The sequence below is a fragment of the Paramormyrops kingsleyae genome, chromosome 3, assembly GCF_048594095.1.
Source record: "Paramormyrops kingsleyae isolate MSU_618 chromosome 3, PKINGS_0.4, whole genome shotgun sequence".
NCBI classification, from domain to species: domain Eukaryota; kingdom Metazoa; phylum Chordata; class Actinopteri; order Osteoglossiformes; family Mormyridae; genus Paramormyrops; species Paramormyrops kingsleyae.
Genome location: NC_132799.1, coordinates 16,185,070 through 16,312,670, shown reverse-complemented (window position 1 = coordinate 16,312,670; position 127,601 = coordinate 16,185,070). Strand labels below are relative to the sequence as shown.

The following is a 127,601-nucleotide window of genomic DNA, read 5'->3' as shown; positions in this document are numbered from 1 at the left end:
TTTATGCCTTGCTTATGCTGTAACTTACGGTGAATGGGGCGTCCACACAAATGCAAGCGTGAGTGCGTGTGCCCGCCTGGGATTGTGTTGTGTGTGTGTGGCTTCCACGTTACACTGGTCACCTTATCTCGTTTAAAGCCTGTGTACATTCTCAGTGTCCTCATGAATTATGTGTTTGACCTGTCTGTGCTCTGGTGTGGCAGTAATTAGTGATTCCCACCTTCATATTTGGTGATTGCAGATGTATGGGAAATGTCACCTTTATCTGACATTTAACTGACGGGTTCACTTTGTTCCCCCTCCACAAGGCTTGGACTGGGGGGCAGCCTTTCTCCCCCTCCATTCTTATTTTCCGGGACCCCACTGCCTAGCAGAGAGTGTCTTTTTGCCCCCCACCACCCCAGTAATTGCCTGGTTGTCATGGTTGTCCAATCTTCGTCCCCCCCAAAGCTAATTCTCTGATACCAGTTATTAAATTGATTAAATCAGCAAAACAGCAGGATACAAAAGGGCAAACTGTCACTCCTGCTGGTTACTCTCTGCTCACGCAGGTGATCTGAATTTTCAGTGACATATGATCAATACACCAGCATCAACAGTGAAAGAGTAAATCATTTAACACAAAACTCAGACAGATGTTTCCTTGGAACATAATAAATTGTTGTAGTACACACTTCAATTACATTTTTGGAAGGTAATGGTCTTGACGTTTATGTTGTTGTGCGACTTTAAGGGAAAAAAAAATCTAATTTTGAGTGCTTTGATTTGCCAAGCGATGGATTTTGAACATCTGGTACAGGCTGGCTGCAGCGCAGGGCCTCCTCCACGGTGGACCTCGATAAATAAATGAGAAGCTTTCAGATGTGCCCTTCGCGGGACGCCAGGAGGTGGGAGGTGCTCAGCAGGGGACGTCTGCCTGTCGTCTGTCACTCGCCACCTTTGACACGCACCCAACTCTGGCTGAAGCACAAGCAAGGCCTTAGGAGAGCATCACTGGCAGAGCCTCCACCAGAAGATGGCGCCCTAGGCAGCTGCCTATGTCTAGTGGGCTGACTGTGCGTGATAGAAAAAGAACAATCGAAATCGGAATCATGTTTCTTAGCCAAGTAAGCTCACAAACACAGGAAATGTGAATGGCTGCCTGGCCTGCTTTTATGACACCTTAGTGTTCATACAGTTGATACTATACATGCACAATAAACATACATGCTTTCAGTTCTGAGACAAGATCAAATAAGTGAGAAAGTGGTCTGAATCATTTGTGGTGGAAGAGGGAAAGAACTAAGCTACACAGGGCTCCGGCCCCCCAGGACTGGAGTTCGACACCTCCGTCCTAGACCGTGGGCAAGTTGACTGTTCATTGAAGGCTCTTTTGGGTTGCTGATCTAGACCAGATTGCGATGGACTAACTGAGAACAGACTTGATGAACGCTATGTAGAAATGGATTATTGTCTCCTATGCCAGGCAGAACTTCAGCTGGATCAGGAAGTACATCCTCTGCTGGGTGTTTTTTATGATAGAGTTTATGTTGGTCTCTCACTTCAGGTTCTGAGAGATTGCCGAAGGTTTCTGAGAATGTAGCAGCCCTCTTTGACCATCTCCTCCGAATGTTATGGGAACAGACCTTCTGAGCTGCCCTCCAGTCCCCTCTGGAGGCCCGGCTCTCGATGTACCTCCTCTGATTATGTAGTCGCTCGCTGGTCAGTGGTGTCAGCGCACCCTCCATTATTCCACCAGGTGCCGATGGTCACAGCGCACGCCAACTCTAATACCGTGCGAATCGCTCCAGACCACTCTGTTTGTCAATGCCCATCATGACGGTGGAAATTGGCTTTTTCAGCTGCTCTGTGCTCATTAAGCTCCTGCCTCCCCAGCAATCGGACCCAGAGAAAACACCGGGCCCCTATGTCACACGGCATGCAGCGATATCAGCTGTGAGTACGCTGGTCCAAAAACTGTCCAATTTAATGTCCTGTGGAAATGGCTCATTCCTATCATTACCAATGTGGTCAGCTTCCAGGTGCATACTGAATACTGAACAGTGTCTGAAATGTGGAGTGCTCTCTCTGTAAATCAGGTGTCTCAAACTCCAGTCCTGGGGGGCCGGAGCCTTGCAGGTTTTGGGTTTTCCCTCATTTAACACACCTGATTCAACTCCTTATGCTAATTACCACACAGCTCTTGAGCTGAATCATTTGTGGTGGAACAGGGAAAGAACTAAGCTACACAGGGCTGCGACCCTCCAGGACTGGAGTTTGAGACCAGTGCTGTAAATGAATTGAGGTGCCAGAAGGAGACCACACCTGGGTTTTAGCCCACATGTGTCTGACTCAAAGAACCCTGTGATTGGCTTTTAGCAGAAGTGGAGCTGAATGCATATGTGTAATTTGGTACAATCTGTGAGCAGCTCTGTTTGAAGTTGCACTTGGGGTTGTGGGTAGACTACAGAAATTCTCCAGTACCTCTTACCTTCATCCTCAACCAAGTTGCTTCCACAGATGTTTGGGGGGCAGAGGGGGGGGGTTGGTCTGGTATTAATGTTTTTAGGGAGAGGGAGTGTACAAACAGATTTTGCGTGCTGGTTTTTCTAACACCCACACAGTCATGTGCAAGTTTATAAACAGCAGATTTCATGGCATCATTCCACAGTGTGATGACATCACTGCAACGCTTCCTTTTTTTTTTTTTTTTTCCCCCTGTCGTGTCCGGCAGTTTAGCAAGCAGGATGTTAGTCTGGGTGCTTTATTGTGCCAACACTTTTATTTTGCCACGTGGAGCTTCGGATTTAAGCTCCTCTTGTTACTTGAGGTATACTCTTTATTAATCATTTTTATGTCATTGCGCCACAAAGCCGGAGCTGACAGGGGACGGGGGTTAGTGGGAAAAAAATAGAGAGAGAAAGTGAGAAAGGAGAGAAAGGGGTGAGAGACAGAGGAAGTAGAAAAATAAATAAATGCATAATAAAAATAAAATAAGGAGGGGGGTCAGAGAGAGAGACAGGGAAAGAGAAATAATACATAAACAGTAGAACAAAAAAGAAAGAGTAATAAGAGGACAGCTTCTGCATCTTGCTGCTGGACACTATCATCACACCAGCTGCTGTATCTGAAAGATAAGATCCAGGGACACACACAAACAGTATACACACAAAGAAACCAGTGGTACCATTATGACATGGGAATATGCTTGTGTCAGTATCTGCTCCTGGAATTAAATACGTTAATACCAGCGGAAAAAAAAAAAAATATATATATATATATATATACACATATACATATACCTATACTGTATATATATACATATATATACCCACACACACACACACACACACACATATATATATGCATACATATATATGCACAAGCTGACCACCAGGAACACTGTCTAAATATTGTCGTGCCCGTATCTGCATCTAAGAGGAGGGAGTGGAAGCCACACACCAACTTTCATACATACTCTCACACACACACCCACACAAGGAGAAAAAAGGGGTGAAATAGGGGATGAGAGCCCTAGGCTCTCCTGTGTGTGTGTGTGTGTGTGTGCGCGCGCGCATGCCTGCGTGTGCGTGCGTTCTAAGCGTATGTGTGTTGATATGAAAGTGTGTGTATGTGTGTGCGCGTGCACATGTACGTGTATGTGTGTGTGCGCACGCATACGTGTATGTGTGTGCGTACGCATATGTGCACGCGTGTATGCCTGTGTGTTGTGAGTGCATGCATGAGTGTGCAGGTTAACATGGAATGATTCCCAGTGAGTGTGCGAGGCCACAACAACGCCGCCCCGGGGCCCCCAGACGGCCGGGAGAGCCCCGACGGGTCATGGACCCAGCTGCCCCACAGCGGCCAGGTACCCAGGCCCCCGCCACCAGAAGGCTGCGCGCCCACCCAAGGCAGGCAGGGAAGGAGGCACCGGGCACCCCCCACCGGCGAGCACGAGGCAGGAACCCCACGGCCACAGGCGGCAGGCACGGATAGAGCCCGGAGCCCGGAGCACCCGCACACCCCGTGGGGGCCCCGCCAGCCCCGGGGAGACGCGCCCCCCCCCTAGAACCCCCACCCAGGGGAACTGGGGGACGCCCCGAGAGCCACCAAGCACACCCGCCCCTGGCTACACACAGTCATGTGCAAGTTTATAAACAGCAGATTTCATGGCATCATTCCACAGTGTGATGACATCACTGCAACGCTTCCTAACCTCCATTCCATCCATCCATCGTTGAGGCTGTTTACCCTAGTGAGGTTCAAAGGGTCCCATCCATCCATTTCCATTTCTTCACCGGAAGAGCTTTGTCAGTTTAGCCTCTGCTGAATGTTTGGCTAATGTCAGAATGGACTGTTTGCTGTTTTTGGACAGGTGTGTTCAGGTGTGATGTCCCAGAGCACAGCCGCTGGTGAATGGCTTATCTTCTCTGTCTCCATCTCTGGTTGTGTACTGGGGCTCTCTCTCCCAGTTCCAGACGTTCTGTTAGATCTTTTATTTATATGTGTGGGTGTCATGTGATGTTTTAACCTCCCTTATCTTAGACTGGGGGGAGTCAGAGGGATGTATTTCTCTCTCTGTTGGGTGTTGGGACCCCCTCCCCTACATGAGCAGTGAGCGTAAACACATTGGGGGGGATCATCACTAGCTATTATGTATCATGTCTCCCATTTAGTGACACCATGGCTTATTATTCCCATAACCATGTTTGGGTCATTCTACAGATTAGGTGCCATTTAAGTACTTTTAATGTCCCAAGATATACCACTGCTTAGACTTTTCAGATCATTGATAAAAATACACTTCAGCTACTGTATATCAAAGTCTTGCATTCGTTTAATGTGCAGTAGAAAGCAGAAATTGAAATTCATTTCAACACCCGTATGTTTGTTGTTCAGGAATTTCACCTGTCCCCATTAACCATCATAACAATAACACAATTGATTTGGAGTAAACAATGTTAAATAATATTTAATTAAACTGTTCACTATTGTCCTTGTTTTTCCATTCAACCCCGTAATGCAACCACTTTTGGCTCCCCACAAAATAATGGTATGATGCGTTTGACATCATTTATGAGAAAATGACATCATCAAAGTCTTTAGAACAGCATGACAGTGGCAGTGGTGGCTTAATGGTTAGGGAAGCGCCCTTGTAATCGGAAGATTGCAGGCTCAAATCCCCAACCAACAAGACACCACTGAGGTACCCTGAGCAAGATACCGCCCCCAAGCACTGCTCCCCGGGTGCTGAATTAGCTGCCCCCTGCTATGTCACGAAAGTCACATATGGGTTAAATGCAGAGGACACATTTCGTTGTTGTGCACTGTGTGTCAACAATGACAAATAAATAATAAAATGATACATCAAGTGGTAAGCTTGTCTCTCACTTCCTATTGAAATTCGGTCATTTGTATGCACACATGGGCGATCTCAGATTTTCAACATTTTGGCAGAAAACTCATAGTTAACAAGGCTTTACTAAAAGATATTGTCAGGGTCAGCCCCTGCTGTGGTCCTACCGTGTCCCTTCCCCGTTTGACCAGCAGGTGTTGCTGCTCATCCCGTCCTTCATGTTAGTCTTTGTTCTCCTCTGTTACCTGTCTGGTCATGTGGCTCAATGTGTGGAGCATGTGGTTGTCTGTGTACCCTTCTGTCCTGTGTTTGAATCCTGCCTCCTCTGTTTTTGTATTTTGCTCCCTAGTGTTTCATTTGAGTTTCTTTAGTTCTTGTGTCTGATTTTGTAGTTGGTTTTGGTTTTGTTCCTTGTGCCCCTGCTTGTGTCTTTACCTGTTTAATTCCCTAGTGTTGGTTTCTGTTTCCTTGGTTAGTTCTTAGTTTCCCTGTTTAGTTCCTTTGAGTTTATTAGTTTCACCTGTGCCCTGTTTCCCTGGTCTTTGTTAATTAGTCTCACCTGTCCTGTGTTAGTCTCGTTACCCCTTTAGTATTTTAGTTCCTGCTTCTATTTAGTTCCTCAGTGGTTCATTGTTGTGTGTTGTTGTGGTTCGATGGTTCTGATGGTTTTCATATGTTCAGTGTTCAACGTTCAACGTGTATTTGATTTTTGTTATTTAGTCTTGTTTAATCCCTTTAAGTTTCTGACCCCTTGTGGTCCTTTTGGTTTTGTGTTTGTAGTGTTTTCTGTTTTGTTTAAATAAACCCCATCTGTTCCTGGAGCCGCTAGTGGGTCGTCCGCCCTTTTTGTGCCCGATGCCTCGCACCTGTGCCCGAGTCACCCGGAACCTTGACAGTTATATCTTCCATTACTGTTTCGGTGTTGATGCTGGTATTTTTGTAGCTATGAAGTACAAAAATATCTAAACTGGATAACACGGTGAGGTGCACTGAAGACATTCTGATCCAGAAAGAAGGAAAAGGTACCTCTGGAGCGAATGTGAGCGATGGAAGAGAGACGGTGAGGCAGGGAAGAAAAGATCTGAAGATCTTCATAAGAGAGGTCGAGATAGGCAGAGAAAGTGGAAGGAAGTGAATGAATAGCATGGGGGCGGATCTTGAACAGTACTGTCACCCCTCCACAAAGCCCTGAAAGAGACAAGCCCACAAGGTTAGGTTAAGATAATTCTAGCGTGCATATCACAAAAGGAATCAGTTATCGTGTGTGTGTGCACGCATGTGTGAGGATATATATATATTGACCAAATATCCCCACAATGTGATAAAAACCTGTTATTTTGATGTTGCTGGGACCATTTTTCAGGGGGAAACTCAATTTTATAAAAATTGGTGAATGCAATCAAAAAACTTTGACAAAAACTGTCAAAAAAGTTTTGTATTTTGTTTGGTTACTTATGATTAAGGTTGGGGCTGGATTGGGGTTAAGGTTGTCATTGTAGGGATTAGGTTTTTTACATAGAAATGGATGGATGGTCCCCACAAAGATATGGATACAAACGTATGTGTGTGTGATTGTAATTATCACATTACCAGATTACAAAATGTCTGTCATGCCCTGCTTGATGATAAGTTTAGAAAAAGTATATTCTAATATTATTTGAACAATTAAAACATTACTGTCACATCAAATAAAGGAATGTTTAAAATTTAAAGATTTTTTTCTGTTTGCCTATAGAACCAAATGCTTAATGACTCTACAGTTACAGACATCGCACCGTATGATAACGGCACCGCTGACCGGCCAGTAATATTGAATTTGTGGAAATGCCTTGCAGAAACATCCTGGCTTTGTGCAGTTACTGTGCAGTGCAGTCACTTACCCCTGGCTAGTCCCCATGCAGTGCAGTTATTGCAGTGTGCTTACTTACCCATGGCTAATCCCCATGCAGTGCAGTTATTGCACAGCGCGCTCATTTACCCTTGGCTAAACCTCATGCAGTTCAGTTACTTTGCATTGCACTCACTAACCCCTGTCCAATCCCCATACAATGCAGTTACTGAACAGTGCACTCACTTACTCCTGGCCAGTCCCATGCAGTACAGTTATTGAGCAGTGCGCTCATTTACCCATAGCTAATCCACATGCAGAAGGTGTCACATAGTCCTTGAGCACCACTGGATTGTCCTCGTTTTGACTCATCCTCAAATCTTAATTACGTTACTGAAGTTGTTTGGATTGTCAGCTATCTTGTTCAGTGTCTAAGCCGGAAATCAGGTGATAATTAAAATGTATTTTTAAACCTGCAATATTATAGCTCTGTAGGAGAGTCCCCAAGCTTACATACCAGGTGTAGTGTGACTTGTGAGCTAAGCTTCCTTGAACAGACTCTATACATTATTATTATTATTACTACTATTATTATTATCATTATTATTGCTTGCAGCTGTATGAACTGCTATAACCAAAAAAAAATTAGGCAAAATGTATATTAACACAGTATGTTCCTCTTCACTGCAATATTGTGCATAATCTACTGTATTGTATAGTGTACAGTATATCACACAGTCTAGCTAATATTCTCCAAAGTTAATATTTTGTGTATTGTCTGAATGTTGCATAACTGTATTCTCTGTAACCAATTCACCACAGCAAATTCCTTGGACATGTAGAATGGCCTGTGAATGAAGTCTGGTTCTGATTATACGACTCTGCAGAGATCAATGGCATCATATATATCCAAAGTAGTAATGTAATATTTCCAGTTAATTGATGAAAGCAAATCATTTATTGCATTATTTTCATTATTCTGCTATGCACTAGTAGTGTGGTTAGCACACTAAAAACCATAAGGGAAACTGAACGATTCATTAAGTAACTGGTAACTGGGGTTTCCTCAGCCAGCGACCCATTGATGCAGGAACAAAAGCGGATCCCAGCAAATCACAGACTCATAAACTCACACCCACCACTAAGCTTGGGAACAACAAAAAGCAGATCCAAGTCTCCAGCAATGAAAGTGTTAACTAAAACGCCATTATTATACAGGGGGACATACTCGTCTTAATCATGGTGGGATTATAAAAGCAGTGAAATAATACATTGCCATAATAGCTTCTGGAATGCAAATATATGGTAATAGGTGTCACAATATGCAAATATCTAATGTGCACAATGGGATTGTAATGATCTATGCACTCATGCCATAGAATGAAAGTTTTAAATAGTAATATATTACGGGATATCATCAATACCTCTTGCCAACAGATATGTAAGCAGGTTAATAATTGTGGAATGTGCATTAAAAGTGAAAGATGAGTATTTATACATTCTATACTGATAGAAAATTGGAACTGTGTTTTGTATATGATATGTCATCGATTACGACAAACTTCCTTTGGCATTTTGATGCTTTGTTAGTGGATTTCTAAGTGTTCTTTTTAATTGCAAGAAATTATGGTTACACTTGAAGTTGTCATCTAAAAAGCCTTCATAATGCATTATAATGGTCAGTATAAGAATTAACAAAGCATTGCAGCATCTCCTATTGACAGTCATGAGCAGGGCTTAATTTGTGCCAAATCTTGCCAGAATGGGTTCCGGAACCTCTCCGTTTTTGACTGACTGTGTTGCGGCACTTTTGGACTTGGATCTGGCAGCTTGCTGGTTAAAAACACAAATCAAAACAAAAAGTATGTATTTTAATTTACAGGCTAATTTTCACACAATTTAATGTCCTTTCTTAGTTTAAATTCTAAAAACTTCCAAAAAAAGTTGGGAGATTGAGCGAAAAGCTCCTTGGGTAACAGAACTACCACAGGTACAGGCAGTAAAAACCTAAAGAGGGAGGGGGAGGAGAATGGGGACACAGCTGTGGTCTGGGGGGTGTTAGACAGCTGGAGTAGGTGAGCATATAAGTGTCTATTGACATTTCAGGAAGCTTCATTTGACCCTGTGAAGTATATGAAGTGAAGTGTGAAGTATTATTGTTTACAGCTCTGGAAAAATCTAAGAGTCCACAGCAACATTTTCAGTTTCCCTCATTGGTCCATTTATGGGAACACATTTTTTTGCAAACTCCAGCCTGGCCCTTCCCTGCTTCTCATTGATGAAGGACTTCTTCCTTGCTACCTGGGACTTCAGTCCTGCTTCTAGGAGCCTGTTAAGAACTTGTCCTAGCAGTGCATTTCACACCACTTAATGTTTCCCATTCTTTTTGAAGGTCTCTTGAGGTCATCCTACGATTTATGAGGCACTACCGGATAAGTTGATGGTCATCTCTGACATTAGGAAGTTGCATGTGCCCTTTACCTGGCTGGTTTTTGGCCATTCACAGTGTTCCCTGCTTCACTTTGTTCTTATGTACTGCTGTCTTAGAAACTTTGAGCCTGGAAACAGCCTGCTGTGCAGTGTAGCCTTCTGCCAGCAGAACCAAGATTAAACCAGGATTTAAAAATGCAGATTTAAAAAATATATATATAGAATAGTTTCTTCATTTTATCCGGCTCTACAACCAAATTCTTTGAAAGGTGATGGACTCTGTTTCACTCAGGAGTTGCTTTGGGTAAGAGGCATAGGGTAGGTCTGGGTCTACTTATAGCCATCTAGTTTGGCACCAGTATGTTGGCGATCACCCTGGTGAATGAGATGATCTCCTCCCTTCCACTTCGAGTCAGGGAACGGGCTCTGATTATGATCTTTGCTTATACACCGAACACCAGTCCAAAGTGTCCTACCTTCTTGGAGACTTTGGGTGGGGTGTTGGAAGGTGCCCCCTCTGTTAATGTTCACGTGGATAATGACAGTTTGCCCATAACGAACATCATGTTTAAGCACAAGGGTGTTCAGTAGTGCACGTGGCACTAGGATACCTGAGACTGTAGATCAACGATCAATTCTCCAGTCAAATCGTCAGATCTGTGACCATATATATTGGATACTCAGGTGAAGAGAGGAGTTGAGCTGGCAAATGGTCACTGATCTGGTGATGAGTTGGATCAGATGGTGCGGGAAAATGCCAGGCAGATCTGGTAGACCCAGACGTATAGTGAGAGTGTGTCGGGAGTGTCTGGCAGAGGCCCCTATCCGGGAGATCTTTAACTCACATCTCCAGTAGTACTTCTCATACTCTCGAAGGGAGGATGGAGACATTGAGCTTGTGTGCCTCCATTGCTGAGGTGGCTACGCAGACCTTTGACTGTAATGATGTCTGTAGTGGCGGCAACCCCCGAACTGGCTGAGAAGGAGACCTTCCAACTGCTTGGTTAGGTTCTGGGATCCCGGAATCAGCTGACGGGTAGGGGCAGGCTAAATGGACCATAGCATTGGCAGTTGCAGAAGAACAACATGTGAATGTGGGAAGAGTTTGGTGGGGCCATAGAAAATGACTTTTGGTTGGCTTTGAAGAGATTCCGGCAAACTGACAGGCAACTCAGCAGAAGGAAGCAGAGCTTTGCCCTTGCTATTGACCTCAACTGGGGATATAGTCAGGCAGTGGAGGGAGCACTTCAAGGACCTCCTGAATCCGGCTGACATGCCTTCCTTGGGGAAAGTAGAGTCAGAGGACTTGGAGCAGGACTCGCCCAACAATGAAATGAAAAAATTCCTAAGTTGTTACGCTCCAGGGGTGGATGAGATCCACCCTGAGTTCTTGAAGGCTCTGGATGTCGTTGGGGTGTCTTGGCTTCTTGCCTTTGGATTGACAGACTGGGGTGGTGATCCCAATCTTTAAAAAAGGGGACCGGACCGTGTTTTGCAACTTCAAAGTGATCACACTGTACAGCTTCCCTGGGAAGGTCTACGCAGAGGAGGGTCTGTCTGTTAGTCGCACCTCCAGGAAGAACAATGCAGATTCCTTCCTGGTTGTGGAACACTGGACTAGCTCTTCACCCTCACAAGGATACTGGGGGGTTGATAGGAGTTTACCCAACCAGTTTATATGCATTTTGTGGACTTGGAAAAGGCATATGTCCCTTGGGGGGGGGGGGGGGGGGCCTGTGGGGGGGGTGCTTCAGGAGCATGGGGTGCCGGGCCTGCTGCTACGGGCCATTAGGTCCCTGCATAACCAGAGCGAGAGCTTGGTTCACATCACCAGCAGTAAGTTCGATTCATGCCTGGTGGGTGTTGGACCCTTTGTCACTGATTCTGTTCATAATTTTTATGGAAAAAAATTCTAGGCACAGCCAAAGGGCGGATAGGGTCTGGTTCAGTGACCTCAGGGTCGTGTCTTTGCTTTTTGCAGATGATGTGGCTCCCTGTTGGCTTCATCGGCCTGTAACCTACAGCATGCACTGGGGCGGTTGAGGATCAGCACTGCAAATTCAGAGGCCATGGTTCTGAACAGGAAAAGGGCACATTACCTCGTGCGGGTTGGGGATGAGTCACTGTCTAAGTGGAGGAGTTTAAGCATTTCGGGGTCCTGTGAGCAGTTATGCTGATGTTGTACCAGTCGTAGAGAAGATAGAGCTGAGTCAGTTGGCAGAACTTTGTATTTACTGTTCGATCTACATTCTTAACCTTACTTATGGTCATGAGCTTTGAGTAGTGACTGAAATAATGAGATCATGGATACAAGCAGCGAAAATGCTCTCTTTGCAGGGTGTCTGGGTTCAGCCTTTCGAGGGTGAGGAGCTCAGACATTTGGGAGGGGCTCAAAGTAGAGCCACTGCTCCTCCGCATCGGCAGGAACCAGCTGAACTGGTTCAGGCATGGGGCTAGGATGTCTGATGGACACGAGGTGTTTCGACCCAGTTAGACCCAGGACATGCTGGAGAGATTATCACTGGCCTGTGAATGTCTTGGTATCCCTCCAGAGCAGCTGGAGCAGGTGGCTGGGGAGAGGGAGGTCTGGGCATCTTTGCTTAGACTGCTGCCCCCCCCCCCCCCCCGACCCAGAACCAGATGATTGGCAGAGAATGGATTGATATTTGCAGTATGACTGTTGTTCTTACATATATGGCTTCAATTCAACACACACAAGCAATAAATGCAAGCAGGCACATGGAAGAACAAATGAATGAATAAAATATACAATGACACATCTTTCAAGGAAATGTAATCCCGCTTCGCCAGCAGCATCTCCACAGAGACAGACTCCTTGCACATGGGGATGCTGGGGCCGGCTGCAAGGAAGCGTCTGCTGAGGACAAATGCCATCATAACCATCTAAACAGCAAAGGATAAATCTCCCTGATCTTTTTTGTTGTTTTGGGTCTGCTAACTCAGCTGTTGGCACTTAGCCGTGTTTCATTGCTCCGTTTTGCAAATGTCCCTCTCTGTTACATCTCCTGTAGATGAGAATTAATGAAGGCCCATTTTATTTGCTGACATGGAAATTTTTTAAACAAAAGCAATATTGCAAGAAAACCAGAATATGAAATGCTGCATGAGAAATCACATGAAAAATTGTGTTTATATTCACAGAAGTTATCTGCAAGATGGCATTTAACGTTCGAATAAATGTCACAATATGTTCTGTGATGGTGCTTTTTCATATGGGAGGGATTTATGGTGAACTTCTGAAAGACTATTATCCTCTGTACTTAGAAAAAAAAGGAAAAAACAGCAATAGTGCTGGTCTAACAAGCCAATTTCAAACTAACATAACAGCAAGACAGTGGTTCTTAATGATTTTGTGGTTTGCACCAGACTGTAACACCATTAAATTCTTAACTGGTTACCTGTGATTAAAAGAAAAAAAAAAATCAGTCTGCAATGGGAACTTTAGTAGTGAAAAGCATCAAGCAGGTCACAAACATAAGCCATGTTTAACGATGCAAAAAATTATGCTCTGCAACAAACAATGGTACTTTTGACAAGTAGTTACACTTTTAAGCATAGCCATGTAAAGATACATCATTTAACCTCTTCAAAACACTAGATGGATGTGACTATAAGGTTAACTCGATAATGCAAAATTAATTTTGCCCCCAGCATTCTGCCCCCTTGTGGCCAAAAGTAAGTATTGTAATCACCAAAAAAATGATGCAGAATAACATTTAACGTAGAATGCCAACACGTTCTGGGGTTACTCCCCTAAGAATGACAGACTTGTTTCATTATATAAAGGGTGGTTGTGTAACTAAATTTTTCGTCTTACTGTCACCTGTAACACCAAGCAAGGAGACTTAGTGTCTTAATCATTTTTAAATAATGAAAATAATGCCAGAGTACAAACATAAACCATACAAGTATAAAGTTAAGCTATGAATCACAGCCTGACACATACATATATTAATTTTTCTGCCTGTGTAGTGAGTGACTTATTACCTCAAATGATGGAGGTCTGCTTCACTCACCTTGCACAAGCATTGGAAGTGTGGACTTGGATCTGCGGCAAAACACCAGTATAAACGTTATATTCAAGTAACGTTTGGAAGTGTCTAAATTCATATAATCAACCACAACTAGTCTGAGGAAACACACCATGGAATTACATTAACTCATACATAACAGTCATTAAGGAAGGGCTTCTCGCATCAAAAGTGATTCTTTCTGTAGGTACGTGTTCCTTAAGAGCTGGGGTGAGATTCCCGAAGCCTTTTTAATGCTACGTTGTTCATAAGTTCTACCATATGTTTAAAGACAGAACTTATGAATGACATAGTGTTAAGAAGGCTTCAGGAAACTCACCCCTGGTCCATTTTCAAGAGAGGCACTGCATGGTTGTCGTCACACTGGTTTTCTGGCTTTACCAGAGGTCTACACATCGGTCCAGGACCCCTCAGCATCCTCTTGATCTGCTCCAGCATTAGTCCATGCCCTGTGTCTCCAGAAAACCGAGAACGTCATTCACGGACTGTCAGAGCACTAGAGCAAAGAGAGATGGTCAACAACATCATGCAAGTTCTGTGACAGGAGTGACACTGGGCTTCACAGACACATAAGAGACTCCGTTCCTGGCATTCCTGGGTCACACACGGAGGTAGGGACATAGCCACAGGAGAGAAGATGGGAGATCACCTTTCTAAGCAGGGGCTGGATACAAGCAGCGAAAATGCTTTCTTTGCAGGGTGTCTGGGTTCAGCCTTTCGAGGGTGAGGAGCTCAGACATTTGGGAGGGGCTCAAAGTAGAGCCACTGCTCCTCCGCATCGGCAGGAACCAGCTGAACTGGTTCAGGCATGGGGCTATGGTGGCTGATGGACAGGAGGTGTTTCGACCCAGTTAGACCCAGGACATGCTGGAGAGATTACCACTGGCCTGTGAATGTCTTGGTATCCCTCCAGAGGAGCTGGAGCAGGTGGCTGGAGAACATGTCCCAGTGGAGCTGGAACTCACTGGAGTCTGCAAGCCAGGGGACGGCACTGAGCTTCTCCCCCATAGCTCACACTGTCCTCCAACCTTCCAAATAAAGTCTTGCATCTCTCCAAGAGCCACTCAGGACCTACATTCCTTGTTTGACAAAAAGAGAATCTCAAGATGTCATTCTTTCACGCTTGATGTCTATTGAATAATGACTGATAAAGCTTAAAAATGATTCATATTTCATTCAAAAAACAAAGCTTGTGGCACATATGGATTGTGATTTTATGGACATGGTACATTGGAAGCAACCTGCCAATTATATGTGCAAACTGCAGAGTACAATTAAGAATACTTTTCAAGTAAAAGTGAAAAGAGCATTCTGTGTTCTGTGTTCCAAAAATACAGCTGAATTCAGCACATGAAGACAGGACACACTCCTTAACTGTTAATAATTAATAAGCACCTAAAGAGTTGCAAATATACTCACTTATAAGTGCACACACAAACTCGAAAAGCAAGTGGAGGTGAGGTGGATGCATCGCTCACGTCGGAAGCAGAGGCTCGACAGGCAACGCCCGGGAGATGAAAAAGCAGACAGGGAGGGTTGCCAAGTGACAAGGACCAGCCACCATTAAAGAGGAGCAGAGCCTCCGGGGTGTGGAAGGGCTGGGCTCACGAACCGGTGAGCTTTATTCTGCGGGACAGGAGAGGAAGGCTCCTTTGAGGGTTTGCTTATTAGGAGGACCCGCTTGACTTGGGGGCCTCTGTGTCATGTTGAGGTTTCTCAGAAAGGAGGCCTGGTTTTTCAAAGCCCCTGAAAGAGTGAGAGAGAGGCATTTAACACGGGGTGCAGGACGAGATGAAACGGCCCTTTGGAGTACACAAACAACTTTGTTTTTTTTTTGCTCAGTGCCATTTTATCTCTCTGCTGCTGCTGACATTTAAGATTAAGCGATGTTATGGAGGAGAGATGGACTGATTATGAATGAATCGGCCATATCCTGTTAATTTCTGTACCTGGGGTGCAGTTCCTCTTATCTCTATGCAATCGGTGTGTTTTTGGGCCGTGCGGCTGGTATGAGCTCCGTCTGCTTCTATGTTTACCCCTCAATAAGTAAGCCAGGCGACATGACTGAGATCCGCACTCGGAAAGACAGGTCAGATCCATGTATGCTAGGTGGATCTGTCGCCATGGTAATAGCGACCGGGGGCGAGCCCATCTCGACTGCGAACTGTCAGGCTAAAATATTATATCGCTCAGGAAAATGACCCTCATGCACGACCCATCATCTCAAACACAGAACTAGAAAAACAAAGTTTTGCCTGCAATTCTGTGGTCAAGACTGAGATCTATAACTTCTGTTTGACTATTTCTGTTCATTACGCTTCAAGAAACTGGCAAAACAGGATGTATTATTTATCTGAAATACCAAGCAATAGTACACAAATCAGCCTTTTTTTTTTATCAAAAGCACTGTTTCTATTTGATTTAATACTGCTGTTTACTCGTGTTTTTCCCAGCAAATTTATTCTGCTAACTAAGTTCTAGCAGCGCTGTCACGCGGCGGCTTGAATTCCCACCCCCTCGCCTGATTGTAATGGGGGCCCCCGGAAGGAACCAGGTGATTCAATCCCCATGCCAACATCACCCGGCAACCGTCACATCTGAGCGCAGGCCAAGCCGAGCAGAGAGGTGCATGCTGGGAAGTGTGACCGCTGCAGGCTTCGTCGGCTTTCGCCTGCGCCTTCAGACGTCCACGTCTCCCGGTCACTGTCACACGGCCCACTGCTTATTCTAACAGCCCACTTCCTCCTTCGGGGGGGGGGGAATTTAAACCACAGTAACCCACATTCACACATCTGCAGCCTTTTCCTGAAATACAGCAGGCTGAACCTTACTATCATTGGCATCATTTAGCTCTCAGGAAGCATAATATATCGCTCCATCTATCACAGGCAGCATAGGGCACAAGGTAGACTAACGCCCTGGATGTGACACCAGCAGTAGTGTCATCACAGGACTGGGGTCCTGGGTCCCACACTCCACCCAATACCTCATATTTCATCCCATACTCACCCGGCACCATGATCCATGATGCTGGTTTGACCCCCGAAACATGGTCTGCATGTAAAACACAAACAAGAACCCCTGCTTTCTCCCATTCGATGCCTCTGTGGGCCACCAATAATCCAACATCCTATCTAATCCGGAGGACTAGGCGCGGTGCCCTCCTGTGTTTGTCAGTGTTATTCTCAGGAGCGGATGAACAATTTCTCCTCACCTTCCTCACATCGCGGGTGGCCTAGCCATGACCCGCTGCACAACAAAACCATTTGGTCACTCAGAAAATAAGGAAAGATGCCCAGAGTCATCATGCAGATATCTGACAGCAATTTAGGAAATGCCAAGCGCTATTGAGACGCCCACACATATACAAGCCTTCATTTGAAGACCTGACACTATGGGCCAAAGAGAGAGATTAGATCATCCCTCCAATCACAGTTCGCCTCCGATGACTTTGGGTCTCCGGTGTGGCGGCCTCTTACTAAACGAGAGAAAGAGGAGGGTTCACCAAGGAGACCTGGCTGACTTGAAAGGGAATGTGATCGAAAGAGGTTCCTGTGCTGAAATCGTTCAGTGCATTTCCTACAGTGGTGAGTAAAGGAGCCTTCGCTTTCTCATTAGTGTTGCGATTTCTAGTATTCAGGCCCTCCTTCAATCATAAAATTCCGGAAGGTTCTATAGTCAGGCTCCATTTTAGCACATAAACTACACCTGTCAGCCATAACATAATATTGTGTAGGTCCCCCTCGTGCCGCCAAAACAACTCGGACCCGTGGAGGCATGGACTCTACAAGTCCTCTGAAGGTGTCCTGTGGTATCTGGCACAAAGATGTTAGCAGTAGATCCTTGAAGTCCTCTAAGTTGTGAGGTGGGGCCTCCATGGCTTGTGAAGCACATCCCATAGATGCTCATAGATGTTGGATTGAGCTGTGGAGAATTTGGAGGCCTTGAATTAATTTTCATTTTCCTCAATCCATTCCTGAACAATTTTTGCAGTGTGTCACAGGGGAATACCGTTGCCATGAAGGGCTGTACTTGGTTTGCAACAATGTTTAAGTGTGTGGTTCATGTCAAAGTAACATCCACATGAATGCCAGGACCCAAGGTTTCCCAGCAGAACATTGCCCAGAGCGTCACACTGCCTCCGCCGGCTTGCCTTCTTCCCATATTGCATCCTAGATTCATCTGTTCCCCAGGTAAACAACACACACACACCTGACCATCCATATGATGTAACAGAAAATGTCACTCATCAGACTAGGCCACCTACTTCCGTTACTCCATGGTGCAGTTCTGAAGCTCATGTGCCCATTGTAGGCAGAGGAAAGGGTCAGCAAGGGCAACCTGACCGCTCTGTGGCTATGCACCCCCATATGCAAGCTGGGATGCACTGTGTGTTCTGACACCTTTCTATCATAGCCTGTATTGACTTTTTCTGCGATTCGTGCTACAGTAGCACTCTGGTCAGATCAGAACAGACAGACTAGCCTTTGCTCTCCACACACATCAATGAGCCTTGGGCGTCCATGACCCCCTCCCCAGTGTACCGGTTGGCCTTCCATGGGCCACTTTTTGCAGTTACTGACCACTGCATGTGCTCTGACCCAGATGTCTAGCCATTACAATTTGGCCCTTGTCAAAATGTCTCAGATCCTTATGTTTAACCATTTTACCTGTTTCCATCACATCAGCTTCAAGAACTGACAGTTCACTTGTCTAATCTATAATGGCCTTGTCAGGTGCCATTTTAACGAGATAATCAATGTTATTCACTTTAACTGTCAGTGGTGTTAATGTTACGGCTGATTGGTGAACATTTACTTGCTAATGATACGGCCATGGGAGAACCAATCATAGGGCACAGGTGTGAAGAGAGCATCATTACTGGGTGGTGCTGATCTCCCAGATCTATGTAACCATATAGATTGGCTATGCTCTCGTTAGGCTCTCGTTTATTTGGTGGTGCTGTTAAGGAGCATCTATTCCTTCCATGGTTGCTCTCAGAGCAGCTATCATGGCTCTTCAGCAATGACTGTCAAAGCAGAAGCTACTGCTTGAGCATGTTTTAATATGATGTCAATATTTTAGCTTGGTATTTATCAGTACACTCATTATAAGCTCTGCAGCAAGGTATTGAGAGAAAAAAAGGCAATTACAGAACCTTTACATATTTTTTATCCAATATTTTTCTCAAAAGTTACATGCAAGAGAGGGTGAGAGAGCAGGATCAGTCACTATTGTTTTAGTGGTTCTATAGGGTGACATCACTCTGCCAGCCATGGGATTTGAACCAGCGACCTTATAAGAGCTGCATCCTAACCCACACAGCACCCTGAACCTTCAAACCAAATGTCTTTTAAATGAAATATCTAACTTTCCACAGCCCCAAAAGACCAACAGTTTTTCATGGTGAGAAACGTGCAGTGTAGGGGTGGCCAATCTTATCCACAAAGGGCCAGTGTTTATGCAGGTTTTCGCCGCAAACCCCTAATTAGATTACTAATTAGAGGACTGATTGGCTGAAGAGTCCACATACCTGGGTTTGAACAGCTGACCTAAAGGTTATCCCACAAACCTGCATACACACCGGCCCTTTGCGGATAAGATTGGCCACCCCTAGTGTAGTGGAACAGGAAGGGACCAGCTGGAACAGTGGCATGATGACCCTGTTGGAGGACTGCTGCTACTAAGAATAATATCCACCTGTCAGACAGGTGCAAGGGTAGGATTCATTTGGGGTAACCATCTTTACCCATTTAATTTCAGTGGAACATATGAGGGTGTTTGAGAGACCAGAAACAAAGACGGACTCCACCAATATGGCCTCAAAAACAGACTGATGTCGTAATTCTTCACAGCGACACCCAGGCAGCTTCTGATTACTCTTTCATGTTCTGGGATGTTGTGGTCGTTCTATCGTGAAGCTCTCTTCAACCAACTAAGAAGCACGCTCAAACGAGGCCACGCCACCAGACAAATAGCTTTCTTTTGTCAAAGAATGATTCCTCACTGTTTACCATCGCACGCACGCACGCACTCACTCGCGTGTCTCTCTCAGGCACCCGGCCTTGGAGGGAACGGCTCGATGCAACTAGCACTGGGAATGAAAGGAGCCGAAAGAGAATGCAGAGAAAAACCACTTTCAAACAAAACGTTTCACCTACTTTTTTTTTTTTTGCATCAGCTACAATAATCGCAGCTAAAATAATTGCAGATGAAAGAAAGATGGGGTTTCAAAAGCCACCCCGATGAATAGGAAGAGTGCTCGAGACAGCATCAACAAGACTGAAATCAGACAATATGAACTCCGAGGAGGTGGGAGCAAAAGACGTGAGATGTTTTGTCCAAATATCTCACATTTCCATGAATGGGGCCGACTGCAGGGCCCTGCTGCGCCTGTCCCTCCCCACCAGCGAGGTGAGGACTGGCCTACTTTCCCTGGCAACAGGCGGGAACAGAAATAACTGCATACAAGAGGCAGTGCATAAGTTGTGTGATGTCGTGTGTGAGTTGTTGCTCTCTCTAAGCAAAAGGATGAAACTAGCGTGAACAGTAGGCCAGGCATGCCTCTCAGCTGTGGACGTGCTGATTCAAAATACATGCCCCCCCCAACCCCCCCCCCATCCCCACACAAGGAGAAAGACATCAATTCATTTTCCCAAGAAAGGCCTCGGGTTGTGATGAAGAGCCGCAGCATTTGGGAGGAAGGCAGAGGAACAGCGCCTCACGGTGGCTGGTTTCGGTGTAGTGGTGCGACAAACGATAACTCACATTTACACACCGTCAGCTTCCGCTGAACCCAAAAGCCGGACGTGACATCAGATAGCAAAAATATCACGTTTTCATTTAGCAGACGCTTCTGTCCAAAGCAATGAAAACTGAGAATCAGAGAGCAGGAACAGCCAGTCCCTGAAGAAAGTGAAGTTGAGCGCCCAATGGTGAAATCACTCTGCCAGCTACAGGGTGCGACCCGGTGGCCTTGCCGTCATGGAACCACGTGGACATGGAGTCCAAACCCACCTCTCCTGAGAAACAAAGCTTGTTACAAAGTCTGCCTATGTAGTGACCCTTTGCCCGATTCAATTCCAAATCTTTATATATTGTTACAAACTGTAAGCAGAAATACTTGGATTTCATGGAAAATACACTGGCTTTCCTGAACATTTTTTAAAACCTCATTATCTTGTAATTTGCTTTTGTGGATAGAAAAACTTTGAGTTATTGGAAACATTAAACCCCATTAAATGTTCAGAATCAGAAGCCCATTTCAATGAAGCATACTGCCTCTGAATGCTCAGGGATCCCTGAAGGGCCTTTTAACCCAGATAAGCACAGAGAAAAGGCAGGTCTCTAAGAAAAAAGTTACTCTGCACGTGTAACTGAGGACAAACCACGGTATTGTAAGATGGAGACCCTCTTCAAAGTGCTCAAGTGATACAAAAACATATGTCTACTGCTACAAAGGAACGGGCTGTCCATAGGACATCATGCAGGGCTACAGGGAAGGTGCTCTGAACATCTCATGGGCATGCATGTGGGAGGTTGGGTGTAACCATTGGTGGGAACAGACAGATGCTGGGCCGGAGTCTTCATGAAGATCTGCTTCAGTGGGGTGAAGCACTGTGCTCAGATTCAGGAGCAAGAAAAAATTACACTTAATGACCTATAATTATATCATATTCCGGACCAAGAAGAAACGAGTTTGACTGCTCATCTGGTTTGGGAAAAATTCAATTCTGATAATAATTTATGGACCCGCAGGAGAGACAAGCTTGCAGAGGTGGAAAGTTCAGGTCCAGAAAGTACAAATCCAGACCAAGGTTTTGTTTCAACCAAGTGGTTGAGTATAAAGAATCACAGTCACAGAGCCAACTGGTCGGCTGAAACAAAACCTTGGTCTGGATTTGTCCTTTCTGGACGAAAACTTTCTACCTCTGCAAGCTCACAAGCACCTTTTTGATAGACGTTCCACTGGATGGTGACCTACAAATGCAATTACATTCCTGCAGGCAAGGATAGGAAATGTCACCCAGTCCCAGTTCTCAGACCACCTGCCAATAGCACAAAGACAGGATAAAACCCATGATCTGATTAACATAAGGCCATACAAAACACACTGCATGCAGTGCAGCATATATAATCTTTCTTTTTTACGCCTATCAAAGTTCACTTTTGTTGTGCTCTCAGATCATCCCCGTCAGCACAGATTTCAAAGATGGCAGCTGGAATCACCTGTCTGGAGTCACACACTGATCAGCCCCCAGATGTTCTACTGTTGCTAAGGGCAGTGGGTGGATAGAACAATGTGCTGCACCACCTGCCAATTGCCCCACCCTCCCAGTTTCACTGTGGTTTCTTTATATCTTCTATTAGAGCCAACAACCCACAGTTATGTCCCATGAGAGTGCATTCCAGTCAGAGATAATAATTCTGTAATAGTGCAGATACCCTTTGATTTTATTTCTGTCAGTGTCCTTAAATGGATCAATAAACAGTAATGAAACACATAAATTAGATGCAGAATAGAGGGAATACCTTTAATCTGGCCAGCATTGTGCAAAGCAGGAATTAGGAAACCTGATAAGTGATTTAAGTGATTGAGAATAGTCAGCGTCTCACCCAGTTAAAGCAGACAGCTTAGCAAGGCGCATATTTACCGAATGACCCATTTTTCCTGTCTGAGGTGGAATGGGGTGGGGTGGGGGGGGGGGGGGGTTTCTCCTCCCACAACAACAGCTCTGTCCTCCCTAGCTGCAATGTTCACGTGACTTCCCCCGATCAGCCGGGCGATGATGTCAGGTGTTGATTGACTCGTTCGTGAAAAATCTCACCCGCGGCATGAGACCGCGGCACGCTTTTTTTTTTTCTCCTCTAAGATACGTACGACTGTTAGGCCCAGAAAAACGTGTCACGCCTCTGTAGCATCAAACAGCAGGATGAGGGAAGCGACCAATCAGAGGCAAAGGACTGTACATGGGCAGAACGGACAGTGTATAAAGAGGCCCCCTCACTTCAGCCCAAGGTCGTGCTCATTATCTCCAGCAATACGTGAAGGTGGGCAGGATTTGGGTCGTGCTCAGTTCAAGCTGGGTATTGCGAGTGTGGGTGGTGCCGGACTTGGCTTTGTGATGATCACACTCTCATAAAACAAGAGGGATTTTACAGGCCCAATGACCCAGAGCAGGATGAGCAGATGGAAGTGCATGGCTTTTACAGGTGGTTTATGGAGCTTACAGAGCGTGGCTGGTAGTTACCGATGCTGTTCATCGGCGCGTATAAAACAGTAATTCCCTGATGTTTTAAACTGAGAAATAAAAATGAATTTGGAGAACCCAAACACAGAGCACAACGTCTCCAAGATGTTACAGCTGAGCCTTGAGGTCACGTCTACGCTGCTCGTCACTGAGCGAGACACATACCTTGATTCCACCAACACAGACTGGTGGTAGACTGGTTCTCGGTTGGTGCCTTTTGAGAACCTGTCTGTGTTTTCATCAGTTTCAGAAAAGAACAGAACAGAAATGTTACATAAGCAGAAGTGAGAGTAAAATAAAGATTCATTGCATCCGTTTTTTAGCTTTATTTTGATGTGTTTTGGATTGTAAGTTTTTACACGCTGACAAACTGAAAAAATGAGCCTTTTAGTCTCATAGTTTTCAGAGTATGACTCTTTGTGCTCTGTCTCTATTGCCTGTATCCACTTTTGTCTCCTTTACGGCTGTATTTCTCCCCAGTCCGTGCGTGTAAGTCAGTTTATTTTCGCTCGCTGTTTTACCGCTGTCCTTTTAAGGATCCTGTAATAAAATAGCCTGCAAAAACTGAACTTTGCTGTCCACCTCATGATCTCTTTGCCACTCAAGTGTCATAATATTCTATTCGACCAGTGACGTTCATATCTATAAAATCTGGCCAGAAGACCAATCTTTCATTTTTCCACAAAATAAAAAATTATGTATATTTTTCCTGCTAATAAGCTGGGAGGTTGTTTCACTGCCAGCACTGGTGATATTAGACAAAACTATATTGGATATGGACTGAATTTTCCAAGTATGTGAAAGGTTTGGATGTGATAGCCCGTTTGACTTTGGTTGACATTACGGATCCAAATTCTGAGACCAGCTTTTCTGTGGTGCCGTGGTGGAGTCAGTTTTTCTCTGGCTCAGGGCCAGTTTTTTGTGTTGGAAAAGTGTAGAACCAGTTCTGGATTTGAAAAAACCCAGGCATGACTCCGGCACTGAGTTGGTGGAAACAAGGTAACAGGGAACAGCTAATTTAATCAGAGTTCAGCATGAACAAACACCATAGGAGACAATTATCCAAAAGGACATTCGTTGTTTTGTGGTTACACATCAATCTCGCATTTCAGACCAATTGTACAGAAGCAGAACCACCTCCAGGACTTGAATCTAAAACTTTTTCCACTTTAAATCCCATATTCTATTGAACTACCAATTGATTTAAAATGGGGAACAATAGGATGCTCTCTCGCTCTATGGCTGTTTTTCAGATTGTTATTGATGCCTGTGTTGCATGACAGACTGACATTATCCTTTCATCCTTTTAATAAGACATGCTGAAATTGTAAAAAGAAAGTTTTTAATAAAAAAAAGAGACTTTACAATTGAGAGCATTTCAAAAGGAAAATGATTTTGAACATTTATTGGCTCAAAACAGTTTTAGATGGTATTTTGCAATGGAAAACTTTCTCCGGCTATATAAGTGGTTAGTCATATCTGCTTTTCAACCCAATTACATGGTCTTAGGAATAGTGAAACTGTCTTCCATTGCGGCAGATGGAGTTATTAAGTCTGAGTCTGAGTGACTGTGATAAAACCCGTAACCTTTACCTTGTGGGGACACTGGGTCTTGTATTTCGTTTGGTTACTTATGGTTAAGGTTAGGATTAGGTTAGGATTAGGGTTAGGTACGGGTTAAGGTCGTCATGTTGTGATCCACGTAATTTCCCCATTAAAATGAATGGAGTCCCCACAAAGATATAATTACAAACCTGTGTGTGTGTGTGTGTGTGTGTGAGAGAGAGACTTGTAAAAATACCAAACATCCAAGAGATGTGGCGGAATTGCTGAAAGCCAAGAGGTGCTGCATGTACAAACATCACCTTCAGTGGATGTAGTTATATGTGGTGCCTTAAACATCCAGAGTAACATCCAGAAGACAAGCAGGACACGGGAAATTCCGCAGTTTTGCTCCTACAAGGTGAGGTACGTGAGTGTGGCTGATCTCAGTCTGCCGAGGCTCCACCTGAAGGCACCAGAGATAAACCCCAGCCTTCCCGTCCTGCTCCCACCACCCGAAGCCAAGCGTGACCCCAGGGGGGGTTAAAACCCCCCATGCATTTCTTACCATGTGCATTTCATTGCGCTTCTGATGCCATCTGGGGTGGATGAGTGTCACACGGCGGCCTGTGACTGCGAGGTGACATCTGCCTGAGGCAAAGGATGGAGGGGGGGGGGGCTTGGATGTGGCACATGGCCCGTTCAGCCTCGAGTGCCGCCGGTCGATATGCTGTTCTAATCCCCGATTAGCTCTAGGCGAGACTAACAACCCCGAGGCGGCCAATGGATCTGGAAGGTAAGTGTTGAGGGTTCAGTCCCTCCCACGTGCGCCAGCTATGATCAGGGCCCACATTTCAGAATTTTCCACCATGCAATAAAAAAAAAAAACCTCGTGTGCCTGCTGTGATCCATAACGCAGATGAAAAGGCAATCGTATGTCCTTTATGGCAGCGCCTTATATTCCCAGAAAACAAGGAGGTGGGTATTTAACATCCACACATCCGTGATGACACAGATCATCTGCAGGTAGCAGGTGTCACCGCAATCCAGTGACAATCCAGTGCAATCCAGTGACATGCCAGCCAGCCACTTGCAAGAAGCCGGTCGACTGAAAGACAAATCGAGTCACATATTGCCTTTAAAGAGGGCAAATGTATGCTGGCAAAGGAGTGTGCAAGGTGGCGGAATCATGAATTTTTCCCTGTAATGTTTCACTTCAGCAGAGTGGAGTGAGAGCGCGTCTCTCTGCGTGCGAATGCCACCCAACACCCAGCATGTCACGGCGCTTCAAAAGGACAACGAGCGTCTGATTGGATTAATGGTTAAGAGCCCATTTCAGACGCTAAACGGCAGGAATGGCGTTAACGGGCCGAATGCTGTATTTAGCCTTAAGGGGTTGGGGGACATTTGTGTGCTTTTAGTGATTAAGCAAACAAAAAGGCCACCTGAAACACTCAGGCGGTGCCCCCTCTGAACCGCACTGTCCCGGGGCGCCATCCTGACAGCACTTCATCCCCGGAAGGTTCTGTGGCGCCTCACATAGGGAGCGCACTTTCATCTCGGCCCGGTTGCCTTCACGCCGCCCTCAGGAGCGATCTGAGCTGTGAAGAGCGGCACCGGGGGCAGCCAGAAATAGACCCCGCTCTCCGCCGAGCAGACATGAGTCACGCGGCGCACTCGTTCCGTCTCCGAAATGCCGGGACGCGACAGAACGCCGCGCCCTGCCCCCAGAGACAGCCGTCTGCAGTGCGACGTGCGACTGGGGCCTGAAGCTCCCCACATCGACCGGGAGCTTCTCCAGGCTGCTCTCGGAGGAGTCGACAGCCCGCTGCGCCTGGCAATTGCAGGGATCCCCCAGGTGGCAAAGTGCGGGGGCGATCCCCACATCAGAAATGCTGAAACGTGAGCAACCCCCGCCCCCCCACCTCCACCTGGAACTGAGACCCCATCAGGAAATGCAAAATTGTAAGACACTCCTGCCTGATAGAAAACATGGGCTTCGGATCACCTGGGGGTTAGAAAGAGGTCACTCCGTGACCCCGGGGTCAAGCGTCTGAAGCGTGTAGCGTTCCCCTGACAGCAGCCAGCAAACAGGGTGGGGGGGGGGGAAACCATGACCATGACACCCCACCATCACGGTGCACCCAGCCTGGGCAGTCAGACACAAGCGGCAGGAGGAGGAGCGCCCCCACCCGCCCCCCGCCTCCACCTCAAAGGGAGATTGACAAGGGAACAAAGCCCCCCCTTGGGGACCTGTATGTAGATCAGTCAGAGCTATTGTGGAAGCTGCCTCCCCCACAGGGTAACAGGTGATGTTAACCACGAAAGGCTTCCTGGGATGAAAGGTAGCCTGAAGCTTTGAGATTAGAATATTCCGGGGTGAGATGCAGACCACAGTACCGCCGCGACGCCACAGAGAACTACGTGGGCCAGCACCAAGGTGTCTGACTTTCCAGAAATAACATCGGCTTGGCAAAAGCCGGACCACCCCAGTCATGTCTGATTAGCCCATCAGTGAAACGCCATTGGCAGCCAAGCGCTAATCCTGGCAGCGGCAGTGCAGCCCAGAAACACATAGGATACGTTTAAAACAGAAAGGCAGCCACCTCACATGCCTTCCTGGGCACTTTATCCCAGTTTAAACGCTCTTATTGACTCAGACAGGAAACAGAAAAAAATATCTGACGCGGAACCTGGCAATCCTAAAGTAAGAAACAGGTTTAGAATCAATGAAACGCTTTCTAACACCTGCAAATTGCTGACTACATGATCTTCTTACATGCCGACTGAAGGTCATCGGGGGGGGGGAGGGGGGGGCTGACTGAGGAATACATAACTAAAGAACGGGGTCACACTCACAAACACGGCCAACCAGCGATTGCCAGATGTGGCTGGGGACCCAGAAACATCGCATCACCCGGGCGGCTGTCCAGCGATGGCTGGCATAGAATGTGTGCCAGGGCGTGAGGAAGGACGGGGTAGGCGTGGCCACATGGGAACCCGGAGATAGCCCGCCGGCCCGCTGTCAGTCTCAGATTAGCGAGAACCATGCTGCACAGTCAGGCGACCTGTCCAGAGAGACACCCACTCAATGCCCATTCACCTCTGCTGCTCGCTGAAGACACAGCACTTTGAGCCCTGCCACCAGATTGCCGAAAGGAATGAGAAAAATCTACTGGCAAATTTATAAGCCATCAGTTAGCCTTTCAATACCAAATACCTACAGCAGGACAATCTTCTTACAATCTTGGCTATAAGGGCATTACACACTGAAAGAGAAGACAGACTAGAGCACTGTTTATAGTATTTTTATCTTACCAGAACTGCCCATCTAATGTAGTGTTCAGTGTTACCTGGCACCTATGGTAGGAGGTTCAGGACACAAGGTCATGCTCTAACCTTAACCATAAGTAACAAAACATAAAACCAGACCTTTGGCATTTTTAGTTTTTTGATTGCATTCAAAATCTTTGTGAGGACCTGAAAACGGTCCCCATAATGTCAAAATAACAGGTTGTTATCATATTGTGGGGAACATTTCGTCCCCACAATGTAATATAAACATAATCCATACACACACACACACACACACACACACAGACACACACACACACTGACCAATTTAGAGAGAGATATGTTACAGCAACAAAAAGCAAATCTAAAAACTGATCCTTAAAGTAATAGAATTAATGAAATGAATGTATATGCGGACCCAGAAGTGGATGAAAGACACTCGGGCTGACAGGAGAGCAGAATCGTGGGGTCCATTAGCGCGACGTTGGCTGTGACCCCAGCCTGTTATCGTGCGACTTCTTCTTGTTATCAGTAATTCAAATCAGCCGTGAGGGCAGATTAATAAGCACAGCCCGTCCGTCTGCTGGGGGAGCGACACGCTTTGAAGATACGGCGCGGCGAAAAGACATTCCAGTAAGTGCTGGTAATTAATAACACGAAAACAAAATGATATCTCTATAGTGCAGTTCTGAGTCTAAGAGCCGTCGTATCTGGTTCCATTAGCTGCATCCCGGAGACGTGTGGTAACATCTTATTTCGGTCACCCTTAAGTAGAGAGAGCTGACCTACTGTGGGAGATTCATTAGGTACCAGGGCAACATAATGGAGAGTGGCCACAGAAACCCACCAATCAGGAGTCTCCGCTCCAGGGGGCCTCAAAGCCGTGTGACTTCCACGGCCCCCTCATAGTTAGAGAGCGGGGCAGCGGGAAAACGCTTTCCGTTACCTTCTGAAATAGGACACATCGCTCCCTCGGAACCCCGGCACCCCCACAGAGGGGGGCAGAGCGGGCTTGGAGACGAGCGAGGAGACAGACAAATGAAAAGAGGCGAGAGCAGGGTCAAAAGAGGGCTGGGGATAGTGGAAGGGAGGCCTGTGAGCCAGTAGTTATTTACAGAGAGCGAACCTCTGTGCCCAGCCGTGCCCATCTGGAGATAGCAGAGGCAGATGGTCCCTAATAAACACTCTAAAAAGCTTGCTCCCAGGCAAGGGGGCCCGTGTGCAGAGCCGGCCGCCCAAAACGCTCCCTCTGCCGGGGCGCCGGCCGCCCAAAACGCTCCCTCTGCCGGGGCGCCGGCCGCCCAAAACGCTCCCTCTGCCGGGGCGCCGGCCGCCCAAAACGCTCCCTCTGCCGGGGCGCCGGCCGCCCAAAACGCTCCCTCTGCCGGGGCGCCGGCCGCCCAAAACGCTCCCTCTGCCGGGGCGCCACAGACAGAGTAACAATCTGATTCTCATGCCGTCTCGTGGCACTGTGTGAGTTCGGGCTGTGCCAGGGTGAGAATACAGTAACTGATTCCCTTTTGCCTTCGGTGATTGCCTCTGTGGAGTGAAGTTTAGGTACCAGTCATCTTCGCTGGGCCCTGTAATAGGCTTCTGCAGCCTCTGCATGCACAAAACCTTAGTGCTCATCTTAATCCACATCGCAATGTCTGCCTGAACCTTCATCCCAGTCTTTCTGTTACAGATTCCGACAGTCATAATCTGGAATGCAGAGTCTTTTCCCACTAAACCGCAGACTGAAAGCCTTTGTTCTGCCTTTCCCATGTAAGCCAAACCTTTGCAAGCTGAGCACCGTGTGCGTTCTCTACCCAGAGCAGGTGCACACCCTTCCGTAGGGGCACGTGGGGTACACAAATTAAAGGGGACCCTCTGTGAACGGCCCTTTCAGACACATTCCGGTAGAAGCCGATATCATTAATCAAGTGACTATCACTAATTAATGAGGGCTGACGGCATAATATGGTTCATATTTCAAGGCTCATGCAAGAAACTTGTACTCCGGCAAGCAAAGTCATCAACCGGCTGGACGGAAAAGAAAGACGAAGCGATGGGAGATTATGGGAAAGAGGGGGGCACAGGACGAGGCCTGGGAGAGGAGGAGCGGATCCCAAAGGAAACGAGGGAAGGGACACAAGGAGGGGGTGAGTAGTAAGCAGGGTGGGGGACCGTGAGGCATGAGGAACCGGCCAGGCCTGCATGAGATGGGAGGGCAAATCGCGCACAAACATCAAGAGAGCGGGATAATTAAAGCTCGTCGCCTTTGATTAAATAAACAGGAGGGCCCCTCTAATCGCCGAGCAGTAAGTGTGTTATTTATAATTCCAGCTCTTCAGTCTACCCTGGCAATTATCAGCTAGAATACATGCATATTTGATCAGGAGGCTCAGTGGTGCCAAGGAGCACACCCACTCCCCGGGCTCCCCTCTGGAGATCAGGATGCACCAAGCTGGCTCAAAACAGTGCCAGGCAGCTGATGCTTAATGTTACCGTTACGTTCTGATTAGGCCGCGGCAACGTTACGGCATCATACAAACACTGGGCTCTGTACCACTTCGCGAAGACAGTAGATGCTTCCCCAGAACATGCTTGCCCACTATTTTGGTAACACCTCCTCCTCTGCCTCCTGGCTCATACCCACCTGAGTGCTCCTCCATGGCCGAATCTAAAACCTGAACCATAGCTCATTGATATCTGCTCATAAACATGAGGAGGAGCTGTTTGCAGGGGCAGCGATCTACTCATGGGAATTTTACTTATATAAAAATGTTCTGAGGGCAGAACTAAAAAAGACCAACCAGACTGTAGAGGAGGTGGGTTCTAGCAACTAGAGGAGGCAGGACCATCAGATGTCTTAGTCCAGCCTCCTCTAGTTGCTTGGACCCACCTCCTCTACAATCTGATTGGTTATCTCTCTGAACCAATCATTTTTCATAAAACCTCAAGAAGCCAGTGATCCAGCCAATAGGAATGAAGAAAAAGAACCCCAAATCCGACCGGCTGCTGCAGGACATCTTACATGGAACTCAGAAATATGCTGTTTAGCACTTTCGATGTTCAGATTTTGAGTAAATGCCACAGAGAGAAACACTGCCCATGGCCCCCCAGCTGCTTCCTGTTTATGGACACACACCTGACACTCAAGCAACAGGGGAACGATTCATGTAAGGGGCACAGGCTGTACCCGGTCCAGCAAGGCACTCAGCTCTGTGAGCCATCAGCTGGGGGAGTGGGCGGGCGCTGTTTCACTGGCACCAACTAGACCGCTGTGGTCACTGCACAGCTGCTCACTCCTCATAAATAGGGGGGAAAGATTTGGCATGGGGGGGGAGTGGCGGTGGTAAGACGCAGCAGAGAGGCAAATGGTGATTTCTTCATTAGTCACAGTAGTGTCAGAGCGATCCTGTGACTGCAGGCTACATGAGACCGTGGAGAGCTTCGGGGATTTTTTGGGGGAGAGAACAGCAATCTGTTCCTGTAGCTACATGTAGTATCACCTGTAGTTCATGGGGGGCTCATGTGTCAGGTAGCACACAAAGATATCACAATCCTTCCCTCTACTCTCACTTTGCATAAAAGCATCAGGTAAATGAGTTAGATCTAAATTCACAACTGCATCAGGCTTCATCCACCCAGATCCCCATCGTCCTTCTGTACAACAACCACACAACTGTATAACTCTACAGCTGGGACATAAGGGTTGGCTCCCAGGAACAAATGAGAAGAACATTATGGAGGTAGAGGGGGCAGTCGAGACTCTGGAAGCAGTGAGATTGGTGGCTGGTCTCGAGCAAGCTTTACGACAGCTCCTAGCATGCGGGTGACCATGAGGAACCAATCTGCCACATAATTACAACGCACTTCTGCTCTGCCTCAGTCACATACAGTATGTACTAGGCATGTAACGATGAATCACAAATCGGTTAACAATCGAACGGGAAAATGAATCGCTTTAGGAGTACTTCAAGAGAAAATTGGTGTAATATTACATTTGATTTGACAACGTCAGTTCGACGTCAGATGTCACTGGGTATTCACGTCGATGTCGCACACCGGGTTTTGGTTTTGACCGAATGCGAGATGGCGAGCGAATTTGAAATTGAGCATGAACTGCCGGGCGGTGCAGTGCCACAGTGGTTAGCGCTGCTGCATCACAGCAAGAAGGGCTTGGCTTCGGTCCCGGGTCCTTTCTGTGTGGAGTTTGCACGCTTTCCCCATTTTCACCTGGGGCTCCGGTTTCCTCCCACGGTCCGGGGCGAAAACCACACTGCTCCTCCTGAATCCGAGGTTCGACAATCCGGCGGACCCTCCTCTCCAGAACCCCCAAATAGACCTTACAAGAGAGGCTGAGGAGTGTGATCCCTCTATAGTTGGAGCACACACTCTGGTCCCCTTTCTTAAAGAGGGGGACCACCACCCCGGTCTGCCAGTCCAGAGGCACTGCCCCCGATGTCCACGCGATGCCCTCCACCGACCCAAAACGTCCCGAGTTGAGCTCAGCAGCACCCCATCCCCACCATAAACAGTGTTGATGTTGCACCATTTTCCCACCCAGAGCCGCCGGATGGTGCACCAGTATCGCCTCGAAGCCATCCGGAAGTCGTTTTCCATGGCCTCGCCAATACCCGAGTTTTTGCCTCAGCGACCGCCGAAGCCGCACCCCACTTGGCCTGCCGGTACCTGTCAGCTGCCTCTGGAGTCCCACAGACTAAAAAGGCCCGATAGGACTCCTTCTTCAGCTTGACGGCATCCACCAGCGGGTTCGGGGATTGCCGCCGCGACAGGCACCGACCACCTTACGGCCACAGCTCCAGTCAGCCGCCTCCACAATGGAGGCGCAGAACATGGCCCATTCGGACTCAATGTCCCCCGCCTCCCCCGGGACATGGGAGAAGTTCTGCCGGAGGTAGGAGTTGAAACTCCTCCTGACAGGGGATTCCGCCAGACGTTCCCAGCAGACCCGCACTATACGATTGGGCCTGCCAGGCCTGGCCGGCTTCCTCCCCCACCAGCGGAGCCAACCCACCACCAGGTGGTGATCGGTTGACAGCTCCGCCCCTCTCTTCACCCGAGTGTCCAAGACATGCGACCGCAAGTCCGATGACACGACTACAAAGTCGATCATCGAACTGCAGCCTAGGGTGTCCTGGTGCCAAGTGCACATATGAACACCCTTATGCCTGAACATGGTGTTCATTATGGACAATCCATGACGAGCACAGAAGTCCAAGACAACAAAACACCGCTTGAGTTCAGATCGGGGGGGCCGTTCCTCCCAATCACGCCACTCCAGGTCTCACTGTCATTGCCCACATGGGCATTGAAGTCCCCCAGTAGAACAAGAGAGTCCCCAGGAGGAGTGCTCTCTAACACCCCTCTCCAGGGACTCTAAAAAGGGTGGGTATTCTGAACTGCCAACAAACAACAGTCAGGATCCATCCCTCCACCCAAAGGCGAAGGGAGGCTACCCTCTCATCCACTGTGGTAAACCCCAATGTACAGGCGCCCAGCCAGGGGGCAATAAGTATTCCCACCCCCGCTCGGCGCCTCTCCCCGTGAGCAACTCCAGAGTGGAAGAGGGTCCAACCCCCTTCGAGGAGACTGGTTCCAGAGCCCAGGCCATGCGTTGAGGTGAGCACGACTATGTCTAGCTGGACCTTCACGACTTCGCGCACAAGCTCAGGCTCCTTCCCCATCAGAGAGGTGACATTCCATGTCCCAAGAGCTAGCTTCTGCAGCCGAGGATCGGACCGCCAAGGTCCCCGCCTTCGGCCACTGCCCAACTCACATCGCACCCGACTCCTATGGCCCCTCCTACAGTATGGGTGGTGAGCCCATTGGAGGGGGGACCCATGTCCCTTGTTCGGGCTGTGCCCGACCAGGCCCCATGAGTACAGGCCTGGCCACCAGGCGCTCGCCATCGAGCCCCACCCCCAGGCCTGGCTCCAGGGGGGGGCCCCGGTGACCCGTGTCCAGGCAAGGGAAACCGTGGTTCCATTATTTTGTGCATCATTAGGGGTCTTGTGAGCCGCACTTTGTCTGGTTCCTCACCCAGGACCTGTTTGCCTTGGGTGACCCTACCAGGCGCATAAAGCCCCGGGCAACTTAGCTCCTGGGATCATTGGAACACGCAAACCCCTCCACCACGATAAGGTGTCGGCTCCAGGAGAGGAGTTTTATTATTTTTTTTATTTACTTAAAAAAAAAAAATCCCAAATCAAGATAAATAAGTTTTTTTATTTACTTATTTTGATTTGGGATTTTTTTAAAACAGTATTTCATTCAATTGCAGTTGCACTGTTAAGAAGACGTGTTTTGCACAGTTTAGAAAGATAAATAAAGTGATATTTTTTTATAAATTTGTCTGCAGCTCATTCTGTTAAAAAAATCGTGAGAAAATTATATCGTGAACTGAGAATCGTGAATCGGATTGACTCGTGAGTTGAGTGTATCGCTACATTCCTAGCATGTACAGTACACATATGAGTTGCGTTCACACTGCAGTCCTTTCCTCTTCATCCTGAGCACATGTGGCCACGTTTACTTTCACTCAACGCTACCTCTTCTTACGAGCTAGGGACGGGGGCTAGAAGGGGAGAGGAATAACCATTATGGGGGAGTATGTAGCTCGGTGGGACAGGAATCTGCACCCGTGTCCGGAGGGTTGTGGATTCAAATCCCATGCCTGGCAGACAAATAATATGACAAATTGACAAAACTGCATGAAGAATTACAGCCCACGATAGCAGTGGTGCTAATTAGAAAGCAACAGAGTCCTTCTGACTGAGCAGATGCTCCTCTGCTGTCCTAAGGGCATTCACAGCCCCGCCCTCATTCTCACCACCGCTGTGGGCTTATTGAAATCCTGGCACAACCCTCCAGTCATGAGCTCATCTGCTGTTTCTTTCATGCAGCCCATCAACCTCCTGGTATTTCAGCTTCATGTCACGCAATCGACCAAAGCCCAGTGACATCTCTCTAAGAGGGGCCACCCAGGCTGGCTGAGTCAGGTCCACGAGCGGCACAAGGTGAACCGGGACTGGAATGCCCTGCGGTTCATCCTAAATGGAGGTGAGGTTCCACTCGTATCAGCTAGCAGACAGCCACGTCCTGAGTCTCCGCAAACGGCCCGAGTGCTTCCCACGTGTTTCCCACGTGGCTGCACAGCTCAAAGGCTACGAAATGGAGGGCTGAGACATTCGCCACCGAACCAGGAAACAGACTTGGAGGCCTCCCACTATACCGGCCCCCACACCTGACGTGCCAGCTAGTCTGCGCTTACTGGTAAGGATGGAGACCACCTAGCCGGTACTGGGCAGCTTTCCTCCTCCTGTCATTCAGCCTGACCTTGCAGAGCAACGCTCCAGTCTAATAATACTGAATTCTGGAAGCTCCCAAACAGATCCTAAAGCAGCAAGACTTCAGAACCGGGATGGGTAGGAACCAAACACCCAAAGCTTAAGCAGCCTAAACTTAAGCCTGGAGAGATCCACCTCAGAGAGCTCCACAGCAGCATCAGGGCGCTTCATCACCGCTAACGAGCACTCAGCTTAATTACTACTAATTAACAGGCCAATCCATTTCTTCAGGGCAGCGCTCCGTCAGCCTGACGTATCATATAAGCGAGCACGAGGCCCAGATAGACAGTAATATTCATGGATAGAGCCTTTAGTGATTAATGCTGCATCTCCTGCTTCCCTCAGACAATACGCTCGCTGTCGTGTTTATGAGCGCGGCATGTGGCAGCTGTGAAATATTAAGATGCCGTCTATTGAATTAGACCGGCAAACATTTGCACTAATCCCCATTATAAACAATTAAACAGACAGAACAAGGCAGCTTGACGGCAGCTCGGGCTCTTGAATAGGTATCATCGTTATTACGGCATTCGAGGAACGAGCAGAAGCCCGGATCTGCGTTGGCGCCGCGAGCTGAAGGACCGAAAAAGGGATCTGGCAGGGAGGTCTCCGCGGAAATGCAGCAGGCTCTGGCTGCGAGCTCACGGCACACATCCTGATGCCGTCAGCTCGCACGGAAAACACTAACAATCGTTACAAATCAGCCGGTAGGCAGGGGGTGGGGGTGGAGGGGGGGGGTTTGTAAATGTCTGAATTATAATGTAGGTCGTGACTAGCAAACACTGAGCTGATACATATCAAATGCTTTCAGCAGGAGTGAAAAGGTCCGGGCGGTTCAGACGCTAGTCGTCCATCGGGATGCCCCTCAGAGGGGCCCTCAGCCAGTGGGGGTCACCACCTGAGAGGCAGGTTGGAGAGGTGGGAATGCAATGGCCGGTTTACAGCAGCCGGGGACGCGATGTGGAGCACCTGAGCCTGTGACGCCGTCATGCAGCTGGGGGCAGGAAGCATGCCTCTCACCCACTCCATCTTTTCACAGTGAATCAACCCAGTGAAAGCCCTTGGAGGGAAAAAAAAATTAAAAATCAGCCAACGATCAATTGCTTTCGTCTCTGCTTCCATCCCACTTTACCGGCATTATGAATGTTAATCCAGATGAAAGACGGCAAATTTACCCAGGGCATCCCTCCACGCCTCCATCCCACTTTGGCAAGTGTATTTTATTAATGTATGGAGGAACTGCAAGACTGAATGGGCTTTTGTTTACATGCCTGGCGTGTCAGCCATGCCGTGTAGAGTGCTCAAGGCCAAACGCCACCATAGGAATGTTGCCATGAGAACAGCTGTATCCCAATGCCTGCCGAGAGTGAGGCCTGGCATCTCAGGTCTCGTTCTGTCTTCCTCGCTTGGCGTCGGGTGTGGGGTGATCAGATTTCGCTCATGACTAATAAGCATTCATCGCTGTGCGATTTATGCCCTGCCGATCAATGCTGGAGTTGCAACTTGATATGCTTGGACATAAAGATGCCTGATCGCTATGGCAATGCCTGGGCAGACAGATCGAGATGTGGGAGAACTGGCGTCCGCTTTAGGTGCTTTCACATTGAAGTTCAGGAACCTGGTTCCAAGTTCCTGAGCCGTCTCAACCAGGAACTTTTGTAGCTCCTGGCCACTTTTGTGTGCCATTTTCTCACAGCGCAACAGAAATTGTTACCTTTAGGCTAAATAAGCCTGAGAGACTTGTAGCTTGTAGGTAAAACTTCACTCGTAATTTCACTTGAAACTATACCACCCCAAAACAATGGAAGGATGAACAAGTCATTTTGTTAGTTGTTAGTCCGAAAATACAGGACAAATCAGGACAGCATTTTATTTACGTTATTTATATGGTCGCGTCTGTAAGTCATTCAGAAATCTGGCCACCAGATCAATCTTTCATTTTCCACAGAATAAAAGCGATGTAATGTTATTCTGCTAATAAGTGCTAGCAAGTCTCACCACTGGGATCGGTGAGATTAGACAAAAATATACCTGTTATTGGTTTAATTTTTTGATTCAGAAATAAAGAGTTGCAAGCAAAAAATGTATTTATTAATGCACTTACTGTAATTGAGATACAAACATAGTCTTCCATCTGCTCAATTTTTGTTCCAATACTTCTCTTTTCCCTAAGCTTCTGCCTTACTGCCAAGTTAGTGCCAGTGCTTGTGGTCCACCAATCAGCAAAGTTTATCGCTGTAACCTCCACCCAGTAGTACCTGATCAAGAGAAAAGTACCTATTCCAGAGTAGGGACTAAAAAAGGATCCGGAACTACAATCAGTTCCTGTAGTGGAAATGCAACGGAAGTTCCTGGTTTCTAAAAAATATCCTGGTTCCTGAAAGAAAGTTCCTGCAGTGAGAAAAAGCCTTTTAATCACAGATACGAGCCACTGGGCGGCCCGGTTCGCCTAGGCTGGGAGATTAGTTGGCCAACTCTAGAATGATTGACCACCGACTCCGGCACACGGCGTAGTGTTACATTCCCCAAGATTTATGTGCCACATTTCCCTACCCACCGAATCATTCCGAGCACTATTATTAATTCCGTTGTTCCTCGCCGCGTGCTCACTGCTGAATGGATGAAGAATAGCCATCGTCATAATTAAATCTGAATCGTCGGTGCTGGCCACGCCTGGATGGAGAGGGACTCTTCTGACACGTCAGAGAGGTCTATCCCACACAAAGTAAAAGAGGTGCAGGCTTCAAGGTCAGGTCAACATCAACCAGAGATACACAAATTATCATCCATCCATAATCGCTTTATCAATACTGAGTCATGGGTGAGTCTGGAGTCTAATCCAGAACACACAGGACAGCAGGCAGGGAAATCCTTGGATGGTATGCCAGGCTATCACAGGACACACACTCACACACTATGGGCACTTTGCAGACACCGATCCACCTTAAAGGCATTGTTAGGACCGGGGTTGATTCCAAGAAGGGCCACAATTCATATACAGAGGCCAACCTTATCAGTAGCCAATGATATGTGTCGAATCGGTGTGTGACAGAGGAGGGGGCACTTCAGGGCACTCCCCCCCCCCCCCCCTGCCCATTCACCCCCCGCTTTGGACCGGAGGAGGAAACCACAGAAGAGACCCATACAAATATGAGTAGAGAATGCAAAATACATGCAGGATGTAAGAGGCAAGACATTTCTACCTTATAAAATCGTGAACTTGAACTCCCCCCGCAGTCAGGCATGTAGTGGCCAGGCAGTAAAAGTACAAGTTTGAACCCCCATCCAAATTTTCTTCAGTCACCCCATTCTATGAAATCTATGGCGGAGGACCCCCCTCCCCAGTCGGGAAAATCTACCAAGAGGGACCTATCGGACTCCCCACAACATTTCTGGCTACAGGCCTGGACTGAGGCCAAATCAGTAACCACAAGAGGAGACATGGGGGGGGGGGGCTCACAGACTGATTTAGAGAGAAGCGCTGTTGAAACACCCGGGTGAAGCAGGGGCTTATCCACATTCGGCCACTCGAAATTCCCACAAGCACCGAGGAAGGTACTTAGAACCCCAGAGTACAGCAATCTGTTCAAACGCGTCGAGTTAAATCCACTTCGCTGACGTATCTACTGTCAATACTCTGCGTGCCGTCGGGTCGAACTTTCATCACCATGGCTACACCACTGTTTGTTTCCAGTGACAGACAGTCTTCTCTAAATTGGTCTCTGCTTTAATCAACCAAGGGTGAGTTTCCCGAAGCCTTCTTAACGCTACGTCGTTCGTTAGTTCTATCTTTTAACACAGAACTTAAGAACGACGTAGCGTTAAGAACGCTTCGGGAAACTCACCCCAAATCAGCTAAAAGAAAAATACCCATACCCCTTTTTTGAACAGAAATGGCTAAGTTATTAAATTTCACCAAAACACCTGTGCTGCTGCAGAATGTGAAGCAACTTAATTGATTAGAATAAACCAATAATTACTGAACTAGTTTCCTCAAGCAGTCACTCTTACAATCTGCACTGAGCACGTTACACAAAAACATCACTTGCTTATCTCTGTAACTGTGATGCAATCCCCAAATTTTTTTTAAACATAACCTCGAATTTAAATATTGGGTCTCAGAACTTCTTGCACTTGGCAAACATCAGCTTGCAGGAACACCATCGTATTACACCTAATATTAGCAGCTTAGCTAAGCCGTCCATAGGTGTGAATGTGTGCGACAGGTGATGGCTGGTGCCCCGCCCTGGGTTATTCTCTGCCTCCGCAACCCTGCAATGGGCAAGTGGGTATGGAAAATGGAGATAAATTAGTAACCTACTCGACACAAAACACATCTTCCAAAAGATGGAAGGAGCATCATGTTACTGACCCATACAGCAGAGCCACCAAGGAGCCTGACGTGCGACAAACTTCTCCCTGAAGGCCGACTAGCAGAGATCCCAGCCAGGCAAACTCCAGCCTCATGGCAAACCAGACAATCCTCAGAGGAGTGGCCAAAATCAGGTTCATTCTCCGAGTTCCCCCGCTGCAGTACTTAGTGAGAGACCTTCACATACAGGAATCTCCCTTCTATTCACAGCGTCACAGGGAAATGAGGCCCGAGATACAAGAGGCAAGTCAAATCTGCCATATGCTGCCAGAGGGATCCTTCCCATACCACTGTACATGCTCTTCAAACAGGAAAAAATGACTCAGGATAAAGAGTGTTAAGCAAATGAAATTAATTAGAAAAGGACACTGACAGGAATGCTTCTGAAATCCATGCGAGAGTACAGTGGCAGATCAGGGTGGGTGACAGGGAGAGCCAGCGCTGGACAAAGCACTGCAGTCAGAGAAGCCAAACCTTCAGGAGTTGTGTCTGAACCCCCCTGCCCTCATTACCTACCCCCAGCGCCAGTCCTATCCATCAGCCAACCTCTACCGTCCTCACAGGGTCCACATGGCACCAGGCATCCGGGCTGGCTGGACCCGGGATGGTGCCATGGGGATCCACTGAGCAGTGATATCTGTCGTTACCCTTCCTTTCCGTGGATGGTGTCCATCTTCTAGAGATTCTTCAAAGAGGTACGGTTAAAATTCGTTTTCTATATCACTGGAAAAATAAAGAGTATATGTCCCAGCCGCCAGGTGAGTGTGTGGACTGCATCCAGCCCCTCATCGACGGCCATCTTCAGCCACATAATTCCATTACAGCAGTAATGCCAATTCCAGTAACAGCAAGATTAGTCCATTAGCGAAATCGCTAAGTGGGAAGAGGAGGAGGTGTGTCCACTTATTCTAGGGCTTTGCGGCAAAGAACGGCACCATTGGGCAGTACTGGGTCCGCCCGATGGTGAGGGCCTGGGTGGGGCAGTACAGGAGTTTGTCCAGGATGCCCTGCTTCAGTTGCACAGGGCTCCTGTCCATCTGCAGGGGAACTGAAACAGTAAGTGACAGGTCTATACACCCTGGTTGCCCAAGATCAGAAGGTTCCGCACCTCTGGAAACCAGCACAGCGTAGCAGACAGGAACATTAGCCCATTAAACCAAAGACCCAAGTCCCATGTGCTAGCTGGCTGGTGTTCTGGGGATGACATCACCTCAAGGGATTCTCCTAAGCTCAATTAATTCCTCTGCACAAGCAAACATTTTTAACGAGAACTGATTGCCATTAGGTTCTGTATTCAATTATTTTTGTGTCACGTCTGACGATGCCTAACGCTGCATAATTCACTCCTGCAATAGCTGTAGTCACCTTTACAATCATTACACAATTCAATAATTATTACTACTGCTATGGCGTCCAGCTGCTTAACTGTTTGTTTGTAGGACTGTGGGTGTAGAAAATAAGCTGCACCTCACTGAGAATTAACTGTATGACTGAAGGTGTATGAGACTCAACAGGCTGCTTCCCACGTCACCCTTCCTCGGTCTGCCGTTTCTAGAATAATACACACCCACAATACCTGCTAAATAGCTCAGATATTGCCCTCTGTAACAGAGAAAGCCAGAGAATGAGGCATTCTTTCCATGGCCCCGAAAACTCACTTTGTTGCAGGTTTATTTATGTCCCGTAAGTGCTGCTCATTCACTTGAGATATCGCAGCTCTGTCCCACAATACTTCCACTCACTAAATGCGACGCACAGAATTCTTGCAGCATCAAAAGCCTCTGCATGTTAGTGACCCCCAGGTACTCAGACAGGGGTGGGTGTCAAACAACCTGGGAATCAGTGCATGAACTGTGGGTGCTCTTCTTCCAGGGAATGGTTTACCCCCAAATCTGGCTTCAAATTTCTATTTCTGGGGCTACTTTGTCACTTATATTTCAACCCAAAAGCTTTAATTAGGATAGTACACAATGTCTTGCACATACCGTATAAATCCATAATGAATATTGCATCATTGTATTCTGAAATTTACCACTGGCGATTACATATCTATGACATATAAACACAAAGGTTGTTATAAGCTCCCTGGGCGCCCAAACAGGTGGATGCCCTTCGCAGACAGCTTACTCTACAAAGAGCAAGTTGAGGGAGGCATAAAAAGAATTTCCCCACGGGGACAATAAAGGATCGATTATTTTTATTATCATCATTATTGTTTTTTAGTATTACAATTTATAGAGAATCTCCAACCACTCGTGATAATTAAAATATTCAACATAACCGCGAAAGATAATGAAGTTATTAAGCTTGTTTATAATGCTGAAAATTCAACAACGAACCAGGTTTGCCTAAGGAGCCGCAATTTATCTCCTACGCCAATTAATCTGGCATTAAAAGTCGTCTGGATCTCGGAATAGAAGCGTTCACAAGACTACCTGAAAGGGACAATGCGAATCTCAGAATCCTGGGAGTTCAAAAAGAGCAAATTGATATGCCTGCCACCCCCAAAGGTTTTCTCTCTGGTTTCCTTTATTTATTACTCAATTAACCTCATCATTTTGATACTGCAGAGTCCTGCCCCCCAAGTGACAGGGTACATCATTTGAACAACCGAAAATGCTGTGCGTTCATGTGCCGCCACGTTTTACTGCAGGGACTTGAATGGAATTAATATCGCAGATAATTAAGAATTAACGGGAGAAAGAACCTAATCAAAGTATCTACGTTTGATTTGCTTCCTGTGTGGCAGATTAATTCTGCACACCCTGACCGTACAGCTAAAGAAACTGGCACATGATTAATACATACCATGACATAAAAGTGGAAGTTAAAAGAAACACGAAAAAAACACAAGTTAAACAACCATCTCTCATGAACTTAATAGCCTACTTATTTGTAGACGGTCCTTTTATTTTTTATTGTAGATGACATTGTTTCCTCAAGGTGTTAAATCATGTAGAACATTATAAATTACTCCTTATTTTGTGTTATAATACATTCAGGACGATTTTAGTAATCATCCTCTGACGCAGAGATATACTCTGGCGAAAGAGAATTTTTTGTGTTTTGGGGTTTTGCAAAGCCGTTGTTCTGTCGAAAAATACTACCTATCGAGACGTGCTATCGAGCCTTTCTGCGCATGTGCAGTTCCACCGTTTTGGGATTAGGGTTAGGTTTTAGGGGTTAGGGTTAGGGTTAAGGTAAGGGTTTTAGGGGTTTTGGGGGGTTAGGGTAAGAGTTAGGGTTAGGGCTATCTATTAGCACTATGGTAGCATTTTTCGACAAGGCAGCATATATCGACAGAACACCTGCAGCCTTGTTGGATGCGGCCCGGGTTTGATGTAGTGGATCCGGAAGCGTTCCGGCATCACATGTCCTCTTAACTTCTCTGTGAGTCCTATTAGCTTGTGGTACATTAGGTTTTAAATGATCATTTCATTTTCAGCAGTATAATTATTCTTACGCACATGTTTGCACGGACTTTCCAGTGTACGAAGAGGCTGAAGGACCCAAATAAATGGATTAAGGTTTACTCTGCACTGCCTGCTTTAAAATGCTTCATTACAATTAAAACAGTAACATGCCAGTGTGGACTGATATTTATATTTTACGAAACATTTTACTGTGTGACATGCTATGTATTATATACCCAGATGTGTCAATTAATTGCTCTCCGATACATCTTACGTCCAGTATGCCTGGCACCTATCCAGGGAAGCACAGTGCGAATTGTCCATTGCAGGGCACACCCGATCAGATATTCAATGTCATTGCACGTTTTTATATTGTAGAAGGAAACAGGTAAGGTGAAGAGGATGTGTACACGCGGGGTAGATTTCGAACCCATAACCCTAGAGCATATGGTTACTCACTGCACCACTGTGCCACTGATATTGCAATAGATTATAAAAACTGTGCAGCTTATATCAGGCATATTTCATATACATACATATGAAATCAAACTGTTTTGGATAGTGTGTGAGATAAAAAGCCTGTTATTTTGACGTTGTGGGGACCATTCTTTGTAAAAATTTCTTTGTAAAAATCTGTGACTGCAATAATCTACCTATCTGTTTTCTGTAACCACTTATCCCATTTAGGGTCACTAGGGGGGGCAGTGCCTTTCCTGAAGGCTACAGGTGCAAGGCAGGGAACAACACAGGATGGGGCACCAACCCACTGCAAGGCACACTCACATATGCCCCGGGGTACCCACAGGGACCCCCCTCCGACAACTTGAGGGGAACATGCAAACTCCACACACAAAGCCATGGCAGAAACTCAAACCCTCATCCCAGAGATGCCAGGCAACAGAGCTAACCACTGTGCCACCCTGACTGCAGCCAAAAAATAAAAGTCTTGTATTTTGTTGGATTTTGTTGGCCTACTTTTGGTTAAGCTTAGGGCTGGGTTGGGGTTAAGGTTGTCATTGTTGGCATTAGGGTTTTTCCCATAGAAATGAATGAATGGTCCCCACAAAGATATGGATACAAACGTGTGTGTGTGATCAAAACCGTTTATTTTGACGTTGTCCGGACTATTTTTCTGGTCCCCACAAGGGTAACCTCAATTTTATACAAAACTGTGACTACAATCGAAAAATTAAAACAGCTAAAGGTCTTGTATTTTGTTTAGTTACTTATTGTTATGGTTAGGACTGGGTAAGGGTTAGGGTTGTCATAGTCAGCATTACAGTTATTATGGACTGTGTATTTATTTAATGGTACATGCCATACATATTGGTAGCTGCTTATTCAATACAGGGTCGCTAGGTAACAGTACACCTCCTACATTCTGATGTGGGATAATATTAAGGGATTTATCGCAATCCCTGTTTAGTGGAATTCCAGTTAATTCGACCAATGAGTAAAGCCCCTAAGCCCCAATCATAAAATCTACATTATAGTTACCCATGTTTTTCCAAACATAATCCAATATGGCATCCTTCTTTCCCACAAACACTCATCTATATCTATGGTAACTAATAGCTATGTTACAGAGAGACCCTGCAGCCAGAAACACAAGAAATGTGGTATAAATCACAGAAACAAAATATTTTTATTGTCATTATTATTATTATTATTATTATTATTCAAGTACTTTTAGTCATAAAGCCGTTCTATCTGGAAACATAAGATCTATATAAAATAGATGTTTTATGATATTAAAAACTATAAACATTTTTAATAAAGGAAATGGGGTTCTGCATAAATTGCAGTCACAGTTTACAACAAAATTAATACACTTTCTAATTAAAGGTCTAAAGAAGCAGAATTATTATGGGGGGGGGGTGCCCCAAAAACACATCTGGGCTGTGGAATTTTTACAATATCTACCAGACATTGAGATGTAAACAAAAGTAATTACTCATTGTTTTGTGGAATTATTCTACAAACAGTTTCTGGCTGTCATACATAGCCTTCACAGATCTGTACAAACACACGGCTCTGCTTCCATTAATAGGTTTTTACATTGTACTGGCAACTGAATAAAATACAGCAAAAAGTAACCCACTGAACAGAGGTGGCAGTGTAACAATTTGACAGAAGAAAATAGAATATGAGGAATCAAGACAGAAAAAAGTAACTGTGTCAGATTTCACTTTCTGATTTAAAATAAAACAGAGAGTGATTACAAATTCGTGAAAGTGTAACAAAGGAGTAAAGTTTTTGCTGTCCTTCGCAAAGGACAATCCAGTGATGCAAAATTGATGAGCTGTAAAGATGATGTACATCTGAAAGGCAGTCAGAGTACGGAAATTGACATATTGTGTGAGAACAGACGAACCCAAATGTTTACGTCACCATTATCACCTTTCAGAAGGACCTTCTAGTCTTACAGACCCCAAAGCCTTCTGGGATTTCTGTGGGTGGGTCACTGACATGCAGCCACAGGCCATCAGACAAGGCTGTAACACCTTAAAAACAGAACCTGCTAAGATCTGCTTCCCCTTGACAGGGGCATCGCAGCCCGTATTTATTCTTTGTGTGGAATCTTCTCAAAGCAGGAACCATGTGGAGAATATTGACTGCAGATAAAAATCAGTGTGTCCTTGGTTATGAATAATATGCACTTTCAGCTTTGTAAAAATTTATGGACTAATAATGTTAAGTACACCGAATGTAAATCAGTCTCCAAAATGTTCAACAGAAATATAAAAGCTTTTGAAATTAAAAAAAAAATCATTATGGATTTTAATATGGATTTGTGTTCCAGCTTGTGCTTGTTTTTCAGTTTGGCTGAGCTGAGGGAAATAGCAGAGGGTTGAGACTGGCTTCTCTGATGATGTGCGGGTGAAGTTTGTTAATCAGTTTTGTAAACATTTTTTTCGGAGAACACAATCTTGCTGCGATATACTGCAGCTCTGAAGGTCAAAATCAGATGAGTCTGGATTAAGAGGAAGTCGAAAGTGAAGGTAATGAGCAATCAATGTCAGCCCCACTGAAATCGGGTCAAGACCCTGACTGCGGCCGATCGATGTGAAGCACGGATCATCCCGATCGCTTTAGGACTGCAGAGGACGGCGAATGTGTCACAGGGCCAAACAACGCAGCAGCGACAGCGTGTCGAGGAGAAGGCGGTGGAACAGCCAAAACCGGAAGGGAATGTGCATTGAGGCCAGTCTCCAGGACGCCCCGCGTCTGTCCTGCAAAAGCGCAAGGAGCCAGAGGTCTCAATGGCCACATTCTGCTCGTCGCAAGTCGGCTGCGCTCTCAGACATTCCTGCCATTCACTGTGCTGGCATCAGCCAAACCACCGATTTCTCCATGACATGTCTTCACTCTGTGGCGCATTTTGTTCCACATTACTGACCTGCCCACACAGCTCATGGAGCTGCTCTCCCAGCTCTCAGTCGAAGGACCGTTACACTAAATCTGAATATGCTTCACAGACAACATGTTTACTACATAAAACTGTTGCCTGACCAAATTACACTAGCAAGAGCTTTTTTTACAATGCACACACCATACGGCGACTTTTTAAGTCAGGCAACCTGTCGCGTATTTGTTAGCTGCTCTGATAGACGTGGCACGGCTGGTAACGAACCTCATAACGCATCACGTCAGATGTGACTTGCATAACACATCCATCAGCTCATCTTCTGGAACCACTTACAGGCCCGGAGCCTCTTCCAGGAAGCCTAGGGCATACGGCAGGGGATACCTGGGGGAGGATGCCGGGTCTGAACAACATGTAAAAATGTTATTTATATATCGGATTTGCTATTCCGCAGAAGCTGGAAATGGCGTGTTTTCTTTTTTTTTAAATGTCCTACAAAATTTGATATTGTTATCGCAGTACTCCTTCACAGTGTCTTCCGTAGGGTATGTTCCAGTTTATGTATTGGATATATGTTTACAGTCCATTGTGCAAAAGATGCATGATTCTTTGCTGGGCTAAACTGAACTTATACTCTAATGGGAAATAAAGAGAAACTGAGTGTCAGGTGACGCTGACACTGAGAGTGAAGAGCAGCGTGAACTTCAAAGCGTGAATGTTTAAAGTGGAAAAATCCCCAGAGAATTTATGGAGGTTCTCTCTCTGCAGATACCCACACTCCAAGGGGGAGAGGTATGGTCTATCAGAGGAACCTTCACTCTGCTTCTGCCTGTGCAGCTTAACCCCCCCCCCTACCCCCCCCGCCCAGCCTCATCTGAGAGTATTCACACGAACAAAAGGGAGCGTAAATCCCACAGCTGAGATTTCAAGAAGGAAACATCAAATTGCAGATAAGGAAATTAAATATAAGAGCCTGGTTAAAAAAAAAAAAAAAACAAGCATGAGAAGAGAAAGCCAAAGAAGGAACGTTCAAAGAAAATGAGTAACCAGGAGCATCCGGAGAGTCAGAAGAGGAGGAGGATGACGAGGCGGTGAAGGGACAGGCGGGTCAGTTGAGGAACTCGGCGGAGAGACTGCGCGTGCAGCGAGCTGAGCGGAATTTGAGCTCGTGGTAGCACTGCACGAAGCTGTGGTAGATGAAGGTGATGGGCAGCGCCAGCAGCACGATGCCGCTGACCACGCAGAGGCCACCCAGCACGCGCCCGGGCATGGTGATGGGGTACATGTCTCCATAGCCCACCGTTGTCATGGAGATAATAACCCACCAGCAGGCGGCCGGGATGCTGGCGTAGTCCTCGTTGCCCATCTCCAGGTCCAGGCCGTGCTCCAGCAGCTGGGCCAGTGCGCCAAAGATGGCCATGGCCACGCAGATGAACACCAGCAGCATGACCATCTCGCGGTAGCAGCGCCGCAACGTCAGCCCCAGCGTCTGCAGGCCCAGGAAGTGGCGCGCCAGCTTGATTACCCAGAAAATGCGCATCATGCGCAGGACGCGCAGTGTCACGCCCGCCCGCTGCAGCTGCGAGTTCTCGCCCGTCAGCACGGTCATCAGCACCGACACATAGTACGGAGTGATGGCCAGCAGGTCGATGATGTTCAGCGGCCGGCGCACGAACTCACACTTGTCCCTCGACACGATGAAGCGCACGATGCACTCGGCGGTGAACCAGCCGATGCAGACCGCCTCGATGATCCTGAGGCCACAGGGGGTGAGGGGAGAGAGGGGGAGGTGTTATGGAGCGGAGGGGGCGGTACCAAGCACATAAGTGCTCCCCAGGCACAAGGGACCTGACAGATCCCTGTTCCCTTTATTATATATATGCTACCTGTTGCTTAACCCTATATGGTAATATGAATATATTAGCCATGCAATTCTTTCACCCTTTAAGGACCAGACCTTTTTTTTTATTTTATTTGTCAGGATATGTGCTTTGTGTATACAGCATAATAAAGAGAGAAAAATATTTACATCCTCCATCTCAGTGATTTCCATGGTCAGGGTTGTGCTGATTAGCAAGTGTGATAAGTGCATAAGGCATGCACTCCATTTCAGCACAGAAAACTAGTCACATATAAAACAAGTCAGATATAAACCTGAATGTCAGGGTGCCCTGACTTCATCCATTACACATTCTCTGAAATGTGGAGGGGAAAAAAACCTGACCACCCGGAAGCATTTGCACAGACATGGAGGGATCGTTTAAAAATCCACGTGTGCCAAGCAGGGCTATATTGGAACCAGCAACCAATCCCACATATGCATTTATCAGTCTGCCTCATGATAGGTAGCTGTGCCTTAAAGGGTGACGCATTTAAGAGGGAAAAATAATCGGAGCAACAAACCGGGGGAGGGGGTTATTTCTTGTATATTAGGTTTACACAAAACCCCAAACAGTATTGCCACAGAGCAGGGCGGCTGCCCAACACACACGAGACATATGGAAGACTGAGCGCTGGGCTTGTGCGATGGGATGGGGTGACACGTGACCAGAGTAGGCAGCAAGAGGAGGTCAAATTAAGCGTCAAATGCCAATTAACCATCCTTTTCTGTCGTGCCGTGCAGTTTGTCCGAGTTATGAAACATAAAGATAAACTCAAAGGCTCATCGGCAATAATGTCAACTGTGTTGATACCACAACCTAAGTTCTACAAAACTACAAGAAAGCTCAAAGCGTGAGCTAAAATCACTCATCGCTCAATTAATTGCGTGTGTGATTCTGCTTTAATGTATGTCAATCAGGGAATGTTCAGGGAATGTAAAAACTAGGTAAAAATATGCATTACCACAGGTGGTAATGTCACCTGGTCTACCTCCTCAGCCGTCGCTCCAGCGAACCAGCATTTGTGGCTCCGTGCTGCCACGGCCGTAACGTGACAAACCTGGCCGTTCCGTGGCTCCAGCTTCCCTTTCACCGGCTAGGCACCAGGTGTTACCTCCCACCTGGACTGTGCCCTTGTGCTGGAGCAGGCTGGGAGCCACGAAGATGCCTACCCCCACCCCCTGCACGCATGCAATGCACACGCGTATCCATGCAATCAAATTATATAATTATGAGCTCTCTGACTTCCTTCGTTAAGTCCCCGCGGCGATGATGGAAAGAGGACAGACTGTTTAAAACGGACTGAGAGGGAAAAAATAAATGGACAAGAGACAGTGCCGTTGCCGCACATAAATAGATTGGACGGTGGAAAGACGTTGCCAGGAAACACATGGTGTTGTATGAGTTAAATATTACAGCTACTATAGTCAGATTGAATTTACGGGTAACCGGTTAAACAGGTTGATCTTAGACACACTTTGCGCGTTAAATCCAATGTGCACTAGATCAAATAGGATTATTATGAACTTACTACTGTCCAAACGATGCACACAATCCTAGAAATGTAATACTGAAAAGTCTTAATATTTGTATAAGAAAGTGTGTTTTTATATGCATAGTATGGAAAATCGTTAGGCGTCAATATCTGGCAACGTTCGAAGTTAACAGTAAACGCCTTTTGACTAGACTCATACTCGCACAACGGTTTATGGATTACATTTATTTCACTTTGCTTTATCACATCAATATAGGGCGTACTACTTAAACTCCATTGCAACATGATCGAGAGTCGAAAGGAGATGACCTAATTGTAATTAAGCGCGGAGCTGGGAGGCGGAGTGACTGAACTGCCGGTCAGATGTAAAATGGAATTGTACTGAAACGCAGAGGTTCATTAAGTCAAGGCATTTGCGTTGAACTGAAGAAGTGGCGCGGTCCAATCCAGGCGTTTAGCTGTGCTTCTAGAAAATGGCAAGACCACGCAAATATAGGCTACCCACCAAACATTTATTCCTATATATAAATTGGTATTGCAAATGTATACAAATCTAGACACTTTTCTTTTTTCTACCCTTCTTTTGCATGCCGTCAGTATTTTAAATAACATTGTTAACCATTACATTAATTCATGTTTCAGTTCAATTCAAAGATTAATTAAATCTTTCATTTTATATAACCTAGTCTCAGTACAATATACGATTAGGATATTGCTTGGCCAGAATTACGTTTTCTGTTATTCAGATATTAAAACTTTCACTCGAACGCATAACACCCTTTAACGGAAGGAAACAGATCTGTTTCCATTTTTTGAAAGCGTAGTGTAGGTAATTCGGCGGATATTGTATTTTGTGCATGTTTACTCTGAAAAATAGAAGACAAAACAGTTGAGACATCCGACAAAAACAACACAATAAAACATTACACAATCCATAATGAAATCCATAGAAAAGAGCAAAAGTGGTTTCAAATGCCAATATAGCTCTGTATAGCTTAATGATCTAAAGATTAAGTGATTCTTGAAAAATGTTTGATTTCTTTAATATTCGGGTCACAACAAGACTTCACCTGCCAATTATTAGTCCTGAATGCACAATGCATTCTATTTTGCATATTTTCTGTTGTTCTAATTATGCTGCTCTGAAACCAAACAGGCCTAGTATGAACAATCACGTTCATGGAAATTAAATATACGGTTACAGTGCTTGTCGTGTGCGCGCGCGTGTACATGTGCGCGCTTGCGGAGTAAGCAAGAAACGCTGTTTCAAGTGCACCGACCTCGAGAGCTGGTGTCAGATATATTCTGTAATTTGTTTAAAAGGGAATTTCACACAATTATGCCTCCTACGTTATTAGCGGTGCAGAGTAATTATGTGGCAATTCATAACAGACTATTTTATGTCTGAGCCTGGGTTTCAAATTACTGTTACACTTGACTTTTGTATATCATTCTGAGATAACAACTTGTTGTTCACGCCACAGAATACTCACACAAATAAGTCAACAGTACGCTCTATTACGATGTAAACAGACAAAGGGACATAAAGAACAGTGACGAATATAATATATTAATAAAACGTAAATACCCTGATGGATCTTCTAAACTCTCTGTGTACCTGTGCTCTTCCACGCTGTTGTTCTCGGCCGTTTTCCAGTCCGGCAGCGTGCTGGCGCAAAGGATAACCATGGACACAATGACAAAAATCACGGAAACAGAAGCGAGAATCTGCGCCGCGATAGATGAGGTGGGCTCCTCGAAAGTCCTCCGCATCCTTTCCAGCCACTTAGCGCTTCCTCTCCGACCGGTGGCCGGTTGCTCCAGCTCATCGTTACCCCTGGGGTCCTCCTCTGTTTTGGTGTCTTCCTCGGAGAAGTAGGTGTATGTGTCGGACATCCTGTCATCCAAACGCCGCTGGCAGCAGAACTCCAGGTGTGAGCTCTCCAGACCCCAGTAGATCATCTCGTTATAGAAGGACAGCTCACACATTTGCGGGACAAACCTGAGCTTTCCGTACTTCACGTACAGCATAATGAAGCCGAAGGCTTCGGAGTGCCTGTCAAAGAAAAACTCGTTTCTCTCTCGGTCGTAGTCATCACAGACTTCGAGCACTTCTTTCTCAGAAGCGCAATTGTGAAGACGACTCACTCTCCTTAGAGGAAAGTCCTTTATCACATCCCTGGGTAACGCATATTTAGTGCCACCCACATTTAAAATACACACGCTTTTCCCAAACTTCATTTTGTGTTAAATTCCCACCTTGGCATGCATAGAAAGTGGCTTTCCGGTTTATACAAAGCAGAAAGAGAGGGGACCCTCTCTCTCAGATGTATAAGTCAGCATCTTATTTTCCCCATTTCCAAGTCCAAATCCGAATATCCTTAAGTTCCCAGGAAACAGGCGTTTGCTCTTGGACGGGCAGTAAGACATCGTTGACCTTTTTCAGGGAGACACTCGACAGGTTTTTGGGTTTTAAAACTCCTCCGTTCAAAACGCATTTTCCGAGCGCACCTCGCGTTTCCACAGACTGGGTTGTGGCTCCGCCTGTCAAACCCAGCTAGTCCAAAGCGGGCAGACCCGGACCGTGATGTCACCCTACAGCACGCCCCCTCCCCTCTTTAGACAACTAGGAAACTGGATAAAACTTGTACAAACATTGATTAATAAGCTATGCGCAAGGCATGCAGTTTTAGATCTAATGCATTGGACTATTTTGGCTGAGAATATAAATCCAGCATTTACTATTATATGAATGTCTGAAAATTTTGATGGATATATTTACAATGAAGTTGGTTATAATTTGATACCATTTTTGCATCACGTATTACACGCATTACACTAAGTAAAATTTGATGTTTTTTCATGTGCCTTCACATGAGTTATATTCCATAAAATAAAATTTAAAAACATTCAACCCCTTTTGTTTTATTGTCCGTAATCTTCTATCTACCACGTCGTGTATTTTGTATTTTCATTCTTAACTATTTGTATTGGATGATTAAATATAATTTAAATGTAATTATTTTTACAATTTCCATGGGACATAAAGGGTACCCTGTTAGTCCCGCATCCATAAGTGTTGACAAACCTATAACGTCAGATATGTCAAGTCAATGTCGTGTTAATTTATACCCGGCAGCAAACATTCATTTCAAATACAACAAAAGAGCGGATCCCAACAGACCACTGATATCTTAACTACGGTTTCAACCCTACTCTGATCACTGCACTGTCGTGGAACTGGGATTTCGACTCAAAATAACGATTTGTTAAAGATGTCTCATGATATGTCCAGAAATAGTGCACAACCAAGGACCAAAGTAAGACATCAGTAAAAAAAACTAAGTTATCTATATAACCCCAAAAAATTTGCATATGAGGGGAAGTGGAACAATATGAAAAGTAATTGAAACGTAACTTTTGCTCATGATTCAATTCAAGTGCCTTTAATCACAAATGCGGAATATTAATCTTATTTTAACTTACTTTCCAGTTAATTTTCCCAACGCACTGTACTCGAATGCATTCAATAAAATAAGCAGTGCGACACTAACATTGCAAGAACATGCTGACCATTAAAAATTGTACAATAAAATTAACGCCCCGGAAAAAGCTTAAAGATCTCTAACACGTGGGTAAATTTTCCCTTGACGTTCCCCTTGAAGATAAAATCGTGGAAAAAGACAAAAGTGAATCTGATATCAGTCAGATAGATAATTCAGTGAACTCACTGAATGGGATATTTGGTCCAGCGACACTCAGCGCCGTTTTTCCGCTACAGGGACTGTGCGCGTTGGACCCTCACCCCGCCCCACTCTGCTCCTTCCCCCCACCCGCACCAGGAAACACGGGTCCGGCTCTTCTGAAGCCGTTTCGCTCGCCGATCTGTGAACGCTGGGAGGGGGGCTCTTTAAATCTCTCCCGCTCAACTCCCGACTCTTACCCCCCTCCAAAAAAAATCAATAAACAACAACTACGCTATTTAATTGCACTGTATTTTTTTCAGTTACAGTTGGACACGATTAAATTAAAAACGTCCGATTATTTATTTGTGTGTTTCGCAGTTCATGCTTTGTCTGTATTTTTTGCACACCTCAAGAGGAGGGCAGAAATGGCGGCCAACATGTACCGGGTCGGAGGTATGTCAGTCTCAGTATGAAACGTGCCTTCGGTGTGTAGTGCAGCTGCGGTATATAAGAAACGGATAGAGCGCTTTGATTAATATTTAATATCCATTAATATTTGTTTATGAGAAATAAACCCCGGTAATTACTCCATGAGCCGCATGCGCCTGGGATTTAAAGGATTTGGAATTATAATGTGTCGGGCCTCCAAATAACCCAGAAAGCAGCTAGTTAGCGATCTGGCTAAAGGCTACACACCCCAAACATAAACACTGATATAAATCCTTTCTGTGTTTGACGGAAGGGATTTTACATCTATCCAAAATGCAGAATATTACATTAATGCACATTTAATCGGTCCATTTGAGGTTCATTTGTTCCTGGGACGTGTCTGGCGTAGCTCTACGTGCTACACCGGTTAGTTATGCTACTTAAGATATATGCGCTTGTTCTGATCGCCGTATGACGCTGGCTGTTGTGTGCGAAATGATTAGGAAATTTCCAAATACGTGATTTTTTTCGGGGAGCTTGTTAATAGCAGATTGTAATGATAACGAAAGTGCAACAACGCTGATGCAAGATTTTCAGACGCGATGTCGGATTTAAAATATATTGTAGCTGCAAACAGTTTTTTTTTTTTTTTTTTTACATTACTACACAATGTGTCGGAAACCCTTAAATGATACGGCAAATTATTCGGACGCCTGGTGTTAACGTTGGTAAATTGGCCACACGCTGTAATTTATTTCGATACCAGTATCGGAGCGCCGGTCACGTGACGGCCGTGCGCGTCAGCGCGGGGGCTTCGGCTCCCGGTTCACGCCACTTTATTGTTTTCGGTCATTATAGTCTGGTTTTGAATTTGTTTAACGTTTTCAAGACGCTAAAGCCGAACTGGGCTCCGGAATTTTCGGAAGTAAATCACTTTGTAATTAAATATCATATTTAACTGGACAAATTAAGTGGAAATACGAATACGAATTTAACATACCCTTTAGAACCAGTCTGGTCCACTGGGGCATTCTCAAACCAGTCTGGTCCACTGTAGTATCCCAAACAAGTCTGACAAGTTGCAGCCACGCTGCTGTATTTTGGAGAGTTCCCTAAAAGTTATCCTTACTCCCAAATCATGAACAGGACTATGATGTAACACACTATGGATTGTGTTTATTAATGAAAAGCATTACAATTTTAGAACACCTGGAGTTAATTTGCGTTTCTGAAAGATAGATTTTTATGAATCAATTATAGTTTCTTCACTTTTTCTGAGCACACATGGAGAGAGTAACGTTTGAGTCAAGGATTGCTTCACTATGTAGTTTTGGAGGCTTGTATTACTGGATTGCATTGGCAAAAAATGGCTTTTGAAACTGCTGCTAATCACCCATTGATTAAACTCAACGAATTCTACAACTTTAAAAATGAATGCTGTAACAAAACCTTTTAATGGGGGTAACCTGTGCTGTACTCGTTCTGCACATTGAACATGATTCATCTATACCACAGAAAATTTCTTGCCCAGGTATCGACATTTAATGTATTGCTTAAACTATTTGAATCAACACACACGGAAAGTGTACAGGTCAATAGTGTTTAAATGCCACATTATGCAAGCCTTTTAACAGTAGCGGTCATCCTGCATGCATGTCCACAGCTAATCATCAGCGAGTTTTGCAGATACAGTCGGCAAACGAATCAGGTTCTGCGCCTTTAAATGAGAGATCTCTGGTGCTTCAGTTTTTGCATTTGTTACAGACCGATCACCACTGGTGTTACAGTGTATTTTTGTGCTTCTTTATGTTGTTTCAGACTATGTCTTCTTTGAGAACTCTTCCAGCAACCCTTATCTGATAAGGCGAATAGAAGAGCTGAATAAGGTATAGTATAGAGAAATGGGTTTATAACTCAACTGGGCCATCGGAGTCCGCACGCGTCTGATCCATACACCACCCATTCTACTCGTATTGCCTAACTCATTAACTGCTTTGACTATATTGTTGATATTCTACCTGAAAGAGTTTTGACATACCGTTGTTTTTTACTGTTTACTGTAGTCATATGGCATGAGGTAGTGTGCTGTTTTTGCGTTGGGTGTAACCTTTCTGCTAAAGGCAGCCTTCACAGGCAGTGATGAGTGTTTTCCTATGAGAACACGGGTCACATGACCCATCGACTCATTAGACCTCAATATGGCCCCCAGCTCTTTCTGTGTGTCCTGCTCAGAAGGCAGTGTCTTGTTTTATTTTCCTCCTCAGATGCTATTCTTTTATCTTTTAGACCTTCATTCCTTCTTCGGTTGCTCGGTCCCGAGGGTTCAGTTCGGGCACTGTTAACGTCTGTGTGTTATCGCTCAAAATGTTGCAGAGTTGTGAATGAACCTTAACATTTATGTTTAGGGTAGATCACGTCTGTAGGTAAGATTTAAGCATAAAATACACATTATTTTTGGGCAAGTCTGGGAGACAGAGGCTATCTGAAAAGAACTGCTAGTATTTTGAGTTCATTTTTCACAACTTCCTGTTTAGGGGTGTACCCAGAAGCCATCAGACGTCTGTCTGTCAGCTGACACCCAAAGCTGCTTCTGGCTATTGACTGCTTTTCATTTGAGCCCTGGTTAGTGTTTGGGAGCCAGTATCTGTTTTACTTCATCTGATAAGTGGACTTTCGACGGTATCTGTTGCCCAGCTGGTTCATGCTGGGATTCCCAGACTTTAAATAGGAATTGAGTTTGGACATTGCTGTCTGCACTACAGAGACACACAGCCCCCCAGGCAATGGGCGATCCCAGAAGATACAAGTTTCACCACCTTGTGTAATGTTCTTGCAGCCAAAGGAAGGGCCAAGGTCACCTTTTATCACTGGGCTTGGAGGATCCGCAGCCCTTGTTCAGTCAACAGGGAGCCCTCAGGGAGAACCTGTGTTCGTTCATTAGGAGAGTCAGAGAACGGTGGCCCAGATTCCGTCGTCTGCGGCACAGTGGGAGGAGGGCCGCCACATGTCAGAAAGATCTACACTCACCTAAAGGATTATTAGGAACACCTGTTCAATTTCTCATTAATGCAATTATCTAATCAACCAATCACATGGAAGTTGCTTCAATGCATTTAGGGGTGTGGTCCTGGTCAAGACAATCTCCTGAAATCCAAACTGAATGTCAGAATGGGAAAGAAAGGTGATTTAAGCAATTTTGAGCGTGGCATGGTTGTTGATGCCAGACGGGCCGGTCTGAGTATTTCACAATCTGCTCAGTTACTGGGATTTTCACGCACAACCATTTCTAGGGTTTACAAAGAATGGTGTGCAAAGGGAAAAACATCCAGTATGCGGCAGTCCTGTGGGCGAAAATGCCTTGTTGATGCTAGAGGTCAGAGGAGAATGGGCCGACTGATTCAAGCTGATAGAAGAGCAACTTTGACTGAAATAACCACTCGTTACAACCGAGGTATGCAGCAAAGCATTTGTGAAGCCACAACACGCACAACCTTGAGGCGGATGGGCTACAACAGCAGAAGACCCCACCGGGTACCACTCATCTCCACTACAAATAGGAAAAAGAGGCTACAATTTGCACGAGCTCACCAAAATTGGACAGTTGAAGACTGGAAAAAAGTTGCCTGGTCTGATGAGTCTCGATTTCTGTTGAGACATTCAAATGGTAGAGTCAGAATTTGGCGTAAACAGAATGAGAACATGGATCCATCATGCCTTGTTACCACTGTGCAGGCTGGTGGTGGTGGTGTAATGGTGTGGGGGATGTTTTCTTGGCACACTTTAGGCCCCTTAGTGCCAATTGGGCATCGTTTAAATGCCACGGCCTACCTGAGCATTGTTTCTGACCATGTTCATCCCTTTATGACCACCATGTACCCATCCTCTGATGGCTACTTCCAGCAGGATAATGCACCATGTCACAAAGCTCGAATCATTTCAAATTGGTTTCTTGAACATGACAATGAGTTCACTGTACTAAAATGCCCCCCACAGTCACCAGATCTCAACCCAATAGAGCATCTTTGGGATGTGGTGGAACGGGAGCTTCGTGCCCTGGATGTGCATCCCAGAAATCTCCATCAACTGCAAGATGCTATCCTATCAATATGGGCCAATATTTCTAAAGAATGCTTTCAGCACCTTGTTGAATCAATGCCACGTAGAATTAAGGCAGTTCTGAAGGCGAAAGGGGGTCAAACACTGTATTAGTATGATGTTCCTAATAATCCTTTAGGTGAGTGTATATAGACACTTATTTGTAGACTTAGTCCCCTGAGATTGGTTTGGTATATAATGTAGAACATCAGGGTGTGTGTCTTGACTTTAGGCCACGTGTCATTCCAGACAATTCCCATCTCAGTGTGGAATCTCAAAAAAGGTTTGATTTCCTATAAGTGCCCCGTAGTCGGGGCTTTGCTGCTGAGATCAGCCTCCGAATTGCAGTGGCTGGGTCATGGTTTTTGGCTGAAGCATCATCCATTTCATAAAGGGGAGCAGTACAGAACATTCAAGGGCCTTCTCCCTGGGATAAAGCAAGCCAAAGCTGGCTCATTGATGAGCTTCATTGATGATTAGGAGAACGTTTTGACCATCACGTTGAAGCCTCCTTCTTCACCAGTGAATCGCCCTCTGTCAGTAGTGAGTAAAAGTGGCCTTTAGAGGGCTTGATGTGCGAGGCCTTGGATGTTTCAAGGGAGAGTTGAGGTTACGTGTAACTAATTGATAGTTGTATGAAGTAAGTTTGTTATGTGTGAAAGTAAGAGGGAGAATGGAAGCAGTAACTCAGCTTTTGGGGTTTACTGGGGGCTTCTCTGAGGTAGAGTGAAGAACATGCGTTTGTACAGATTGTATCTGACTAAGGCTACGTTCACACTGCAGGCCTTAATGCTCAATTCTGATTTTCTGCTCAGATCGGATTTTTTGTTTGCCTGTTCACATTACTCATTTTAATGTGGGCAATATCAGATTTCAATGTGAACGGTTCACTGTACTCAACCGGCCCACGTGCGCACAAAACAACAAAGACGCAATGACGCGCATCCGCAAAAACAAAGATGTCACTTTATTGATTTGAAAACTTTATTGAATCAGTTACGATATGAGCCTTCCAGTTTTGCCTGAACAGATTTATCTCCCCAAATACTTATTAAATCTAGCACCTCACTGTCCCTCCACTGGTAAACTTCTGTGCTTTCCTCCATGTTTGGCACTCTGACGGAGACATATGGTGACTTCTGCCTGCGCAGAATTGTGACGAATGTTGATCGAGAGTGACGTAAAAGTCGCATGAATTCCGATTTCGCTGTTCAGACTGAGGTCGCATTGCAGAAAACCAGACCTGTATCTGATTTATTTCCACATACTGAAGTGGCCCAAATTGGAATTGAAAAAATCGGATTCCATGTGACTTGTGCTGTTTACATTGTCATGAAAAAATACGATCTGAGTCACATACGAGCAAAAAATCGGATTTGGGCCACATTTGTCCTGCGGTGTAAATGTAGCCTAACAACCTACGCAACTTACTATGACTTGCATACATGACTGAAGTTTAAAATAAAAAAAGTAAATATTTGTAAAATTAAATTGCCGGTGGCTCTATGCTCAACGGCGCTATGCTACCAAGTGTGTGCTGCATGCCATATAGTAGTTGCCGTGGGAAAGCGCAGCTATCCCAGCCTCACATTGCCCTCACATTGCCCTCACATTGCCCTCTCATTCTCACAAAAAAAAAAATTGCAGTGGGAATTTTTTGCGATAAATATTGCAATATTTATAAAGCAAAAAAGTGTTAAAAATATACCCAAAATAAACTATAGCCAAATAGAACTTATCTACTAATAACGTCTGACAAATAAGTTGGGGATGTTACTGTGAGTTGTGCCGACAAATCATTGGCTTTTGCTCAATATCCTCTCTATGGAATCCAAAATATTTTCATACAACAGAAGGCAAATGGCTTTCAGTAACCAGTTCTTGTTCACTTTCCTCCTCCCCACTCATTTTGTTAAATCTGTCACAAATGCGTTTGATTTAAACAGCTCAGAGAACGCATGCGGAGCTCGTGCAAAAGCAGTGGCGGTAGACTTTGAATTGATTTTTTTCACATATACTTGAAAAGAACTTGTTAAAATTGCACAGCTTACTAAGTTTTGTTTCCTATGACTGAGTAAAAATGTTTTAGTGAAACTTAATATCCCCTCCCCGTGCTAATGTTATAATGCCTGGACAGTATGAAGGTACGAGAAGACCTGATATCGACCCAGGTGACACTCATGGACCTGGCAATGTGAGAATTGCATGTGCATCGATATTAATACTGGATATCGCCCAACCCTAGTCGGAACGGAACCCAGTGGTAAGTTGGGGACAGTCTGTAGTTAGCTTCAGACACCTGTTATACACGGAAGGTGGCAAATAAACCCCCCCATTCAGTCTTCTCAATCCCTTTGTCCCATGGGTTTGTTCCCCATAATACCCAAAAAAATGAGTTTTTCACAGTTTTTAGTGAGAAAACCTGCTGTTTTTTGTGTGTGTTCAAAAAAAAGTCTGTCGTGGGGAGTTCAGACCAAAATGAAAGCCTTCATGCCAAACTAAATGCTGGGGATAAAATACAGTCTGGCAGTGCCTGACAGCGTGCACCATTTAGAGCTGGGGGACATAGGTGCTGGGTGCCACTAAATGGCTGGAATGAGTCATTTTGCTTTGGAGCGGGGGCCAAAAAACATGCACAGATGAGTGAAATAGTGGGAGTCAGAAATGGTCTCTGAGAATTAGTCAAGGATTATGATTTGGCCGACAGTATGACTATATCAGAGTATGTATATATACCAAATGGTGTTTGGACTGGGGGGCTGTTTATATTTGGTTACTAGGTGTTTCTCTAGCTTTCTATTGAAGTAAATGTGTTAAATTGCTCTTGGCTTGTTTTTCTTTTCTGTTTACCGGTAATTCCATATCATTTTCTGCAGCAGGAGAGTTATGTGTGACATTGCAGGCTGATAACAATGGCTGATCTTGTGTGGAGCTTAGAAACTTTGGTTATGTGAGGCTCTTACTGCAGCCCCAGTCTTCAAAAGGGCAGCCTGGAAGATAGTTGGGGGTGGGGGGGGGGGGGGTTGTAATTACGGTCGACATTGTTCGGTAAAGTTCAAAACACAAAAGTGTCTATTGTACTGGTTTACTGATAAGGATGTTGGGGGGGGGGTGGGTAACTCAGGCCGAGAGATGTTATTGGAATTGTAAAATGATAGCGTATATCTCAAGGGATTCCATGCTCTGTCTCACTCCCCAGAAAAGAAGAGATACACACCTCCTGCCAGTCATTAATCATCCCGCCTTTAATTAAACTGTCATCGCAGAACTCTGGAAATGAGACAGTCTCTTAATGAACATATCGGGCTATTTGTCGCTGGTGTTTTGGATACATCCAAGGCGACGATGAAAGGAGCGTAAACAACACGCGTCTGGGGGCGGGGGGAGCAGTCCCGGCGCAGGAGAGGGACCACGGATCCATCTACCTGTCTCCCTCTGTCTGATGGGTGTCCGTTCCTCTTTCCTGCGTTTCTGGCAGCACTATCCCGGGAATTAGACTTACACTTTATCAGCTGCTACCCCAGAGATACAAGTTATAATTTATGTGAAATTAATAAGGAGTGCAGACAAGTTTTGGACAGGCTGGCCTTCTCGGGCTTCCTAAGTGGCTCAGGGGGGGCACGAGAGACACTGGGGAAGCGGGGTGGGCGGTGGGGTAGTGAGAGGATTAAAGGCAAACTTTGGAATGATTTTGTCCGATATCGACGTCCTATTTTGTACATTAATAACCAATTCATTTTTGTTAATTATCAAAGCCAGTTTCAGACAGTCTACAGTGGAGACCGAATGTCTGCCGCTCATCTGAAAAGCAGACTGTTCACCACTTGCACACACAAGGCGTCGCCATGTGTTAAAATGATGTTGCCTGTAGGTGTGTGTGTGTGTGTGCATGTGTGTGCGTGTGCGGACCTCCTGTTCCATTTCCCCCACATATTCATGAACAGATGATGCGGTTATTTAATTTATGTAATATGTCAGGCTGGTAAAACTCTTTACTGATTTTTTTTCTTCTGTAAGATGTTTTGATTCCTGAAAACGATTCAACTCTTCATATTAAATGTTATCTGCAAACTCGCTCCCTGCCTTATCTGTAGACCTTCTTAAACCCTACTCCATTGGGATGTTTGGCTGTGGCTGAGGTTTGCACATGTGCTTTTTGCCTTTCAGACAGCGAGCGGTAATGTGGAGGCCAAGGTGGTCTGCTTCTACAGACGGAGAGACATCTCCCACAGCCTGATCCAGCTGGCGGACAAACACGCAAGTGAGTGTGCACGTGTGTGTCATGTGTCGCCGTGGCCTTGGGTCCGGTACCCCATGCATGTGTCCTGTCGCATGAAATATAATCATTTATGAGTTAAATCATTTGATTTCTGCGGTATGTTTGAAATGAATTGAGCTCAACAGGTGTTGCAACCCTCCATATGCTTGCCCAAGGCCAGCGTCTGCAGATGTAGGCATCCACGGAGGTCCTGCATGCTAATTACCGTTGTCTCAGAACTCCGGGAACCATACCCACAATGCTAATTATCTCGGAACCAAACAGCTGATCTGCAGGAGCCCCGCCTCAGAGCCGTGTGATATTAATGAGAAACATCCCCGTTTTTGGGCCTCGCGGGGGTGAACGTGGCTGATAATGAGGGCTCTCCTGCCTCTACCTGAGCCTTAGCCTCTATGTCACACAGGAGACCTGGAGGAGGAGAAGGAGGGGCCCCGAGACCCCGAGCTCAATGACAAGCAGAAGCACCAGCTGCGGCACCGCGAGCTCTTCCTGTCGCGGCAGTACGAGTCGCTGCCAGCTACGCATATCCGGTACGTTGCTGCCACCCGTGGGCTGCACGATCAGGGGCTTTCAGGGCATAAAATGAACTGGACAGGGTCTTTAATGTGGGAATGGGGAGGACTGTTAGGGCGAGGGATCGGCTGATAACTGGCACCGCACTGCGTAGAAGTTATGGCGAGTGGGTGTGCAGGGGGCTGCTGGAGATCAGGTCCATGAGCGACAATGGGAGGAGCTGGCAGGGAGGTCCAGTCTGGCTGTGTCTCTCCATCCCGGCATCTGGGCCTCATTTCTCGGGTCACCCTCACAGTGGATGCTTGGCTATGGAGAGGCTTTCTCCAGGTGATGTATGTGGGGTTGTGAGGAGTAGCTGTGTAACCCTTTCAATCACCTGGGCCGGTCGATATTTGTGCTGATGAAGGGTGTCTTGCCTGTAATGGGTTGCTGCCCCCGGCCGTCATTTCACCGCTGCACCTCCTACCTGAAGGGGCGGGGAAAGCCACATGCGCTCGCGGTGGTGTGTCAAGCACATCGGCAGCAAGGCCTCGCTCTTGAATGAGACACTTAACCGGAATTGCCTCGGTAAATATTCAGCCACCCAGATGGATAAGTAGTCACCTTTAGCAAATCAATTTTGAATTACTTGCGTCTGTTAGACTTGTATATATAAGGTATTCAAATAGTGTCCCCGTGCGACGGGCTCCCGGCAAACAGCCCCCACCCCCGGAGGACCCCATCCCTGCTGATTGGGCAGATCCATAGCTGCTTCCTCCAACAGTGTCCTTCTAGGTTTTCAGTACGGCTGCTGTTTAGACCCACGCCCTGTGGTGAAAGTGTGGGCCTCGTTTTCCGACCACCCCTCCTGTGTCCCTTCCAACCTTAGGGGGAAGTGCAGTGTGGCGCTGCTGAATGAGACCGAGGTTGTCCTCTCGTACCTGGAAAAAGAGGTACGTCTGCGGATCCATCTGGAGCCATGGGTTAGGCTGCATACGACCACTGTCTACATTGCTCCTCCTGGTGCAGAGCCTTTTGCTGAAATGTGACACACACCCCCCACCCAGGACACCTTCTTCTACTCGCTGGTGTACGACCCCACACAGAAGACCCTGCTGGCAGACAAAGGGGAGATCCGGGTGGGTCCACGCTTTCAGGCCGACGTTCCAGATATGCTGTCGGAGGGTGAGTCTCCCGGTGCGGCCTGCCTGTGTGTCACGCCCATTCCCCTAGCCCTCCTCGCCTCTCGCGCATGCAGGCCGGCTGACACGGACCCCGGCTCTGTCCGCTTATTCATCTGCACGGCTCCACGGGCCAGAATCCTGCTCTGTTTTGCTTGGCAACCTCCGGCTAGCCCAGGCATCGCCAAATGCCGCTCGGTGGCATGGGAGATGCGTCCAACGCCCCCCCTCCCCCTCACAACACTCCATACCAGCAGGCCATCTTGGCGGATGCTGGCAGTGTCTTCTTACCACTCATTATAAAAAAGAGCAGAAATAATGCTTTTGATTTAATCTGATATCAGAAAACACTCAGTAAGGATGTATCGCAGGCCAAGGCTCCATTATCCCTCATTTATCTGTCTCATTACATCATTTCTGTTCTCATTAAATTCAACCATCGGTAAAGAGCATTAATGGGTTTTCTGAATGTGGGATTTTTTTGTTGCCTGGTTTACATACATATTTTCCTCTGGCCATTTGTTTGACATTTTTTGAGCTGAGATACAGAGATGCGCGAGTGTCGCAGCTTCATGTTTCAGATTCCCAGGGCAATGTGGTGGACGGATGCCATGTGGAATTCCCGGAGGTCTGTTGCCATGGCACAGCCACTGTGACATCACCCTGAGCAGCTCCTGATGCGCAGTGATGGGTTTGATTTGTGATGGTCAAAGGGGCGTGGGCAAAAATAGATAAACAAATACTTCTTATTAGGGGGATGAAGGATTCAGGGGTGGGGGGGGGGGGGTAACCAGGCGTGAAATTGCAGCTCTGATCTCCAGAGGCTGACAGAACGTGTTAAACCCGCTCCCCCAGTTTATCCTCTTCCCTATGTGCCTCCCAGGAGGGTGGTCATGTTGATGGGATGTGCTGTGAATCGTGCTAAGCCCCCCATTTACTGCCTCGTCAGGACAGGTCAAAGCCCCCTCCTCTGCTTCTCCATGCAGGGGACGGGCTCTTGCGTCCGGATGCATTCCTTCAACGCCTCTGACTTCCAGATTCTGCCGGAGATTCCTGGGTGTGGATCCATTGTAGATCAAACACTAACACCTCCATACTTTCGGCAGCCTGGTCGCATGACCCCCCAGGAGCTAGACCCGTGCTTCTGACGGTGTGTCCAGTGGCTAATCAGCCTCCATGTGGCCCTTCACTCCCTGAATCACCCCCTCCTTCCCTAGTGCCCCCTCCCTGCTTGCTGAACTGGAGCATGTAGCCCAGAGAAGGTCAGGATTTGCAAAGCAATCAGCCGCCGAGATGGAGGTAATGTCACTCGGGCGGCAGGACCCCGACTTGCGTGGTGGCGACTCTCAAGTGCTCGGCCTCCGCGCACCCCCACTCCGCACCCCCACTCCTCTCTGGCCTGCCAGGGCCCCACTGTTGTTTGCCCCTCTGACTCTGAAAGCTAATGGCCTCTTAAGTATGCGACTCATTTCCGCCTTTTCCCGTGGAAGTGCTCGCAGATTGCCTGGGGACCACTGGGTTGGTGCCAGAGGTGTTGGGCCCCACGGTCCCCGTCCCGCCTTGTTCCTGGCTGCGCTGACTCACAGCCAAAAAGACATGTGGTCAAGTCTTTGTGGTGTGTCGCGGGGGTCCGGGGGCCAACTTACCGGCTGGACAGGGGTTGAGGGCGAGATGAGGGTCCTATGAGCCACGTTCAGCTAGCCCCCCCCCCCCCCCTCCAGCGTCGTTACCTGGGCATGTATTTAAGGTCAGGAAATGATCATTTGCCCAAAATTCCCCTCCTGTCTCAGTCTCTTTATAAAAAGCTTTGGCCACCTTGGAAAAACACCACTCTTCCCCTTAAATAGGCAATATTTAAATTTTCATGTTCCAGCTACTCCCCCCCCCACCTCCCCCATCTCTGATCCTGAATAATTCAGAGCACATTGCACAGAGTGATTTTCCAGGCCTCAGAGGGTTTCGCCGGCACTGGTATTCAGCTGGGGGGTGGCGGGGGGGGGGGGGGGGTCGGGCACCCAGTGCTCTGCGTAGTGGGCCCACCCCCTGCCTGCAGTGCTGGTCGTTATTTTCCTATGTAATACATGGTGTCAGAGTCCTGCCACTTTCATCATCCTCACAGTAATATGAATGAGAGCTCATAATGAACCCCCTCCCCCTGCAGGTGGCTGCACTGTAGGGAAGAACACTTATAACCCCCCCCTTATCCCACCCCCCCAGTAGGCCTCCTGCTGGCTCCTTCTGCAAATAGGAACATTTTGTCAGTTCTGTGTGCATGTTGAGTTATTTTCTTCTTTTCTCTCTCAGCTCCGATTCTCTCTCTCTCTCTCCGGCTCTCCTCCTTAAGGGGTGCTATGCTGCGTTACTGTGTGACACGCCGTCCCCCCCCCCCCCCCATGCTGATCGGGGGGGCTTTAGCCTCACTGTGGATGCTTAATTCTCACCGCAGGCATTTCATTTACGACGTTGGGGCGTTGGTGGCAACACCACCGAGGCCGACCCCCCCACAGTGGAACTTTCCGTCCTCAGGACAAGCCAAATTAAGGCAGTTGGGGCTGAAATTATCTTGCGTGTGTAGTACCAACCTTTGACCTTTAGAGTTGTTCTTCTTATATGAAGCAAAGACTGGAACTAGGGAAAATCCAGGCAGTAAAGCTAAAATAAAACATCACTGAGTGCGGGATCTTAGCTAGATTAGTAATTACATTGAATGTAGTTCTGTTAACTCATTTCAGTTTTATATCCAATAATTTTTCCTGCAAACCAGATACCTGATAGGTACATGAAGTACGTCCTTCATTAAGCTGGTTTGTTGTCTGTCCTCTGTGTCGTGTTTTCCTGAAGGGGAGAGCTATGATTTTTTTCTGGTCGACCCAATTGGGCCGTAACTGTTAAGCGTGCTCTTCTGGTGTTGTGCTCTTGAGTGAGGGACTGTGCAAATGCTGGCGGTTTAGATTACATCATAAGGGCTGTAACCGCTCTTTGTCACAGATCTGGTTCGTTGATCAAGGTGCAGTTTGAACACTGTGGTCCGATTGATTCTGACACACCAGAGGATTGGCGGGGGTGTCGTTTGGGGGGCGGCCCTCTGGTCAGTAGAGTCCGTCCCTAATGGCACCATAACAGGTTGCACTGACGGTAGACTCCCCCTTCCCAGCCATGTAGCTAATGCCGGAATGTTCCTCTTCCTAAAGCAGAGGCTTGTTCCCAGAATACCGTTTGGCTGTAATTAGTCGCAATTCACAAATCCCCTGAATAATGCAGCAGATTGGCGGTGTCAAGTGCGTTCTCGTTAAGACGGGTGCAAAAAAAAAAAAAAACAGAGACACGTTTCAGCTTGTGACGGGCACCCTCACAGACGCCCCTCACAGACGCCCCTCACAGACGCCCCTCACAGACGCCTCTCGCAGACGCTCCTCGCAGACGCCCCTCACAGACGCCCCTCACAGACGCCTCTCGCAGACGCCCCTCACAGACGCCCCTCACAGACGCCTCTCGCAGACGCCTCTCGCAGACGCTCCTCACAGACGCCCCTCACAGACGCCCCTCGCAGACGCTCCTCACAGACGCCCCTCACAGACGCCCCTCACAGACGCCCCTCACAGACGCCCCTCGCAGACGCCCCTCGCAGACGCCTCTCGCAGACGCTCCTCACAGACGCTCTGCTTGGCTCTGCTTTTGCCTGGCTTTCTTCTTCGGTCACGCGTCAGTTTTGCCATCCAGGTTCTGACCGGCATGACCACCTTCCACATCTGCCCTCTCCCCCTGTGGGTGCCCCATTCGGGCAAAAGTGACTTGCAACCACGGCTATGACATACTGCTGTGGGTTGGGCTGCGAGCTCAGCCCATTAGAGCACCTTACTCATGTGAGGAGGGGGTCGGAGGTGGGGGGGGGGAGGTCCCTCTAGTGCCGTCTGGGGATTTGGGGGGGGCAGGGAAAGCTAAGCTGGCTCACTTCCAAGCTGGAGTTTGGTCATTAATGTGCTGATAACAGGATGCAGTGCCTGTGGTTATAGACATACTGTTCATCTATTGTATTCAGTGGAACAACACCAGAGCACCAGTGGAGCACTGATTGGGATCGTATCTCACCCACTTTCCGTTGACACTGCCTGGCATAGTCTGACCCAAACCACTGAAAGATATGCTCTAGATTTGATACTGCAAATAGCATGGCCCCTTCTGTGAAGTTGCCGTCCAAAATACCCACAATCCCACTGACTGACATGCCTGCCACCCCCACTTTGAAGAGCTGTTATGATTGCTGTTACTGTTTGCGGACCACTTTTTACAGCTGAAGTTTCTTGAAGGGTTCAGCTTCCATCTTGTCGTTTCTGTTAAAATATCTGTCTGGCACCACGGAGACAGTAGTGTTATTATTTTTTTTTAATGAACACCCACCTGCTGGTGAAGGATGGAGGTGGCTTGGGGGGGGGGGGTGGTTTTGAGCGACCTAGAGCTGGTTTTCGTGTAACCCACTCTCATCTCTCCTCACTGTCTCGCCTGGCCGTCGGCTGATTTCAGAAGTGAGGCAGGGATAAGCACATGTAATTAGGAAAGACAGGCTGAATGAGGCAGCGGCGGGGGCGGGGGCCGGGGGCGAGGGCCGGGGGCGATCAAAGCGCCCTTGAGTGTTGCAGGGGATTACAAGATGTGGGTCTGAGTGTTGCACGCCAGCTACAGGAACTGAAATGCACCTTAAAGCAGGGAGAGTGACCTATGTGCATCCAGACACAGTACAGCAGCTTGCTTTTACATCTGAAGAAAGTACGTTTGCACTTAATTAGCAATTACTCTTTTTAAAGCCCCCCCAATGTGCACTAATTCCTAGCTGTTCGGATGGCCAGTTAGGCATTTGTGTCTGCACCCCCCATCTTGAGTAGTTGTGTCCCCATGGATGCAGGGGGCTGATTGACGCCCCCGGACCTGTTTACCCGCTGTGATTTATTTGCTAATTCCCGCCGCTGCTTCGCCGTAGTCCTGCTCGCTGTTTCTCTCTCTTTACAGCCATTAGTTTTATTCTGCGCCTGTCAGGCCGCTCTGCTACAGACGTTCCCAGACATTCCCAACAGTGCTTCAACGAAACCGTAAAGAAAGGGTGGTTTCCCCCAGTTTCCAGGGGGTAGGTGGGTGGGTTATGCTCCCTTTCTTGCCTTTCTGAGACACATATTGCCTCTGTTCCGTATGCACCATTAAATTGGCCCCTGGGCAGCAGGTGGCGCAGTGGTTAAAGACATGGCCTCATAGCCAGTTGGTGACCTTACTGTTAATCCCCAGAGTGAAATATCCAGCTGTGACTGGAAAAAGCATTGACTAATCAACAGAATAGTAATTTTCTTTTTATGTGTTTTTATCTGGGTGACGAGTTCTTTCATTATGGGCTTTTTTTTCCCCAATCGCTGCAATAATACATCATGCTGTGAGAACCATCCCCGTCGTTCTGCTGATGTCAGCTGAGCAGCACAAACATTAAGTAAATAAAGTGTGAATGAAATACAGCTCAGCCAGCCCCCCCACACCACCTTGTTTCACCAGGAGAGCCTGACGATAGAGATCAGTCCAAGCTGGAGGAGAAGATGTGGGATCCCCAGTGTCCCCTGACCAGCAAGCAGATCGACCAGTTCCTCGTGGTGGCCAGGTAGGTGCCTGACTCCCTCTTGACCTTTGACCTTTCACCTCCAGAGGCTTTGCACCCTCCTCTGCGTGAGATGCCTGTACTTACACTGAGTTTGGAGTTTTGAGACATTTTGTACTTGAACAAGTAGAGCACTGCACCAGCAACACAAAGGTCATGGGTTCAAATCCCAGGGAGCACGCACAGATTGTAACCCTCTCTTCTACTGTAAGTCGCTTAGGCAAAAGTGCCCAATATATTAATAAAATGTTAATGTAAGTAAAGGAGTGATCAAAGGCTGAAATAGCGACTCGGAAAACTGTCCTTGTACTCGGCTTCGATATCGCCATGGCTACCAGCAGCGAACTGTAGTGAATGACACGCTGCGGTACTTTGGGTGACGTTGTCAAATTTGAAATAAAGTGGGATTGACAGGGGACAGAGGATTGCTGAGACCAGTTACAATAAAACAGGACTGCCCAGGTCGATGGCTAGATGATTAATGGGTGATGCTTTATTTCATCGGTGGCTAACTGGTCGATCGCAATCAGCAAAATATGCCGAAGCCCCACCCTCAGTCGGTGACTGTTTAATGTTGCAATTCGGCAGCTCATCAAAGTATTTTCTTTGTAAAAGTAGTTCTCACTGTCTCTACTGATTAATTTATTTCTCTGGCTCATTCAGTGACCCAAAGTGTGTAGCTGACCGACTCACCTGTAATCGGTAAACTGGGGAAACAAAGGGGACTGACAGCGTGTTTGGTGAATTTTAGAGTCTGTCTTATCTTTTTTCTTCCCTGAGGACATCTCATTTAGTCCCACAGAAGTGATTCTTTTCAGTGTGTATTTAAAGGGCGTCATTAGGGCGTGTATGGCGCGATTACACTCTTCAAATGTGTGTCACTGCCCCTGGGCTTTAAGCACGCAGTGGATCGATACAGGGTGGGAGGGTTGGGGGTTTGAATGTCTTTTCACAGATGCCCTCCACGATCAGTCAATAATCAATTACGGCCTCGTCCTCAATCAGGGCTTTTAGATTTAGGCAATTGCAGAGTTTCGAAGGGCTCCCATTGAAGATCTAAAGATGGCGGAGCTGGTCCATTGTGGGGCCATTTGAGGGGCCATTACTCACAACAGGGTCCTGTGAAGGGAAGGGAAAAGGGGCCGATTGCCGCACTCGTCTGGACCAGGGGGTAAATTAGGCGCTTCTCTGAACAACAGTCAGATACAGGAGAGAACAAGGCGGTAAATCAGCACCAGTTTGCTGGACTGCTGGTGCCACAGGCGGAACAGCAGGGGGTCGGCTGGTTAGCTCCCAGGAGGGGATGTTCTGCTGGACCTTTGTGTAACTGTGCTTAAAAATTGTGATATATAGCAAACTTGTACGAATTGTGGGTTGCATAAATCAAGTCAAATTACATCTGATTGGTACAGAACAAGACTTTGTAAATGTGGCAGGAGATTTTTCACCAGCAGCCTGAATAGTCCCAGTGCTGGTGGAATATGAGTTTTGATGGCACCAGATGCTTTTGCTTCGTTAACATTGACAGCCCGTATTGATGAGTGCTGTCAATATTTACAGCCTTTCAAACAAGCGAGTGCCCGTATATGGCGATAGAGCGGCCATGATGGCTGTTGTGTAACTTCATGCTAATGGAGGAGGCTTTTCTGCAGTAATGGGATCTCGCTTCATCGACTGTTTTGGGTTCTGTTACATTTTAAGCTGATCCCGGCGACTGTGATTTACTGATCCCTGATCAGAGGCAGCAGCTGGGCAGGAACAGGAGCCCGTGTGTGAAACTTGCTCCTATCATGCACTCCAGTTTCGGCTTTTCCTTGCGAGCGCGTCATCTCTGATTTTGAGTGGGAGGCGTGAGGTCTGCTCCGCCCCAGGGGGCCATCTGCCAATCAGCCGCCGAGTGTCAGCGAGATGGCGGGCGCCGTGAACGGACCGCTGATGAGCGAGCCGCTGTGTGACCCAATTACAGCTCCTGTCAGAGCACAGCGCCCCCCCCCCCCAATCCCCGGAAGTCACTCAGGACCATGTTCCACGGAGGGCTGCAGTCGCTCTCTTTTATCAGCTGATTTCGCCCCCCCCCCCCCCTGCCGCGGCAGGTGACCTTAGACCCCATCTCTACAACACGGCGCTGCATCTGAGCATTCGGTTGCCCATTGCTGCTCTGCTTTGTCTAATGTGTCCTGCCCTCACAAACCCATAACTGCCTGGGCCCATTGGAGATGGTTACGGGGGGGCATGATGAAGGAACTCACCCTCCTCCTCGTCTCTCCCACAGGGCGGTGGGGACGTTCGCCCGCGCGCTGGACTGCAGCAGCTCCGTCCGGCAGCCCAGTCTCCACATGAGCGCCGCTGCTGCCTCCCGTGACATCACACTGGTGAGAGGACCCGCCCTGCTGGCTCCACGGTGCCCCCTAGAGGTCCCAGGCTGTAGGGACATGGCCTTCAGATTCCATAGCAGATTTGATTTCAGATTTAGATTCTGCTTTATGGTCATTGCACAGTAGAAGTTCTCAGACAACAAAAGGCAGCTCGGCATCTAATCTGAGGGTCATATTAAACCTCGGCGTTAGTGGAATCAGATTTGTGTCCCACACTTTGCTGTGGCATAGCGGTCGAAGGTGTCCCCTTTCTCTTTTCACTCACGCCCCTCCCCCCTCCAGCCTGACACTCCAGAGAAACCCTGGTGTCGTGCTGTGCGTTTTACAGCTTCTTTTTAATCAGAAGGCAGAGCAAACTGACTTTTCTGCTTTTCGTCCATTTTGTCCAAGGTGTCATTGTGCCCATACTGATCAGAGGCACACTAAGGCCCAGCCTCTGTCTGCCTGCTGCTCACGAGCAAAACACATTCAAGGCTTTAGCCTCAGGGGACATCGGGTTTTAATAGCCGGTCAGAAATAAGGACTTTCTTTGATGGAGAGCGGCACCCCCATTCCCCCCATGTGGATGTGAGCAGGCCGTGATGAAGGGGTGGCTGTTGGTATTGCTTCCATGCCTGACTACCCTGCTGCCGCTCCCGCAGACAGTCAGAAGATCGATGGCTCCTTCTGGCAGAAATCGACACAGAGCTGACGTCGGCACGGCCACCCTAAACTGCTCATCCTTAATAATTAGGGCCCTCGGTTAGGGTATCGGAGCCCTTGGGAGGGTCCTTATTCATTTTCACTGAGTTGGCGCGAAATCCACCCAGTCAGCATTACAGCTTAGAATCATGTGACCCAGTGATGTGGCATGTGAGCATATAAATTCCCTGCAGACCTGTGATTTCCAGCCTTCCGATTGGAGTAGATGCGTCTGGACCCTCTGTGCTTCTGTCTGTGTATGTTTTAAGACTGTTCTCTTTCTACCACCCCCTCTCCCCACTCAACAGTTTCACGCCATGGATACTCTACACCGGCACGGCTACAACCTGGCCAGTGCCATCAGTGTGTTGGTGCCCCAGGGCGGCCCGGTGCTGTGTCGAGATGAGATGGAAGAATGGAGCGCCTCCGAGGCCAGCCTGTTTGAAGAAGCACTGGAGAAGTACGGCAAGGACTTCAACGACATCCGGCAGGACTTTGTGAGTCCCATGGAGGGGTGGGCCAATGAGAGGGAGGAAGGCAGAGAGCATGGGCCAATGAGAGGGAGGATGGCGGAGAGCATGGGCCAGTGAGAGGGAGGAAGGCGGAGAGCATGGGCCAGTGAGAGGGAGGATGGCGGAGAGCATGGGCCAATGAGAGGGGGGATGGCGGAGAGCATGGGCCAATGAGAGGGAGGATGGCGGAGAGCATGGGCCAGTGAGAGGGAGGATGGCGAAGAGCATGGGCCAATGAGAAGGAGGACGGCGGAGAGCATGGGCCAGTGAGAGGGGGGATGGCGGAGAGCATGGGCCAGTGAGAGGGAGGATAGTGGAGAGCATGGGCCAGTGAGAGGGGGGATGGCGGAGAGCATGGGCCAGTGAGAGGGAGGATGGCAGTAGATTTGACAAATGAAAGAGAGAGACTTTTGTAAAAGAAGATTGAGAGTAGAAATGATGACACCACTGAAGGATCACCGGGGGGGGGGGGGGTTGGAGGAGTCGCGGATGTAGAGATTGAGAAGGAAAGAGGAGACAAACAGGTGAATGATCGAGGAGGTGAGAGAAATGAGAGGAAGGAGAGATGGAGTGATTTTGACCAGGCCTGGAGGAGGATACTGAAACAGAAATAGCATTGAGAGAGTGATAAGGGAGACTCCAGAGAGCAAACGGATCCAGCAGGTGTCCCTCTTTCATCTCTGGGGGGCGCTGTGACATCGCGCCCACCTGCTGTCTGTATGGGATGCAGGCGGCTGGAGAGCGTCATGACCCTCATCCTCCCGTTAACTCGGCGGGCTGCCGACCTCCGTTCTTCAGCTTTGGACGCCCTCCCTGTCGCCCGCCGGGCGTCTGTGTGCAGGGGGGCCGCGACTGTAGTGTAGCCAGATTAACAGATCCTGTTGAGTCCCTATATTGGGCCAAATCCATCTCCGTCTGCCAGGGCCGCCATGGGCACCGGAGCTGAGCTGTTTGATTAATACTCAGGCGTGAACACACATACAGCGGCCAGTTAGAAACCATTAGGATTTCTCAGCTCCCCCAGTGGGAATTACCACGGGCTGTTACACTAACCGGCCACCTGCCCATAGCGAGCCGACAGTGGCCGCGCTCCCATCCCTGTCACACACACACACACACACACAGGTTTGTGGTTTGTAATTAGATCTTGGTGGGGACTCTCCATTCATTTCTATGGGGATATCTCCAATCCCAACATGACGACCCTAACCTCTACCCAGCCCTAACCGTAACCATAACTAACCAAACATCTTTACTTTTTTGATTGCATTCACAGATCAGACCTGAAAAATGGTCCCCACAACATCAGAGAAACAGGTTTTTATTACATTGTGGGGAACATTTGGTCACACACACACATACATACTCCTGCATGTTTCCTTCTACGGCAGCCTTGCAGGTCACACTCAGCGCCCCCTAGTGACTTGATTCTCCTGTGCTTCCCAGCTTCCCTGGAAGTCGCTAACCAGCATCATCGAGTACTACTACATGTGGAAGACCACGGACAGATACGTGCAGCAGGTGACTTGAGTTCATATCGTCTGCGCGTACAGATGCTCCTCGCTTTACGGCGGTTCGACTTACGACATTTCGACTTTACGATGTTGAGATAGCGATGTACATTCAGTAATCATCAAGCTTTGAATTTTGACCTGTTCGCTGATGTTGCTTTAGATCTTTAGATGATAGACCTGTTAAGGCCGTTTGAGTTTATAGCTTAACTATAAACTAAACTAGTTCAGGTTTTAACAGCACGACCCCTCCCAGGCCCAGCTGAGTAACCATTGAGTTACTAGACAGTCATCCTTAGCTGCTTGGCCACCTGCCACTGAGTTTTACTGGTGTGATGAATGAGTTGACTTTTCGTCCAATGAGAAGTCTTCTTACACTTCTGCTCTGCCCCTCCCACAATCAGAAGCGGCTGAAGGCGGCAGAAGCGGAGAGCAAGCTGAAACAAGTTTACATCCCAACATAGTGAGTGCGCCGCTCTGACTGTGGAAGCCGCCGGCCCCTCCCAACTCCCCCGCCCTTCCTGCATGCCCCCTTGCTTCCAGCTTGCCCCTCCAAGGCCCACCCCTTCCTCCGAGTCTCTCCTTATTTCGGTTTGTCTCCCTCCTGCCCTTTCTCTCTCTCTCCTGTTACCGGTAGTAACAAGCCCAACCCCAACCAGATCTCCGTCACTAATGGCAAGATGGCCACCGTGAACGGTGCTGCGGGGCCAGGCGGATATCAGACGGCAGGTGTGGGCCGAGCCTGCGAGAGCTGCTTCAGTGAGTATCGGGGGGTAGGGCATGTGGCCGGCTGGCCCTCCCAAAGCTCTTATCCTTTGTCATCATTACAGGCAGCTCTTTCATTTCTGCTGATCTTGATCAATAGTGCCCTGCTGGCTTAACCAGGCCTGCAACTGATCGGGTCGATGATGAATCACATTATTCCTCCTGTTTCCAAACAGCAAAACACAGTTACGAGCAAATAAAAAGGGCACTTTAATTCAATTGTTTGACTTTTTTCTGGACCACAGGGAAGCTCTGTTGTTTGTCAGTGGGTGTGCCTATGTGTCAGCTGACCTGTGTCCCCCCCCCTCCCCCCAGCCATGCAGTCTGCCCAGTGGTACTCATGGGGCCCCCCCAACATGCAGTGTCGCCTGTGTGTGTCCTGCTGGACGTACTGGAAGAAGTATGGGGGGCTGAAGATGCCCAGCCGAAGCGAAAGCGAGGAGAAGGCACCCCCCAGTCCTGCAGCCACCGTAAGCCCCCCCCCCCCGACGCCTTGCACGCTCCATCTGCCAGTCACCATCCTCACCGCGTCCCGCAGGGTCACAGATAAACCCCCTTGTCGCCTTGCTGGCTTTCTTCCCGTGCTGGTGGAAAAATCATTACTGCCGAAAAAGTGCCGTGGCTTTCATGTCATTCGATAAGGTTGACTGATGTTAGAGCATCGGCATGGCAACCGCTGCTTGCAAAACAGTTATCAGTGAAATACGGGCACACAGGAACCTCTTACATAATGTGATTAGGGTTACAGTTCTCCCAAAGGCCACAGCGCTGCGCATAGGGGATTTTTTTTTTTTTATACCTCCACTTCTTTACCTCTCTCTCTCTCTTCCCGCCCCTCTGCCACCCCTGGGCCCCCCAGGAATCCCGTCCACGGAGTCACGGTCCCCGGCAATCATCTCACATGGTCCCCATGCGAAACAGCAGCAGCCCCAGGTCCTCCATGAAGACCAAGCAGGCCTTCCTGCTGCAGGCCACACGCCTCACCAAGTTGGCCCGTCACATGTGCCGTGACCTCATCAGGCTGCGCCAGGCAGCCCGCCGCCCCTTTGTGCCCATTAACTGTGGCGCTATAAAGGCGGAGTGTAAGAGCTCTTTAAATTCCTAACTTCCGTCACCCTCCATCTCGCTGCCATTCCCCCATCTACCTGTTTCTCCTTATTATTAATATTATATTATTATTATTATATTTTATTTTGTATTTTTTTGGTTCCAATAAAGAGTACCTGCCCCCACCCCATTCGTTCCCGTTTCATCATTTTTAAAAATCATTATTCCTTTTCTCCCTATAGATTTTCATCCCTTTAAGTTGAGAGTTTAATGTTAAGTTTGATGTTTTTATTTACTTTTCTATATTTCCTCTTCACACGCGCTGGCCCAGAACAGCTGGAATGGAAAGATGCAATTAGCACTAAGGTTTATCTTTTGAAGGCTAGGTTGTATATAAATATATTTTGTCTTCCCAAGGGATGTTTTTGCCCCATGTTGTCTGCAATTATAGCTTTATTTTTGCAGGGATATATGCTTGTTTATCTGATGCTTCAACATATACCAGAGACTGTCTCTTGAATATAGGACTTGACTGAAGTGACTTTCTCCTCTATAGTGCTGTAATTCCTGTTTATGTGGCACTGGCTCGATGTTTTACCTGCTGTGAGCATGTTGTTAGAGATTAAGGAATATGCCATTTTTGTTTTGTGTTTATGCTAAAACCCTCAGATTTAATGCTGATGGTCTTTGTGGCCGGTGCTGAATCTTAAAAGTGTCACCTGCACAGCTGTGTAAAAGCCGATCAGTGAGGCGAACTCGTGCGGCAGGTACCTCGCAGTCTCCCCTCCCGCCGCACCTTTACCCCCCAGCCCTGTCTGGGTGACATTTAGGGGTCACACCCCTGCTCTTTCTGATCTCTCTGCTGCAATTGCTGAGTCACGGAGGCAAGTTTAAGGCCAGACAGGTGTCTGATTAAGCTGAAATACATACACCAGGGTGTCTGAAGGTGATGACAGGATCGCCAATACCCTGGTGGGGGGGTGGGGGGGGGGGGGACTCGAAAGCTGGAGAACAGAATAATGTCAGATCTGGCACATCATTAATGGGCATAGTTTGGAAAGGGAGGTCCAGTGTTCTGAAGCATGGTTCTCTGTATGTTCTCTGGGCTTTGGGTCCTAGTAGGTTAAAGGCAGATCGCTGTAGCACTTCACGTTACTTTGTAGGCTTTTGTCTCCTGCTTTTCACAGAGGTAGTTACACTCCCCTGAGCCAGAAAGCCGCACTGCTTGCATTCTAGCTGCAAATCGAATCTGCGCTCGGCCGGTCTCGTCCTCACCCTCCACCTCCACCCCCCCACCAATGGGTCATTACTCAATTAGGAGGGCATCACATAGGAAGTGCTTGTCATCGCTCTCTCTGTAATGGGGTAACTAATTCTTTCTGCCTGAACCTGGGCCCACCCTGCCCCTACACATGCTGGCTAGTAATTCTCCAATCGGCGATCAGATATGTGTGGTGGATGGGGCCATCTGATGGATTGTCCCTGGGAGGGGGGAGGGGGGGCAGTCAGGTAAGTGATACACAATGATGCTAGATCTAATACAGGAAGTGAGGGGGGTGTCTGTCACGCATGGTGGAGGCACTTGTGACACAATGAGGGTCCCAGAGAGAACCAGTGAGGACAGGATGGCTTGATTCAGTCGTGTGAGTGTCGCCTGGCTGTGGAGATGTTCTGTGCTTCTCGGTGGGTGGATGACAGCACTAGGCTGCCTCCCACAAGCTTGCTTTTCTGCATTACACTTTAGCACATGTCCTGCTGTACAGGGAAGTTAAGGTTATGGGAGGTAGCTGCCGTCTTATGGTCTCCTTTGCTGTCTTGTTTGAACATTTTGTTCTCTTTGTATCCGCTGCGGATAAATGAGAACATACAGGCTGAATCAGGAAAAATATACAACCCTCCTACGGCAGGAAAAGCTTAATTAATGGAAAGTTTAAAGAAAGCATCACAGAGAAAATAAATCTTAATTTGTCTGTAAATACATACACTGAAACACAGAATAACCTTTAGGGAAGCACATTATGTCAGATCGAACTTGTTATATATGTCAAGCATGAGTTGAGCAAGATGCAGATCGTGTTCTATACCGGGTCCTACATTAGGTATTTAAAAGCTGATTCGCGCAAGCAAGTGCAAAAGATCTCCCGTCTTCGGTTTTGTTAGTCATTGGCGAGACTTGCGTAATATCACAAGTGCCGCGTGACCCACGTGAACAAGTCTGCAGATGTCACGCTAATCTGAGCCAGGTGCGGTAATATTTCGGAATATGTCTTTGGGATGCGAAAATTATATTTTTAAAATGCGATGGAGGGCTTTGTGGTGGAGGGCTGATGAGATGAAGGTATGACATAGGATTGCGATGAATTTGTTTCCCTGTGTAGCAAAAATATGCTTGTTGCTCTAGTGGTTTTGCCTTTATCAGGGTTGTGGACTGGAGTGAGATTTTCAATGCGAGACAAAACCGCACGCACACGCATTTACATGTATGTAAGAGTTTTATTACCTTGTATATAATCTGTTGGGTTTGATCACCATATATATATGGTGGTCGTCAAATAACGGATAAGGGCGTAGTTTTGATACTTGCAGGAAGTATATAGTACATTCTGGTGTGTACTAGGGATTTGTACAGATGGACACTGGAATATGGATTCTTTCGATCTCTTTGTTTTCATTATGAGATTCGATTCTAACGTTTAATATCGATTTTTCAGTCGGCTAATTTAAATGTTTATATTATTGTAGGGAAAATGACGTGACCTGCTATCTGACAGGGCCGCCCTGGAAAGGGGCCCAAACGCTAGGAAAAGCGAACGATGGAACTGCTGTTTGCTGATAAAATATGGATGAAAATACTGCAAAGTGATACACTATTTGTGCTAAGAAACAGTGCTAGCGGACCATAGCCTTCTGTTTTAAATAACTGTAGTAAAACAGTTTCTAGGATAAATCAATTACACAGTCAACTTTATGCCCATCAACGAGACCAATATCCCTCAGGAGGGCAGGCGATATGGAGTCAACGGCGTAGTAGAGAGTCTGATATTTAAATACGAAGACTTATTTACTCGGGGGCTTAATCGATTCAAATGAAATATTGTGGGGGGTGGTGGTGGGGGTTCTACTGTTTCTACGCACCTGTTAATTCAAGGTAGCGTGATAACTTTGTCCCATGAATTACAACCAACATATAGAATATCTATGAACTATATTAATCAAAAATTAGACAATAATAAAAGTTTTCATTAAACGCCATATCGAACTTCGATTTATGATTTAATCATTTTTAATGTTAAATAGACCTCCGATGAACACTGTTGCATTAAAGATATAACACACTTCACATAAAATCACACCGAAAAATGTCGCAAGCTAAAACAAAGGGTGCTTTATTGTCTAATTTATTTTCAGTACTTATATTGAGTTTGATTAAATTTGCTGGTTTACTATTCAGTGTGTTTTGGTTATTTCTGCAAAGGGTCACACTTTTTGTATAGCCTTTGTCACCCCTGGGATTTGCACTTTCTTTTATGAAGTTAGAGGAAGAAAAAAAAACTTTCACGACAGTCAGAAAGAACGGAAGTGTGGCGGCACAGAGGATTCACCCTGTTTCCAATAAAGCCAGACTCTGGTTAACTAGGGTGCCTAAGGGTGTACACCACCCTCAGATTAATAATGTCCTCCCTTAAGTGGTAGTCAGTCAGTCCATGACTGTGACACGGTGGTGGGAATCGTGCCCCCTCACTCATTTGAGATGCACCCTTAGGTATTGTGTTCTGGACCCAGCCCGGAATGAAGCAGAGTAAAACGTGACGAAACGTAATTTGCTGAGACCCTTCATAGATACTATGCAAGCTAATGCACTTGAAGGTTTGACGAAAACGGTCTTCCAGCACATCGGTATGTGTGTTATGTTTGCCAGAATTTAATTCATGAGCCTATTCTGAACTTTGCAGCCTTCGTGGTGGAGGTGTCTGCTTGACAGTGGCAGTCTCTCCCAGTAGGTCCTATTCGTGAAGCACACCTGAGCCCATCACACACAACGCTGCCTCTGCATTAATCAGTTTTCATGATTGTTTTGCATTTTTTTCTTTTAAATCCATCATGAAATGGTTGTATAAACAGCATGTGTAAAATAAGATGTAATTAATTACAAAAAATACATGCAGTTCTTGCTGTTGGTTGTCAGTGAGGACCTGGTGGGGTAAACTTGGTTGACTACCATTAACAGGTATCGCTGGGCTCCTAGGAGAGGAGAAACAACTAGCAGAATTTTATCTAATTACCTTATTTCTTAAGGTTTTTTTTTCCAATCAGCAGAGTGGCTTAAAGGTCAGTATAGAAAAAGTTGCTGACACTAGAATCCTCCTAACTGTCTATCATACCTTCATGGTTACCGTTCCTCTCAGGCCTCTTGAATATCAAAAGGCTTGGCAAAATCAGTCTTATTCTAGTCCTCCTGTTGAGTCTGAATGTCCATGCATATAGTTCTTCAATGTGGTAGATTCTGATTTATTCTGGGCATTGACTGGGAATAGATTCAAAGCTGATCTGAATAGTTGTCAGTGATTGGCTCAGACTTTTTCCTTGTCGCCACCCCCTTTTCCCTGTATCTGAAGCTGGCAGGTCAGCCAGTCGATATATTCTTCTTGGAATGCTGGATGCTGCCCCATGAAAGCTTCCAAACTATCAAAGCAATACGACTTGGCACAGCTGAAGATGACACGTAACTAATGATGGTATCTATGACTTAAACTGTGCTTGAATGTGTACACTGCTGCCACCTTGTGATAAAACCCCTAAATGGAACAGAAGAGAATAGACTCCATTATTGTCACAGTATCCAACAGGAACAATGCAATCCTGGCATACTAGTTGACTATCTGATTACATGCACATGCAAGACTGATTCATTAATGTGGCCGTTGAAACATGAAAGAAACCTTTTGAGCTTGCACAATAATCAGCTACCTGGACACCTAGTTGACTGTCTACCATGCAGATAATTGTCACCCAGGTGCTGATGGTCTTCCATCATTATACGGCTTGTTTCTTTGATGCTGTTCCCTTATCAAAAGCCTTGTATTTGCAGTCGAGAGAAAGTACTATTAAGAAATACAGTGTTTCTTTTGTACAATTAATGCCTGTCCAACTCACTCTAATACACATATATTTCTCTATATATAGGGAAAGCTTTGTAAATGTTAAAAGGTTAAATGCAAAAACATGGACGATATATTGTAACAGTAATAGTGGTCGATGAGTCCTGCTAAATAAAAGCTATTTAAGAAAGATCTAGCCCTTTGTTCTGACAAGTACTTCCTAAAGTGTTTTTGGGAGGGATGTGGGAGGTGGAGCTAAAGAAGAAGATGCCATCAAGGGCTCAAGAAAGAGCCAGACCTGGGTGTCTCTTTCAGACCCAGCAGAAACATGTTTGCCAGATAACCATCTGAAAGCCTTAGTTCAGGTCCCCCTGGAGCCTGTCCTGCTTAAAGCAAACTCTAGGTGGATCTGCTGTTTTTTTCAGAGCGGCTTTGGGATGCAGAGATATGCTACCTCTGCACCAGCAGTGAAACGAAAACGTGAAAGCAGAACTGCTGATGAAGATATATATAACTTTCAAGTTTTCGTTTCTCTGTTTGTGCTGTTTTCATTTTGGGTCGAGTCAAACAGCAACCCCAAAAGCACTTGGAAATTCTCTGCTAGAGATTTTGAAGTTTGCTTTCCCAGCCTGGTTGGTCTTTATGGGGAACTGTACCTCTCTTGTGAATAAACTAACATGTCAGCTGAGTGTTTTTCTGTCCTGACCCTGGCTTGCTGTCGGCTGGCGCACTATGAATTACCCACTTGCAAGTTCTGACGTTGTTCTATTAGAATATTCCCCTCTCCACCATCTGCTGTTCTTGCATCACCTTTCATGCTCCTGTGCTTCTGCTGTGTGTCTGTGAGTGTCTTGTTATTTCCAATCCCCATCTGCTCAAAAAACAGAAAAGGGAAAATGGATTAATGAATGAATGAATGAATGAATGAACAAACATAAATAAAACCATGGCTTAAATTACCCTTGGAGTTCTTGTAATTTTATGAAATAGTTGCCAGCTGCAGCCCCTGTCCACTCGGCGAGAGAGTCCTGATTGGCTAGCACATGGCCAATCAGCTCCTCCCATGCTGCATCTCTCCACCCTATATGTGAATCTGGCGGCTGAAAATAAATGATTAATCCATCATTTGTGGGACTGCTGAACTGGGCCAGGGGCATCAATTATGGTGCAAGGGAGAATATATTGATCAACATCATTTCATCTGAGATCCGCAACCACAACCTATTCATTTTCAAATATAATTTCAAAACCTGTCAATGTCAGCTGGAGGTTTTATTCTGATATTTAAATTCTGACAGATTTTTAATCTCGGAGCTCGCCTCGCCCTGAGGTGGTTAGTGAGCGGTTGGTGGTCTTAGCCTGGCATTACCCAGCCTCCTGACCTCTGCTTGTTTTTCACCAGCTCTCACAACATCCATTTCAGTTCAGCACTGGATCGAAGCTCAGACTCTGCGATTTACTTCTGTGATTTTCCATCAGTTCTTTGAAAAAAGGCAGATCTTACGAAGCCTTTTATATTTCGGTGTGCTGAGATCTCTGCTCTCTTTTTTATGAAGCTGATGGCCCTATTTTAAAATGCGTTATTCAACGTTTTTTTTTCTTTTCTTTTAACTCAAGCATTTAGCATTTGTGTTTGGTTGAGAAGTTCATCCAGATTAGAGCTTCCTACTGGTCACACACAGCCATCTGCCAACCGCCCCCCCTCCCCCCACTTTACATACTTATTAATTTATTCTGTCACCTGTCCACATTGCTGCCCCAGTTGCTCCAGACCAAACCTAGCCATGACTGCAGCCATGACAGTTGAGTATAAAGAGTTATAATCACAATCACAGAGTACTCAACTGAACATCATGTACCCAAGGGGAAGTAGAAGTGGTCTCAGACACCAACCACCACTTACGTTAGTTATGTTTCACCTTCACACCAAATTCAATGACTTATGGACTTAAAGACTAGTTGACTGAATTACTTAGACAGGTAGATGCATAGTGTCGGGGGAGTGGTTTGGGAGCCACAGGTCAAAGTCGTCCAAGTAGGTAGATGAGGGGCACATTATCCCTCTCCGCTGGAGTGGGACTGTCTGCGTGTCCCCCAGAATTAGTGGGAGTCTCAGTCTTCTTGTCTGACCTGTTTGGGATACTGCCCCAGGACCCCTTTCCAGGTGTAATGTCATGAGGAAGGTGCACATGTATCATTTTGATGGATTAGACGTGCATAGTGCTTTTTCTGCAGAGGAAATAAGTCTGGAAAAGAGCTGGCACTCAGCACAGGGTGAACCTGATAGGATGACCCCCCCCCCATCCTACGTGGTTCAGTTCACATTTTCACAAAACCACCCAGCGCCTGACACTGCCCGACATCTGCTGTCCCCTCAGAGGGAGAAGGCGTGTTTGCACGTGAGGTCGTCTGTTGATAGGAGTCACCTGTTTTTTTCTGGTCAAAATTCTGTCCACATTCTTGGTGCTCCTGATTCTTCTGTGGCTCCCATCTCTCATCGGCAGAGGCCTCTGTCACTGTCAAAGGCCACTGTCACCTATAACTATAGGTCTGAAATAGCAAGCTATGTTCTGAACCTCATGCTCTTTTTCTCTGCAGACATGAGCAGAGGTCCGGAGGGAGGGGGCAGGCCAGCCCGCCTCAGAGCATCCCAGAGAAGCACCCTCTCCAGTGTCCTGCAGTACCTGGGTGAGCCACATGTGGGCACACTTACAATCACACACATTCACAGAAACACAACAATGAACAGTGAACAAGGCAAACAGTCATCCATGCACATGTACAATTACGACCAAGATGCATGATCCAGACACATTTGTACATACATGTACGTGAACAAGTCGCTTCATCATCCTTATTGAGCAATGAGATGAAAACTTGTCTTTGAGTCACATGCTTGTAAGTTTGCTGAATAAATATGAATTTAATTAACCGGGATGCATACATATAAACCCCAATTCCCACATACACTCTTGAAGCAGTGAGCCAGTTGTACTTCTCTCATATACCAGTGCCCTCCATTGACCAGCCAGTTGTACCTCTCTCATATACCAGTGCCCTCCATTGACCAAGGTCCTGCCGTTTCAGAATCTCGGCCCACGCCCCACGCTCCTCGCACGCCCCGCACCCACGGCCTGCGGGTCCAGCCCCCCAAGAGCCTGCTGTCCTCCCTCCCCAACCACGGGCCGCTCAGCATGCTGGGAAAGCGAAGTTACCACCACCACAGCCGACTAGAGGCAGCAGAGAGGCGGGGAAGTGTGGGTTGTCAAGGTAACCTGTGATACACAATCCCCGCCGCTACACGTCACATGACTCGAGAACTAGAGCATGATGCAGAGTGAAACGCTCAGGGAGGACTTGATTACCGAAACTCCTTTGATTGTAAGTGTCCTCATTGCGAGTGGTCTCAGAATAGACGGGAATGAGGAATCATCTTCAGACACGCAACATGGTGACTCAAAACACATCTTTACCGGAGGCCTATCTGCACTGGCCCCTGCCTGCCCATTACTGCCCTTCCTCTTCCATCGTCCCCCCTTCTCAAACAGCAATGTAATCACTGAGCCATCTTCGGGGGATGGCTGGTGGCTATAAGTACATACCTGTGTGGTCCCAATAAAGGCAGAAACACAGCAGACTCACCGCCCCCCCCCCCCCCGAGGGTTATCTCTAAAGCCCAGTCTATCAGAGGCAGGGCTAATTGGCATCTTGTGTGCTGATATGCGACCTCAAAGTATAAGATCAACAAGCTGGCCATCTAATACGTGCCAAGCCAAAAACAAATAAAGCCACACATTACCCGCTTAGTGACAAGAGCCAGCAGCGCAGTGACACAACTGGACAAGAGCCAGCAGCGATGTCAGACAACATGGCGGATGCCTGTCCGTCTTTGAGTGTCAGGGCACAGGGAACTGGGACTCTGTCGATGCCAACACCAGGTCCAGCAGGAAGCTGAGCCGCGACAGTCAGGCACATTCAGGTTTTCTGCTGAAATTTTCCCATGATTCTCTCTGCTCTTACCAAACTGTACCGAGTGTTCTCAGCGCCTTCTCTCCATCCTGTGCATTTTTGCTTTTCTTACAGATAACTCCAGCCACGTTGTAGGGTCCATACTGGTGAGTCCTCCTCCACTTATCGCTGTCCTTGAACTTTCCTTTGTCCCTTCACTCCCAGATGCTTAGTGTGTATCTTACCACAAGAAAAGCCAAACAAATATTATGTCACATGACCAATACTGTGCAATTGCACATTGTGTATTATGTGTTTTCAAATATGACTGCAGCAAACTTTGTGTGGACAATAGAATTATAAAAATTATACATGAAGTGGAAATTTATTAAGGATACTGTATGGCTGTATTTCAGTTCCTAGATCTAACACTTTTTACATGCATGATGTGTAATATAATAGTGTGCTGAGACTATAATGAATTTGCATCCTGCAGATATGTCCTGGTGTCCCATAATGAAAACATCATGATCAGATACTCCTAACCATTTGTTCCTCATTGGAAGCTCAGCCTGATACATTATCTGCTTCGCTTCTGTTCCATTTTGGACAAAAGCGTTTGCTAAATAAATCAACATAAATGTAAATGTTTCTACAGACGACGGCCTCAGTGGCACTTGATACCTGCTGAAATCCATCAATTGGCTGGAAATGCTTTTAAAAGCGAAAAGCATTTCCAACTCTGATTTCTCCTCCTCCTTTTGCGGGTGGCAATTTCAGTGTCATTAGCCTCCTTGGGAAGCCTGTGTAGCTCTGATTTTGGACTGTTAAACTGCATGAGATTGATTTCCAGTCCATCAGCGTGATAATTAGCCAGTCTAGGCTCCACTGAGTCGGTTCTCGCGTCCTGTCTGGGTGGGATTGACTGGTGTGGGAGATAAGGGGAACCTTTTCCCATGGGCAGCAGAACTCAAGTTCAGGGTGACGTGACTCACCAGGGAAAGAACAGTAAATTACATCCCTTCATGTGTGCTGAAGATTAGCTGGAAAATGCTGTTCTTCAAGCCACAGAAGATGAGCCTTCATGACTCGAGACTAGACAGCGGGTATTTCTGGTAAATAAGTCTGTGGTTAACACCTATCCCCTTCGCCTGCCCCCATCCCCCCACCTAGCACAACGGGAGGAGCGGCAGCAGTACCCCCCGGAACGTCGAAACCATGCTCCACAAGCGACGGCCCAACTGGATTGAGGCACCAGACGACAGTTTCTTCCTCGTGTCCCAGGAAACCAGGTATGTTCGATCAATTGGCTGTTCCACTTCTCTGAAAGATATCCCTCCCCCACCACAGCCTCTTCCACATCTCCCACAGCCTCTTCCACATCTCCCACAGCCTCTTCCACATCTCCGTCGCACGTAGGTGTCATGCCACATTACAGCGTGGGCCCCTGATGGCTCCCAACCGCTCACCGGGTTTCAGCACGAGCTCAGATGGCCAGCGGGCCCGTTTGCGCAGCTCGGCTTCCCCACCTAGGGGGCCCCCTGACCTGGTGGGCAGCTAAATGGCAGGAGAAGGTCCAGCATACCGCCAGCCAGGGGTTTGCCGCGGAGCGAGCGGCGCTATATCGGAACATCAGGGCTGTCTGCGGATGACGCGGCTTCGGCCTAAAGCCAGACGGTGTGAGATGCCCCTTAAGTGTGTTCTGGAGAATGTGCCAGTGATGTGGGCACCACAGGAAACCCTGAGGCTCTGTACCAGTCTCACATGGGTCACTGGGGGGCGCTTGGACCCCCCCCCCCTCCATTGGGTATGTCAGGTCTGTCCATGTGAGACCACCACAAGCTCACCTCATTCATATGTCACTGAACACTGTCAGTATGGCGTAAGAGGCCGTTGAAAGATAGATTGAGTATGGAAGAATGCAGGCCCCCACTCCTACTCATATTCAGCCTCACCCTCCGCCCCCCAGCCCTTGGCTGCTGAAAAGCTGCAGTGCTCCCCGAGGCTCTGGCAGTACACGTTGGTGACACACCAGACTCACATTCGCTATGGGACACGTGGCAGAAGGCCCCGAGCTGGCGGACGGCACACTGGAATGCCGGAATGTTTGATCCCAGACCAGGACGCCACGGGCCAAGGCACATTAAACCCTGCGTTTGCTCATCAGTGATAAAACCTACAGCATGATTCAGCACATGACACTCATGGTTTGAGGGCACAGAGGGTGCCTCTGACAGTGCAGTACTGCCCCGGCTCGGCTCCCAGTGCATTGTGGGCCAGCGCAGGGGTAGGCTCCGATGTGTTTGCCACTTCCTTGTCAATGACTGGCTGCTTGTTTCATTTCAGTGCCGCAGCCGTTAGACCCCTGCTGACGGTAAGTGTAGCCTCCCACCGCACCCCCCCCAAAACCCTGCACACACTCAGCCCCGCCCCGCCCAGCACACATGCACCTGACCTTACTTCTCGGCACTTGGTAGCTGGTGGGGCCTGTGAGCCCATTGGTGTCCGGTGGGTGGTGGTTTTGTGGTAAAGCACGAGGCTGAATCTGGCCCATAGCGGGTCGATCATAAGTGCTTCAAAACATGCAAAGTTAAGTCACTGTAGTGAGGCTCAGAACCAACAGGCTATAGACTCCTCCCACTCAATGCTTCATGTATTCCCATTGGCTTAAATCAGCCATGATTGACAGCACATGGCAAAGCTACCACTCTAAGGCTTTTTAAGCCTCTTTTGTCCAATACCACCAGCCTTCTGTCAAGTGATTCGGTATCAAACTCAAAAATTTAGGCTCCAGCCTAAATTTAGCCCTGCCATCCTGATGGATGAGCCATTAGCAGCAAGCAGGACCAGAGACGAATGAACGTTCGACAGCGGGTGGTGAGGGTGGGGCCCCTGGGAGAGCTTCCTGCCGCACGGGTGAACCTGGCGGGGCGCACTCGCTCATTAAAGTCAGAAGAGGTGTCCGCGGGCATTCATTGTGATTTCGTGCATTAATCCTTGCTTTGCATGACAAAGTGAGCCCAACCCACCCCTCCTCACCACAGGAGTGTGACATCATTACCAGAGTCCCCACCCGCTCCTCTCCATTGCCAAAGCGTTCTTCATAAGAGGCTTTTACTTTTAAAGATCTATATATGATGTGATCACTCCAAAGTGCATCTCCGTCATCGTGAATCACCCTTAACATGCCATGGGCCAGGAGGAGGCCACTGAGCAGCCCTGAAACACACAGCAATTACCTCCGGACAACTGTGAACTGAAATTATCACTGACTTTAGTCATTAATGTCAGGAACTCCGAGATTGTAGGTCTGTGGTGCCATTAAGACTTGCTGCCCATGGTTTACACAAGGGTCTTGTCAAAAAATGTCTCTATTCTTCACATGAGGGGGCTACTGTGCGATGACTCACATGCCCCACGTTGGTCGGTTGCATGAGAAACATATTATATTCTCATGCAAACACAGTGCTTCCCTATCAGTCTGCCCGCAGTTCCTCTGATGGAATCACAATGTGGTAGGCCCCATGTAAAGCTGCTTGAATCAACTGGGCAGTCATCAAGCCCTCAAGTCCGTTTCTCCAAATGCCTTGCGTGTTGTGTAGTTGTGCGTATCTCTGCATGTTAAGTCTACTGGGGCGTGGACACGTGCATGTGATTAAGGACCGGAAATCCTTCAGGGTACTTGGCCAGAAGAGGTTATTACCAACCTTGCATCATGATTTATACTTTGACCAAAACTGTTACATACAAAACTATGACATTTTCATAATTTAAAAAGAGATTTTAGGCCTATTTATCATGCAGTTACAGCCAAGAGAGCACAACACAATACATAAAGATATAGAAATGAGATGAATGTTCCTCTCAAAACAAACAAAAGGGAAACGGTAGTTTAGGATGTGTCAGAGTAGGGCTGCATTATGCAGTAGTGGAGAAAACCTTACCAATATCCGGTCTGATCTAATCAGATCTAACTGATCTATTTAATACAGACTCAACATCACACTATGACTAATAATTCTTTGATGTTTTGATGGCAGCTTTCTGAAATATTTCTCATGCAGAAAATCACACCACAGCTCCTGCCCCTTGGGTTTAGATGGGGGGGAGGGGATGTCAGTCACAGACGGTGATGGGTCCCTTGTGGACCTGACGGTAAATTGATAGATATTCACTAACAGCGGACCCTGGCAGATTCGGACCCTCTCTGGGCACCGCAGAATATGACTACTCTCTACTGTTGCTGTACCTGATCGAAAGTGATTTGTTTTCATGTTGATGAAAGTTCTTCCCATGACAGTCTGAGAGTGAAAATTTCATTACTGACCCCCAAACAGCCACCCATCACTTCACAGGCTGACATACACACTCCTTAGCCAGACTGTCACTTATCAGTCAATGAATTGAGACGTGAAGGTTGTCAGTAGGGGCTGCTGATCGTGAAGCTTGTCAGTAGGGACTGCTGATCGTGAAGCTTGTCAGTAGGGGCTGCTGATCGTGAAGGTTGTCAGTAGGGGCTGCTGATCGTGAAGGTTGTCAGTAGGGGCTGCTGATCGTGAAGGTTGTCAGTAGGGGCTGCTGATCGTGAAGGTTGTCAGTAGGGGCTGCTGATCGTGAAGGTTGTCAGTAGGGGCTGCTGATCGTGAAGCTTGTCAGTAGGGGCTGCTGATCGTGAAGGTTGTCAGTAGGGGCTTTCTCTGATCTTGGGTGTCCTTTCTCTGCTCCGGTGGGACCCTGGCCCTGACCTCACTCTGTCCCTGTCTCCAGGATGATCCGGAGGCTGCTTTCTCGCTTCCAGCTCAGGAGGGCCTGTAGGCAGCCGTGCGAGCAGATCGACGTGAGGAGGACTCATGGCCCGGCCCACGGTCACCTCCAGCACCTGAGAGCCCGAGACCCCATCATCATCCAGGACTGACCCCCAATGGAGACCTTTGTGATCAACTCGCTGACATCCCTCACCCTCCTCCTCCCACCTCCTACCCATTCTGGCTCTTGGCTCATTGGTCCCCCGAGAAACCAGAATTCCCATCACGTACCAGCATCACTGGAAGAACTAATTATTTAAAAAAAGACACTATATCCGTACAGTATGAAACGTGCCCATGACTGTCCTCAGCTGGGGAAAAGTAAAGAAACAACAGAAATAGCAAATTTAAAAATGCCATATTCAGGTTGCGGGTACATTCTATCACACGGATATTCTTCCTTCCATGATGATTACTCCATTGTAAATAACAAACTGTCCAGTTTTTGAAATGGTGTTTTTAAACAGTGACCTTTGGGTTTTATATTTGCTTCAGCCATAGTCCCGTCACCCACTTTGCTGACAATCGGTACCCTCAAGAGTGTCGAGTTCGCGGTGAGATCAGCCACCATGAGACTGGCCAGGGGCTTCATTTCAGTCGCCTTTCAGTTTGCAGCCAGACGTTTTACTAGATAGATTCACAGTAAACATCTCGTTCAAAGGTACAACAGCAAACCCCCCTATAGCTCGCCTCTGAAACGGCAGGCCTCGGGCCCGTCTCCGGATCACTCGCTCCAGCGGGATACGTCGAGGCCCCCAGATTTGACCTGCACAAGCCTGCGATTTCCCCTACCCTGTTTTTTTCTGCTTCTCCTATAAGTCCAAAGTGTCTGATGAGATGCAAAGCGGAATAAAACGTGACTGTCACAGGCAATCCCTCCCCCCACCTGGATATGACACCTTCTCTCTTACACTGCAAAGACATTGATGACAGTAAATCTGCATCATCTGTCACTGATTACTGCACCTGGGTATAAAAGCTGCTGCCATCTTTGCACATCTACAACTGTGCCATGGTATTAGACGAATTGCTGTAAATTTGTTAACAAAGCAGTTATTATGGGGCGCAACATAGATTTATCTGCAAAGGGGAAGACAATTATCATTATGAACTTAGGTGATAGCAAATCAACGCTTGAAATTGCTAAGATGACAGGCAGACACCATCGTGCCATGAAGATGCATGTAGTTAGGAAGAGGACAGATTTGTTTCCCAAGATAGTACTCGCTTATTGAGGAAGAGTTTAACAGAAAACCAACGGCAAAGAGATATTTAACAAAACCAGCAATGTCTCAAGGTCAACAAGGTGTTGAATACTTCACCACCCTGGAAAATGTTTCATGATTTTCAACCTCAACTGGAGGACAGCTACAAAGTGAAGCTTGTAGAATGGGCCTAGAAATATTTAGAATGGTATCATGATGGACCGAACAGATAGAGAAAGAGCTCAATCAGAAATGACAGACCTCATTCTCACAGACAGACTCCAGCAAGGAGTAGTGGTGTGATTTTCTGGACTGGAACAATTGGTGGTGAGCTGATTGGCCACTGGCAAGCTGCTGAAGGTATAAACTTGACTGCAGATGCTTATGTTGAATTTCCGAAAAGCAACTTCCATGTTCCATGGTGTAAAAGTAAGCATTTGGCAATAAGATAAAACATGCTTTTCATGCATGACAATGCTCAGTCATATGCTGTAAGGAAGACAGTTGAATACTTGATAAAATTAGACTGCAAAAATAGCTATCTGATGGAGCGACCAGTATCTTCATAAATTTGAATCCCATTAAGAACCTATGGAGCATCATAAAGCAATAGAATTATGGCTCTTGATGCAAGTTTTCTGCAAACGAAGAAGAAATATTCCACCTGCGGAAATTCAGAATCTAATTAGGTCAGTGGATGAAAGACTAATATTGGTCATATCTACCCATGATAGTGTAAACAAACACTTTATCTAGGGGGTTTGTTATATGAATCATTACAACATCTTTGTTATCCATTCTAAATAAACATTGCTACAAATTACTGCTTCTGTACCAACCACATTAATAAAATTGTTTTTATCATCATTGTTTAGGATTGCATAATAGCATGACACAGTGAAAAGGTGCATATTTTGGTAAATCATGGATATTTCTCTAAATATTACATGAGATGTAGCATGACTTTGATCGCTTATTTCTACATAAACAATGAAAAATTGGCATAATTTTCACTAGTGTCTAGTCATATTTGTGGTATCAGATAATTCATGTTTTGCATAACAGAAGTAACATGACACAGAGTGTAGACTGAGCAAAAGGGCGTTAGCATGAAACACTGAATAAGACGCAACTTGAGATGTCGACCGTTTTTATCACAGGAAGAGAAGGCTGGCTTGCAGCCCCCTCTGCTAGGGACCGACACCAGTTCCCCTACTGTGATGAACATTTCGGTCAAAGGTCGCGGGTCTTAATATGCACTGACGATCCCTTGCATTTCACTTGCAGCCCGAGAGGCGACACACCCAGCTTTCCTAGTGGAACGACACCGACGCTGGTAACAAAGTTTAAAAATGCTCAAGCTTTTGGTCAGGATGGTGCAAAAACCTTTGCCTGATGTAATGTGTTCTGTTGCTTGCCAAAAACGCCCTTCTTCCTGTGAGAATGGCATGCTTGGAAACTGCTTACCTATTCTCATTAGGCACTCTCTGATTGGTCAGCTAATATTAACAAGCATACGGTTTCTGAATAGTGGGTTTCCAACAGCAGAACACAGTTTTTAAGCTATAATTAATATCGTCTATGTTATCAGGTCTCTTCTTAAAATCTGCGTGGTGTAGTAAGAACATTTGAAATACTACATGGACTAAAGCATAGAGTACTTATTTGTAAATTCAGATCTTCCTTTGTGAATATTTTATATTTTTCTTTTCGTATGGAGATAATAGTGATGCACAAAGTTAAAGTGTTACATGGGAAACCTGAGCCATCCCGTCAGTCAACTTGAAAATCTGCGGGTAAGTCAGAAACACGCCCGCCATTTTTCAGGTTTAGTCACAGACTGTGTAAAGCAGACACTGATGAGCCAGAAAATGGCTGACAGTGAGCTGAATAAAAAGAAAAAGACTGCATAGCACACTGCGATCCCATGGGCCTTACCACGGCAACAAACCCCCGTATTCAGGAGAGACCCATGCTGGGCCCTCTGCGGATGGACTGTAGAAGAGGCTATTATAGGAAATCCAAAAGCAAACTTTTACAAAAATAAATTACCATCATTTTAATACTAAAGTACAGTGGAAACATTAAAAAACATAAAAGACTATTTATAATATTACAGATAAAATAAAAACAAGTGTATGATAAATTGTCTACTTATGCCAAACAGTATCTGTACACTTGCACCTTACAATTCTGGTTACAACGTACAGCACAAGTGGGGCGTGTTGCAGTGGCAGGGAAGAGCAAGGCAGTACTACAGGCTGCACTAGAGTATCCATTGAGGGCTCTGGGCGTATCTCCCTTCCCAGAGTCGGGCAGAAGGTGGTGTCAGTCCTCGCTGACGGTGCTTCCCCTCCGGTTGAGCTGGAACTGGACCAGGCCCAGGCTGTTGAAGGACATCTTGAGGGCGTTGTGAAAGGAGGGGCTGCTGAAGCAGTAGATGATGGGGTCCAGGGCACTGTTCAGGTAGGTGAACGTGATGGAGAACCTGAAGAGCGTGGACAACAGGTTGAAGTCTTCGGACTTACGGTCCAAGATGAGTGCAGCCACACCAGTGATGAAGCTTGGCATGAAGCAGAAGATGAATATGGCCACGATGGCCTGCACTGCCCGCATGGCCCGCCGCACTCTCTTCACCTTGTCCATCTGCCGGTGCCGCAGAACACAGATGATGCGGAAGGAGCAGAAAAGTAGCACCAGGAAGGGCAGCAGGAACTCCAGCAGGTGGACACCATAGTGCAGTTTCATACCCACGGACAGATCCGTGAGGCCAAAACTCTGGCACAGGGTGACATTGTTCTCTTCCCACGAGAGCAAATTGGTCAGCAGGGGGAGTCGTAGGGACACCACCACTACCCATTCCACCAGGGAGATGAGCCGTGCCTGGCACACTGTTATGTTGTTGATGCGATGGTGTGGGTGAACAATTTTCAAGTAACGGTTGACTGCTACGGTCATCATGAACGCGATGCTGGCCGAGCGGTTGACGGCCATCATGAAGAGGGTGATGTTGCAGAAGGACGGGCCGAACATCCAACTGTCGCAGCGGCGGAAGTAGTCGATCTGGAATGGCAGGCCAGTGAGCAGCAGGAAATCGGCCATCACCATGTTCAGCAGGAACACTGTGTTAGGCAGGGAGTTTGACATGCGGCAGCAGAAGATCCAGAGTGCCAGCATGGTGCCCGGCAAGCCCAGCAGGAACTCGATGGACAAGAACGTCGGCAGCACATTGACCAGCAACGCCTTCGATGCTGGGCACGCCTGGGATGAGTTCCCCACCATTGCGTGCCAAAAAGCCGTACCCCACAAGGCCGGAAACTCTGATCTTCACGCAATCTTTGTTTATCTGGAACCTATACAGAGACACTGGTTGAACAGAGGAACAACCACTAAGCACTCATATAAATGGCACCTTTGTATGACTGCACCACCTCTAGCTTAACTTAGCTGACTTCATCAGCCAAGAAAACTTGCCGAACATATATTTCCATTTACATTGTTTTTAATGAGACTTATGAGGTTTTAATGAGGTTCCTGTATTGCTGTTTTTGCTGACCTATGGTAATTACTAAATTATGGTGATATGAAAACACACAAGGATTTCCTCTTCGCATACTGCAAACATTCCATTTTCTCTAACAAAAAAATATAAAATGAGATTTCACTGGATATCCATGGAAACCAGTACAATGTATTAATTTATAGACTTCCAGAGCACTCACCTCAATATTAGCATCATCAGTGACTGGTTTACTCAGCATATTGTCCAAAATAACCGTATCAAATTACTTGAGAGCTTACCTGGCTGTATGGAAGGGTACAGGATTTAAGAATATACTGTAGAAAATTCCTGAAGTTCCACTTCAAAAAAGAAGAGGTGGGACAAAAAGGAGAAAAAAAAACAGGGACAGCTTGTGTCTGTGTCTCCAGCAAGGCAACACCTCCTGCTCTGAAACACACTCTCAAGACTCCGCAGAAGAACTTCCTGCTGGTCTATGACAGAGAATGATAACATGGAGGGCTGGGGAGGGGGGTGAGGGGGAGGTGTCAAGCCTGATGTTTTGCAATTGACGCTTTTAGTAGAGCTGGGGCGAGTTCTTCCTTCTTGCAGGATTTCATTCTCCTTGCATGGAATTCATCGTGCATTGTACCCAGGCATGGGAAATGGTCCCAGTGTTGTTGTTTCAGTGGTGGGGTGGGCCAGGAACCGGACAGAATAAATGTCACGGACTAACGGGCTTCATGTTAAAGCGGGGACGCCGATCCACCTATCTGTTGACCCATCCACCCACCCACACCATGCACTGCTCTGCTGTGATTCATCCTTAAGATGCCAAAGGGAGACCAGAGTGTTACAGCACCATGAGAATGATTATGGTTTATTAACATGTCTCTCAAGTCTTTGTCCTGCACCTGCGTTTCTGTTCGGTGCAAAACAAAGCACGAATGTTCGGAGGACATGCATTTCACCAACACACATGTGTGCAGCACGACGTTCAAAGCTAGGGGCCGGTGTCCCATGCTGGTGATGTGCCTTGGAACTGGGCCCAGGCCAAGCAAGTTCACTCTCTGGTGAGAACTCCTACTTTGCACTCTGAATAATGACCTCATTCTGCCTTCCCCCACCCCTCCCCCCCCCCCTTCTTGGTGTGAGGCAAGAAGAAAAGCACGCTAGTGCACTGACCCTGCTGGCCAAGCACTTTTGGAGAGAAAAAGTACAGACATGCCCAAAACATGCCCCGAGAAGAATCCGACCAAGCAGTCGGTGCCCTGTGAGACATGACACAGGCATGTCCCTCCTGGTCCTGATCAATAAACCTCCCCAAAAGGGTGCGAAAGTGTGTGATATAAGTGGTCTATATAAAAGTGGCCTTATTCAAACCAGCATAGCTAAAGCTTACAGCAAAGCAGGTCATGTGACCATGGTGAAGGCAGTACCAGGAAGTAAGCCTTACTGAGCATGCTGGAACCTGAAAGTACCCAATAGATAGAGCCTGTTGGAACCTGGGGGTTGGTATCTGTGCATCTATAGCTATAACAGGCACTTTATTTGGTATAAATTAGTACGCACAACAGTTTTAATGAGTAAAAACTAGAAACTGGTAACTAATTGCTGTTTGTTCTCTGAAAACTAGTGCTGCATGTTATCACAGATTATATGGCACATTCACAATAATGACCAGGGTTTTAGATTATTTGTCTGGATGCCGGCTTGTTGCTATTATATGGACATTTACTTACGCCCACAATTTGGTAAACAGATTTGTAGTACACCTAAAATATTAATGAGAGGCGTATTGTGATGCCCAAAAGTTAGTAATCTCTATCAGTTTGGCATGTTTAATAAATGTATCGGACTTTAAACTGCAAAAAGTAGCACTACACCACAGAAGTCTTTTTTTTACCTTGTTTATCCACAATATCTCCTGTTTCAAAAGATGCTGTGGCTGTTGGGCTGTCCCTTCCTTCACTGCCACTTCAGTGCTTATAGCATCCATGATATAGACAGCCTACCAAACCCGTAGCAAGCGGTGTGCTACACAATTTAATGAACATAAGGATACACAGAATTTATACAGATCTCAACCACATGATGCCAGCTCTCTACTCTTTCCGACTCCTTATCAAATACCTGCATTAATAATAACAACAATAACGATAATAATAATAATAATAATAATTAGATACATTACTGATCCCCATGGGGAAATTCTCTTTATACTTCCCCCAACTTGCTCTCTGGAGGTGAGAGCAAGCTGGCCGTGAAGGGCAGCCACCTGTTGTGGCATCCAGGAAACCTTGCTCAAAGACCAGCAGATGTGCCAAGGCTGAATCTGAACTGGTGACCTTCTGATCACAGACACAGAGGCTTAGCCCACTAAGGCACACAATTACACATAACAACAAAGCACATATATCAAGAAATATAATTAAGAGCAACCCATTCTGGGTAACCTTCCATTTTAAAATAACCTGATTATATATGGAAAACTGACAATTTGACATACACCTTCTAGTAATCCTGCTTCTCATTAAGATTACACAATAGTTGAGCTATACGCACTGGGGTGGGGATCTTTGTGGGGTAGGGGGATGGTTCTCATCATTTTTCCATGTGAATCCCATTGCAACTAAATCGCTGAATATACCACAATGAGAGCCACATCTACAGTACCAATCAAAAGTGTGGACAAAGCCAAGCCGCCTACAAAGGACAGTGATAGTGTCGCATCACATGACCTGTCCATCTGACCTAAACCCAGTAGAAATGGTTTTTGGAGGAGTCTGACCATTGAGTGATGGAAAAGCAGCCAGTGAGTACTCAGCATATATACGGGACCTCCTTCAGGACAGCTGGGAAAGCATCCCAGGAGGCCACCACATGGAACTGGTGTAGAGGAGAGAACTGGGTCAGCCAGTGCCTGGAGCAACTGAGGTTAAGGGTTAACTTTTTTTTATACCGTTAATATCTTTAGAATTATTGAAAAGTAGAGAATAGTACAAATAAACCTTTCAATGAGTAGGTGTGTCCAAGCAAGTCTCGTAAAGTATGTCATTCTTAATACATCTTAACGAGAAAGGCAGAGATTAAACACTGATAGAATATTTAAAAGACTAGGTCTGTGCTGACAATGCATAAATTACAGACACCACGGAAGAAAAGTCAGTGGCAAAAACCCCCAAAGTCCCACATAAAAGGTGTTCCTGCTGCGCAAAATCATAGAAGCGGAAATTGCGATCAGCATGAAATGTGCATTAGGTAACTAATACATCAAAGCCTCTATAAGCTGTGGGTGGCGTTTGATTTGTGCTGTGCTTTACAATAAATCAAACAGCCAAGGGTGGGTTCAATCATCAAAGTTTTCCTTTGCTTATGCCCTGTTGTTTGTCTGCCAGGACTCCTTTCAATACCAAAATGGCAGCCTCTAGCCCTGTGGATTAATCCAATAACTCTAATATCACGACATTCCACATTTTTTTTATTAAAAAAAAAAAAAGCACGTCATGTCCATCCAGTGTTTGTACCACATATGATCTGGGGTGTTGATCAAGTTTTATAACTCCTGCCTTGTTCCACAAGATTCAAGAGGTTTATTCGTCATGTACACAGTTGTACTCATACAACATGTAGTGGAATGTATCCCTGGTCCCTCCGAGCAGTCGTGCATAATAAGAAAAAATATAGATAAAAAATTTATGAAATGTTCAGCTGTACATAATCTATACATAAGTGATAGGTAAGAGGCATTTTGCTGTGCAATATAAGTGCAATGTGCAAGAGGCCTGAGGTATGTGGCAACGATTTGGACAGTGTGAAGCACGGAGTATTGTCATGGTTTAGGTGCCTTATGACCTGGGGGAAAAGCTCCTCCTTAACCTTTCATTTCTGGTCATAAGGCTGCAGAAGAGATTGCCTGAATTCAGCAGGCAAAACAGAGAGTTATTGGGGTGGGAGGGGTCCTTGAAGATTTTTGTTGCAGTGGTCCTACAGCGGCTGGTGTAAATGTCTTGTATGGAGGGCAAGGCAGATCTGGTGCAGCGCTCAGCTGGTCTAACCACCCTCTGCAGGGCTTTCCGGTCCTGGGCAGAGCAGTTCCCGAACCATGATGTGATGCTCATGGTCAGGATGCTCTCTATGGCAGCCAAGTAGAAGGTCTTAAGGACAGCAGGAGAGACCTTAAACCTCCTCAAAACCTTAAACCTTAAACCATCCGGCCAGAATCTTATACATCTTATAGTCTCCAACCTGAAGCCATTGAAGCAACTGGGGTCCTTCTTCTGCTTCCTTTGCCTGGCTTTCTAACAAAGTTCTCACTGTTTGGTATGTGAGGCTTTAGCAGTTTTTGAGGAGCTGGAAGCCTGATTCATCAGTTTGCCTGCCCATCAGCAGCCATGCTGGTGATGCTCCAATGTCTTCCATTGGGGTACTTCTCCAGTTCATCAGAGCAAGGTAAGGATCTCTTCCTGCAGCCTTAGCCTTTTTCAGCATGATCCTGACTGCTTGCACTACTCTCTCAGCCATGCCATTAGACTGAGGATGGTGGGGGCTAGAGGCCTTGTGGCAAAACTCCCACTCTTTTGCAAAGTTCTGGAACTCCCTGGAACTAAATCGTGTACCGTTATTAGTAGAGGTGGGCGATACATAGATTTTATCGATTAATTCGAATTTACAGTTCAGGACGATGTGTTTTTATGAAAATCGATTTTATTACTTATTTTACACACGAGCGCCAAAAGCGGAACTAATGCAACGCATCGTTCTTCACGGGTCAATTAGCGCAGCGCACCCAAACACTGTAGCAGATTCACACATAGATATATATATAGAATGACTAGATGTATTATGACGAGGTCTAGAGCGTCCGCACAGGTCGGCCATCTTACCACAGGCTGGCTTTCTGGCGGGATCATTCGAACCTGAGGTAAACGGAGGTAAGGTAAGTGACCTGCACAAACGTTAATACTCTTATCTCGCTGAAATCTTGATGGATTTACAAACTGTGTGTTTTCTTACAAACATTATTAACGTGGTTATAGTTCTGGATGCTTGAACATGTTGAAATCGCAGCTTTTCTCCTCGAAAAAAAAAACTGACTTAATCGTGCAGTTTAGTTGTGCATCACGCCTAGCTAGGCTACTAGCTATCCAGTAATTTGGGGCGAGGCAGAATTACGCTTTCTTTTCAATATAATACACACATTATAAACATGATTTAACTGAATTTACACATGATTTACTGTCTGGTTGGTTTGTTAAAACGTCTTACATTATGATTTCTACAGGAAATTGCTGACAAGATGCCAGACTTTTGTGCCGCCTATGGCTGCTGTAACCGCCGTTGTCTCGAAACGAGAACCCGAGGGATCACCTTTCACCTGTAGGATGTTACAATATTATGAATTATTTTTCGGATAATCGTTAGTTACTTAGTGGAAGTATGTACATATTACATAATAGTATTGCTAGATTGTTGTTGACACAAGGTTTAGAATATTTTGTTTAACGTACATAATCACTGAATGTTTGAATATAGTTTGTGTGTTTATCTTATTCTTGAAGTACTTACATACATGCTTACATACAGTTACCCCAACATATGATAATCTAGGTGTTTACTTGTGTCCTTGGCCTTAAATGGAAAGATGGATTTAAAATGTTGACAATAATTGATATATCTGGGTACATTTCTCACTTTTGTAAGGTTTCCCAAATCCAGAGAGAGGAGGAGGAAGTGGGAAGTTGCCCTAAGAAGGGACGGTTTTGCTGCCACTGACAGGACACTGATCTGCAGTGAGCACTTCAAGACCGAGGACTTCGACAGGACCGGGCAGACTGTGCGGATTAAAGATGGTGTTGTGCCATCCATTTTCAGCTTCCCAGCACATCTTCAAAGGGTATGTCTATCACTGACCAAAAATAATTTAAGGTGTATAAGACTGATATATCAATATACACGTGATTAAATGTGATCCGTTTTTGTTTCTGCAAGGTATACAATTTGTTGTTTATTACAGCACATTTAGACACTCAAAACTACTTTATTTTAGTCAGTAGCAATAAGAAGCCTAACCCTAACCCTCACAACCCACCCCCACCCTCCCCTTTCCCGTGAGGATGGACACTGGTTACAGCGGCCCTCACAACCCACCCCCACCCTCCCCTTTCCCGTGAGGATGAACACTGGGTTACAGCGGCCCTCACAACCCCACACCACCACCCCACCCCTTTCAAGTGTGCATATTGTATGTAGTTCTCTGCAAACCTATGGTGGCATCATGCCTTCAGTGTGCATATTGTATGTAGTTCTCTGCAAACCTATGGTGGCATCATGCCTTCAGTGTGCATATTGTATGTAGTTCTCTGCAAACCTATGGTGGCATCATGCCTTCAGTATTGGTATTTTATCGTATTTGGCTGTTGATAGATTTATGAGTAAAGTTACCAACACAATAGATTGGCCGTAACACACTCACCCATTTTAAAATCACATTCCCTCTCTCTGTCTCTTCTCACAAACACACATACAGACACAGGGAGAGAATGTTAACTTTTATCTATTATTTTGTCCGAATGCACCAGAATGCTCCGTTTGTATGTGAAAATGACACATTCACCAGCCGCCACTGATCATGAGTTATAGTAATGCTAACCCACTCTTATCAGGCCCAGCTGGATGAGGACCAGAACCAGCACCACTGGGACACCTTTGTTACGTCGCTAAATTTTTAATGAAAATGTAAAAAAAAAAAAAAATCCATCAAATGTCTCTAACACCTCTGTCTAAACATTGATTTTAATAAATCTTCAAAAATCTTTGGAAAGTGCCTTTATAATGTCTAAACAAACTGTTTACTACCATTTTATGTGTAAAAATATTTTTATTAACAATTTGGAAATATGGACTTTAGTTCTTTGTGCTGTGTTCTAGTCATCACTGTACAGGGTGGGGATTTTAACATGCAGCGTTTCTTGATGTATATTTGTTAAGGGAAATCTTGTAGGCTTAGTCTACCTATTCTAGAACATTATTCTATTTTTTAGAACATAAGATAATTATTCAAAAGTATTCAGTGTCATAACTACATATTTGACGTTTATAAAATCAAACCGTTTGAAAATCGGTTAAAAATTGAGCACGTTATGGCTATTTAAAAATTACATGTTTTACTATCAACACCATATTTTGGGTGAGCGAGCAGCCTGTGGTAAGATGGCCGCCATATGCGGACGTTCGACTCCGTTGGCCAGCAACGCAGACGAGACATCTAGTCATTCTATAGATATCTATGGATTCACAAACGACAGGGAAAAAGCTGGAGCTTGTACCCAAGAAAGGTTTTTCTACATCTGTAATATGGAATTGGTTCTGTTTTGCGCCGTCGGACACAGACCAAACAAGTCCTCGTTGCAAAGTCTGTTTAAAAACTGTTGCAACAAAAGGAAGCACGACAAATTTATTCCAGCACCTAAAGCAGAGGCACACAGTGGAGTGGGAGAAGTGCAGCTCCCAGCGAAATAGCCGCAGCACCAGCACAACATCCAAAGTTAAGCAAGCAACCGTCCCTGACACGTTTTCGAACTGTGTGTCATATGATAAGAATGGGGCACGATGGAAGGCGATAACAAACGCCGTCGCGATGTATATTGCAAAAGACATGGTGCCCATACATACTGTAGAAAAGCCGGGTGTTCTGTCGAAAAATACTACCTATCGAGACGTGCTATCGAGCCTTTCTGCGCATGTGCAGTTCCACCGTTTTGGGATTAGGGTTAGGTTTTAGGGGTTAAGGTAAGGGTTTTAGGGGTTTTGGGGGGTTAGGGTAAGAGTTAGGGTTAGGGCTATCTATTAGCACTACGGTAGCATTTTTCGACAAGGCAGCATATATCGACAGAACACCGGGATTCATTAACATGCTAAAAGTTTTAGACCCGAAGTACGTGCTTCCAAGCCGCAATTTTTTTTCTGAAGTTGCCTTGCCACAACCGTATAATGAAACTAGGGGAGGGGAAATCAATTTTAAAAAAATTATTGTGAAAAAAATCGGAGATTTTATTTTTAGGTCATATCGCCCAGCTGTAGTTATTAGGAACAACAGTTTCAGAAATTCCATACCTGGAAAACTGTAACTTGAGATGGGTTATGATGTTAGTGCTTCAGCCACTCAATTCCAACGAGTTTATAGTAATAATCCACCAAAATGAAGTAGTCGCTGTTAAATGTGAAAAAGTCAATACCTATCTTTTGCCATGGCCTTTCTGGTGTGCTGTGTGGAAGGAGTGGTTCCTTGCTTTGAAATCTTCTGAATGTGAGACACACATCCCCGTTGTTCATGGTGTCAGTTATGCTTTTAGACATTTCAGCCCTAAAAAGCATGTGTCACGCTTTCCACCTGTAACTCTCTAGGCCTTGGTGACTTTCATGAATTTGTTTCAACATCTCACCTCTCATTGTTTCCATAACAATAATTCTCTCACCTCCTACTTTTTAGCAATTTGACACCTCCTTTCGGGCCATCCCCTGTACAGAGCATCAATTAACTTTTTCTGTGTTCCATCCTTACATGTTTTCTCTTTGATCTTGGCCAATTTCTCTTTAGTCACAGGTAAGTGTGCCATAACTATGTGATCCCAAGCTTCAGCTTCTTCAGTTATGTCAATCTTTAGTAAGTGTGCTCTAGATAAAGCATCTGAAGCATACATTTCTTTTCCTGATTTGTACTGCACACTGACCTGATACTTCTGTAATCTCAATAACAATCTCTGTATTCTTGCTGCTAATGGTTTTTTTCATGGCTGCTTCCAGTTGTTTGTAGTCAGACTGTATTTTTAAGTCTCTGTCACACACAAACTGATGGAAATATTCCAAGAAATCATTCAACAGTCACGTTTCAAAACATCTTGTGATAGAATGTGACCAAGATATTTGGTTTCCTCAACTCCAATCATACATTTTTCTTTATTCAGTCAAAAATTCTAAGCTCTGGCTCTCTTTAACACTTGTTAACCTTTGATTGTGCTGTTCTTTTGTCCCAAACAAGTATGTCATCAAAGTAGGTTAACACCTCCAATCCTCTGAAACAGCTGCTTCACTGTTCTGTGGAACATTTCAGGTGCCGAGTCGATCCCAAAGGGACGACGAAGAAACCTATAGAGGCCAAACAGAGTGTTAAATGTACAAAGAACTGGCATCATCCAATTAACAGTGCCAAAAGCCTGAGTTTGTATCCAGCACAGAAAACTGTTTAGCTTTTGCCAGTCTGTCTGTTATTTCTTCCACTGTAGGTAGCTGATAATGTTGTCTCATCACAGCTGTGTTGAGGTCCCGAGGGTCCAAACAGATCCTTAAGTTGCTATTAGGTTTTTCAACCATCATAAAGGGGTTCACCCACTGTGCTGGTTCCTCAATCTTTTTAATCCCCTCCTTTTATTTTTACCATTCTCTGCAATTTGTTTAGAAGTTTTTCCCACAATGCAACTGAAACTTTTCTTTCTTTTTGATTCTGTGTTCATCCTCAAGGCAGCTTACACCCTCAAACCCATCAGAACATTCAGTGAAAATATCATTTTTGCTCATCCTCAAAGCCATCACCCATTTGATTAGTTTTTTTTTTTTTAACATATTTGAATTCCCAGTCAGGGTTTTACCCAGTGTGCAAAATACAGGGGGGTCTGACACCCCCCATTAACCCATGAGACCCCCTGAAAGCCTCAAAAGCAAAATTTTAAGGGGGTCTCAAGATCGGTATTGCGCAACAATAGGGAGAAGGGGACCCCCCCCCCCCGAATATTGACCAGTATTTCACACACTGGTTTTACCTCATTTTTCACCACTACAAACTCCACAGCATGTGTTTCATTCTTGTAGCACACTTTCAGGCTTCCTTTTACAGGTATTTTTCCTCCTGTGTAAATAGACACGTTTACATTCCTGCCTATTTGTAATCTGTTGGTCCAATCAATGCAACAGGCTGTAAAGAATTATATATGCCTGTGCTCCAGTATCTAATTTTTAACTAAAATATCTACATCCTATTTTTAGGTCAACTGCCCATTCTTCAGTTGGTGGCTGTGTGCACAACACCCACAAAGTTGCAAGCTGTCCTGTTACTTCCTCATCTTCAACTACATAATTTTTTTTCGATCTCACGTTTTTGCAAAATTATAAATTTTCTCGCGGTTCTTGGACTGTTTACCAAAAGCTGGACAACGTTATAGTCCGTGCTCAGTGTCTCATCTTTTACAGTGAAATGTGTGTTTATTTTCCTTTTATCCTTTCAGTTTATATAGGCTATCTGGACATGGCTACTGTCATGTGAGGAGGCTTGCGCAGTCCGATCCTCCTCTTGCATTTACTGAACTTGAGCTTTAGTAGTCTCGGACTCGATGCATCCCTGTACAGCTTTGTGGAGAGTAATATCCGCCCCTTAACAGTCTTTCCCTTAATGCATCCGAGGAAACGCTATACAGATTGCGCGGTCCCGAATGAGTGAGTCAAGCAAACCACCAAACTCGCATGACTGTGCCCTTCGTTTTAGCTCCGTAACATACTGGGTAAGAGACATATCCCATTGCACACACGGGAAAATGTTCTACCGTTTGTAAATTGTGTTGCTTGATGAGATTTTGTAAGTTATGCAGTGTCAAAAGCGAAGGTATTATACACTTAAACGGTATCTTCACCAGCCACATGAAGAAACTGCCAGGACTGTACCTTAGCAGGTTTGCTAGCGCCTCCTGTTGCTGCAGAAATCATCGGACACTTGCAGGTTTGCAGATCAAGCCCAGACGGCGGCTTCAATCCTTCAGTTATTTTAAATATCTTCTGACACCTTGTCGTTTGATTTGCTTTACAATAGAACAGACAGCCAACGATGGGTTCAATCACGCAACTTTTTCTTTGCTTATGCCCTGTTGTTCGTTTGCCGGGACTGCTTTCAATACCAAAATGCCAGTCGCTAGACCCGCGGATTAATCTAATTACTGTAATTATTATTAATATTCATGACAGCTTTAAATGACGAGGACTGTAGACATTTCAGACTTTGGTTTCGCCATATGAATGAAATGCGTAGCACGGTGTATGTCATATTTTACGTCAAGCATCTTACCTACCTTGTCAGCCTTCCTGCTGAAGGCGTAATTAGTTGGGACTGATTGGCATATCAAATCATTAAATATAGGATAGGTGAACCAATCAGGTTAACCAAATGACAGTGCTTTTGATTTGTCAAAATATTAACAAAACACATTAAATGAAAATTAACACCGTGCCGCTGTTGATAAATTACAAATATAATATTTTCACTGTCGTCGTCTTAATCCATAATCGAAAATGAAACCTTGCTCAAGGTCTGAACAGCTTTTCTACCTTAGCAATAACGGAACTCCTATAAACTTATTGGTGCACTTTCAGTTATTCTGATCCCACTCATTTCTACTAAATACTGAGGCGATTTTCGTCACAAAAGAAACACTTACGTCTAATTTTGTCTCACTTCCAGATTACGAAAACTGTAGACCAAATGTGTAAGATTTCATTTATACTTCTCAATGAGTGATGCAAACGTCTCTAGCTGCATAATATGATTTTTACAGTAAAGCCTCAAAAGTATTTAACAAATCATATGAAAACTCTGGGGGAAAAAATACGATTTGGTTTTCAATGGCAATTATATTATGTAATTAAACAAATTTAAACCACATGTCCCTGCTGCTGTGTGGGAAGAGGTGTAAACGATACAGACCATGGTTCGAATTACGGGGTGTACTGTACCCCTCGATCAAGACTCAGACCCCCCCCCAAAGAGACAAAAATAGCAGTTTGCGGGAGGTCTTAATATTTTTCTTTTGTTGTAAAAAATAAATAAAAGATAACCTCACCTTGTAAGAAAAGTTTATGTAAAACGATTTCAGTCACCCCTAATGTGGACCGTACCATTTTAACCACCTCGGCGCTAGAAGCAGCCAGTCGGTTGCGTCATTCATTCGCATTGAGTGATCTGTTCATTGTGTTTATCTGTCATGGTACTGTTTGTCGTGCGTTGGTAAATGTAAGTAGCCAGCAGAAGTCTAGCCTGTTTAAAATGTGTTATTTTACAACCTTCATTGCTGATAGCCTGTTGTAATAGGAGGGACTCCACTGACGTCGATCTCCTGCCTCTCAGGCTGTGCTGTATGGGCCGGGGCAGGATGGGCCTCAGGCAGCAGGGAGATGGCAGGATGAGGACAGTGTGCAGGCAGCAGGAAGATGGCAGGATGAGGACAGTGTGCAGGCAGCAGGGAGATGGCAGGATGAGGACAGTGTGCAGGCAGCAGGGAGATGGCAGGATGAGGACAGTGTGCAGGCAGCAGGGAGATGGCAGGATGAGGACAGTGTGCAGGCAGCAGGGAGATGGCAGGATGAGGACAGTGTGCAGGCAGCAGGGAGATGGCAGGATGAGGACAGTGTGCAGGCAGCAGGGAGATGGCAGGATGAGGACAGTGTGCAGGCAGCAGGGAGATGGCAGGATGAGGACAGTGTGCAGGCAGCAGGGAGATGGCAGGATGAGGACAGTGTGCAGGCAGCAGGGAGATGGCAGGATGAGGACAGTGTGCAGGCAGCAGGGAGATGGCAGGATGAGGACAGTGTGCAGGCAGCAGGGAGATGGCAGGATGAGGACAGTGTGCAGGCAGCAGGGAGATGGCAGGATGAGGACAGTGTGCAGGCAGCAGGGAGATGGCAGGATGAGGACAGTGTGCAGGCAGCAGGGAGATGGCAGGATGAGGACAGTGTGCAGGCAGCAGGGAGATGGCAGGATGAGGACAGTGTGCAGGCAGCAGGAAGATGGCAGGATGAGGACAGTGTGCAGGCAGCAGGGAGATGGCAGGATGAGGACAGTGTGCAGGCAGCAGGGAGATGGCAGGATGAGGACAGTGTGCAGGCAGCAGGGAGATGGCAGGATGAGGACAGTGTGCAGGCAGCAGGGAGATGGCAGGATGAGGACAGTGTGCAGGCAGCAGGGAGATGGCAGGATGAGGACAGTGTGCAGGCAGCAGGGAGATGGCAGGATGAGGACAGTGTGCAGGCAGCAGGGAGATGGCAGGATGAGGACAGTGTGCAGGCAGCAGGGAGATGGCAGGATGAGGACAGTGTGCAGGCAGCAGGGAGATGGCAGGATGAGGACAGTGTGCAGGCAGCAGGGAGATGGCAGGATGAGGACAGTGTGCAGGCAGCAGGAAGATGGCAGGATGAGGACAGTGTGCAGGCAGCAGGAAGATGGCAGGATGAGGACAGTGTGCAGGCAGCAGGAAGATGGCAGGATCAGGACAGTGTGCAGGCAGATGGCAGGATGAGGACAGTGTACAGGACAGTGTGCAGGCAGCAGGAAGATGGCAGGATGAGGACAGTGTGCAGACAGCAGGAAGATGGCAGGATGAAGACAGTGAGCAGGCAGCAGGGAGATGGCAGGATGAGGACAGTGTGCAGGCAGCAGGTAGATGGCAGGATGAGGACAGTGTGCAGGCAGCAGGGAGATGGCAGGATGAGGACAGTGTGCAGGCAGCAGGAAGATGGCAGGATCAGGACAGTGTGCAGGCAGCAGGGAGATGGCAGGATGAGGACAGTGTGCAGGCAGCAGGAAGATGGCAGGATGAGGACAGTGTGCAGGCAGATGGCAGGATGAGGACAGTGTGCAGGCAGCAGGGAGATGGCAGGATGAGGACAGTGTGCAGGCAGCAGGAAGATGGTAGGATGAGGACAGTGTGCAGGCAGCAGGAAGATGGCAGGATGAGGACAGTGTGCAGGCAGCAGGGAGATGGCAGGATGAGGACAGTGTGCAGGCAGCAGGAAGATGGCAGGATGAGGACAGTGTGCAGGCAGCAGGAAGATGGCAGGATGAGGACAGTGTGCAGGCAGCAGGAAGATGGCAGGATCAGGACAGTGTGCAGGCAACAGGAAGATGGCAGGATCAGTACAGTGTGCAGGCAGCAGGGAGATGGCAGGATGAGGACAGTGTGCAGGCAGCAGGGAGATGGCAGGATGAGGACAGTGTGCAGGCAGCAGGGAGATGGCAGGATGAGGACAGTGTGCAGGCAGCAGGGAGATGGCAGGATGAGGACAGTGTGCAGGCAGCAGGAAGATGGCAGGATGAGGACAGTGTGCAGGCAGCAGGAAGATGGCAGGATGAGGACAGTGTGCAGGCAGCAGGAAGATGGCAGGATGAGGACAGTGTGCAGGCAGCAGGAAGATGGCAGGATGAGGACAGTGTGCAGGCAGCAGGGAGATGGCAGGATGAGGACAGTGTGCAGGCAGCAGGGAGATGGCAGGATGAGGACAGTGAGCAGGCAGCAGGAAGATGGCAGGATGAGGACAGTGTGCAGGCAGCAGGAAGATGGCAGGATGAGGACAGTGTGCAGGCAGCAGGGAGATGGCAGGATGAGGACAGTGAGCAGGCAGCAGGGAGATGGCAGGATGAGGACAGTGAGCAGGCAGCAGGAAGATGGCAGGATGAGGACAGTGTGCAGGCAGCAGGGAGATGGCAGGATGAGGACAGTGTGCAGGCAGCAGGGAGATGGCAGGATGAGGACAGTGAGCAGGCAGCAGGAAGATGGCAGGATGAGGACAGTGTGCAGGCAGCATGGAGATGGCAGGATGAGGACAGTGAACAGGCAGCAGGAAGATGGCAGGATGAGGACAGTGAGCAGGCAGCAGGGAGATGGCAGGATGAGGACAGTGTGCAGGCAGCAGGGAGATGGCAGGATGAGGACAGTGAGCAGGCAGCAGGAAGATGGCAGGATGAGGACAGTGTGCAGGCAGCAGGGAGATGGCAGGATGAGGACAGTGTACAGGACAGTGTGCAGGCAGCAGGAAGATGGCAGGATGAGGACAGTGTGCAGACAGCAGGAAGATGGCAGGATGAAGACAGTGAGCAGGCAGCAGGGAGATGGCAGGATGAGGACAGTGTGCAGGCAGCAGGGAGATGGCAGGATGAGGACAGTGTGCAGGCAGCATGGAGATGGCAGGATGAGGACAGTGAGCAGGCAGCAGGAAGATGGCAGGATGAGGACAGTGTGCAGGCAGCAGGGAGATGGCAGGATGAGGACAGTGTACAGGACAGTGTGCAGGCAGCAGGAAGATGGCAGGATGAGGACAGTGTGCAGACAGCAGGAAGATGGCAGGATGAAGACAGTGAGCAGGCAGCAGGGAGATGGCAGGATGAGGACAGTGTGCAGGCAGCAGGGAGATGGCAGGATGAGGACAGTGAGCAGGCAGCAGGGAGATGGCAGGATGAGGACAGTGTGCAGGCAGCAGGGAGATGGCAGGATGAGGACAGTGTGCAGGCAGCAGGGAGATGGCAGGATGAGGACAGTGAGCAGGCAGCAGGAAGATGGCAGGATGAGGACAGTGTGCAGGCAGCAGGGAGATGGCAGGATGAGGACAGTGTGCAGGCAGCAGGGAGATGGCAGGATGAGGACAGTGTGCAGGCAGCAGGGAGATGGCAGGATGAGGACAGTGTGCAGGCAGCAGGGAGATGGCAGGATGAGGACAGTGTGCAGGCAGCAGGGAGATGGCAGGATGAGGACAGTGTGCAGGCAGCAGGGAGATGGCAGGATGAGGACAGTGTGCAGGCAGCAGGGAGATGGCAGGATGAGGACAGTGTGCAGGCAGCAGGGAGATGGCAGGATGAGGACAGTGTGCAGGCAGCAGGGAGATGGCAGGATGAGGACAGTGTGCAGGCAGCAGGGAGATGGCAGGATGAGGACAGTGTGCAGGCAGCAGGGAGATGGCAGGATGAGGACAGTGTGCAGGCAGCAGGGAGATGGCAGGATGAGGACAGTGTGCAGGCAGCAGGTAGATGGCAGGATGAGGACAGTGTGCAGGCAGCAGGGAGATGGCAGGATGAGGACAGTGTGCAGGCAGCAGGGAGATGGCAGGATGAGGACAGTGTGCAGGCAGCAGGGAGATGGCAGGATGAGGACAGTGTGCAGGCAGCAGGGAGATGGTAGGATGAGGACAGTGTGCAGGCAGCAGGAAGATGGCAGGATGAGGACAGTGTGCAGGCAGCAGGGAGATGGCAGGATGAGGACAGTGTGCAGGCAGCAGGAAGATGGCAGGATGAGGACAGTGTGCAGGCAGCAGGAAGATGGCAGGATGAGGACAGTGTGCAGGCAGCAGGAAGATGGCAGGATGAGGACAGTGTGCAGGCAACAGGAAGATGGCAGGATCAGTACAGTGTGCAGGCAGCAGGGAGATGGCAGGATGAGGACAGTGTGCAGGCAGCAGGGAGATGGCAGGATGAGGACAGTGTGCAGGCAGCAGGGAGATGGCAGGATGAGGACAGTGTGCAGGCAGCAGGAAGATGGCAGGATGAGGACAGTGTGCAGGCAGCAGGAAGATGGCAGGATGAGGACAGTGTGCAGGCAGCAGGAAGATGGCAGGATGAGGACAGTGTGCAGGCAGCAGGAAGATGGCAGGATGAGGACAGTGTGCAGGCAGCAGGGAGATGGCAGGATGAGGACAGTGTGCAGGCAGCAGGGAGATGGCAGGATGAGGACAGTGAGCAGGCAGCAGGAAGATGGCAGGATGAGGACAGTGTGCAGGCAGCAGGAAGATGGCAGGATGAGGACAGTGTGCAGGCAGCAGGGAGATGGCAGGATGAGGACAGTGAGCAGGCAGCAGGAAGATGGCAGGATGAGGACAGTGTGCAGGCAGCATGGAGATGGCAGGATGAGGACAGTGAGCAGGCAGCAGGAAGATGGCAGGATGAGGACAGTGTGCAGGCAGCAGGGAGATGGCAGGATGAGGACAGTGTGCAGGCAGCAGGGAGATGGCAGGATGAGGACAGTGTGCAGGCAGCAGGAAGATGGCAGGATGAGGACAGTGTGCAGGCAGCAGGAAGATGGCAGGATGAGGACAGTGTGCAGGCAACAGGAAGATGGCAGGATCAGTACAGTGTGCAGGCAGCAGGGAGATGGCAGGATGAGGACAGTGTGCAGGCAGCAGGGAGATGGCAGGATGAGGACAGTGTGCAGGCAGCAGGGAGATGGCAGGATGAGGACAGTGTGCAGGCAGCAGGAAGATGGCAGGATGAGGACAGTGTGCAGGCAGCAGGAAGATGGCAGGATGAGGACAGTGTGCAGGCAGCAGGAAGATGGCAGGATGAGGACAGTGTGCAGGCAGCAGGAAGATGGCAGGATGAGGACAGTGTGCAGGCAGCAGGGAGATGGCAGGATGAGGACAGTGTGCAGGCAGCAGGGAGATGGCAGGATGAGGACAGTGAGCAGGCAGCAGGAAGATGGCAGGATGAGGACAGTGTGCAGGCAGCAGGAAGATGGCAGGATGAGGACAGTGTGCAGGCAGCAGGGAGATGGCAGGATGAGGACAGTGAGCAGGCAGCAGGAAGATGGCAGGATGAGGACAGTGTGCAGGCAGCATGGAGATGGCAGGATGAGGACAGTGAGCAGGCAGCAGGAAGATGGCAGGATGAGGACAGTGTGCAGGCAGCAGGGAGATGGCAGGATGAGGACAGTGTGCAGGCAGCAGGGAGATGGCAGGATGAGGACAGTGTGCAGGCAGCATGGAGATGGCAGGATGAGGACAGTGAGCAGGCAGCAGGAAGATGGCAGGATGAGGACAGTGTGCAGGCAGCAGGGAGATGGCAGGATGAGGACAGTGTACAGGACAGTGTGCAGGCAGCAGGAAGATGGCAGGATGAGGACAGTGTGCAGACAGCAGGAAGATGGCAGGATGAAGACAGTGAGCAGGCAGCAGGGAGATGGCAGGATGAGGACAGTGTGCAGGCAGCAGGGAGATGGCAGGATGAGGACAGTGAGCAGGCAGCAGGGAGATGGCAGGATGAGGACAGTGTGCAGGCAGCAGGGAGATGGCAGGATGAGGACAGTGTGCAGGCAGCAGGGAGATGGCAGGATGAGGACAGTGAGCAGGCAGCAGGAAGATGGCAGGATGAGGACAGTGTGCAGGCAGCAGGGAGATGGCAGGATGAGGACAGTGTGCAGGCAGCAGGGAGATGGCAGGATGAGGACAGTGTGCAGGCAGCAGGGAGATGGCAGGATGAGGACAGTGTGCAGGCAGCAGGGAGATGGCAGGATGAGGACAGTGTGCAGGCAGCAGGGAGATGGCAGGATGAGGACAGTGTGCAGGCAGCAGGGAGATGGCAGGATGAGGACAGTGTGCAGGCAGCAGGGAGATGGCAGGATGAGGACAGTGTGCAGGCAGCAGGGAGATGGCAGGATGAGGACAGTGTGCAGGCAGCAGGGAGATGGCAGGATGAGGACAGTGTGCAGGCAGCAGGGAGATGGCAGGATGAGGACAGTGTGCAGGCAGCAGGGAGATGGCAGGATGAGGACAGTGTGCAGGCAACAGGGAGATGGCAGGATGAGGACAGTGTGCAGGCAGCAGGGAGATGGCAGGATGAGGACAGTGTGCAGGCAGCAGGAAGATGGCAGGATGAGGACAGTGTGCAGGCAGCAGGAAGATGGCAGGATGAGGACAGTGTGCAGGCAGCAGGAAGATGGCAGGATGAGGACAGTGTGCAGGCAACAGGAAGATGGCAGGATCAGTACAGTGTGCAGGCAGCAGGGAGATGGCAGGATGAGGACAGTGTGCAGGCAGCAGGGAGATGGCAGGATGAGGACAGTGTGCAGGCAGCAGGGAGATGGCAGGATGAGGACAGTGTGCAGGCAGCAGGAAGATGGCAGGATGAGGACAGTGTGCAGGCAGCAGGAAGATGGCAGGATGAGGACAGTGTGCAGGCAGCAGGAAGATGGCAGGATGAGGACAGTGTGCAGGCAGCAGGAAGATGGCAGGATGAGGACAGTGTGCAGGCAGCAGGGAGATGGCAGGATGAGGACAGTGTGCAGGCAGCAGGGAGATGGCAGGATGAGGACAGTGAGCAGGCAGCAGGAAGATGGCAGGATGAGGACAGTGTGCAGGCAGCAGGAAGATGGCAGGATGAGGACAGTGTGCAGGCAGCAGGGAGATGGCAGGATGAGGACAGTGAGCAGGCAGCAGGAAGATGGCAGGATGAGGACAGTGTGCAGGCAGCATGGAGATGGCAGGATGAGGACAGTGAGCAGGCAGCAGGAAGATGGCAGGATGAGGACAGTGTGCAGGCAGCAGGGAGATGGCAGGATGAGGACAGTGTACAGGACAGTGTGCAGGCAGCAGGAAGATGGCAGGATGAGGACAGTGAGCAGGCAGCAGGAAGATGGCAGGATGAGGACAGTGTGCAGGCAGCGGGGAGATGGCAGGATCAGGACAGTGCAGGCAGCAGGAAGATGGCAGGATGAGGACAGTGTGCAGGCAGCAGGGAGATGGCAGGATGAGGACAGTGAGCAGGCAGCAGGGAGATGGCAGGATGAGGACAGTGTGCAGGCAGCAGGGAGATGGCAGGATGAGGACAGTGTGCAGGCAGCAGGGAGATGGCAGGATGAGGACAGTGAGCAGGCAGCAGGAAGATGGCAGGATGAGGACAGTGAGCAGGCAGCAGGAAGATGGCAGGATGAGGACAGTGTGCAGGCAGCAGGAAGATGGCAGGATGAGGACAGTGTGCAGGCAGCAGGGAGATGGCAGGATGAGGACAGTGTGCAGGCAGCGGGGAGATGGCAGGATCAGGACAGTGTGCAGGACCAAGAGGTGAGTTAGAAATTAGGCTGTACTTTAAGATCTACTGTATCATCAAGACATATATTAGCCTAATAGGTAAATATTTATTTCTGATGGCTGTTAGAGCTGGGGGGACTGAGAGGGCAGGAATAACACCAGACTGCTGGACCAGACCAGGCTGTTTGTAAATGTATAGGCTTATTACTTTTACTAGTATACTTCTCCTAGGATAATTCCTGGGAGTTATCAAAACCAAATTCTTTTGGATAGAGATAAGGATAATGAGATCTTCTGTATTGATTCTCATTTTGTCGCATGTCCAGACCATGACCACATGTGTTGCATACATGTTAGCAAACACCCCTAGTGCATCTTGCAGTCTTAACATTGATCCTGGTGGCGACTATTCATATTGACGCGGTAGCAGACCGTAATGGTCATAGAAGTATTATGAAGGCAGTACCCCCCAATTATGGAGGGGTAATTCGCACTCTGATGCAGACTGAGAATTGAGGCGTCAGCCAACACATTCCAGTGGACATTCCAGTGGACATTCCGTTAGCGATATCAGGACTGCAGAGAAATACACATGGTGCTTTTCATGGCAGCCAGCATTACAGCGAGAACTACAACTGGTAAGCTCCCTGAAACAATATCCTGTCCTGATCTGGCCAATTTCTTGCACCCTGTGCCCATGACTCGCATACTTGGCATACTCAGTAAAAGGAAGATGACTGTGTTTTATCCCCATCACTTTGATGCTCATTTGTGGGGGTATCTGGGAGCACATGAGACACCCGGCACAGGTGACTGTACAAGATCCATCATTTTAAAACATTAGGTTAAATACATTATCCTCAGACAATTTAATGTTGCCAGTATAAACATTTATATATTAATTACTGCACATATTTACATATATAATAGTAAAAATGAAATTGATAATTTGACAGTGGAATTAATGTGGAATTAAAAAGAATCGCCTTCAAGCAGGTAAAACCGTGAAGTCTTCTATCTGCAAACTGATCTGAGGTCAGTGACAGCTCAGGTATAGGTGCTTTTCCTCTCAGGATCCTGTGTGAGCAATAGAGCGACACAACCCTTGTCACGTGCCCACTGGTACCTGAAAGGGAAAGAAAAAGCTCAGAGGTTCCCCTGGCACTGACAGTATTGTGATCACACGGCAGCCTTCATTCCGTCCTCCTTAGAAAGAGCTACAGGATACATCTGCTCCTTGCTCACTCACCCATTTTGACCAGGAATTAGCAGGCTGTCTCTGGGGGAGAGCGAGTACGGGGTGCTGTCCACAGTCACTTGGGATGTTCCTTCCTGTGTGGGACAGAGACGATCGATGCAAAACAGGTGGGCACATGGGGGCAGCAGTTCCCCGGGGGACCGTCGTGGGCGGAGCCATCACACATCACACATGCGCTCCACTTATTTCTCTCCTTGCTGTCAAATCAAACCGGAAGGGGGAGGTTCCAAAGACCCCACACTCTTTTGGGTCGGCCCGGGGACATACCAGCTGCCAGATCCAAACATCAGTGTTGCGTGTGCATGCCGCCGTCTGCCCTGGCCCATACAGCACAGCCTGAGAGGCAGGAGATCGACGTCAGTGGAGTCCCTCCTATTACAACAGGCTATCAGCAAACTCAAGCTCACCTCCCGGCCGTAGTGTCACTAGTTCAGCCCTAATGGACCCCATGTCTCAGCAGAACTATGCCTGCCCTGCCCTGTCACAGCCACCGCGGCAGGCCGAACGTCCCAGAGCCCTGACTCTGCCCGATCGGGCCCCTGTAACTGAGCAGGTGATACCCCAGGGGTACCTCGGTTTCAAATTGCGCCCCGAACATGTCGAGGGGTCGTCCCTGGTCCAGCTCGGCGTGGCGTCGAGACACCCAGTCCCCAAAGCTGAATGGCGTCATCACGTTCATGGTGTTGAGCTGGAAAGGGGGCTGGCGGAAGGACTCGTCTGTGTGTGGTGGGAAACGGCGGCCATTAAACGGAGCACCATATAAACGCTGTGTAACAGGAAGAACTGATCAACATGTGGATTTTGGACGGAGCTGGGGTGCAAATTGACCCCAGTATTAAAAGTGTTCATTTTTACTACAAGCTGGGTGGTGTGGTTTTGGGAATACCCCACCAGCATGAGGAATGGATCAGTCACCTGGGCTTGGTTTTCCAGTTCTGCATTGTTCGGACTTGAGGAACCTGCCACACACACACACCATACTAGTGAATACAGAACAGAGCAGACATCTGCCAAGCTTCCACAATCTGAGCGGAAACCAGATCAAGATGCAGTAACCAGACTTCTGTGGGCAATGTTACCACACATCCTCCATCACTGTCGTTCCCAGAACAGCACTTCATTTGACCGACATCCTCTTTTCTTGGTAAGATTTGGTTCTGTCCCTTTTATGGTAATGTTGAGTTCTGAGAGTGCACTTCTTACTCCTGGATGACTGGAACCAGCTGGACTCCCAGGTCCTCACAGTAGAACCAGCGCTCAAACAGAATATCTGTGGTGTTATCCACATAATATCTGGAACACGGACAGAAGACTCAGAAGGATAACTCAGCCCAAATAATAAATTAGAGATGTGTGTTTGCTGCGAGTCACAGCTACAATGGTTTCCTCAAAAGCCCACAGAAGTACCTCAGGCAATCGGTCTCAGAAAGAAGCCTCTTCCGTTCCACTACAAGACCCACCGTGTTGGCCTCTCTCTGGGGGGAATGGGGGATCCGTGCGGGGAGCAGAAACATCTGTGGACCCCCCCCCCACCCCAGACAAAAGATATGTAGTAACATCACTATCATAAAAACGTAGATTATACATGACAGTGCTGAATTCTGGATCACTGGGATGGTTCGCGACCACAACGACGCACTGCCACCACCAGGAGGGAGAACCCACCTCCCCTTCCCGGATGAGCACCTCCCTGTGCTTTCCGTTCTCTATCACCTTCAGCACCATGTCACCTCGGAGCTGGTAAAACAGCTGCAGTACCAAAAAGCAGTCAGTAATTACAGAGATTATGCACACTCGTATACACATGTACACTTTACTGCTCAAATATTTAACCACTGCATGTTACAGTTTGACATTTCAGCACCAGGCACGTAACTGCAAAGCAAGTTTATGGGTTTGACTCCCCCCAGGAATTTGTTTGCTCTCAAGCGGGCTTATAGGCAGGTAGTAAAACAAACAAATTTGCTCCCTCCCAGAGGCGGAGTGATAGAACAGCCAATTGCCTGGTGCCCAGAGCTGGGAGGGGGCCCCGAGGGGGGGGAGTCAAACCCATGTCATTATGATAGTACATCATAATGACATATCAGTTTTATTAGTGTATCCTGTTTTTCACAAAATGATGATTTTTTTATGTTTTATTAAATTCTGTTATTAATTCAGAATTCACAGTAGTGATACAAAAATTTTTTTACTATGTTGGGGTGACTTGGAGGGCCCCATGGAGTTTTTTGCCCACAGCCCCCAGAGTCCCTAAAATCGACTCTGCTCCCAGCTGTCTGGTCTGCGAAATCTTTTGGATCTTTTGGTAGGGTGGCCTGACCTCAACTCCCGTAAAATCATTTTTGGTTAGATGCCCGTTTAGCACATACAATTAAACTGGGTGTCCTGAAGTGCTTTTTTGTTACCAGCTCAGGTATAAGTCAAGAGTGCACCAATATGTGCAGAAGAAAAACCACGCAAACAGGGATTGACACAAAACACGGTAAAATCGGGTAGGACAGGTGGGCTACTGCGGTCACACATCGCCCACATATAATTTATCAGTACCTAGAATCTACTTTCACTTCTTCTGCATATCTGAAAAGACTGTGTGTGAATACGAACACGGGGAAGTGTGTGCGTGCATTCTGACATGGCATCAGCATACAGTACCTCTTCTCCTTCCTCAATATGATAATCCTTCCTGGTATTGGGACCCCCTACAAACATGATGTTTAGCTGACGCGAAAACCTGCAAGCAGGAAGAAATGGTTAAGAGAGTAAAAAATCAAACCGTGGGGGCGCTTAATCTATGACCGAGATCGCGCTGCTTAGCCGGCATTTGCCTGTGATCCTGGGATCAGCTCCGATGCTTTTTCATAAGCCCTAAGGAGCCCAGTAGCTCGAAATAAATTTCGAGGGGCGCCTGGTTTCGGTACATTTCGCCGATCGGGGGTGATCCTTCATAGATACGCTGATCTCTGGGGGGGGGGGGGGGGGGGGGGGTTTAGTTGGGGTGTCAGCCTCGAGAGGGTTCACATAACGGGGGAGGTCCCCCTCTGCACATTTCGCCAGGGACCCCTTCAGCCGATCTGCCTAGTTTTCCTATGCTTAGATACAGCCAAGTGCATGTGCGCGGCTCTGATTTATGGCCAAGCTACGAGTTACATGTCCCCGACTACCTCCCCGAACGCACAGCAATAGCACAGCTGCTTTGTCGTTGTCTGTCCTCTTACTCACATAAGTTTGTTGCAGACCGGTGGAAGGAAAGCCTTCTCGTTCTCCGCAATCCATTCGTCCACATTGACAAGCCTGTTTTCGGTGTTCTCCATTATCAGTGATAAAAGTAATTCATGTGTACGAAGTTGTCCTGAACTCCCACCAACGGACTCAGACCAGACTATTAGTCAAAAAAAAAACTTACGGGGGAGGTACCGTACGTTTCTGCGAACTAAGGTTAAACTCCATTTCCCAATAAGTTAAATGATAAATGAATGAGCGACCAAAGACCAGTCTAGAGATTAAGCAACACAGCCGAATTGCGTTAAATACCAGGCATTACTGAACGCAGCTGTCTCGTGGCGAGATCGACTTCCGAATACTTTCTTCTTATTTACGTTGCGATTTTACAGCAGCTTATTTACTTGCTCCCCACGGTAAATTTAGCGTGATCGCCATGGTGATCTAAAGGGGCAATCGCGCACAACATCTTATATTCAGTTTCAATAATCGGGGTGAATTCAGGTATTGTCGGACATTAGGTAATGTGGAACAGTTATTTCCTGTTTTATTTCTTAGCTGAAGTAGATCCAATATTAGAATAGTTGTTATTGAGAGCTGGTGTAGAATGCACGTGATCAAAAACGATTTTATTGATTTGAGGTCAGAGTTGGGGACGTGGCAGGCATTTTACTGGAATATCCCTCAGAAATCACAGTGAGGTGAATGATGTGCTTTTGATTGTGATGATATAAATCTGTCGTAAAGATAAATTGTACATAATTTGTATGTTAATTATATAAATGATATACTCGTTCAGCAAAATAAATACTTTAAAGTGACAAAAACGTTAAAGAGGGACAGCCTGTTTCACGTAATGTGGGACAATTTTATAGGCTCTCCAAAGAAGAGAGAAAGTAAGTATTTGACAGGATGGAGTTCCAAATTCCAAATATAAACAATAAGCATACATAATCCATCCCTCTTCTGTAACCACTTGTCCTATTCAAGGTTGTGGGGGGTTCAGAGCCTATTCCAGAGACTACTGGGGCAAGGTAGGGAACAACACAGGTTGGGATACCATCCTATCACAGGGCACACTCACACACCATTCACTCCCACATACAGGCAATTGGATAACTCCAATCAACTTCAGTTTGTTTTTTAATTATGGGGGGCAGTGGTAACCAGAGTACCCAGAGGAAACCCCACAACAACACAGGAAGAACACACAAGCTCCACACATAGAGCCAAGGCCAAGACTCAAACCCGGGTCCTGTGAGGTAACAGTGCTAACCACTGTACTGGCTTATATGCATAATAAATAAACACTAATATTTTTTTATTTATTTATGAAACAGGCCAACTTGAATTTGTTAAATTATTTTAGTGTACAATGGCACCAAGGCAGACATAGGCAGAAAAGAAAGTGAGGAAGGTGAAGGGACAGACGGCACGATACATGGGGTGAGGAAAGGATGGCAGGAGCAGCAGTGAGGAGGACTGAGCATAAGCAACTGGGGCAGGAAAGGCAGACACCAAAGCTGAGACCATTAGCACTGGCCTGGAATGTACCAAAATTGACACTTCAGTGCAGAGTGAAGGCCAACATTCAGGGCCATGGCCAATCAAAATGAAGAAATGCTGTGTTTACAAAGGAGGAAGAAGAAAAGCTGGAAAATGTAATCAAAACCTTGTCAAAAAGGGGGTTTCCAGTGAAAAAGCCAGATGCACAATTAATGTTCAAAGGACCCTTGAGTTGTTTTGTGTATTAAATTAAACTCAATCATCAAAATCCTATGCAAAATGCAATTATTCAGTTTTGATGCTAAAATAAATAATATGTCCCATATTACTTGAAATGCGTCCCACTTTACCTTATGGGTGTATGGAGTGTATAGACCTGTATCATGGCCCCTATAAGCAATAAATATCAGTTTTTTTCTCTTTTGATGTGATAAGGAGACATCTTAATGATTGCAGAAAGGTATCATATATGGGTTTATTACATTAAGTTAATATTTCAATGGGCACTAAAAGCGAGATGGCACCTGAATTCATCCTAGTTGAGTCCATATCGGCCCAACCCAGTCGCCTCAGTACATACATATGGTACTGCCGCAATATTGGATAGGGCACGTCCCTAACGTCCAAACCCAAAGACATGCCCTCTGGCTTTGATATCCAGTAAGGACTACAGGTGACACAAAATTGCATGTTTTAGTAATCGACCTCCTGATTTTACACAGCATGCACTTAGAGACAAATGTTGCTCAACATATAATTTTATTGTGAAAAATTGCGATTGACTTGTACAAGCAAACTCCTTTTTACAAGATCTCCTACAATAGCTATTAAATTTAGCTTTTTTTACTGTCGTATTTTTGAGCGCAAGTCTGGAAATACATCAGGTTTCTTATTCCTGAACTGACACAAAGCTGCAGCTCTACAGGTTTGGCTGTTTATTTGCCATATTGCTTCCATTCTGGTTGCAACCATAGAAAAAAGTCCCAACCTCTAGACTAAAAAAGACCCTAATTCCAGTGAACGTGAAAGAGCAACTGCTGCAAAAATGGAAATCCGAATCCTGACACTGGGTAAAACGCATCACTCTCATCATTTTTAAATCATGAATCAGTAACAATTATTCTTATATTTTTGTTGAATAATTCTGAACAGTAGCTTCTAATCCAGCTTTTCCATGTCGCATTTTATAAGCCTATTTATGAGCACATGGTTTATTCAAAATAAGATGTCGCTCACGTTGAGTGTAGATTTAAAATGCTAAAAGCAAATTAAAATGAAAATGAATTGAAAGAGCATACAAAGCAAAAGAACATTATTACCAAAAGAGAAGCTTGCAAACCAGCAGTGTTAGTCTTTTCATTTCAAAGTGTACTTGCCTTTTGTTTTATGTTCATGTTAAATGCTTGTGTTGTAGTACTTACAGCAAATAAAGGCACATTAAATACGATAACCTTTCTGTGTAATTTACATTTTACAGCACAGCTTGTACACATGATGGGTAATGGCATGTTCCACCTAGCTGAGCAGTTTTAATACTGTGTAGGCCTATATTTGAAATCTTAGAAAAAGCTGATACAAGTATCCGAATCCTTCAGAGGAAATTGACGGAATCAATGTCGTTTTAGTGACAGATGATGATTGAGCTGAAATGATTACTAGGCCTGGGCCTCCAGCTCCGAGCCTGACTTTCTGGCTGCTGCCGGCTCCAAGAGGGTGAACCCAGAGGAGGACCCTCCAGATGACCTGGAGTGGGACCCCTCTGGTCTGGCCCAGAGTGCCGCACTGTGGACCCTGAGCTTGAACCACCTAAGTCCCCTGTCCTTATGTGGCTTCCAGTACCAACGGGGGTCAAAGAAGGGGGCCGGCCGTGTCTCGGTCTCCTGGAGGGGGAGGCAGTGGCACACCATTGACGGCCACCGTGCCAGACCATTGGGGCCCTCCAGCCCACTGGGCTCCTCCAGCCCATTTTGGGGCCCTCCAGCCCAGCAGGCTCCTCCAGCCCATTGGGGCCCTCCAGCCCAGCAGGCTCCTCCAGCCCACTGGGGCCCTCCAGCCCAGCAGGCTCCTCCAGCCCATTGGGGCCCTCCAGCCCAGCAGGCTCCTCCAGCCCATTGGGGCCCTCCAGCCCAGCAGGCTCCTCCAGCCCATTGGGGCCCTCCAGCCCAGCAGGCCCCTTGGGCCCCTCTGGTTCCTGTTCCTGCCCCTTTCCCTATTTTTCCCTTCAGGCCCCCCTTCAAACTGAAACTGCTGTCTGGAATCGATTCTTGGAATCAGAGTGGAGTCCTAATTTTCCCCGCTTCAGAGCCCCACCTGTACAGGGTCCGGTGGTGAACTTCTTTGTTTGTTCTGATCCCACCCTTAGTCCAAGATTGGCTGGCATAAATGTGATGTAGCAGGACCAATAAACATATTAATTTACAATATTTAATTATTAAATATTGTAAATTATTATTTGCCGTCGTGTATTTCTGTTAAATGTTGTAACTGTGTAATGTTTGCCATGGAATGTGTGTGTTTCGTTAGCATGTCACTGTGAGTGTCATGTGACTTATTGGTTTCCCCGTCTGTGACGCTGCGCTGTGGTTTTAAATAAAAAGAGCAACTTCAAGTTTAAAAGAGCTGTCATGTCCTTTATTAAAATGACTCACACACTTACGCTGATTACTGGAATCAGCAGCGTGGGCAAGCAGATCATCCAGGTAGATGTGGCTCCATCAGCCACTTGAAGCTCGTGGAGGTTTTGCTTACACAAAAATGTTCTAAGGGCAGAAAGAAAGATGATTGGTTCACAGAGATTATGTTTAAATTATGTTTAATAAACATGTAGGACTTTAAACTGTAAAAAGTAGCACCAGACCACCAATGTTCTTTTTCAGGGTGGCATGGTGGTTAGTACTGTAGCTTCAAACCTCTGGAACCAGGGTTCAAATCTCTGCTAGGGTTTTATGTTTCCTGTGTCGTCATGGGGTTTCCCCCTACAGTCCAAAAACATGCTGAGGTTTATTGGAGTTACCAAACTGCCTGTGAATGTACCTTTTTTGCCTTGTACCTGCAGCCTTCAGGATATACTCTAGACCCCTATATCCCTGAATAGGACAAGCAGTCATGGAAAATAGACAGATGGATGGATTCACAATAACTCCACTTCAAAATATGTTGAGCTGTCCCCTTGAACGCTGCTTCCCTCCTTAACTATAGCCAGTGTGGGGCTTGTAAGTGAATGCTGTCAGCAAGCATATGATTGGCTGGAAACTAAACCTGGGACTGAATGTATATGCCTACTTACACACTCCTATGTAAACTAATTGTTATTTTAATCGTATGTATTCCTGTTTATCTTTCTACTATTACTTTTTTTCTTTGCATTGTGTATTTCCTTACAAGGAATCCAGGAAGAAGTTGGAAAAAAAATTAAATTAACTTTATCCCAGGGGGAAATTCTGGTGCGTACAGCAGCGTGAACACAGTGCAGAGATGAACACACCTATGATGCCACACAGTAAAGGTAGAAAGATACACAAAGGCCTAGTGCAAAGTCAACACAGGGCAAACGGATTTTAAAAGTACACTATACATAAATTAAATATTCTGAAAAATAGAATGGGATAATAAAAAATATTTCACCACAGAGATGTTCAGTGTATATTTGTGCGCCTTTTGCTGTAAACATAAAAAATAAAAGCAGGTCCATCCTGAAGGTTAGTTTTCACATTCGTTTCTATAAGTTACATTGGGCTATAGGCTATAGACGCTAGATAATAGCACAACCTGCTGAACTGAATGGGGAATTACATATATATATAGTATAGTTAATACGGCGTCTCTCCAAGCACAAGCTTAATTAAGTTAGTATTTCAGAAAGTAACATGTTAATAATTCATCAGGCAACCTCTGATCTAAACCTAAAAAAAGAGCAAAGTCACTTCCATAAACCGAGACAACCAACAAGCTTTGCTGAGAAAGGATGGGCACCACTAATCCAGGGTGGGGGGTGGGGCGGGGCGCTTAGGAAGAACGCCTGTGTCAAATTGCAAAAATAAAAATTGCACCATTAGAACTGTGTACGTTTACATAATTAACATTTAAAATAAATTACATAACTTCATTGACAGAGAGGAAATGTCAATGTTAGGATTTCATTGTGTACTGCACAGATGACAAGAAATTGCTTGAATCATTACCCACAAGGGGAATAAAGATGTAGGTCTAATTAAAAAAGTAAACTCGACGCATCGCGAATAATGGATTTTTAAAGTCAAAGCTAAGCACAACGCAAACGCAAATGGACAGCTTGCTAAACTTAGATAGTAAGGGAAGACAGGCTTCCTTGTCGGGCAGTTCGGTAAAACGAGTGTGCTCCAGGTGAGGCTCGAACTCACAACCTCGGCATTGCTCTGCATTGTACTGCTGTATAAGTACCGCGCGCTAACCGATTGCGCCACTGGAGCTCCGCACACTGTAGCCTCAGCAGACAATATAACTCTTACACTCCGTCTAGTATTATGGCGACTGTTTCCTTTTAGTAAGTAAAAAATCAAGTTATACTCAAAATAGACCTAAATATTCTTATAGGATTTTAGAGAATGTGTCACGTAGCCTATGTACAATTTGAAAACGAACGTAATCGAGAAACGAGTGCCGCGTATTTAATGAAACAGCCCAAAAATTTAATTTGCGAATTCATGAGTGAAAGCCGGTGTGCTACAAAAATAGCCATTTACCTGTAAACGGCACAGTGGTATTATTCGTCATTTTATTAGCGATGTAAAGTCTGGGCGGCTAGTATGTTAGCGCGACTAAATGTTTCAACAGGCCACTAGAATTGTTGGCAAATATTCTCCCAATAAGCACGACGAGTAAACAATAATACGTGCGCAAAGGAAAATACCTTATTGATTCTCGTTTGTAACGCCCGGTATCGTTTTTTAACCCGGTGTAACACGCAGAAATATGGTAGTGAACCAGGTAACGGAATGGCACAAGTAAGACTGTTAAACCGCCAGGAATAATTAATGTTGGGACACGAACCAAGGGAACCCAGTCCAAAACTGATTTTTTAATATTTTATTTGAACTTAATTGATGATTTAAAATATCTTATTAAATATTTTGTTTTAAAGATCTGCGTTAAAAATTACATATAAAAACACCCTCCCGCTTTAATCTCGATGTGTTCCAGTAGGGGTCAGTATCTGGCTTAGTCCGACCTATACTTCATTTCTTATTCTGTTGAATGTCCGCTAGAGGCCGACATTCACCTGTTGACCTTTTTTTTTTTCTTTTTTTTTTAAAGTACTGTACAATCAATCTTAAACCATCTACTGCATTTGATAAGCCTGTGGTGGTCATTTTTGGTATCACTGGGACATTTTTAGATGCACAGGGAATGAACTTGTCACTAAAAGCTTGCAGTTCACTGTAAAAACTGTAAACTGAAGGCAGTGCGGCACACACTTCATTCAATCTGATAATGAATTTCTATTTACTAAATAAATAAATAAAAACATACCGGTAACAGATGGACATCTGCAGGGTGTGAGTACCCCAAAGCTGAAGTCTGTACGAAGAACAGCCTTTTTTGTCTATGGAACTATTCAGTCAGAAGCACTCACAGAGCTGCTAGCTGGGAATTGAGGGAATGAGAATTGTTGAGGGTCCAGTTGATATTTTGTGCAGTCACATTTGGACAAAGTCGATTTATTAGTGATAATTGGATTCTTGTTCTCTAAATATGGCCTGCAGCCTTCTTTCATAGCCTGGGTTCACAGGGTCTGATGTATAATGTACCCAGATCACATTTGGTGTGCTGTACCCAAACTTGCCAAAGGGTGGCACTGTTGTCCACTGCTTGGTAGAGGTGTTTTCTGAATGGGGCCTACTTGCTGAGTCCTGTGCTCTGAGAGGCCAGTCTGGATTTTGAATGAAAACACTTTGAATCTGACTCCATGTATGGCATAATGTAAGCTTCCGTATTTTCACGGTGCGAGTGTGTTTAAATGCCACAGACAGGACGCTCGTCACAATGCTACAAGCGACCTATGAAGGAGCTTCTCAAAGACAGAAATAGACATTATTCCAGTCGATGGCTGATCTGAAGAAGCGGATTGAGAATTGTAATGAGAGGAGCATAAACAGCATGTAGGAGTCCCCCCCAGCTCTCCCCCCTCCCGACCCAACTCGACCCTCGCTGGAAAGCGTCAGCAAGGGCTCTCTCATTCAGCACAGCTGTAGCCTCTTAGCTCTGGCCTGGGAGAGCGTGCTGATAAGGGGCTGGAATGCATGCCCTGCTCCATCGCAGGCGGCCCCTGGGCAGCACCGCAGGCAGAAGCCTGGGCTGGTGTTCGACACCGCCCTCTGTCCCCGATCCAGACGGCAGCCTCAGAAAGTCCCCCACTGAGGCCAGTGCTCCGCTCAGGGCTTCAGATGCCATCTCCACCCCCCAGAAGATGGTGGTGTTGGGGGGGGGGGGGCGGAACATGGAAACTTCCAACCCGGCGGTAATTAACAGTGATTAAAACAGATTACGGGGTTTTTTTTTACATGAGCCAAGATCACATGATAATTACTGCCCCCATGAGACGGTTTTCCTCGTGTTTTATGTATGCAAACGAGCATGGAGCAATTCCCCCCCCTTCGGTAAACTGATGAGAACATTGGCTGGCAGGCTGACAGAACTACTCAGCAAACCAGGAGAGTCTGTGACTGTCATCCGACCCCCCCCCCCCCCCTACACACACACACACACACAAGGCAGAAAAACAACACAGTCTGTCTCCAGTGTAACTTGATTTATCAGGGCCTCAGAAACGACCAGGCTCCCTGTCGAGAATTTAGCCTGGTTCTGTAACTGCTGTGTTATTGTCAGAGAAAACCCATAAAACATGACGTATATAGCAATATAAAAAGTGATGTTTAATTTTGTTTCTATTATACACATTTGTGGCTAATTTTATTCTGGCTACTTTTGGACCGATATTTGTTTTTGTGACTGCAAACACTCCAACCCCCCTTCTTAAAGGGAAAGGGTTATATCACATGACTGAGCTATGGAACTTAGCTGGGATCCTTTAGTTCCTGTCTGCTCCAAGCTTTAGATGTGCATAAGGTTTAAACTGCCCAGTCATGTGGTTTCCATGAATCGTGATGCTGATGGCTAAAG

General features: G+C 46.9%; 4 protein-coding genes, 4 long non-coding RNA genes and 1 other non-coding gene across 14 annotated transcripts; 3 read left to right on the top strand and 6 right to left on the bottom strand.

Moving 5' to 3' along the window:
* Window positions 1–28,259: 28,259 nt before the first annotated feature.
* On the top strand, window positions 28,260–36,133 carry LOC111848835 (uncharacterized). Its single transcript, XR_011989715.1, has 5 exons — window positions 28,260–28,368; window positions 29,420–29,876; window positions 34,647–34,803; window positions 34,900–35,797; window positions 35,905–36,133. It is a non-coding gene; the product is annotated as an uncharacterized lncRNA (long non-coding RNA).
* Window positions 36,134–43,964: 7,831 nt separating this feature from the next.
* LOC111848801 (voltage-gated potassium channel regulatory subunit KCNG3-like) lies at window positions 43,965–53,162 on the bottom strand. Of its 2 annotated transcripts, none has more exons than XM_023821083.2 (2): window positions 51,206–53,162; window positions 43,965–47,996 (listed from the first exon to the last, which is right to left on the bottom strand). In XM_023821083.2, the coding sequence occupies exons 1-2, from the start codon at window positions 51,856–51,858 to the stop codon at window positions 47,351–47,353; spliced, it is 1,299 nt and encodes a 432-aa protein (XP_023676851.1). In that variant the 5' UTR covers window positions 51,859–53,162; the 3' UTR covers window positions 43,965–47,350. The 2 variants fall into 2 exon arrangements, with proteins under 2 accessions (XP_023676851.1, XP_023676852.1); XM_023821084.2 differs by having other exon boundaries at window positions 51,236–53,162.
* A 305-nt stretch (window positions 53,163–53,467) lies between these two features.
* LOC111848822 (metastasis-associated protein MTA3-like) lies at window positions 53,468–92,182 on the top strand. 3 transcript variants are annotated; one of them, XM_023821149.2, is made up of 20 exons: window positions 53,468–53,756; window positions 55,551–55,618; window positions 61,995–62,088; window positions 62,510–62,636; window positions 63,488–63,551; window positions 63,666–63,783; window positions 69,312–69,414; window positions 71,684–71,783; window positions 72,776–72,964; window positions 74,426–74,500; window positions 74,895–74,953; window positions 75,128–75,249; window positions 75,571–75,725; window positions 76,115–76,337; window positions 84,000–84,089; window positions 84,489–84,671; window positions 85,485–85,516; window positions 86,523–86,641; window positions 87,696–87,723; window positions 90,117–92,182. In XM_023821149.2, the coding sequence occupies exons 1-20, from the start codon at window positions 53,729–53,731 to the stop codon at window positions 90,162–90,164; spliced, it is 2,025 nt and encodes a 674-aa protein (XP_023676917.2). In that variant the 5' UTR covers window positions 53,468–53,728; the 3' UTR covers window positions 90,165–92,182. The 3 variants fall into 3 exon arrangements, with proteins under 3 accessions (XP_023676917.2, XP_023676916.2, XP_023676918.2); XM_023821148.2 differs by having other exon boundaries at window positions 75,125–75,249; XM_023821150.2 differs by lacking the exon at window positions 87,696–87,723.
* LOC111848825 (uncharacterized) lies at window positions 79,745–82,489 on the bottom strand. The gene is made up of 3 exons (XR_002839399.2): window positions 82,362–82,489; window positions 82,147–82,272; window positions 79,745–81,098 (listed from the first exon to the last, which is right to left on the bottom strand). It is a non-coding gene; the product is annotated as an uncharacterized lncRNA (long non-coding RNA).
* Window positions 92,183–93,403: 1,221 nt separating the features above from the next.
* hcar1-3 (hydroxycarboxylic acid receptor 1-3) lies at window positions 93,404–98,979 on the bottom strand. Its single transcript, XM_023821151.2, has 2 exons — window positions 95,161–98,979; window positions 93,404–94,712 (listed from the first exon to the last, which is right to left on the bottom strand). Exon 2 carries the CDS (start codon window positions 94,639–94,641, stop codon window positions 93,688–93,690), a length of 954 nt encoding a protein of 317 aa, XP_023676919.2. The 5' UTR covers window positions 94,642–94,712; window positions 95,161–98,979; the 3' UTR covers window positions 93,404–93,687.
* A 673-nt stretch (window positions 98,980–99,652) lies between these two features.
* On the top strand, window positions 99,653–101,672 carry LOC140588188 (uncharacterized). 3 transcript variants are annotated; one of them, XR_011989505.1, is made up of 4 exons: window positions 99,654–99,797; window positions 100,143–100,237; window positions 100,562–100,754; window positions 101,524–101,672. It is a non-coding gene; the product is annotated as an uncharacterized lncRNA (long non-coding RNA). The 3 variants fall into 3 exon arrangements; XR_011989506.1 differs by lacking the exon at window positions 101,524–101,672 and adding an exon at window positions 100,908–100,925; XR_011989504.1 differs by having other exon boundaries at window positions 99,653–99,797; window positions 100,562–101,672.
* Window positions 101,673–103,797: 2,125 nt separating this feature from the next.
* LOC111848824 (uncharacterized) lies at window positions 103,798–105,955 on the bottom strand. Its single transcript, XR_002839398.2, has 2 exons — window positions 105,572–105,955; window positions 103,798–104,005 (listed from the first exon to the last, which is right to left on the bottom strand). It is a non-coding gene; the product is annotated as an uncharacterized lncRNA (long non-coding RNA).
* A 9,373-nt stretch (window positions 105,956–115,328) lies between these two features.
* Window positions 115,329–119,276, bottom strand: haao (3-hydroxyanthranilate 3,4-dioxygenase). The gene is made up of 10 exons (XM_023804302.2): window positions 118,938–119,276; window positions 118,371–118,449; window positions 117,384–117,467; window positions 117,126–117,232; window positions 116,922–117,011; window positions 116,634–116,677; window positions 116,290–116,435; window positions 115,986–116,054; window positions 115,710–115,792; window positions 115,329–115,586 (listed from the first exon to the last, which is right to left on the bottom strand). Exons 1-10 carry the CDS (start codon window positions 119,027–119,029, stop codon window positions 115,508–115,510), a joined length of 873 nt encoding a protein of 290 aa, XP_023660070.1. The 5' UTR covers window positions 119,030–119,276; the 3' UTR covers window positions 115,329–115,507.
* Window positions 119,277–124,797: 5,521 nt separating this feature from the next.
* trnai-uau (transfer RNA isoleucine (anticodon UAU)) lies at window positions 124,798–124,891 on the bottom strand. Its single transcript has 2 exons — window positions 124,854–124,891; window positions 124,798–124,833 (listed from the first exon to the last, which is right to left on the bottom strand). It is a non-coding gene; the product is annotated as a tRNA-Ile (tRNA).
* Window positions 124,892–127,601: the final 2,710 nt, after the last annotated feature.

What these genes read in the sequence shown, in the direction of transcription:
- LOC111848801 (XM_023821083.2), bottom strand. Translation starts at nt 51,858, where the DNA reads ATGAAGTTTGGGAAAAGCGTGTGTATTTTAAATGTGGGTGGCACTAAA. An exon ending in AGTTTAGAAGATCCATCAGG is followed by an intron (nt 47,997 to 51,205) that starts GTATTTACGTTT and finishes CTGTGGCCTCAG; the next exon opens with GATCATCGAGGCGGTCTGCA.
- LOC111848822 (XM_023821150.2), top strand. Translation starts at nt 53,729, where the DNA reads ATGGCGGCCAACATGTACCGGGTCGGAG. An exon ending in AGCCTGCGAGAGCTGCTTCA is followed by an intron (nt 75,250 to 75,570) that starts GTGAGTATCGGG and finishes CCCTCCCCCCAG; the next exon opens with CCATGCAGTCTGCCCAGTGG. An exon ending in TGGCGCTATAAAGGCGGAGT is followed by an intron (nt 76,338 to 83,999) that starts GTAAGAGCTCTT and finishes TTTTCTCTGCAG; the next exon opens with ACATGAGCAGAGGTCCGGAG.
- hcar1-3 (XM_023821151.2), bottom strand. Translation starts at nt 94,641, where the DNA reads ATGGTGGGGAACTCATCCCAGGCGTGCCCAGCATCGAAGGCGTTGCTG.
- haao (XM_023804302.2), bottom strand. Translation starts at nt 119,029, where the DNA reads ATGGAGAACACCGAAAACAGGCTTGTCAATGTGGACGAATGGATTGCG. An exon ending in TGCTCATCCGGGAAGGGGAG is followed by an intron (nt 117,233 to 117,383) that starts GTGGGTTCTCCC and finishes GGGGGTCCACAG; the next exon opens with ATGTTTCTGCTCCCCGCACG. An exon ending in AACTGGAAAACCAAGCCCAG is followed by an intron (nt 116,436 to 116,633) that starts GTGACTGATCCA and finishes CACCACACACAG; the next exon opens with ACGAGTCCTTCCGCCAGCCC.